Below are 106,050 nucleotides of genomic sequence, written 5' to 3' on the forward strand. Positions count from 1 at the left end.
CCCGTTTCCTGGAGGTGTTGCTGTGGCTCAGGGGGTGCAGGGGGTCCCAGCCCGTTTCCTGGAGGTGTTGCTGTGGCTCAGGGGGTGCAGGGGGTCCCAGCCCGTTTCCTGGAGGTGTTGCTGTGGCTCAGGGGGTGCAGGGGGTCCCAGCCCGTTTCCTGGAGGTGTTGCTGTGGCTCAGGGGGTGCAGGGGGTCCCAGCCTCCCTCCTGCCCCCTCTGCTGCAGGGGGCTTTGCCCAGAGCCAAGGCACACAGCGTGAACGGGGACCTGCTGCTTCCAAAGCCAACCTGCAGACCCAGCAGGTTCCACTGAGGGGACAATGGACAAAAATCATTTAATCCCTTAAAGCCAGAGAGAATTTGAGGAGCCCTGAGGACTGCAGTGCCTGGTCCAGTTCCCCTTCCCTGGATCCCTTCTGGCTGCTCCGTGGGCTCTTCCCAGCTGTGCTCCCGCTGGATCCTGACTCAGGGGCTGAGTCACCTGGGATGGGAGCTGTGTTTCAGTTTTCAGTGAGGATAAATATATTTGTTTCCAAAAAACCTCCAGCAGGAAAACATTCCCCCAAGCAGAGCATTGTCATCCATCAGCTTTGGCTTCATCTGGCTCCGCTCCTAAATCATTTATGATGTCGGAGCTGCTGCTGTGCCCTGAGGGGAAAGGAAGAAGAGATGGGAATGAGTTGAAGGAAGGGCATCATCCTCATTTTGTCACCTGAGGCAGGAGCTGCCAGAGGGAGGGACCCAACCCAGCCAGGACATTTCTGTTCTGGGGCCCTGGAGCTGCTCCCAGGGCTGGAGCCAGGCTGGCAGAGCTGGGGGGGCTCACCTGGGCAGGAGAAGCTCCAGAGACGCCCCTGGATCCCTGGCAGTGCCCAAGGCCAGGCTGGACGGGGTTTGGAGCTCCTGGGACAGGGGAAGGTGTCCCTGCAGTGCCCTGGGTGGCACTGGAGGGGCTCTGAGGTCCCTCCCACCCAACCCATCCTGGGATTCCTTGGGGCTGGGTTCTGCCTCAAGGATGAATTCCCACCTTCTCCCCTCCCATTTCAGGACAGGCTCAAGGTCCTCTGGAGCTGCTGGGATGGGTGGGTGCCTCAGCTGGGCACAGTGACTGGGAGCATCTTCCAAATACAAATTTCTAAACCAAAAAAATCCCTGTCCTTTCAGGACACACCGAAGTTGATGATAAGGTTTGCAAGGAATTACTCCAGAAAAAAAAACAACAGCAACAAAAAAACCTACAAAAGCAAACCAACCAACCAGACAAAACCCCCCAAAAACCCAAATAAACTCTTGAAAAAATTCAGAAACAGCAATTACTTGTAAAAAAGGTGGTGAAATCCTCCATCCTCTCCCTGTCTCTGCTGTTCCCATCCCTGGGACTTTCACAGATGCTGATAACAACGTAATCCTCACCTCTGGGGCACCATCTGGGAGATGAAGCTCTGCTAAACTCCCTCTCTGTGCCAGGGGCTGGGCTCAGCTGTTCAATCATCTCAGTGCTGAGCTCTGCAGCTTGGGACAGGAGAGCATCAAAGGCAGCGAGGATCAGCTCTTGAGTGAGCAGCCCGGGGTGCCTTTCCCAGAAAGCTGGAGCCTCCTGGATTCTCCTCATCTCCTGAACCTGGAGATCCCTGCCCGGGCAGGGACTGGAACCCCCTGGAACTGTGGAAATGGGACACGGCTGGGAGGTTCTGCAGTGAAATGGGTTTGGTGCCATGGGGATCCTCAACTCCAGAATGTCCCCAAGGGGCTGGAGCGTGTCCAGGGATGGGAACGGAGCTGGGAAGGGGCTGGAGAATCCCTGAGGGAGCTGGGAAGGGGCTGGAGAATTGCTGAGGGAGCTGGGAAAGCTCAGCCTGGAGAAAATGAGCTCAGGGGGAAATTCTGGCTCTGCACAAGTCCCTGGCAGGAGGGGACAGCCGGGGGGTCGGGCTCAAACAGCTTCAGATCCTCTTCCTCTTCCCTTCCAGGGCACATCCAGGTGCCTGGTGGGGTTCAGGGATTTGGGTTTAAGGGATTTGGGATTCAGGGATTTGGGATTCAGGCATTTGGGTTTCAGGGATTTGGGATTCAGGGATTTGGGGTTCAGGGATTTGGGTTTAAGGGATTTGGGATTCAGGGATTTGGGATTCAGGGATTTGGGTTTCAGGGATTTGGGGTTCAGGGATTTGGGTTTCAGGTGCCAGAGCAGTGGAGATGGAGCTGTTTGAGTGTGACCCCACTGCTGACTGTGAGAGGAGGTTGGGCTGGAGGCCTCCAGAGGCGCCTTCCATCCCAAAATACCTGGGGATTGTTCATGGAAGAGCTGAGCTTTGCCCTGGGCCATCCCAAATGTCCAACTCCTGCTCCCCAGCATGGCCAGCCATGGACTGGGGGAATTTTGCTCCCTGTCCCATAACAGGAATCCCCAAGTTCCTCCTGCAGAGAAGACAAACCCACTCTGCTCTCTGCACCTCAAGGACCCCAGAACAGGACCTTTACCCCTCTTTGGCTCTTCTTGTGATTTTAGGGTGTTTTTTTGGGGGGTACCTCTTTTTTTCTTAAAGATCTTTAAGTTGTTATCCAAAATCCAACTTTCCCCAAGGCTTTCTGTGTCTAATCAGCAAATACCACCTGATTATGTGGGGATGAAGTCATTATGTCTCCCTCAGCAAAAAATCTCCTTCTCCTTCCCCAGGGGGAGCAGAGCCCTTCCCCCAGGATTATGGGATTTAGCAGAGGTTGAAAAGAGAGATCTTGCTTTGTTGCTTAAAGAGCTTAATCTGAAATCCCCTCCAGAGTGAGTGGGGCTTTGCAAATGCTGAGTAAGGGATTGGGGCTGATCCTGCAGGTGGGACCAGCCCTCGGGAAGGGCCTGGGGGCACTCCTGGTGTCCTTCTTTGAGGCTGCTCCCCTGGAATCCTCCTGGAATGTGCTTTGGCACAGCCAGATGGGCCCTCCTGGCATTCTGAGCTGAGCCCAACACCCCTGATCCAGGATCCTGATCCGTGGGATTTGCCATTGCCTCCCAAGGCCTCTCTCCCCACCCTGCAGAAGTTCCACCACTCCCAGGAGCTCTCCAGGGCTGCTTTGGATGGGGCTCCCACCCCACTGACGGCTCTCCCTGTTCCAGCCCTTCCAACAACCCAAAGGGAGCTGGAAAACCATGTGGCTACCTGCTAGATTTATATTTATAGTGATTTTCATTTTTATTTCTCCACTCTCCCAAGGTGTGAGAGCTACGGAGGTGCTTGGGAAAAGCTCTCTGAGCTCCCAGCCAGCAGAGGAGCTGCTGCTGGGATAAATCCATCCAGTTCAGGCCAAAACACCCCAAAAGCGGCTCTGTCTCCTCATCAATGATTTGTTCAGCCTCTAAAGTTTGTGTGTGTTTCTGGCCCAGTGGGGAAGCTCGTCCCACACCCCAGGGAATTCCACCCAGAGCATCTCCCGATGCAAGGAGATGGGGAAATGTCCCAAACTCTGCTGCCAGGTGTGTGGATGCAACATTCCCAGAAAAACGGCAGGGAAAGTGTGTGTGAGAGCAGAGCAGGGCAAGGCAGGAGGAGAAGAGGAATTCAAGGAGATCTGCAGCTCCCAGAAGGCTGCCCTGAGAGGAGCACTAAGCTGGGATGAATGATGCATGAGATAAAAGCCTGGGCACAGCAGGGAGGGGAAGGAAGGGTGGTGGGAATGGGGAGATGGATGAGAGGGACGAGTGGAAGAGCCAGAAAAGCAGGGCCAGCGTTCAGCAGGAGAAGTTTCGTGTTTGCAAGGGGGAGGAAAAAAAGATAAACCCACGAAACCAGAGCAAAAACCTTGTGGCAAGAATTGCAGTGAGGCTCAGGCTGAGGGTGGCAGCTGGGAGGGATTGGTGACATGAAACCTGGAGCTGTTTTCTGTGTCCAGAGGCAGAAACAGCCCCAGGAGCCCTGCAGGGCCAGGTGCCTCCAGCCAGGCCAGCCAGGGCTGGATCTCCTCCAAACGGGCTCCTTTGGGCTGAAGGAGGAGAAGGGAGAGGGAAAACAAAGGGAACCCAGAGCCCTCAGGAGCCTGGAAATTGTGGAATTGAAAATGTTTCATCTCATCACTGTTAATGAGTGAATTCCTGAGGGCATGGAATTCATCTGTGTGCAGGAGCAGGGGTCAGGGAAGGGCTCCCAAAGCCTCCTCTCCTCAGGGAGCTGAGCCCAGGAGGACGGGGATGGGCTCTGGGAGGCAGAGCAGGGATTTGGTGCCTCGGGGAATGAGGGAGAGGAGGGGAAGGAGCCGGGGGTGACCCTGGGCAGGTCCCAGCAGAGCCCCTGGTGCTGCTGGGCTGGCTCTGGAGCTGGGCTCCAGCCTCTGCTCTGAGCTGCTCGTTATTTTCCTCACAGCATTGAGTGCTGCAGCCTCTGAGCAGCCTGGTGTCCCTCATTCTCCTTCCTTCCTCCAGCCCATCAAACATTCCTGCCCCCTTCGGCTCCCTGCACGTTTATCCAGACTCCAGCAGCAGCCAGTGCCAGCACCCCAGAGCTCTGTGCTGGACTCCAGAGATCAGGAAATGTCTCTGCAGAGGAGGCAGAAAGCGCTGAGGGTTTCTCCCTGCTCCCCTGAGGCTTCCCAGGAGAGGCTTTGCAGGGTGTGGGTGCTGAGGAGGTTTGGGGGTGCTGGGGCAGAGCCTGGGGAGCAGCAGGACACAAAATTCCTCACGAATCCTCTGCTCCTGGAGGGATCAGCCCTGCCTGACAAACCCTGGGTGTCTCTGGCAGCGCTCCATCATTCTGATCTGGATTTTGACATCGTGTCTCTCTCTCCAGTCCTAACAGAATGGGAAAGGAAATTATGTGTGTTTGAACAAATCACAGCACTCTGACAGGAGTCAGGAGCAGTTTTAATGAAGAGGATTTGTTCCCTGTCTCATCCTCCTGACTGGTAAATTTAACTTGACTTTGTCCCTTTAAATAAGGGAAATCTGCGGTGCCACATCTGATGCTCCATCAGAGTCTGTAATGCCATCACTCACAGGAGCAATAATATCACACAGATACTTTTTTAATGATAAATGGTTTCCATCATTCTGGAAAAGATCCCGCCTTAAATGGATTGAAATCCTGCAAAAAAAGTTCTGGGCTTATTCAGCCACTCGTCCTGGCAGCTGTTGGAAGAGCAGATCTTTGGGATCCTGGTGCTCCGGGGTGAGCTGGAGCTGGAGCTGGGCAGGATGTGCAGAAGGGAGCAGGGTGGACACTGCAGGGATTGGGCTCTGGCCTTGGCTTTTCCTGAGGCTGCAGCTGGGAGCAGAGAGAGGAGCAGGACTTGTTAAAGCTGTCAGCTCCTAAATTCTTCCTTTACATTTGGAAAACCTGACCCAGCCCATCAATAAGGGCTCTTCTGTCCCCACTGTCAGTTGGAGGCTGATTTATGTCCTGAAACTCCATGATTTAGGTCTCCTTCAGATTTTTCTTCCAAGCTGATACCAGTGGAAGTGGGGATTCCCATTTTTCCGAGGAGCTCCCTCCGGGTCCTGCTCAGCCCTGCAGCATGTCTTGCACAAAATATCACCCACCAACTGTGGAAACAAAAAATCCCTTTTTTCCCATCTCTGGGACCCAGATACTGCTTTTGATTTGTTGTTCTCATATCCCCTTACAGCAGAGCTGGTAAAGATTAGTTTGATGCTGGTTTCTGCCTTTCAAACACAGGTGGAGCTGGGGTTTTTTGCCAGGTTTTCAGCTTTTGAAGGGGTCTCTCCTTGGAGGAAAACCTGGCATTGATCAGGGTCAAGATCAGGCTGAAGCCTGGGCTGGGCAGGATCAAGGAAGGCAGAAGCCTTTGATGGGGAAAAGAGGCAGGAATGCAGTTTAATTCACAGATCTGGGGGGTTTGGGGTGCAGGAGAAGTGCAAGATTTAGGGTCTGTGCAAAAGAACACACGAGAAAAACTTCCAGCACCCAAACCTGACCCTGATGGTGTCCAAGGGACCCACCTCTGACACTGTGGCACGTGAGGGTTTGGGCTCACTGCACAAGGAGCATCTCCTCTGCTGTGGCCATGGAGCTGCTCATCCTAAAGAAAAGGGAAAAGTGAATATTTGCAGTCAAAAGCCGAGAATTCCATGATGCCAGGGTTTGAGATCACTGCACAAGGAACGTCTCCTCTGCTGTGGCCATGGATCAGCTCATTCTAAGGAAAAGGGAAGAACCAATATATCACAGTCAAAAGCAAAATTTCCACAAGTGCAGGGTGGCATGGTGAGGTTCATTTGCCACAGACTCCCAGGCTGACAGAAGGGAAGGAATAAAGGCAAGGTTCATTCCAGAAACACGAGGAGTCAGCTGGAAGCACAAACAAGGCTGAGGCTCTTCCCAAAGTGGAACAGCTCAGCCTCTCCAGCCTGGCCAACTGCAAGCCTGAGCCTGACTGTGTTTGATCTGGGAATCAGATTTAGCCCACACCATCCCAATGAAAAATATCACACGTGGTCTGCACTTCAGGCTATGTTCCAATATCTGAAGGAAGGGATCTTTTAATTGAAAACCTTAATGTTTCTTGTTATATTTAAAATTAGAGCAGAACGGCAATAAAATTGGTCATGGGATTGAGACAAGTTTTCAGGGAGGGAAAGAAATTTATTCTTAATTTTTTACATCGAGGCATCCGTTAAAAGCTTGGGCACATTTGATTACGTCAATGCAAGGATTAATAATTAAAGGAACAACAACCACAGGCCTTGGAGAGACAACACGAGAGGCAGCAGGAGCCTCTGAGGACGCCCTGGTTCTGCTGGAACCTCAGCCCTGCCTGCTGCCCCCAGTATTTAGAGAAGCACTTTCCCCCCAGGCTCTGCCCTGCCCAGGAACCTCCAGCTGGTGCCTGAAGCCAGGGAAACGGTCCCAGCCCTCGGTATCGGGGTGATTTTGAAGGAGCACTGTGCTGCTCCCACAGTTCAGCAGGGCTTCACAGAGAAGCGTTTGGGGTGACCCCTCCAGCCCCCGCAGGAACCCTGGCAGATGGTGACACTCCAAACCCCCGGGGCAGCATCAGCCGGGGCTGATGGAGGAGGAGGCTCCAGAGCCCACCCCGTGTCCCCAGGGGCAGATGGATGTCCCCAGGGGCAGATGGATGTCCCCAGGGGTGGATGGATGTCCCCAGGGGCGGATGGATGTCCCCAGAAGGAGATGGATGTCCCCAGGGGCAGATGGATGTCCCCAGGGGCAGATGGATGTCCCCAGGGGCAGATGGATGTCCCCAGGGGTGGATGGATGTCCCCAGGGGTGGATGGATGTCCCCAGGGGCGGATGGATGTCCCCAGGGGCAGATGGATGTCCCCAGGGGCAGATGGATGTCCCCAGAAAGAGATGGATGTCCCCAGAGGCAGATGGATGTCCCCAGGGGCAGATGGATGTCCCCAGAAAGAGATGGATGTCCCCAGAGGCAGATGGATGTCCCCAGGGGTGGATGGATGTCCCCAGAGGCAGATGGATGTCCCCAGGGGTGGATGGATGTCCCCAGAGGCAGATGGATGTCCCCAGGGGTGGATGGATGTCCCCAGGGGTGGATGGATGTCCGCAGGCTGTGGCTGGGGTTCGGAGCCGTTCTGCTCCCACCGTGGCCCCCGGCCCAGCAGAATCCTTGGATTTTGCTCTGTGGATCCATCCGGCAGCCCCAGGGCTGGGAGCGTCCTCCTGGGCCCTGGGGGCGGCCCCAAGCCCTGGACCGAGGGACGGAATCGCCGATTCCAACGCGCTTTTCCCAACCAGCCCCAAACGGTGCTCCCCTTCCTCCCTCCTCATCCTCCCTTCCTCCCTCCTCATCCTCCCTCCATGGTGGGAACCTTCTCACTCGTTAATAACCCACTAATTATCCCAGCAGCTTGGAGCTGGGCTGCAGCATGGAATCAGAACCAGCTTTTCCTTTTGGCACCCACCCCTGGGTGGAATTAATGAGGCCAGAGGAAGCCAGAGCTGTGGGTCAGCCTGATCGGACACCCAGAGCGGGACGTTCCGGGCTGGCCTCGCGGAGGAGGGCGCGTTTTGGGCTCAAACTCTGCAAAAGGAGACAGGGAGGAAGAAAGATGTGCTCCTTGTTTCCTTTGCTTTCCCCCATTCGAGCTCAAAATCGGGACCAAGGAGGGCTCCATGGAAACCCTGCTCTTCATCCCCTCTTGCCGTGTTTGGGAAGGCTGGACGGGCGGCCTGGGCAGCCCAGGGAGCCCTGAGAGCCCAGCCTGCTGCAGATGATGTTCCCACGGAGCTCCGGGGATGAGTGGATCTGGAGAGGGACCTGGAGCTGAAGGAGGGATCAGCGTCACTCTCACACCGCCAGCGCCAGGTCGTGTCCCCACCGCCTTGGCACCAGCAAGTGGCCTCCAAATCCAAATGGAATTGCTTCCCTGCTCACGGGACGTGGGCAGGAGGCTGGACCCCGTCTTGCAGAGCTGGGCTGGGGTGACACAGCTCTTCCCAACAACCCTGGGGTGACACAGCCCTTCCCCAGCACCCCAGGGTGACACAGCCCTTCCCAACAACCCCGGGGTGACACAGCCCTTCCCAACAACCCTGGGGTAACACAGCCCTTCCCCAGCACCCCGGGGTGACACAGCTCTTCCCAACAACCCCAGGGTGACACAGCTCTTCCCAACAACCCCGGGGTGACACAGCCCTTCCCAACAACCCCGGGGTGACACAGCCCTTCCCAACAACCCCGGGGTGACACAGCCCTTCCCCTGCACCCTGGGGTGACACAGCCCTTCCCCAGCACCCCGGGGTGACACAGCCCTTCCCCAGCACCCCAGGGTGACACAGCCCTTCCCCAGCACCCCGGGGTGACACAGCCCTTCCCCAGCACCCCGGGGTGACACAGCCCTTCCCCAGCACCCCGGGGTGACACAGCCCTTCCCCAGCACCCCGGGGTGACACAGCCCTTCCCCAGCACCCCGGGGTGACACAGCCCTTCCCCAGCACCCCGGGGTGACACAGCCCTTCCCCAGCACCCCAGGGTGACACAGCCCTTCCCCAGCACCCCGCTCCACCCAGGGCTGGCACTGGGAGGGCACCGCCTTTGGGCACTGCCACAGGGTGGTGGCATCAGCAGGACAGAGGGACTCGATCCTCCTCCTCCTCCTCCTCCTCCTCCCACTTCTCTGGAGCACTGCTGGAGCACAAACTTTGCTGGGCGCCCCCTGAGGAGCGCCCTGTGGGCTCCCCTCCGGCCGCCCCCCGAGCCTGCTGCCGGGAGCCGAGGTTTGCAGCCCTGTGCTGCTGCCGGAGCAGCTCCCGGCTGGCGGCTGGCCCGGGGGGCTGCCCGGGCGATGCCCCCGACGGGCGGCAGGAGGATGCTGGAGCTGCCAGGCCCGGCGGCAGCGCGGCGCTCCGGGGGGAGCAGCGGTGCCAAATTGGGCTTCTAGCCCTTTAAATCCGATCCGGTACTGCAAAAAAAAAGGACGAGCGAGCAGGAGAGAGCCTTCAGAGTGTTTTAATTAAAGCTTGTAGCACATTCCGTATCCCCAAGTGGCGCTTCCCCAGGACAGCTCGGGCCATGGACGGGGACCGCGGCTCGGCGGGCACCGGCGGCTGCAGGTACGGGCGGAGGGTCGGGGCTGCGGGCACGGCTTCTCCCCGCTCCTGCTGCCGGCTGCGAGCATCCCCCTGCCTTTCCCGAGTGTTCTCCTGTGCCGGGGGGAGAGCGGCACGCGTGGCTGTGGCTGACGGGGGCCGCTGGCTGGAGGAGCCCTCCCACCGCTCACCTGGGGCCGCCTGTCCTGCGCTCCCTTCCCTCTCCCCCTTCCCTTCTCACTCACCGGAGCTGTGCCTTCCCCCCTCGCTGCCCAAACCCCCTCGCTGCCGTTCGGCGAGTGATAACTCGGGATGCCTGGCCCCTAAATCACGGCACAGGTCGGTCCCCGCCCGGCTCCTCTGGGTCCCCCGTGTGTCCCAGGTTAGGGGAGCTCTGCCACATCCTTCCATGCGCATTGCACTGCCAATGCAGAGCGGTTCTGGAGAGCCGAGCCCAGCGAATCCCGGCTTCTGGGGACCGCCACTGTCACCCAGCCCTCGCTGGGCTGATAAATCATCCCTCGGCCGGAGCCCTGTGCCCAGGGAACATTTAACTGTGAACTGCCCCACTCAGCCAGAGATTTTCCTCTCTTTAACCCAGCGGCTCCCTGGTTTTATTTCCACGCAACGTGGATTTTTCCTTGAATTATGGCTTGTCTTTCCTTCATCCCCGTCCCAGGTGGGTGCATCCTTGGGGTGCCCTGACCTTACTGAGAGCCCGTTTGGGTCTCTGAGCCGGGTCCCAGGTGAGGATGGGTCCCCGGAGCCCCTCTCCTGCCCGGAGCCCGGAGGGAAAGAGGCTGTGCCAGCAAACATTCATCCCGGTGCCTATCGCAGGTTAATAACTCTTTTGACAAACAGCAGCCTCCTCGAGGCTTGAAATAGGATTGGAAAAGCAGCCACTAATCTCCTTGAGAAGTGCTCGATGGTGGCCACCTCTCAGGAAATCAGGAGCTGTTTGTGTTCAGCGTCTTGAGGCGTTAGCACAGCAAAAAAATATCCCGCTTTTCTTAATCCACCGGGAAAAACTCTGCCTTGCCTTCATCTGCCGGGGCGGGGGCTTGGGGAGGGAATCTGTGAACTCAGCACTGCCCAAAGCCCCCAGCACCGTGGGCTGCGTGGGGAAAATGGGGATTTTTCTCCTCGCCGATGGTGTTTGCCATAAGCGAGGGAGAGACGGGACGGGCAGCGGGGAGAGCAGAGCCGTGGGACGGAGAATGAACACCTGAGAGCAGCACCTGAGGCTGTGGGCACCAAACACCGCCTGGAGCGGTGCAGGGGTGGAAGTCGGAGAGGAGGAGGAGGAGGAGGAGGCACAGAGCCTGCGAGGACAGAGGGAGATGTGGATGCTGAACCGCGGGGCTGTGCGGGCTCAGGGATGCTGAGTTTTGGGGTGATCGCCTTTCCCCAGCAGCTCCCACCCCTGCCAGCGCTTCAGCCATCCGTGACTTCGGTGACATTAGGCAGGAGCTTGTCCCCCGTGACCGAGAGGTGGGACAATGGCTCCATTGTTCCCAGCTCCGAGGGAACAAAGTGACACGGCGAGGAAAGCTGGAAGTTGGAAAGCTCTGCTCCCCTGCTCTGCCGGGCTCTTCCCGGCTCAGGCCCGTGGGAGCCGCTCCCTCCATCCTGCAGGGCTGGGGAGCACCGAGCAGGGCTTGCAAAACAAAAAACACAAGCGGCGTGTTGAAAGATGAACAAAATGTGCGTCTTTTTTCAGCAAAGCAGCTCAAGCACACGGAGGGTGTGGAGTAATTATTTATAGTGCCATCAGCAGAAATAATAGAATGAAATGAGGGGCTGAAAAGTTTTGCTGACTCTCAGGGAATGCGTCCTGGCACAGGCGGATCATTCCCGGGCCCAGCCCTTCTTTCACATCTCCAGCTCTCCCAGGAGCAGCCTGGACACACAGCAGAGCTGGGATGCGGGGAGAGCTGCAGGGAGCTGCTCCCAGCGGGAGGATGCAGCTTCTGGGGCTGCTGGGTGCCCGGCTGGGCTGGGTGCCCGGCTGGGTGCCCTGCTGAGCTGCCAGCCCTGCTGTGTGCCCTGCTGTGTGCCCTGCTGAGCTGCCAGCCCTGCTGGGTGCCCTGCTGGGTGCCCTGCTGTGTGCCCTGCTGAGCTGCCAGCCCTGCTGGGTGCCCTGCTGTGTGCCCTGCTGTGTGCCCTGCTGAGCTGCCAGCCCTGCTGGGTGCCCTGCTGGGTGCCCTGCTGTGTGCCCTGCTGAGCTGCCAGCCCTGCTGGGTGCCCTGCTGGGTGCCCTGCTGTGTGCCCTGCTGGGTGCCCTGCTGTGTGCCCTGCTGTGTGCCCTGCTGTGTGCCCTGCTGGGTGCCCTGCTGTGTGCCCTGCTGTGTGCCCTGCTGAGCTGCCAGCCCTGCTGGGTGCCCTGCTGGGTGCCCTGCTGTGTGCCCTGCTGGGTGCCCTGCTGGGTGCCCTGCTGGGTGCCCTGCTGTGTGCCCTGCTGTGTGCCCTGCTGAGCTGCCAGCCCTGCTGGGTGCCCTGCTGGGTGCCCTGCTGTGTGCCCTGCTGTGTGCCCTGCTGTGTGCCCTGCTGAGCTGCCAGCCCTGCTGGGTGCCCTGCTGGGTGCCCTGCTGTGTGCCCTGCTGGGTGCCCTGCTGGGTGCCCTGCTGTGTGCCCTGCTGAGCTGCCAGCCCTGCTGTGTGCCCTGCTGTGTGCCCTGCTGTGTGCCCTGCTGGGTGCCCTGCTGGGTGCCCTGCTGTGTGCCCTGCTGTGTGCCCTGCTGAGCTGCCAGCCCTGCTGGGTGCCCTGCTGGGTGCCCTGCTGTGTGCCCTGCTGGGTGCCCTGCTGTGTGCCCTGCTGTGTGCCCTGCTGGGTGCCCTGCTGAGCTGCCAGCCCTGCTGTGTGCCCTGCTGAGTGCCCTGCTGGGTGCCCTGCTGAGTGCCCTGCTGGGTGCCAGCCCTGCTGTGTGCCCTGCTGGGTGCCCGGCTGGGTGCCAGCCCTGCTGGGTGCCCTGCTGTGTGCCCTGCTGTGTGCCCTGCTGTGTGCCCTGCTGTGTGCCCTGCTGGGTGCCCTGCTGAGCTGCCAGCCCTGCTGTGTGCCCTGCTGGGTGCCCGAGCAGCGGAGGAGCAGCGAGGGCAGGGGCTGCGTGCCCAGGTTTGATTTTCCATTCCATTCGGGGAGCTCTGGGGTTAAGCAGGGGGTGAGGGGATGTTTGTGAGATCAGCAGGCACTGTGATCCCGTGTTCTGTGCTCTGTAATTAAGCTCACAGCGCTGGGTTTCAGTCGCTCTGGAGCCCAGGGACTGGAAGGATTGGACAGGGAATTGCTCACCTGGAATCTGTCACTCGAAGTAACCATGACCTGCACCAGGAGCTCTTTTCTAAAGGGAGATAATTGAGTTTGAACTCCTCTTTGTGGGGATTAAAAGGCCCCTTTGGCGTTTCCCCCCCTTTCTCTTCACCCAGGGATGGTGAGTAGTGCCAGGCTTGTCCCTCCTGGTCCGGGCAGATGCTGGAGGTGGGGGCTGAGGTGGGAAGGGTGAATTGAGCCCTGACTGAGCAGCAGGCCCTGAGCAGGTGAGGCTGAGTCCCCAGGAATGCTCTGTGGGTCGGGTTCTGAGCAGCCCCAGAGCCCTTTCCTTCCCCAGGCTCCTTGACAGCACCACCAGGGACCGTCCTGGGCTGACCTCAAAGGTCCCTCCAGGCCATTTGCTCCATCTCTCCCTGCCTGTCCATTTCCAGCCAGCTGGGATCTTCCTGCTCCAAACTAGAGCTGAATTTCTGAGGAAGACGCAGGAAAATAATTCTATTTTTATTGTAGGCAACAACCTTTCCTAGTTCCTTGACTCTGTGGAGTGGAAAGAGCCCAGGCACAGGAGGCAGAGCTCTCGTTTCTGCTTTCCCTCTGCCTTTAAACAAAAGGAACCCAGCAGGGTGTCTGGAGCAGGAAGGGACCAGTACGGATCTGACGGAGATAAAACCTGAATTTACTACTTGGAGCTGCTGGAATCTAATGGATTCTTCTATTTGGAGCAAGGGATGTTTGTCAGGCCTGTTCTCCATCTCTGGCAGGGTACTGCAGTTGGATTGGTGGTACAGAACTGGGGAATGGTGAAATTGCAGTTATTGAGGGAAAGGCTGGAGGGACAGACACCAGCACGGTGTGGCAGGATCCAGACAAGGACCTGCAGGGATGGATCACCCTGCCCACGGTCCTGCCCTGCCTGCCTGGCTGTTCTCAGGGCAGCACAGCTCACACTGTGCTCTTGTCTCTGATGTTTTCACCCCTTTTCTGCCCCTCCTTTGGGATGGGTTTTAGCCTTTTGAACAGAAGCCGCTCTCGGTGCATTATTTTAAGCCCCACTGGAATGGAAGGGGAGGAGAGGCTGCCCAGACAATGTTCCCTCGTGTTCCAGGGTCACCCAGAGACTGCCAGGAACCGCTGTCCGCTGGAGGCTGCTCTTTGAATAGAGCTCAACCAAACCGTGTTGGGTGCCCTGGGGATCCTTGAGAGCAGATTTTCAAGAAAGTCCTGTACAGATGTTGCTGAGTTTGATGGAGGTTTCACCCTTTAAATCCTCCTGTGCTCAGAGCTGACTGACTCTGGGCTGCTCCTGGCTCCAGCCAAAGCCTGGACTCCAGTTTGAGACCTGCCCAAGTTTTGAGTGGGATTAATAAACCCTCAGGAGCTGCTGATGGTTCGCTGGAGCTGGCGGGAGGCCCCTGCTGATTTTGGAAAGGTTTCTCCTGGAGGCTCCACTGCAGGAGCAAAGGCAGGAGGGGGCTGGCACCCCCAGAGCTGCGAATCAAACAGGAACCCATTCAGAGTGTGCTTTTATTTCTGCTGCCTCGTAAATCCACTGTGGCAAAGCAGCCTGTGGAGCTGGGGAAGGATTAACTTGGGAAGAGTAAAGGTCTCCTGGGGGTTAAGCACAGGAAAGCTGCTGGTTCTTCAGAACAAGGAGCTGCTGTGGAGCTGTGGAGGAGTCACCGGCCTGGCTGCCCTGGGGGTGTTTGTGCCTTGTAATGATCTGGCACCTCAGCTGGCTCCAGGCCTGGGGCTGTGCAGGAGGAGACAGCAGGAGAGTGTCACAGAGCCCCGGGCTGGGCCAGGCTGGGCCGGGCTGGCAGGGGCACAGAGCGTCACTGGTGCCACCTCCCTGCTCCGGCAGGGCCAGCCCAGAGCACAGGGCACCGCATCGTGTCCAGAGGGCTCGGGAATATCCCCGCTCAGGGAGACTCCAGCCCCTCCCTGGGCAGCCTGGGCAGGGCTGGGCAGTGCCCAGGGCACCAGTTCTGCCTCCTGTGCAGGGGGAATTGCTGGGCTCGGTCCCTGCCCGTGGCTCTGGTGCCACTGCTGGGCCCCTGAGCAGAGCCCGGGCTCTGCTGGGAGCCCTCCCTGCACACAGGGACAGCCAGGGCTGAGGCCCCTCTCAGCTGGGGCTCCTCTCCAGGCTGAACAGCCCCAGCTCCCTCAGCCTTTCCTCCACAGGGAGATGCTCCAGGCCCTCCTCATCCTCACAGCCTGTGCTGGCCGTGCTCCAGGGGCTCCTGTCCCTGCTGTGCTGAGGCTCCAGAGCTGGACACAGCACTCAGAGCAGCCTCCAGGGCTGGGCACAGGGGCTCCTCTGGGCCTGGAGAAACCCCAGGCTGCCTTCCCTCCTCCCTCCCTGCCACCACCCAAGGCAAGCCCATGTAAAGTCCCTTGGAGTTATTTATTTTTGGTGATAATTTATTTTTGGTGATGCCATGCCTGAGATTCACCCTAAAGGGTTTGAAAGAACAGATGAGCTGAGTTTCAGAGTGTGAATTATGAAGAGAACCTGCTCTGTGCAAAGCACAGGGTCACCCTTGATGATTCAATGGGCTTTTCTTGACCATTAGTTAAACACTTTATGTCCAAACTGTGATCCACATAAAACTGCTGCTCTCCGTGTCCAGCAGCTCCAGGAGGAAATATTCTCTTCTCTGGCAGGAGGAAAAAAGCCACAGAGACTCAGGGCATTGGGATTGGAGCTCCATCCTTGGGACTCTCTCCAGTGAGGACAAATTCCCCTCTCTCCTCACATCCTGGCCAAGGGCAAGTGCAGCCCATTCCTCCTGCAGCTTCCCAGCTCCTCCCAACCCCTGCTGAAAACTTCCTGAGCTGAAGGCTGTCTGTCACTCTCAAGGCATTATTTTCCTCCTCTTTTGAGCACTTGACGTCTTCCAGGAAAAAATCAACAACATAATTGGGCACTATTTGCAAAAACACTTCCTCTGCCTTTTGCTTTTTTTGAAACCATTTCTTGGTAATTTCCTCCGATATCTCTTGGGTCTGGTGCTGTGAAAAACAGCAAATGTTTGTTCTCTGTTGCCTTTGCTCTGTGATGTTGAAGATGTGATGAAACTCTGGTTTCATGTCTCCTACATCCCTTTCAAGCATCTCTTTGCCAGCCTGAAGGGCCCTGGATCTATTTCCGTGCAGAATTCACCCTCTGTCTCTGTCCAAGCTCCTTTCCCTCCTCTCTCCCTTCCCGAGTGCTGTGAGCAGGGATTTGTTCATCCTGCAGGTGCACAGCAGAGCCAGACAGCGGCACAGCTCCAGTTTGTTCTGTTTCTCTGGCAGAAATCTCCCACACTGGATTTTCCTCTGGCTGTTTCCAAAGCAGCCTCCACACCCCCGTGACTCCTTCCTGGGGTCTTTTCTCCTGAGCAGGGTTTGGCACTGAAGTTCAGCTTTCAGACCTCAGGCACTGGGTTTGGTGGGATTTTTGTGCAGCTGTTGCAGCAGTTCAGGGTTTGCTGATCCTGCCTGACTCTGTGGCATTAACGAAAGTTGGCACTGCACTCACACACCTCCAGTCCCCAGATAATTTCCCAATAACTGACTTGGCTCTGTTTTACAGGGCTCTCTGGGGCTGCAGTGGGAAGTTGTTTCCATTATGAAAACCAACTGCTCATCTTTGTTTCTGCCTCCTTTTGCCATCCCCTCCAGAATGAGAAGGAACTCAAACAATTCCCTCTCCCTTTCAGCCTGGCTGTCTCTCCTGAGCTGTGCTGGGTCTCACCCATCAGCCACAGCCCCTGCCTGATCCCTTCCCTTCCCTGCCTCAATTCCTTCCCCTCCCTGCCCGATTCCTTCCCTTCCCTGCCTCAATTCCTTCCCTTCCCTGCCTGATCCCTTCCCTTCCCTGCCTCAATTCCTTCCCTTCCCTGCCTCAATTCCTTCCCCTCCCTGCCTCATTCCTTCCCCTCCCTGCCTCAATTCCTTCCCCTCGTGCTTCTGTCGAGGTTTTGGTGTCACCTTTCCAGTGAGGTGTTTTTCAGCCCCTTTTTGCCCACCCCACTGAGCAGTTTGTCACATCCAGGGATCTCTTTCCCCCCTGGATACCCCCGGTGCCTCTTAACTCCCCTGCTCTGCTGGGTTGTGGCCCAACCTTTCTTCCTTCTCCCTCTGGCTGGTTTGGCAGTCTGTGATTATTCCAGGTTTGCAACAGAGAGTTTAAAGCAGTTATTTTAATCTTGTAACTTCTTTTTTATTTCTATTCAAGCAGCTTCTCAATTTTTAATGCGTTATATAATTTTTTTTAAGTTATATAACAATCGGTATATTGGGTGTTTGTACATTTATACTTTTTATTAATACTGAATGTATGTATTTCCCACAGCACACACACAGATACAGTCAGGTGTGTACAAATCCCTGTGTGGTGTATCTGTATCTGCAGGCAGAGGAGCGATTCTGACACCCTGGATTGCTCCTGGCTGTCTCAGAGCCAGAGTTGGTTTTCTGCTCGATGTTTTCACATCCAAAGGTTGTGCTGGTCCCCAGCCCTGGGGTTAACCCCTGAGGGTGAGGATCCGGCAGGAGCTGGGATGTGCTGCCTGCTCCCCTGGGAAGAAAGGCTTGAGCCAAGCTTCTCCCTGGCAGTGGAGTCACCTCCCAGCTCCCGCTTGTCTTGGGGGGTTTCCCTCGTGTTCTGCTGCTGCTGCCTTGCCCTGGGTGAATTATTCACTGCACATGGAGGAAAGCTCCCTTTGCTGCGTGTTTTTCGCTGTGGGATGAGGTGTGTGAGCTCTGTGCTGTGTCCCAGGGATGTTCAGGATGTTCCCCTGCTGCTCCAGCCCCTTCTCCAGAGGTGAAGTCTGGAGCAGCTGCTCCCTTTCATGTCAGCTGTGGCCTTTGGGCTAATAATAAACCTGGAAAATAACCACATGTTCCCTGAATTATAGGGCAGATGTTAAATTCCCCGGGATGAGGAGGTGTCAGCCTGATGGAAGAAGTGATGTGAGGACCTTTCTTTTTCCTTGGAGCTGGCTTTCTCCTCTTAAAGCAGAGCTGGTTATCTGCCAGTGGAGAGAAGAGAAAGCTTTGGTTTGGGGCCAGCCCCGCCTTTGCCCTGTGCCTGTGTTTGACAGGTCCTGGGATGGGGACAGGTCCTGGGATGGGGACAGGACCTGGGGATGGGGACAGGTCCTGTGATGGGGACAGGTCCTGGTGACAGGTCCTGGGATGGTGACAGGTCCTGGGATGGGGACAGGTCCTGAGATGGTGACAGGTCCTGAGGATGGTGACAGGTCCTGGGATGGGGACAGGTCCTGTGATGGGGACAGGTCCTGGTGACAGGTCCTGGGATGGTGACAGGTCCTGGGGATGGGGACAGGTCCTGGGGATGGTGACAGGTCCTGGGGATGGGGACAGGTCCTGGTGACAGGTCCTGTGATGGTGACAGGTCCTGGGATGGGGACAGGTCCTGTGATGGGGACAGGTCCTGGTGACAGGTCCTGGGGATGGGGACAGGTCCTGGTGACAGGTCCTGTGATGGTGACAGGTCCTGTGATGGTGACAGGTCCTGGGATGGGGACAGGTCCTGGGATGGGGACAGGTCCTGGTGACAGGTCCTGGGATGGTGACAGGTCCTGGGATGGTGACAGGTCCTGGGATGGGGACAGGTCCTGGGATGGTGACAGGTCCTGGGATGGGGACAGGTCCTGCTCCCGTGCTCCTCCACCGTTAATGATGCTGAAGGGAAGGACCCTCCTGGATTCCTCCCTCTTTTGTCACATCCCGCACGAGGCAGGGACAGAGATGAAGGAAGTGATTTCCTGCTCAGGGAATTCAGCAGGATTCAGGATGTGCAGGGAATCTCCCGAGCACAGATACCTGATCTGAACAGGCTGGATCCCCCAGACAAAGAACTGATGCTTGGCCATCCCGAAGTTCAAAAGAAACGTGGGGAGCAGGGGCTGGATTTTGGGTGGCTCCCCCATTTCTAGGAGTTCTTCCCTTGTCCTTCAGGAGCAGTTGAGAGCCATTCACTGCTCTCCGCTGATTAATGGGCTGCTAATGGCATTACTTATTTCATTATCCAATCTGCAAGATCGGTCATTATCTAGGGAAAAGGAAAGTCCATTCCTAACTGGCATGAAGCGCTTGGCTGGTGGGGAGAAGTGCAAGGTTCACTTTTAGGAAGAGGAGCAAGAGGAAAATGTCTTTGCAGGAAGAAAATTTGCACTGAAAGTTTGTGTGTATATCCAAGTTTGTGTGTTCTCTTCGATTTGTGTGTGTTTCCGAGTTTGTGTGTATTTCCGATTGTATTTCCGATTGTATTTCCGATTGTATTTCCGATTGTATTTCCGATTGTATTTCCGGTTGTATCTCCGATTGTGTTATCTATCTCCCAGTTTGTGTTATCTCCTCTCCAAAGGTGGAGCTCAGATGTCAGAGGGGCTGTAGCAAATCACAGAGATCAAATCACACAGATAAAAGAGGTGCCCCAAAACACAAGGGCTGCATCAAGAGGGTGCCCTCAGAGGGCTGAGATAACAGTGCTGGTAGTAATAATAATAATAATAATAATAATAATAATAATAATAATAATAATAATAATAATAATAATAATAATAATAATAATAATAATAATTATAATTATAATTATAATTATAATTATAATTAATAATAATACACCTTGGAGGTCAGAGCTCAGGTGCTTGAGGTATTGTGCAATTGCAGGTAAAGAAATTGCTGCTTCCAATTCGCCTGGCACAAAAAGGGAGAGCGGGGCCAGCTGGCGAGTGACAGATGGACAGGGGACAGCGGGCAGGGGACAGCAGGGAGGGGACAGCGGGGAGGGGACAGCCGGCTGGCACAAAGCCGGCTCAGGAAGGATAACCAGGGGCATGTGTGGGGCAGCCGGGGGCAGCAAAGGACGAGGAGTAAAGGGTCTGTGACGGGACACGAGGGCCTGAAGGGCCAGGGAGCCCTGGAATCTGCCGAGCGGCGACAATCCGCAGGGATGGTGGAAGCTGAGCTCGTGGCCGTGCTCAGGGCAGTCCCTAAAGCTCACCCTGTGAGCATCTTCCAAGCGCTCCTTGCCCGCGGGTGATGCCCCAAAGGGACGGGGACCGGGACAGGGACCCCGAGCGAGGCGCTCCGGGCTGGCTCTGGTGCCGGGGGCTCATCCCGTGTGGGTGTGTGGGGGAGCCTCTCCAGCCTCCTTCCCAAGGAATGAATGCTCTGGAAGCTGCTGCTCCGAGCTCTCCCAGCCCCTTCCCTTCCCTTCCCTTCCCTTCCCTTCCCTTCCCTTCCCTTCCCTTCCCTTCCCTTCCCTTCCCTTCCCTTCCCTTCCCTTCCCTTCCCTTCCCTTCCCTTCCCTTCCCTTCCCTTCCCTTCCCTTCCCTTCCCTTCCCTTCCCTTCCCTTCCCTTCCCTTCCCTTCCCTTCCCTTCCCTTCCCTTCCCTTCCCTTCCCTTCCCTTCCCTTCCCTTCCCTTCCCTTCCCTTCCCTTCCCTTCCCTTCCCTTCCCTTCCCTTCCCTTCCCTTCCCTTCCCTTCCCTTCCCTTCCCTTCCCTTCCCTTCCCTTCCCTTCCCTTCCCTTCCCTTCCCTTCCCTTCCCTTCCCTTCCCTTCCCTTCCCTTCCCTTCCCTTCCCTTCCCTTCCCTTCCCTTCCCTTCCCTTCCCTTCCCTTCCCTTCCCTTCCCTTCCCTTCCCTTCCCTTCCCTTCCCTTCCCTTCCCTTCCCTTCCCTTCCCTTCCCTTCCCTTCCCTTCCCTTCCCTTCCCTTCCCTTCCCTTCCCTTCCCTTCCCTTCCCTTCCCTTCCCTTCCCTTCCCTTCCCTTCCCTTCCCTTCCCTTCCCTTCCCTTCCCTTCCCTTCCCTTCCCTTCCCTTCCCTTCCCTTCCCTTCCCTTCCCTTCCCTTCCCTTCCCTTCCCTTCCCTTCCCTTCCCTGCCCTTCCCTTCCCTTCCCTTCCCTTCCCTTCCCTTCCCTTCCCTTCCCTTCCCTTCCCTCTGCTCGGTGCCAGCACGGGAGCTCATGGCCGGTGTCCCACAGTGTGACATTCCTGTGACACTCCTGTGACATTCCTGTGACACTCCTGTGACATTCCCGTGTCACTCCCGTGTCACTCCCGTGTCATTCCCATGACATTCCCATGACATTCCCATGACATTCCCATGACATTCCCGTGTCATTCCCGTGTCGCTCCCGTGTCACTCCCGTGTCGCTCCCGTGTCACTCCCGTGTCACTCCCGTGTCATTCCCGTGTCGTTCCCGTGTCATTCCCGTGTCATTCCCATGACATTCCCGTGTCACTCCCATGACATTCCCGTGTCATTCCCATGACATTCCCGTGTCACTCCCGTGTCGCTCCCGTGTCATTCCCGTGTCACTCCCGTGTCACTCCCATGTCACTCCCGTGTCATTCCCGTGCCGTTCCCGTGTCATTCCCGTGTCACTCCCGTGTCATTCCCGTGTCATTCCCATGACATTCCCATGACATTCCCGTGTCTCCCTGCAAGCCCCGCTCCTGGCGGCAGCCGCACATCTGTTCCAGCTGTGGCCGCTCGGTGCCGCGTTGCTGTCCCGCTCCGGGCAGGAATTGCCGGGGCTCCGCTCTCAGCTCCGTGTTCCTCGCCCGCAGGGTCGCGCTCCGGGCTCGCCCGGCCCCATGATGAGCTCGCCCAGCCGCCGCAGCGCCCGGAGCCGCGAGCCCGATGGGGCTGATCCAGGAGCCGGCACAGGGACAGCCCGAGCCTGAGAGCGGCCGCGGGGATGAAGCTCCCGGAGAGGAGGAGGAGCCGCCGCAGCGGAGCCGCCAAGCCGAGATCCCCCCCTGGCAAGTGATTTTCTCCTCCCCGATCCCTTCCCCAGGGAGGGAGGGCTGGGCACGGCTCGGGGGGGATGGAGGGTCCCTGCTCCCAGCCCCGGGAGCGCGGACAAACCCCGAGCATCCCCCGGGAGGGCAAAGGGACCCTGGGCAGGAGCCAAAGGTGGGTCCCAAGCGAGCCGGCCCCTCCTTTCCCTCTGCCTCGTGCCTGGGAAGTCCGAGCGGAATTTTGGAAGCCCTGCTAGCCTTGGAAATTGATTTTTTGAATTTTTTTTTTCATTCCTTTTCTTTCTTCACCATTTTGAGAAATGGCTTGACTCCCAGTGCCGTGGGGCTGTGGGGACTCGCAGCAGACCATCTGTCTCAGCTGTTAACAGCCATTCATTCTCTCGCATTTTTTGCTACTTTTGAGACACTTTGGGGAAAAAAAAATACGTTCTGGATGGCATTGGAGGAGTTCAAAGTCACTAACATATTTTTCTCGGAGAAACAATGTGCTGTGAATGCAGTTGTTGTAAAAGAAATACGTTTTCATTGGCTTTCTAAACGGGGAATTTGTCTGGTGTGGCCGTGCAGGAGGACACGGTGTTTATCTCCTTTTCACCATGTGTTTGGCTCATACCTGCACTGCAATGCACGGACTGAGGCTTTTTCCGGGCTGAACCTATTGCAGAAAGGTTTTCATTTACAAAAACACGGTGAGATTTTCTCTTAAGCCGTTTCTGGGCCCAAGCACTCTGTGGTTAACCCAGCCGGGCTTTCTGCAGCCCTCCTGCTCAGGCCCTGGGAGATTCCTCCCTCCTGGGACAGGCTGATGTTTTCCTGGGGTGCTGGCTGGAGAGCTGGGGGATCCCTAAATGGCAGAACAAACCCATCCTGCTGTGCCTGTCCCCCCAGGCTGGGCACAGCGACCCTCCTGTGCTCCTGGGGCAGCTCCTGCACAGGGCACGGCCCCTCCAGGGCACCCAGAGCCTCAGCCCAGCTCTGTCCCCACCTGCCCAACATCACCAGGGCCTGGGCTGCCCCTCTGGGCTTCACCCCAAAGCCCCCCTGGAGTTCTCCCCGTGCTTCATGGAAAGTTTAAATGCAACAGAAAAAAACATCCTTGAGTTTAGCATGGAGAGCCAGGACAAGGGGAAATGGTTTTAAGTGCCAGAGGACAGGGCTGGATGGGATTTGGGGCAGGAATTGTTCCCTGGCAGGGTGGGCAGGCCCTGGCACAGGTGCCCAGAGCAGCTGTGGCTGCCCCTGGATCCCTGGCAGTGCCCAAGGCCAGGCTGGACACTGGGGCTGGAGAACCTGGGACAGGGGAAGGGGTCCCTGCCATGGGTGGCACTGGGTGGGCTCTGAGGTCCTTCCAGCCCAACCCATCCTGGGATTCTCCGATTCCATGATTTAAGGAAATGGAAAGGGAGGGTGCAGAGGTGGGGAGGGGGTGGCAGCTCCTCCAGGGGATGCCAAGCCCTTTGTGCCACCACGTGGGGTGGAGATGGCAGAGCAGAGAGCTCCAGGCTCGTGGCTGGGCAGCTTTGGGTCGGTGTCAGGAGGGAAAACACGGCCAGGAGCCCCCTGGGGAAGGCAGAGCAGGAGAGCCCTGCCCTGCTGGTGACACCTGGAGCTCTTCCAGCCTCCATTAGTGAGCCAACTGCAGCTCCCTGGAGCTCCAGACTGGCCTGGAAAGGCTCCCTGGAGCTGCCCAAGGAGCCCTGGGGGTGGCCCAGGGTGGCAAACCCCAAATTCCTCTGTGGGGCAAAGCAGGGTCCCCAGGATGTGCCCTGGGGGCTCAGCTCAGCTTTGGATGATCCCACATCCCAGGGATGCTCTGGATCCTGGCCTTTCCCAGGACATCCCTGGCTCTGTTCCTGAGCAGGGGCTGTGCCTGAGGAAGGTGCAGTAATTCACATCTGGAGCCTTGGAGACGTTTGGGGCCAGTGTGGTTTTCATTTGAGGCCTTTCCGTTCTCCATTGACTTAATTAAATTTAAAAAAAAGAAAAACCAAGAAGAAAAGCAGCAGGCAGGATTGGGTGCTTTTCCCCCCCTTTTTTTTCTGATCAGATCCTGGCTCGGAGTGCTACGGAGCCAATTTTCATTTTGAAATATCCTTTCATTTTAAAGCTCCCCACAAGAATTTGGAGCTGCAAACCGAAATGAGGAGGTGTCAGACTCCACAAACCAACCCAGCCCCAAACCCATTCATTGACTCAAAATCATCTTCTGTTTTGTCAATTTTCTGGGGGAAAAATTAACTTTTTTTTTTTTTTTGTCAGATAAAATCATTGTTTTTTTGTTTTTGTTTTCTTAAGTAACAGAATTAAGCAGGAGTACTCCTCATGGTTTGCTGCAGTGGAGAGAAATGGGGGTTGGCTGCTGGCTGCTCTCCCCCTTTGCCCTTCCTGCTGCCAGCCTGTGCCACGGGACAGAATTTCTGGGCCGTGGATGGGGATTTGCAGCTTTGATGAGCTGAGCTCCTGGGGCTCCCATTTGTTCCTCATGGCCCAACATGTGTTGGTTTTCCCTTCATCCATCCTCCTCCTCCTCCCCCCAGGAGCTCAGAGCTGCCCTGAGGCACAGCCTGGATTTCCCTGCCTGCTCCCAGGTCAGTGAGGAAAGGGAAGGAGGTTTGTTCCCAGCAGGAAATTTCCCATTAACACCCCAGACACCAAAGTCTCAATGGAGCTCTTCCCTCAGAACCGGCTCAGATGCCTCTCCCTGATGGGAAGTCTAAAAATAAGCACATTCTCCACAAACAGCTTAAAGATGTTGAAAATGAAAAGCAACAAAGGCTGGAGAATGGATGAGTCACTAAATTACAGGGCTGTCTTTCGAAGAGCAAAACAAAACTCACAGAGCCCCCCCAGGCCCGGCTGCTGGAATTCTCTGGGGTTTTAGGGCTGGCCTGGGGCTCTCTGCCCTTTGCTCCTGGAGGCTCAGACCTTGCCCAGCTCTCCTGGCCCGTGTGCCAGAGCTGCTGGCAGTGAGGAGAGCAAAGCCAGGCTGCTCAGAGTGCCTCTCCCAAAAGCTGGGAGCTCTTTGGGATAACCCCTCTCACGAGCTCCCGGGATGAGACACCTCCCTGCACGGGCTGTAAGCAAAAATTCCTGTGCACAGAGGCCCCAAGGATGCCCCAGGTGTTGGGAATCCCAGCTGGGAAAAGTCTCGGTGGGTGTCACACTGTCCCTGCCTTTAGCTGGGTGAGATAACACAATTAAAGGGGATTTTCCCCCTCCCTCAAGGTCTCCTCCAGCCAGCTGAAGGATGGACTGGGTGGACTCTGTTGAAAAGCTGCAGCGTTTTTAGCGTTTGCAGAAGAGCTTGAATGGAACTGCTGGCATTGAGGCAGCAGGAAGGGGCTGGGCTGGTGCCAGAGCTGTGCCTACAGCTGATGTGTGCAGCCAGCCCCGGCTCTGGGAGAGGCTGGGATGAGCCCTTGGATCCGGAGATCCAGGAGGGGCTGGAGGTGCCAGCCCTGCTGCTGGGGGTGTGGGCTGTTCCTTTCTGCCCAGGAGGAATCCCAGATGATCTGGGCTGGAAGGGACATTAAAGCCCCTCCAGTGCCACCCCTGCCCTGGGAACACCTTCCCCTGTCCCAGGTGCTCCAATCCTCATCCAGCCTGGCCTTGGGCGTTCAAGGGATGCAGGAGCAGCCCCAGCTGTGCCAGGACCTGCCCACCCTCACATCACCCCCAGCACCCTCATCCCTCCTCTCTGTGGCTGCAGGAGGGGACAAGGGCAGCCTGGCCCGTGTCCCCTGCCCGCTGCGGCACCGCTGGCTCGCTCCCGGCCCAAAGAACCCTTTGATCCATAAATCCATAGCCTGAGCTGGCAGCTCCAATAAAAGCTGTGCCCAAGGATCATCAATCCTGGAGCAGAGCTCGCCCAGCAGTGATTTAATCTCAATATTCCCTTCTGAAATGTGCTAATTGAACTCCAGGAGAAAGCATCCAGTGCAGAAGCGAGGTGGAAGAAAAGGAAAAATAAAAGTTTCTCCTGGAATAATTAAGCAGCATTAAAACATGGAAATCCAGGCTAGGGAGCAATTGTGCTCCTTGCACCAAATGTTTCATCAGAAATAATGGGGTGGAATGAAGCAAGAGCGAAAATGAGGGATGTGAGTTGGAAAACCTCTCCCACCCCTGGGAGCCGTGGGGCTGGGAAAGGCTCCGAGCCCTCCCTGAGAGGGACAGTGGGTGCTGCCCAGGACAGCCCAAATTGGAGTGGGCAGAGCCCGTCCCAGCTCTCTGGGGAGTGAAGGATTGCAAACCTCCCCCTCCAAGGGCCTTCCCCATTTCCTGGGGTTTTCATTCCAGAGGCTCTTCAGGCTCTGGAGTGATCAGTCTGAACTTCAACAAAGAAAAAAGGGAAAAGAGCCACGGCCTGCTCTTCTTGATGAGGTTCTCCACAATCTGGAGATATTCTGGAGCTATTTAGGGATTAATGAGGACTCGGTCCTTTCACCATTTTTAATGATAAATATATAGGCCTAATGAATTTTCCAGCTACTGTTCTCAGCCATGAAGGTTGGAAGCTTTTTGGTTAATGTTTTCCAAGATGAAGGAAAGGAAATTAGCTAAAGGCAGGGAATAACTTTCCCAGATTCCAGGTTTGCCCCCATTTACTCACATAGGCAGTCCAGATGGAGACGAGGGAGCTGCAGGTGAAAGTTTTCTCATGGATCAAGGGGGAAAAAATGGAAATGAAAAGTAAAAGGGCGAGGAGATTGATCTGCTTCTCATGCTGGTGGAACAACGTTTGGTGCCATCACTCACCTTCCACCACTGGTGCTGAGGGCTTTGCTCCTGGAGCAGGGATTGTCTCCTCACTGAACACAGGAGTGCCAAAAACGCCATAAAATGGTGAAAGTGTGGGATGCAGCCCAGCCCTGATGGCTCATAAGGGACTTAGAGCATGGCTGAATTCCTGAATCTCTGTCCAGGCAGTGGGAGGGGGATGCAGAAATCCCCCCTGGGGCAGGATGGCTGAGCTGGTGGAACAAGGAGAATTAAATGTCAGTGTAGATGGGGTTTCTGTGGGGTTTATGTGCCCAGGGAGCACAGAGAGCCAAAATCCCTCTGCCCCCAGGTGCTGAGCATGTTCCTTCTGATCCCAGGAAAATCCCAGCGTGGGGAACACGGTGACCCACGAGGCTGAAGGAAGGAGACAGGGAAGATTTTACATCAGGGAAGTACAAGGGAGACAAGATGTGAATGAAACACCTTTGAGCCCTAAACTCAGCGCTCTGCAGGCTTTGTTTGATGCACCCACGGCTGCTGGGGATGACAGGTGTCTCTCCAGGCTGCTCTCCACATCCAGGGGAGGCACTTTGAGCCGTGCTGGGCTCCCATCAGAGCCTCTCCTGCAGTCAGCTGCTGTCACCAGCACAACATCTCTGCTTGCTTTCAGCCCAAATTGGTTTCAGTCAAACTTCCCCTGCTGGAAGCTCCTGGCCCGGCTGTCCCCGAGGGGTCAGGGGCTGTGCTGGTGCCAGGCACTGATCCAAGGGCTGTGTGCCTCAGGAGCATTCCAACAAGGAGCTGGGGAGCCAAGCGAGCTCCACCGAGTGCTGCTACAGCTGAAGGTGACTGCAGCAGGGAAAGGGGGAGGTTTGGGCAGGGGAAAAGCACTCCTGCAGCCGCTTCCTCCTTCCCAGCACAGAAATCCGGGCCCCCTGGCTCCTCCTGCTCTCCTGCCTCCAGCCCCCGTGGCTCGGGCACACTGGGGCCCTGGCTGCAGTTTGTGCACACAGGACACACCTGCAGATGGGGATTGTTCCCCTCTGCTGCTGGCCGAGGGGTCCAAGACCGCTGTGGCCAGTATCAGCGCTGGTGTGGCCAGCAGGAGCAGGGCAGTGGGGACAGTGCCCGTCCCCTGTGCTGGCACTGCTGGGGCACCTCCAGCCCTGGGGCAATTTTGGGCCTCTCACAAGGCAGACCCCGAGGGGCTGGAGCGTGTCCAGGGCAGGGAACGGAGCTGGGAAGGGGCTGGAGCCCCAGGAGCAGCTGAGGGAGCTGGGAAGGGGCTCAGCCTGGAGCAAAGGAGGCTCAGGGGGCCCTTCTGGCTCTGCACAAGTCCCTGGCAGGAGGGGACAGCAGGGGGGGTCGGGCTGTGCTGCCAGGGAACAGGGACAGGAGGAGAGGGAACGGCCTCAGGCTGGGCCAGGGGAGGCTCAGGGGGGATTTTGGGGAAATTTCTCCATGGAAAGGGGGGTCAGGAGCCGGAAGGAGCTGCCCAGGGAGGTGGTGGTGGAGTCCCTGGAGGCATGGCCGTGGCACCTGGGGACACTGGCAGTGGTGGGCTGGGCAGTGGCTGGACTTGATCCTGGAGGTGTTTTCCAAGCAAGGATTCTGTGCTTGTGAAAAAGGAGCTGGCTTTTCTAAGGCCGCTCGGTGCCAGGGGAGACCCGGGGCCACAGCTTGGTGCGGGGCCGGGCCGGGGGCTGCAGGATGGGCAGGAGGGGGCGGCCCGGCGAGGAAGGGGTTAGCGGGGCTGGCGGAGGAGGGTGGTCCCTGGCCGGGCCGGGGGAGCGCGGCGGGGCTCGGGCTGCGCTCGGGGGCCACGGGGAGCTGAGCCGGGGCTGCCGCGCCGCCCTCCTCTTCCTCCTCCTCCTCCTCCTCCTCCTCCTCCAGCATCGCCTCTTGCAGTCCAGCTCTTCGCTTGTTTCATTTGATTTCATCCCTTCGCTTGTGGGGTTTTTTTACATTATTTTCCCCCTCTCTCCGCCATCCCCAGCGCGCAGATCTCCCTGTGCCTCCTCCCTCCATCCTGCCTGGAATAACTCGTCTGGAGCGATCTGGAGGGGCGGGGGGCGGGGGGCGGGGGGCCGTGGAGCCGAGCGAACCTGTGGCGGAGGAGCCGGCTGGTGGAGAGGTGAGTCAGGAGCTGCCGGAGGATGGGGAGCTCGGGCTGCCCCCCGGCCGGGCGGGGACGGAGGGGAGGGCTCGGAGGGAGCCGGCAGCGCCCTCCCCTCCCCGGCTCCACAGGGAACCTGTTGGGGCTTCAGAGGCAGGCGGGCGGGCAGGCGAGCGAGCCCCGCGGGGGGACCGGGGGTGATGCTGAGGATGCTGGGGGTGCTGGGGGTGCTGGAGATGCTGGGGGTGCTGAGGATGCTGAGGATGCTGGGGATGCTGGGGATGCTGGGGGTGCTGGGGATGCTGAGGATGCTGGGGGTGCTGAGGATGCTGGGGGTGCTGGGGATGCTGGGGGTGCTGGGGGTGCTGGGGGTGCTGGGGATGCTGGGGGTGCTGGGGGTGCTGGGGGTGCTGAGGATGCTGGGGGTGCTGAGGATGCTGGGGGTGCTGGGGATGCTGAGGATGCTGAGGATGCTGAGGATGCTGAGGATGCTGAGGATGATGAGGATGCTGAGGATGCTGAGGATGCTGATCCCCGCCGGTGCCGGATCCGCGGCTGTGCCCCTCGCTGTGGGCGCTCACACGCGTGTTTGTGGAGTTGCCATGGAGCGGCACAGGAGCAGCCGGGCTGCCCTGCGAACCTTTGCCGTGGGTTTGGTGCCCCCCGCTCGCCCTGGCGGTGATGTAACGAGAGCCCGGGTCTATGCGGTGTCCGGGGAGCCGCGCACGGATGGAGATCCCGGAGCACAGGGAGCAGCCGCCATCCGTTTGAATGGATGGGTCCCAATCAATCTGTCAAAGCCAACAAACGCGCTTGACGGAGGAATTGGGCCCCAAACACCTCGGGATGCCCAAGGGCTCCCGAGCAGAGCCGCTCCCGTGCCCCCGCTGCCCGCCCGGAGCCCCATGAGCCCGAACCGCGGCTGATTTCTGATTTATTTCTGATTTCTGATTTCTCATTTCTGATTTCTCATTTCTCATTTCTGGTTCCACACCAGCCTCCATCAGCACCTGGTTTACAGCGCTCGCCTCCTGCTTCCCCCGCCGGAGGGGCTGCAGTGGCCGGGCCGGCTCCTGGCCGCAGCTCCCCTGCCCTTTCCCAGGCACCAAGTTGGGCTGTTTGCCGTGGAGCAGCCGCGTCCCCCCGGCCCCGGGCCCCGGGCCGCCTCCCCCTGCCCCGGGCTGCCTCCCCCCGGCCCCGGGCTGCCTCCCCCCGGCCCCGGGCTGCCTCCCCCCGGCCCCGGGCTGCCTCCCCCCGGCCCCGGGCTGCCTCCCCCCGGCCCCGGGCTGCCTCCCCCGGCCCCGGGCTGCCTCCCCCCGGCCCCGGGCCCCGGGCCGCCTCCCCCCGGCCCCGGGCTGCCTCCCCCGGCCCCGGGCTGCCTCCCCCCGGCCCCCGGCCCCGGGCTGCCTCCCCCTGCCCCGGGCCGCCTCCCCCCGGCCGCTCCGGGAGCGCTCGGGACGGGCTGAGATGGGAGCGGGACGGGCGCGGTGCCGGGAGCGGCTCCCCGGGCTCCCGAGGATGTGATCCTGTGTGATCCTGCCCGGCCCCGAGGGCTCCCGAGGATGTGATCCTGTGTGATCCTGCCCGGCCCCGAGGGCTCGCTGGGCTACGGGAGGAGCTTCCCGCAGCCCGGGCAGTGGAACTGGCCCGTTCTGGAGCCGTGGGCTAGCCGCACAAGGCCGGCACTGGCACGGGGCTGGAGCGCCCGGGGTGCTGGCATCACGTAGGCAGCTGCCACCGAAATGACACACTTGATTGAAGGCCAAAAGAACCCAATACGTAACTGCTGTGATTAAGCTCCATATGATGCCTCAGAGCAAGTAAAAACCCCTCCTTCATCTCATCTTGCTTGTAACGAGGCGGCCGTTGCAGGGATCTCATTCGGGTCATGTTGTGGCTTTGGGGGGATTTTGGGGGGGTTCTTTTGGGTCGGGCTTTTTTTGCTTCTGGCTGTACACAGCCATGACCTGCAGAAATCTGCACCCCCGCGATGCCCCCTGAGAGCCTGGGGCTGTAGGTGTGCTGCTAGCTGGGAATACAAATCCGGGCAGGTAAGAGCTCCCGATGCCATTTCCTCAGCAGGGAATTTTCCAGCTGCCTCCCCGCGGGTCTCTGCACGCTCCCTTCCCCCCGAACGCGTCTGTGGGACCCCATCCCGGGGGGGCTTCACCCTCTCAGTCCGGGGAGTGTGGGGGATGCTCGGCTGTTTGCTCGGAGGATGCTGGAGCCGGAGCCAGCTCCTCTCTGCACTGCACCTGTGGCTAAAGGCTGTGCCCAGAGGGGTCTGCTGGGCTCGGGGCACATGGGGGCTGGGCTGGGGGCACAGGCGGGTCCTGTCCGGGTGAAGCTCCCGGGGGTGCCGGGGGGAGGCTCCTGCCGGAGCCGTGTGCTGCTCCTCGCTGCTGGGCTGGGCAGGGCTCGGCTCACAGAGCCCCAAGCTCCCGGTGGGGTCCTGGGAACAGCAGGATTTCGGCAGGGAACAAAAGCACTTCTCGAGCAGCTCTCTCTCTCTGCCATCCAGCCCCAGGGCAGGACCCGGCTTGCAAAGAGGAAAAAAAACCCAAACCAAAAGCACAGCGAAAGGCAGCGAGGTTGGTTTAAGCCAAATCTCTTTCCTTGCCTGCCTCAGCCGTGTGGGGAGCGGGGCTGAGCATCCTTGTTCCCCACTCCCCTCCCCGGTTCCATTTCCAGCCAGGTTCTGTCCAATCCGTGTGCTGGAGGCTTCTCCTGCTGCAGCCGATCCCTTCCCTGCCAGCTCCGTGCCCATGGATGGCTTTAGGAGCAGCATTTTGGGGCTCTTTGGGGCTCTCCTGCCCCAGCCCATGGCCGCTCCCGTGCGGCTCCCCCCTCCTCCAGGAACGCTGCCCCTGTAAGTTCGCAGCAATGCAACTTTCTCCTTCCTATTGCTTTTGAAATGTCCTCGTTGCCGAGCAAAATCATGGCTCGACCCGAGCAATGGGGGTGCTGTGCATGCTTTGTCTTCCAGAGTTGTGGGAAACTGAGCAAAATGCGCATTGAGGAACTCCTTGGGCTGGAAATACCCTCCACCATCATTTTAGATTTGTGCTCATAGAGCTTTTATTGATTTGGGATGAAATATGGCAGGCAGTCCATGAAGAGATGCAAATTCAAGCAGGCAGAGGCTTTTCAGAAAATGCTGGGGATGCCAGAAGGGTCTGAAATCATTCATTGCAGCCAGGTGCCTTCTTGAGGTGAACTGAGACGGTTTTTTAGCGTTGTGTAAAAAGACCAAGTCAGTTTTATTCAGTCCATACAGTCCCCAGGTAATGATGTTCTGGGAACTGATGATGTGCAGGAGCTTTGCAGGGCTGGGGAGGCTCTCCTTGTGTTTGTAACCTGGGAGTGTGGTTAGTGTTAAAAGTGTGAGGCAGAAACTCCAGTAAATCCTGGGGATTATGCAATAGTTCTTGGGCTATCATGAGAAGAGGGCAATAGAAACAAACTGGTTTATAGATCTGCTTTTAATTAACTGCAGCCTCCTTCGATAGAAGCACTAACATGTGAAAATGGTTCTCAGAATAAAGACATTAAGCAGTGGTAATAAAAGGCACAGTCTGAATTTAGTCTGTTGAACCTGGCAGGACCTGGAAAATGTAAAGAAATTCAGTGGGTGGTTCTAAAAGTGCCCTCTCATTCCTTGAACTTAACATCAGCTTATGGAGGCTTGCTGGGCATCCTTGCACATTTGCATTTTTACAGCAGGAGAAAAGCAAACCTGAAATATCTGCTCTGAATTCTGTCCTCAGCTCTGTCCCTCACACATCTGCTCTGAATTCTGTCCTCAGCTCTGTCCCTCACACATCTCTGGGTTCTCTCCTCAGCTCTGTCCCCCACACATCTGCACTGGGTTCTGTCCTCAGCTCTGTCCCTCACACATCTCTGGGTTCTGTCCTCAGCTCTGTCCCCCCCACATCTCTGGGTTCTGTCCTCAGCTCTGTCCCCCACACATCTGCACTGCTGCCCTGGGCTCTGCCCTGCCCGGGGCTCCCAGGCCCGTTTTTGCCCCTGGACCTTTCCTGGATCTCCCTTTCCCAGGCATTTCCAGCCATTCCACCCGGCTGGAGGGGTTGGGTCCGTGCTGCTCCGTGCCTGGAGCTGTTCCCTCTTGTGCTGACATCTCTGCAGGTTTGGTGGCTGTCCCCAGGGTGGGGACACTGCCCAGGGGGGTGACAGGTTTGATGATGGGGTTCATGTCTGGACCCCAGCACTGAGGGATGCCAGGGGAGCTCGGTGGAGATGCTGCTCCGGGGCTCTCTGCTCCGTCCCTTTTCCTCACCCTCCTGTGTTCCCGTGCTTTTTCCTGAAGCCCTTCCCTGCAGCAGGGGCTTGGACACTCAGGAGGGTTAAAATGGGGCTGCTTTGCTTTTGAACAGGCCCAGGCCCCGTGCCTGTGCTCAGGGGACAGCGGGGACAGCGTCCCTGTGCATCTCATTTCCTTGGGATCTCCTTCTCCTGCTGCTGGAATGTCAAACCAGAGCGGGGAGCTGGCATTTGTTTGCTCACAGGTCCTGCACAAATCCAGTTTGGTTTCATCCCTGCCCAGCCTCAGTTCCCGGGCTCTGTGCTCTGCCCCTGCCTGGAGCCCTGAGGAGGGCAGAGGCTCCGGGGTTAACGGGTGCTGGCACCTCCTGGGGCAAACACAGGAGAACCTGGCCCAGGTGAGCCCTGCTGGGGGCTGGGGGCTGCAGGTGCTGCTGTCACCCCAGGGAAGTGTCCCCTGGGCAGGGCTGGAATACCTGCACTCTTTGTGCTGCTAATTAATAATTAACAAATGTCCCCAGGGGCTCCCAGGATGTCACAGTGAGGTGTTCCTCAGGGTCTGTTTGTTCATTCAGGGACTCTGCTCTGAGCCCTTTTAAAAGCAGCACTGGAGGAGCCGTGGCCTCTCTCCTGTTCCCCCTGAACATCCCTGACCTCTCCAGGGCAGTGATTTCTGCACGAGAGCTCTTGGCAAATCAACCCTCGTGCCAATGAGATTCCAAAGAGTTGATCAACCCTGCCAGGTATCAGGGTTGGGAAGAGCCAGCCCGAGAGCAAATCCCAGAAAAAACAGGAAAATGAAGTCTCTGTAACTGTTTCCAATTATCCAGAGCCGCTGGTTCTCCTGGTGTTTCAGGAAGAAACATGGAAATCTCTCAGGGTCGAGCTTGTTTACAGAGTGCTTGTGGGTTCTGGGCCCAGCCAGCATCAGATTTCTCTTCATGTTCCCTTCAAATAAACGCTGAAATAAAAATAAGGATGCTGTAAATTGTGGCACCCCAAGAGCTCAACACTGCTCCAGCAGGAAATGATCACTGGGATCTTCCAAGGAGCAGGAGCTTGCAGGGAAAGCAGCACAGGCTGGGATCTGGGAATTAAGGATGATGAGGTGCTCCAGAGCTCTGCAGCCTCCCAGCCCCGGGGTTTGCTCCCAGGGGATGTCTGGACAGACAGACGGACACACAGAGCACCGTGGGCAGCAGGGCTGCACGTCCCACGTGTCCAGGGCACTCCTGGTTCCTGCAGGAACGGAGCCCCTGGCACAACAATCCCTGCACCCTCTGTGACCACAGCCCACCCCGGGTTAGTCCAGCCAGCCTGCTGCTCCTGGCTGGGACAGGGCTCCCCTGGGCTCTGCTCACCCTCCCCAGCAGCCTGGGATCCTCCTGGGAGCCCCTGGAATCCTCCTTGGATCCTCCTGGGATCCTCTGGAATACTCCTTGGATCCTTTCTGGATCCCTGGAATCCCCTCTAGATCTCCTGGGATCCTCCTGGGATCCCCTGGGATCCCCTGGGATCCTCTCTGGATCCCTGGAACCCTCTCTGGATGCCCTGGAATCCTCTCTGGATCCTCTCTGGATCCCTGGAACCCTCTCTGGATGCCCTGGAACCCTCTCTGGATGCCCTGGGATCCTCTCTGGATCTCCTGGGATCCTCCTGGGATCCCCTGGAATCCTCTCTGGATCCCCTCTGGATCCCTGGGATCTGGGCTGCTGTGTCTGAGGACGCTTTTCCAAGGGAGCTGCTGGAGTTTGCAGGGGAAGTGCTGGGAGTGGATCTTGGTTGGAATCTCGCACTCCAGTCCACCCCAGTTCAAATCAAGTGATTCCAGTCTTGGGCTGCCCTTGTCTCTCATTCCCTTCTGCTCATTTCTGTGTGTTGGTGGCTCCAGCCCTCCCAGCTCCCAGGGAATTCTCCGTAGGATCCATCAGCCATGGCTTTAAGAAATAACCCTCCCCAGATGTCCCAAAGCCTCCTTTAAAGACGAGGTCTGGCAGAAGTCAGATTTATTGGGAGCAATTAACTGTCCTGCTAAGAGCCCTCAATGTTTTGGCATTTCATTAATAAGACGTAATCAACCACCAGGCTATTTGGAGTGTGTTATTCTGTCAAATCCGCTGTTAATTGTCATTATTTGATGGATTTCATGTTTATAATTACTGGTGTGTGACGCAGGGTGTGCTGTGAATAATCCATTGTGTATTGTTTTGTGAAGCAGGGTGCTGGGGGTGCCAGCAGTCGCTGCTGCTCGTGTCTCCAGGGCTGGTTTATGCCTGCCCAGGGCAGGGAACCGGGCAGGAGGGGATGAACAGCAGCTCAGAATGGTGCCCTGCAGCCAGGCAAACACTCAGCAGCTGTGAGTGGGGGAGAAGAGGGTTCAGGAGAGCAGGGAAAGGTGTTTGGGATGGCTTTTGGGGCTGGGGGTGCACGAGTGACATTTCCCCCCTGCTTTGATCAGCTCCTCAGCTCAAAGCTCTGGGATATTTTGTTTTTCTTGCTGTTGACGAGGACCTCGTTCCCATCATTGAGTTCTGAGCGATCTCATGTTGTACCCAGGGAAAAAACCGAGCTGAGCATTCCAGAGAGAGAGAATTGGGCTGGTTTTGTGTGTGAGCAGCCAGGGCTGCAGGGTGGAGCTGGTGTGAGGGGCTGGGCAGGGCTGGGCGATGCTCCAAAGCCTCTCTGGCACCCCTGAGCTGCTCTGGCTGCTCAGCTGATCCTGCTCCCTGCTTTGTCCGTCCTGGAGGAGCTGATTTCTGGGCAGGGGCCGGGAGGAGCCCCCATCCCTGCTGGCAGGGGTCCCTGCTGGGCACAGGGTGGTCCTGGCTCCCCCTGCAGCACAGACAGGATGGGCTGGGCAGGGAAAATGGGCAGCAGGTGAGCTGGAAGTGCTGGAAGCTCCTGGCCCAGGAGGAGCTGAAAGGCTCCAGCGTGGGGAACAATCCACCAGCAGCCCTGGGTTTCCACCCTCGAGCTCCAGCAGCACATCCCTGGGGCCAGGCTGGACCTGTCCCTCCTGGCAGGTTTGTTTGATCTCCTTTGCCATAAAACCCTCCAACTTTCATTCCCAAACTGATTTTTTTCATGTTTTCAGGAGAATTATTAGAGGAGAGAAGAGGTTAAAGATTTCTGTTGTGTTGCTGGCTTTCTTTTTTCACTTTCTAACATCACCTCAGGCTTCCCAAACCTGGAGGATGGAAATGTTTTACGAATCTTGGTTAAACACGAGCAGGGGCAGCAGAAATCTGGGGATTTCTGTCTGCAGAAGGTGAGGATGAGTTTGGGAGCTGAGAGGGGCTTGGCTGGAGGGGATTGTGGTGATCAGTGGTGCTGGTTCATTAATTGGGCTGTTTGGGGTGGGAAGGGGCTTTATCCCCCTGTGAGCTCCGCTCCTGCCCTGGGGACAGACACGGAGCTATGGGCTCCTCCTCGCAGCCCTCTCCTCCCGGCTCTTTGAGCTGAGGATCAGCCCCAGCCCAGCTTCAGAAATAACAATCAGCCATTTATTTCCCTGTTCCCCTGTGTGCTCACACGTGCAGCTCCCAGACAGAAATGTTGGATTTCGCAGCTGCCCTGGCACCCCCGGCGCTCCCTCTCCGTGCAATTCAAAGCAGCAGCGGTTGTTTGGAGATGTCTTTTCAGGTGCCCTTCTCCTTTTTCCCTTTGGATTTACCGTGGAAGGTGGGAAACAGCCCCAGCACAAAGCTTCTGAAGCTCCGAGCGCTTTGTAGCTCCCCAGCGCGGAGGTTTGCGGCTCCTGAGGTGCCGCACATTACACGAGCTTGTCACTCAGGTCTTGTGTTCTGCCTTGCAGAGGAGATTTTTTTTCCTTCCCAGTTACATCTTTGAGTGCTGAGAACGATCTGTTTGTGGGGGTTTTCTGCCCAGTGATCACCGTGAGGAGCTTTATTGCTGCTGTCCCTCCCCAGTGGGTGCCAGATCTGCATTTCCTGCCCGGTTTGGAGGAACTTTCCTTAGGCTGGTGCCAAGAAATGGTCAGCTGGAGCTCCAGTGCCAGGCAGGTGTGCAGAGGGCACGTGGGGACGTGATGGGTCAGGACTGGGAATGGTCCCTGGAGGTCAGTTTGGATTTTACCTGGATTTTAGCAGCAGATGTTCAGTGAAGCTGACGTGTGTGGGTTCAGATCTCGTGTTTGCAGCCCATAAATCCTTGTGAAAGGTTTCTGGGATCTGTCTGGACGGATTAATTTGCTGAAGATGTGTGTGGAAAAGCCGGGTCTAACTTCTGAGAGCCAGCCAGGGAGGTGGGAGCTCTCCTGTGTGAAGCTCAGAGGGATTTTAGGGCTCACTGCACTCTCAGCCTGCAGATCTGCCTCTCCCAACCTGCCCAGAGTGTCCAGTGCAGCTCAGCAGGAGCCTCTGCTCTCTCTCCTGTTTATAAATATCCCAAATGTGCCTTCCTGGGGGTTTGGGGCTCTGGGATCCATAAAGGTTGGGATCAGAGGTGAGGAAACACAGATTTCCTGCAGGACTGCCCTCCCTGCTCTGCTTTGGGACTTTCTTTTAAAGGAATTGCTTTAAGCCATCTTCTCTTGCTTTGTACTGCAGAGCGAGCCTGAGCCTGCTCAGCCCTGGCTCTCTTCACACCCTTAAGCTGAGCTTGATTAAACCAGACCCGGGCACTTCATATCTGCAGCTTCAGCCTTCCCACCTTGGCGAGCTCTGCATCCTCCCAGCTCCCCCCGAGCCCAGAGCAGCCCCTGGAGCCCTGCAGGCGGCAGCTCGGGCTCAGACTGCACTCCACGTGCCAAGTTTGTGCACAAAGTAAATTAAAAGAGAAAAAATCTTTAAGGCTATTGTTAGCAGCAGGGGAGTGCAGGTGACAAGGGACAAAGTGACTCTTCCCAGCACAAGGATTTTGTCTTCCCTGAACTGTGCTGGCTTCAAAGCAGCTCTGGGGATTTAGTCCAGCTCAGCCTTTCCCATGCCAGAGGTTAAGCCAGGCCTAACCATGGCCCTCAGCAGGGACAGAGGTGTGGAAAGGGACCAGGAATGGCAGTGGAGCCTCCTGGGGAGGCTGGTGGTGTCCCCTGGCTGGTGCCTCATGCAGGATCAGACAGTCCAGGAGTTTCCCAGGGCTCTGTTTGCTCTGCTGTCCCCTCTGGATGCAGCTGGAGATCACACAGCCTCCCTCCGAGGACAAGGGCAGTGCCTCACTGGGGAAAGAGGGATCATCTCCTTCTGCTCTGCTCTGCTTTCAAATATTCAATATATTCAAATTCAATATGTTCAAATACTGCTGTGCCCAGGGAGGAGCATCTTTAACACCGTCACTTCATCTGATGAATTTTTAAAGGCTTTGAAAGTGACCTCAGGGACTCCCCAGCCCCAGTTCCAGTTTCCCAACCATCTGGCTGTTCCTGGGTTTTCAATACATTCCTGTATTCCTTTCAGCCCTGGGAAAGGGCTGGGAGGACAAAGCTTGTGCTGGGGCTGCACTCCTGTGTGGCATCCATGGAGGTTTGCTCTCCATTCCTGCAGCTCAGACTGGCTCATCCCAGCCTGTGGCAGAGCTGGAAATCTCCATTTTCTCCTCTCCCCCATCCTGCCTGCTCTGTTTGACACCACAGAGATCGATATCCAGCTTGGGATCCTGCCAGGGTGCTCCCACCCCTGGGATCCACACAATTCCAGCTCCGTGGGGAGGGCAGACACAGGATCCATCCATGGATGTCGTGTGTTCCATGCCTGAGGCTGGAAAACCAGGACGGACTCCCCAGGATGGATTCCCGGGCATCCTTTGGGCTGCACATGGAAACTGATCCCAGTTCCATCCTGGAGAAGGATCCTGGGGAACCTTGTCCAAGAGCTGGACTCGATGACCCCTGTGGGTCCCTTCCAACCCTGGGATTACCCTGGGGGGGTGATGATCCAGAGAAAACAGGAATTGCTGCTGCCTGGATGGTCTGTGGTGGGCTGGAAAGGAATGAAGGCGGTGCCAAGGGCTGCAGTGTCTCTCCAGGGATCCCAGAGCTGGAATTGTGTTGGAGTGTCCCTTGGCCAGGTTCAGCTCCTGCTTCAGTGCCCAGCAGGTGTCAGAGGGAGCGACGTCTCAGAGTGAAACCCATGAACTGGCAGGGGTTGGGAAATTACAGATGTGCTTAATGAAACAGAACCCCTTGTTTACGTTTCTAATGTGCTGCTGGAGCGAACTGGCTCCCAAATAAAAATACTTAAAGTTACGATTAGGATTTATTTACATAATTACTGCCAGGGAAATTCCTGGAACGTGCTGAGCAGTGCAAGAGGAGCCTCCTGGCTCTCCCTCTGTGCTCGCCCGTGGCTCCAGGTTGCTCTGCTCCCGGGGGTCTGTCAGGGCTGTTCCCAGCCCGGGGAGGCAGGAAGGTTTTGTTCCCAGATGGATTTGTGTGTATTGTCCATCCATTTGGGTTATTGGCTGAGGCTGGGCAGATGCTGCTGGTGATGGTGGCGCTGGCTGGGGCACATTCCAGAGGTGGCACCTCCCTCCTGGGGCACAGAACCTGGGTGTCCCTGGGTGTCCCTGGGGTGGGCCAGCCTGCCCTGGCTCCCAGAGACACTGCCAGCCTGGCCTGGCCACTCCAGCCCCAGGGAGCCCCTTGGGTGCCTCTGGGGACTCTGCTGGTTGATTTCTGCTGGAAATGAGCAGTACAATAGGCCTGGGATGGGTTTGTGCTGATTGAATCCAGCCCTGGGCATGACAAATCTTCCTCTTAATATTTCAATTGACTTTGGCAAACTCTCCCCCTCCCCTAAATCACAGGGTGAGAGCTGCTGACAGCAACTCCCACTCCTGGCTGGGCAGTGCCTGCCCTTCCCTGGGGACCTGTGGGGTTTGCAAACACCTCCCTGCTCCAGCCTCCCCTGGAGCGGGGTTTTCCTCAGCTCCCACCTCTGGGAGATGGGAATGTTCTTTGTGGGGCCCTGCTCAAGCGTGGAGGTTCTCCCATCGCTGGGGGCTGGAGCTGGGGCCCTGCAGTGACAAACACCTCGCTCAGGGAGCTTGGCTGAGCCCTCGGAGGGGTCTCAGGGGTGTCCAGACCCTCCCATGCCTTGGGGAGTTGTGCTCTGGGCAGTGATTGGAGTTGTCCCTGGATCCCTGGCAGTGCCCAAGGCCAGGCTGGACAGGGCTGGGAGCTCCTGGGACAGGGGAAGGTGTCCCTGCCACGGCTGGGCTGGTTCAGATGGGCTTTGAGGTCCTCTCCAACCCAAGCACTCCACTATAACCTTCTACCTGCAGCGCAGTGCAGACCCCACCGCTCTCTGTAATTATCACCACGGCTGAAATCTGCAGCCTGGCTGTTGGGAAATCCTGTTTCCATAAGGCTCCAATGCTCCCCTCAGTCCTCTCCAGCAGCCAGGGGCAGCAGCTGCTTTGCTGTTTGTTCTCTCAGCTCCTGCCTGGCTCACCCCTCTCACACCCGACTGGGGCTCTGCCCCAGCCCCTCCTGCAGGCTCCATTCCCACGGAGCAGGGGCAGATGACGCCAATCCCCCTCTCTTTTCCCGTTTCCCTGGCAGGGAGAAGATGCCATTCCACCATGTGACAGCTGGCTTGTTGTACAAGGGCAATTACCTGAACCGCTCGCTCTCGGCCGGCAGCGACAGCGAGCAGCTGGCCAACATCTCCGTGGAGGAGCTCGATGGTGAGTGCTGCCCTGCCCGGGGCTGGGGGAGGCTCCTCTGCACCCTCTCCGTGCTGTCCATGCATGGGGGATGGCTCAGTGGGTCAGGGACACATCCCTGAGCAAAGCTGTGTTGGGAGCTGTGCCGTGCCTTTAGTCTCGGCTTTTGTCCTTCTGCAGCTTTTGGAAGCGTTAAGCCTGCGTTTTATGGGTAAAATGAGAAAATTTAGGCTCAAACTGTCCCAGAGATGTCTTTAGCCTTCCCTGGGACTCTGCAGAGCTGAGTCTGCTCTTCCCACCAGGTCTCACTTGCTTTGAGGCCTTCTCAAAGGGAGGCTCCTCTCCACGTCTCAGTGTCAGAGGGTGTATGGAGGCAGCTTGTGGCTTAAGAAGATGGGGAGAGCTCTAAAATCCCATTTTCCTGATCAGTGGTAGGGAGCAGAGAGCAGCCTTGGTCTGGCACTTCCATCAGGAAGGCTGTCCATGTGTGCTGCCTGCAGGGTCCCATCGTTTCCCCCTGGAGCTTTGGTTCCCCCTCTGCCCTGGCCCAAGAGGTGAGGAACTGCAAATCCATCCTCACTTCCCTTCCCTGATGGAGCTGCAAATCCATCCTCACTTCCCTGATGGAGCTGGGAATCCATCCTCACTTCCCTGATGGAGCTGGGAATCCATCCTCACTTCCCTTCCCTGATGGAGCTGGGAATCCATCCTCACTTCCCTTCCCTGATGGAGCTGGAAATCCATCCTCACTTCCCTGATGGAGCTGGGAATCCATCCTCACTTCCCTGATGGAGCTGGGAATCCATCCTCACTTCCCTTCCCTGATGGAGCCGGGAATCCATCCTCACTTCCCTGATGGAGCTGGGAATCCATCCTCACTTCCCTTCCCTGATGGAGCTGGGAATCCATCCTCACTTCCCTGATGGAGCTGGGAATCCATCCTCACATCCCTTCCCTGATGGAGCTGGGAATCCAGCCGGGCTGTGCCGGCTGGGGAAGGGGATCCAGGCTCGGTTCCTCCTGCCCCGGTGCCGCTCCCGGGCCGGGAGCATCGCTGTGTCCGCTCAGCCCAGCCTGGCCTGGGGAACCCGGGGGAACCCGGAGGAACCCGGGGGAACCCGGCGCTCCGGACCTGCGGATCTCCGCTAATTAGCGGCTAATGAGGGAAATTGGAGAAGGAGAAGCGAGAGCTGCTCCCTGGAGCCGTGTGTCCCCACATTGCGGGGGGACCGCTGTCCCCTCTCCCCTGTCCCCGGGGTGCCCGGAGCTGCTCTCCGGTGTGACCCGTGTGTTCACAGCCTCCTGCTCGGACCGAGATCCTTTCCTTCGCTCTGTGCCCGTCCCCAGCTCGGGGAGCTCCAGCTCCTCTTCCTCGCTGCTGGCACCGAGCTCACCCATCCCACCCGGCCAGGGCAGAGGAGAGGCTGGACCTGCCCTGCCGTGTGCCAGCAGCGTTCAGCCCCTGGGGTTTATATTCCAAATGAAGTCAGCAGCCTCCATCTCCCCGTGTTTTGTCTCTAATACCAGATCAGTGCCTGACTGTGCTGGTAATTGGGGAAGGTTCACTGCCCAAACCCCAAACAGAATTAGTCTTTCTGCCTTCAAGCATAAACTGTCTGAGGATGAGTAACAAAATGTTCTTCCTTGAGAAGTTAATGTCAGGCTATTGGAGCTCTTTGGATGGATCAAGCTGTGAGAGCTCGATGCCAATAACAGATTTGCATTTCATCTTCCAGGCTGGGGGAGAGATGCCAAAATTCTCCTTGGTTTCTTTTTCAATGAGATTTTGGTCCTGAGGGAGTTCCAGCCTATTGAGAAATTCCAGTCACACAGATTAAATTATGATAGGTTTGGAGCTGGAGGAGTTACTAGGAATTTTCTATAACGTTCCTCTGCGCTCAAGGCTCCAACAAGTGCCTGATCCGTTGGGTTCTTGCCAGCAGATTTCTTTTTCCCTGTGTCTGGCGCTGTGTGTGTCAGCACTGTTCACTTGGGAAGGGTTCCTGGGATGCTGCAGGGCACGGTGCTGCAGCCTGAGCCCGCTCCCAGCCCATCCCACGGGGAATAAACGGGAATTCTCCCTCTTCCAGCTGCAGGTGGGGGCTGGAGGAGAACAGGGAGAGCAGGAAATGGGAAAGGGCTCTGATTCTCAGGAATGTAAGGGGGAAGGAGCCCAGGGCTTGTGGTGAACGCTCCGAGTGCTGCTCTGCCTCTTCTCTGAAAGATTTTCCAATAGAATATTCAGAATCACAGGATGCCAGAAAAGTTTGGCTTGAAGAGACATTAAAGCCCATCCAGTGCCACCCCAGCCATGGCAGGGACAGCTCCCACTGTCCCAGGAGCTCCAGCCCCAGTGTCCAGCCTGGCCTTGGGCACTGCCAGGGATCCAGGGGCAGCCCCAGCTGCTCTGGGCACCTGTGCCAGGCACTGCCCACCCTGCCAGGGAACAATTCCTGCCCAATATCCCATCCATCCCTGCCCTCTGCCACTGGCAGCCATTCCCTGTGTCCTGTCCCTCCATCCCTTGTCCCCAGTCCCTCTCCAGCTCTCCAGGAGCCCCTTCAGGCCCTGAGGTCTCCCTGGAGCCTTCTCCATGTGAACAATCCCAAATTTCTCAGTCTGTCTCCATAGGGGAGGTGCTCCAGTCCCTTTATCAACTTCAGGGCCACCTGTGGCCTTGCTCCAATAATTCCAATAATTCCAATAATTCCAATAATTCCAATAACTCCAATAACTCCAATAATTCCAATAATCCCAATAATTCCAATAATTCCACGTCCTCCCCACGCTGGGGACACCAGAACTGTGTTCAGTTTCCCAGGTGAGGCCTCAGGAGAGCACAGGGAGTTTTTTCCCTGCAAAACTTTCCTGACTTGCAGCATCCATCTGCCATCCCCAGCTCCACTCTGGTTTTTTTTCCATGCTGCTGCCTCTGAGCACGCTGCTGGCAGCAGGGGGAGGCTGCAGAGGAGAGGTCACTCTGCTGAGGGGTGTTTGCTATTTGTGGGTCTGGAGTGGTGTGAGGGTGTTTGGGAGCTGTCACAAAGGGAATCTGCTTGCCCAGAGCTGAATCAGGAGATGCTGAACTTTGTAACTCCAGGGAAATACCAGAGCTGGAAGTGGCAGCTCATCCATGACCTGGCTCTGAGGGACTGAAGCATGGAGGGGTCTCAGGTGGATGGAAGTGCCATGTGCTTGGAGCTTTGTGTGCATGGAGTGGTAAATTCAGGCTGGAGGGGCTGTTCCACACACATTTTCTGTTGTTTGACATAAAACCATGGCAGAGTTTGTGCAGACTCTGAGCTTTCCACGTCCCTTCCAAGGCAGCTCCTGTCCTCACGTTCTGAACCATCAGGAGTATTTTTAATAAAAAATGCTGGATGGAAATAATCATGTCAAGGCTTGAGTCATCCACCTCCACAGGCACTATCTAAAGGGTATTGTCAGGAGGGAAAAACATTGCCAGAGTGGGAATATGACAAATCTCACCTGAAGGGAGGTGCAGGAGAAGCAGCCCGGGGGGAGAGGCAAGCAGGGAACCCAAACCTGAACCATGGCAGCAACATTTATCCAGGTAAACATCCCAGTAAATCCTTCCCTGAGGCAGCTTCCTCGGGAATCAGCAGGAGGAAATGCTGCTGCAGGGCAGTGTTGGCATCTGGTGCCTCACCTAGCAGGGGGCTGAGGGGTCTGTAGGGAATTTTCTAGACTGGGGGAGATTTTTGGGATTGTTGCAGTCCCTAATGTGGAGCTTGAGGGTGGCAATGCCAGGGTTTTGCCTGGTTGAGCTGGAGGTGTGAGCAGAGGAGCTTGGGGGGCAGGGGAACAGGAGCAGGAGTGTGGGGACATCCCTCTCCAGGAGCTCTTCCCATCATTAGCGAATATGAACCACAGCAGGTGCCTGATTTCTGCTTCTCCTTCCCAGCACCTCCCCTGGCACCAGCTCCCAGCTGGATCTCTGTTCCCTGGGTGTGGAAGAGATCCCTGAGCAGCTGCAGAGTGCCCTGAGGGGATCTGGGGCTCCTGCTGCTCCCCTGGAGCTGGGATCAGCAGCTGTCCCCTGCTGGCCAGCACGGCCAGGGGGCCAAGGGCCGGGGGGCTGCAGCACCTGGGTCTGGGCAGGGTGGCAGTCCTGGGGCAGGGACACCCTGGGGACACTCTGGGGACACTGGGGACACTGGGGACACTCTGGGGATGCTGGGGATGCTCTGGGGATGCTCTGGGGACACTGGGGACACTGGGGACACTCTGGGGACGCTGGGGACACTGGGGACACTCTGGGGACGCTGGGGACACTGGGGACACTGGGGACACTCTGGGGACGCTGGGGACACAGGGGATGCTCTGGGGATGCTCTGGGGACACTGGGGACACTCTGGTGATGCTCTGGGGACACTCTGGGGACACTCTGTGACACTCTAGGGACACTCTGGGTACACTGGGGACACTCTGGGGACACTCTGGGGACACTCTGTGACACTCTGGGGACACTCTGAGGACACTCTGGGGACACTCTGGGGACACTCTGTGACACTCTGGGGTCACACAGCACGGGTAAAATGGCCCAGCATGATAAACACAGCAGTGCCATCCTAACCCTGCCTCTGCCCGTGCAGCTGGGGGCTGCTGACGCTGCTCTGCACGCCTGGTGACAATCCCTGGGTGCTGGCAGCCCTGGCAAGGAGGGGACCGTGTCCTGCAGGGCTGTGACACCAGCCAGGCTCCTCTGGGGGTGTTGTTTAACAAATCCCTGGGATTGTGGCTGCTGCAGAGCTGGTTCTCCCTGCTGCTTTTGGGCAGGCTTGGGAAGATTCCCTGGCTGCTGTCCCTCTCCAGGGGCTGAGCTTTCCCTGGCACTTGAATCCTGCAGGTGGGCACAGAGGGAGAGGGCAGGGACAGTCCCTGCAGCCTCCCCAGCTGGGCACTGCTCATCCTCGGTGCTCCAGGTGGGATCAGGGAACGGGAGCAGCAGAGTGCTCCAGGAGGGAGACCCAGGGGACACAGGCATTAGTCAGTGGGCTGAGTCATGGAGCAGCAACAGGCTGAGCCTGCTGGGCTCCAGGGACAGGAAAAAGCACCTGGAAAAGGGGAATGAGGAAAGGAACATGGATCCCTGCACAGCTCCCCAAGCCCACGCTCAGTGCAAGCCCTGCGAGCATTAATGAAGTGGCTGGGACTGTATAAAGCACATTTGCTGTTTCCCAGAGCTCTTTTCCAAGGGAGGTTCATCCCCAGGGTCGCTGTTGTGAGTGGCCATGGCTGGAAATGGAATTATTTCTGTCTGCTATTGAGCTGTGGTGGGGTTTCATGTCCCTGAGTATCAAAGTGTGCCAGCACCGTGTCCAGGCTGCTGGGGACAGGAGCAGCTCTGTCCCTCCCTTCTGCCAAGCTCCTTCTGCCAATTTTCCAGCTACAGCTTGGAATTCCAGTGTGGATTTCCTTGGGACTTGGGAGTTCCGGGTATGGAACAGCCTCCCTAAAGAAATGATAAAATCTGGTGCAGTGTAAGTGTTCTGAGGATCAAACCAGAAAGGTTTGGGGTGGAAGGGACCTTAAAGCTCATCCAGGGATCCCAGGCTGCTCCAAACCCCGTCCAGCCTGGCCCTGGGCACTGCCAGGGATCCAGGGGCAGCCCCAGCTGTGCCAGGGCCTGCCCACCCTCACAGGGAATTCTGCAGGAATTCTTGGGTTGCAGGTTCCCATTTGCTCCAGCCGGCTCCTGGATGGGGAAGGGACGGTTCCCTGTCCCTGGGGCTGTGGCAGCTCAGCCCTGAGGGGGCTGCAGGGCCCCCCAAGGTTTGTGGGTGTCGTTCCCTGAGCTGTGCCAGGGGTGCAGGTGCCATTCCTGGGAGCACTGGCTGAGGGGAGACCCCTGCCCAGCATTTCCATCCTCCCTTACATCCCAAGCCCTGCACAGGGAGCCTGGACTCCAGCAGGTTGATTTCCCAGGGGAACAAAGCCAGCCTTGGGAAGGGCTCCAGGGGCTCTGCTCCCCCTGTCCCACAGCCAGGAATGTGTCACCTGGACCCCTGCCCCAAGATCCAGGAACAGGCATCAGCAGCATCTCCAAGGAGAGAGTCCTTGCAGCAAGAGAGTACAAATAAAATGGGATTGGCTGCCAACAAATTAAAATGACAGGGACACCATCTGGACAACAATTAAAGGGAGGGTTTGAGCTCCAGCTATGCTGACACAGTTTGGGAACGGGCTGGAGAGACAGGGAGTTACTGGGGGGGATGTTCAGATATGCCTGGGCAGGGCTGCAGCATTCCTGGATTGCTGTGGTGGAGATGGAGCTGTTTGAGCTGGAGAAAGGTGGATTTGGGGAGAGGGATCCAAACTGTGCCTTGGTGCAGCTCCTCTGGGGTCTGCTGTGGGTCTCTCTCCCCAGAGCTGAGGCTTTGGTGCTCCCTGGCATTCCATGGATCCTGCCAGGCTGGGAATTCACTGCCTGTGTCCCCTCTGGCCATGGGAATGGAGCAAATCCACACTAAACCTGCCATGAAAGGCATTTCAATCTGGCTGTGACACGTTTACCCAATTTTTAATAGGGATTTTTAATTTTTGATGCAAACTCCCAGGCTGGATCATTAATTTTACAAGTTCTTCAATCCCTGGTGTTAAACCTGGGTTTAGCAAGTCGCTGCTATCCCAGGAAATGTTCCTGGAAGCATCCAGGGGTCTCATCCTCGCCTGCTGCCTTTTTGCTCTGCTGAGCTGCTCCCCAGGCAGTGGCACTGTCTGGGACAGGGTTCCTGCAGCCCCGAGCTGGGACATTCCCTGGGCATTCCCTGCATGTTCCCTGACATTCCCTGGATGTTCCCTGACATTCCCTGACATTCCCTGGGCATTCCCTGCATGTTCCCTGACATTCCCTGCATGTTCCCTGACATTCCCTGACATTCCCTGGACATTCCCTGGGCATTCCCTGGACATTCCCTGGACATTCCCTGGATGTTCCCTGGGCATTCCCTGGACATTCCCTGGACATTCCCTGACATTCCCTGGACATTCCCTGGATGTTCCCTGGACATTCCCTGGACATTCCCTGGATGTTCCCTGGACATTCCCTGGACATTCCCTGGATGTTCCCTGGACATTCCCTGGATGTTCCCTGGATGTTCCCTGGACATTCCCTGACATTCTCTGGACATTCCCTGGATGTTCCCTGGGCATTCCCTGGACATTCCCTGGACATTCCCTGGATGTTCCCTGGGCATTCCCTGGACATTCCCTGGACATTCCCTGGATGTTCCTGTCCATCCCCGCTCCAAAGGGCTCCTGTGGCCTGGGCCAGCCCAGAGGGACACCAGGGAGGGACAGGGACGGTGCTGGGACAGCAGCAGCAGCCCCAGAAGCATCACAGGAACCACCCAGAGTGACAGGACAGGAGAGTGTGGAGCTCAGTGCACAGACCTGCAGGGCCCTGGCACCCTCCAGCAGCTGGGGTTGGGATTGGGATGGGGTAGGATTGGGATTGGGACTGGGATTGGGATTGGGATGGGATTGGGTTTGGGATTGGGATTGGGATTGGGATTGGGATTGGGATTGGGATGGCATTGGGATTGGGATTGGGATTGGGATTGGGATTGGGATTGGGATGGCATTGGGATTGGGATTGGGATTGGGATTGGGATTGGGATTGGGATAGAAGAGCAGGGAGCTGCTCAGTCCCAGCCCTGCCTGGAGCTGAGGGGCCACAGGCAGCACGAGCCAAGGAAGAGCAGGGAAAAGAGCTCCCAGAAATGTTGGCATTTGGAATTTTCAGTCTCTAGCAGTGCAGAACAGCACAAAGGCGTTCTGAAAATGTCTCCTTTATTTTGATAACAATTCTGGGGAGAGAAACCAAAACCAACAACAACAAAAGAAAGAAAACCCCCAAGCTTTGGTAGTGAATTGTGTTTGTGTCTCATGGTCCTGAATCCGCATCATTAAGATGTCATTTAGGAAAAGTCTCTCCAAATAAGCCATTAGAACACAAGCCTATTAGAAACATCTGAGATGAGGCAATATTTTGTATTTTAGGATTATTCTTTTGAGCAATTTATTTTTAATTTGCAAGGAAACACAAATCTCATTACTTTCCTTTCAATGAAATGTAATCCAGGGCATGGGACTGTGTGAACAGCGCTGGGAGGGGCAGGGATGGGGCTCTGGAACCCACTGGAATCGCTGCTGCTTCCCAGGGGTCCAAAAGGCTTGGAGCAGTTGTGTGCTCAGCAGATGCTGAGGTTTGAGGGGGTTGTGCTGAGTGGGAACCCAGCAATCCCTGCTCTGGAACGGGAGCTGTGTGTGCCAGAGGGGTGCCCAGCACAGCACCCCGTGCAGCTCCTCACTGCCCTGGAAATGTGATTTCAGTGCTGCAGGAGGCAGAATGAGGAAACTGAGGGAGCTGGGTGCTCTGTCCTGCTTTGCTCCTGGGGGAGGTGAGATGGGCTGAGGAGTAACAGCATCCCTGACTGTGCAGATCTGCTCCTCAGGGACTGCAGGGAGAGTTACCAGCCCCAGGACAGGACAGTGCCAATACAGGATTGCTCAGTTTACTGCAGTTTAAAACATAAATGGATGCCCCTATTTTTTTCTACCTTTTTTCTTTGAATCTGAGACAAAACAGCACATTTGAATTTTTGCATTTTTCTCCCATGAATCGGAAGCTATGGAGGAAAAAAGAATTCTCATCTGTTCCATAGCAAAGTGTTTCATTTGGAGTCTGAGCTTTTTCACTCAGCTCTGCCCTGGAGGTGTGGCAAACGTGCAGATTTTGGCTGGCCAGGTCCCAGCTGCCACAGAAAGATGAAATCCAAGCATTTCCTTGCAGGCTGGAGCTGCTGAGGTGTCTGGGGGAGGCTGGCTCTGCTCTGGGGGAAGCTCTGCAGGAGACACAATGCCTGGGGATTTATTGGGGAACTTTTCCATCCACGGGAGCAGGACTGGGGCAGGGACGTGCAGGGATCCCCCCAGGCTGGCAGAAGAGCCCCAGGTGTGGGGTGACACCTGGGGCACCCCTGGGGCTCCCAAGGGCTTCCCGTGCTCCCCTGAGCAGCTCCAGGGAGCCAAGGGCAGGTCCTGGCAGAGCCCAGGCCACTCCAGCCCAGCCCTGACAGCACCCAGGCCTTGCCTTGCCCGGGGTGCACGAGGGACACTTCCCACCTGCTCTGGGAATGGATTTAGGGAGCTGATGGCTTTTCAGGGCTCATTCCAGGCTCGTTCATCCACAGCTTTCCTTTGCTGGATTCCCCATCCTCCCTTTCCTCTGGCTCTCACTTTTCACCAGAAAGGCTGGAATGTATGAGCTGAGGAAATGGCAGCAAAGCAAATCCAGAGTCTGGTTAAACCCAGGGCTCTGGAGGGGGAGTCTGGCTCCTCCTCAGCTTCCCCGCTGTCCTGCACTGGCTCTGGCAATTCCAATCTGCTTTTTTTCCCCCTTGGATCAGGAGATTTGATTTCTGCTTTGATTTCTGCAGCTCCCATCAATGAGAGAACAGGCTCCCTTCAGGCCTGGCAGAAGGAGATGGGGTCAGACAGCAGCTCACACCTCAGGAGCTCAGCTCAGCAGCTCCTGGGGCTTTGGAGAGGGGTTTTGAGGAGATGGAAGGGTTGATCACACAGCCCAGGGATGTGTGTAGGAGATCAGGAGATTCAGCTCTTGGCTGGGTGACACCCAGTCCTAGTCCCAGTCCCATCCCAGTTTGTCATGCATGGAGTGCTCCAGGCTGGGCTGGGTGTCTGGGCTGGGATTTGGTGGGGGAACAGAGAGAGGCTCTTTTGAACCTTGCTCCTTTGGCTAATTACCAGCGTGGTAATTGATGTGCTTCATTAATAATCAACGCCCTGCATTCCCTTACTCCTGCTCCTGGGGCTTTGATGGGATGAGAGCAGCACAGATTCAGAGAATGGCCTGGGCAGGGAGGCTGGGAGGCAGCAGAGCCACAGACCCCTCTGCTTTTGCCCTACAAGAGATCAAACAAAGGGGTTTGGTGCTGCTCGGGTGTTTCCCTCCCACCTTTTGGGGAGGCACCTCCTGCACCTCCATCAGCCCCAGCTCTGCTTTGGCTGCTCAGGAGCAGCTGGAATAACCCTCACCCCAGGGAGGGGACAGACCCTCTGGTGGCAATGGCCAGAGCTCCTCACCCAGGGTCTGGGGAGTCCCCTGCCCATGGGGACAGCCAAGGATGGCAACAGGCAGGGCCTGAGCAGCTCCTGGCAGCAGCTCCTGGGCTCCTGGGATAGCCCTGGATAACTCTGGGCAGCTGGGAGAGGCTCTCTGCACGTCAGCCCAGGGATGTGTGTAGGAATCTTCAAGCCATAAATACTTGGTGAGGGTTGCAGTGACTCTTTTGAGTGGGGAGAGCAGAATGTGGCAGCCAGAAAAAAACCCATGGTATGAAAATAGCAATGGCCCTTTTGGGAAGAGGAAATGATATTCCACTAAAAACAGCAACCCCAATTAAATGGGAGCATTTAAAGCAGGGGATTGCTAATTACCTAGACATGGATGGGGCAGACATGGCAAACAGATTTATTGGGGAACTTTTAGCTCTGTACATATGTCCACGGTGATTTATTTTCTTGCCACGGGCTCAGAATTGTCTGGGCTGTGTAAATATTGTGGCTGTGAAGATTTCCAGTGGGTCAGGCTGGAAAGAGCCATTTGGTCACCCACCAGAGCTGGGGAATTTCATTAACGGAGATTTGGGGGCATGGCCAGGCCCATCCTCACCCTCCTTTTAATTAACCCTTGTTTTAATTAATCTTTGTTTTAAATTACCCCTGGCATGTGGAGGGAAGCTTTGCCAATCCCCCCTTGGGTGCCCTGTGGGACCCTGATGGAACGAAACACTTCCCAAGCAGTTTTGTGTTTGTCAGAATGGTGCAAGAGGGGCAAGACGTGAATTTTTTAATATGAAAATGTCAATTTTGCAGCTGGAATGTGGGAAGTGGCTGGTGCCCTGTGTGGAAGGGGATGGGGATGTCTCTGTGCTCACCCTGCAGGGGATGGACACAGATGTCTCCTCTCTAAACACGGATTTCCAATTTTTCTTCCACACTTCCACATCTCTTCTCTTTCAACATTAATAAGAGTAGCAAAGAGTTCAGAGAAAGTAGTTTTGGCATCTACTGTATTTAATTTGCTCCAACTTTCATGTGGAGTTTAATTTAGACTGATGAGAGAGGCAGTTTTATGAGTATAAAACTCCATTAATTACAGATCCTGTCTTAATTATAAATGGCTCTGTTTTAAAGGAAGTTTTACAACCAAAATTAAGACTTGGAGCAGTTCAATCAATACAAACATCAATTAGACCTGACTTTGTACTCCAATTAATTTATAAAGCGTCCCAATGAAGTGTGGGGAGCGTGGCACTCTGTGCTCCCCTGTGGCTGGAAGGGAACCCTTCCCTGGTGCTGGGTGTGCCCCAGGAACCAGCAGAGCTCAGGGAGACACAGCCCAGCCTGGCACAGAGGGGAGCTGGGTCTGTTCACAGCTCTTTAGCCTGGCTGTACTGAAACTGTGGCTCAGGAGCCGCGCTGCCTTTTTCTCCTGAAGTTTTTGTTATGTTTGTAAGAGAAAGAAAAGCCCAGAATTGCTGTGCAGGGAGCACAGGAGCTCCACGGGGACAGCACAGGGAGGTGGCTCCGTGTCACCCCTTCTCCAGCAGCTTTCTGCACAGCACCCGGGGGTGTCACCCAGGGGAAGCTTCCCAGCACTCAGAGCTTGGTGCTGGGCTGGGAGAAGCAGATGTGGATGTGGGAGGAAAAAGCCCTTTCCAGAACTCTGGTAGGCTTGGGGAAAGGGAGGTGTCAAACGGCTCCGAACGCCGGGCTGGAAGCAGAGCAGCCAAGGAGAGCGAGCTTTGCTTTTCTCTCAGCCCTTCCCACCAGCCAAAGGCCACCACTTGAACCAGACCCAGCTGGAGGAAGTTCTTCCCATGATTTTATGTTGTTTTTCTTATCAGCTCTGGCTGTATCTTTTTTTCCCCTACATTCTCATCTCTTATCCAGCCCCTCGCATGAATAAGAGATGCCACATCCCTCCCTGCTATAAATATCCCTGTGAGCAGAGAGAACACAGACTCCATGTGTTTAGATGTATCCTGGATCCTAGGTGACGTTTCTCCAATATTGTCTTTAATGGGAATTCGCTGATTAGGTGCAGAAAAGGCTCCAGGAGACGCCTGGGCTCGGTTTAATACAAAGAGTACTACGGTTGCTAAGAGACCGATACCTCAACTTTGGAAATCTTCATCCCCACTCCATAGATTATCTTGGCAAATTGGACTTTCTGAGTTGGCAGCAAATGGGAAAGAGTAACTTTTAAAAATAGAGATAATTTAGGTGACGTCAAAGGCATCTGGTGTCCTTTTCCAGCAACGTGAGCCTGATCTGCTTTGCTTTGTGTAGAAATCACTCAGCATCCAGCACGAGGCTGTGCTGCTTTATTCACACCCCCTTCTCTTTGGGGTATTCATGGGTTTGTGGCACTGCCAGGAGCTCTGTGCTTCCAGCAGCAGGACCTGTGCCCCAGGAGCAGCCCCTGTGCCCAGAGACCCCCACGGGGACAGTCCCTGCTTCACCCTCCCGAAAATCAGCTCCTCATCCCCACCGGGAGTCAGGCTGGGTCCTCGACCTGATTCCACCTGGAATTGTGGGGAGAGGGGCAGGAGTGCCTGGGCTTAACCAGCCCTCACCACCCCTGCTGCCTTCGGCTCTGGAGGAGCCTCTGGAATGGCACAGGAGGCTCTGGAGGCCAGCTGGGAATCAGGCAGGGATTTGGGAATCAGAGACAGGGCCAGGAACCAGGCAGAGATTTGGGAATCAGGCAGGGATTTGGGAATCAGGCAGGGATTTGGGAATCAGAAACAGGGCCAGGAATCAGGCAGGGATTTGGGAACCAGGCAGGGATTTGGGAATCATGCCAAGATCCTTGTGTTTGGAATCAGGCAGGGTCTCGGGCTGTGCAGGAGATGCAGCAGAGAGGGAATGCAGGAACTGGAGCAGGGGATGGAACTGGCAGCACGAGGCTGGTGTGAGAGCAAGGGAATAAATCAGGAATGACTCAAAGCTGGGGTGTGGGAGGAGATGCCCCCAGGTCCCTGGGGATGAGGCTCTCACTGCAGGGTGGGGCAGGAGAGGAGGGGATGATGGACCCCACAGGGAAAAGGCCCTCCAGGAGTGCATCTGCTGGGAGGATGAGCTGGAAGAGGCTCAAACCCTACTGGGGATTTCCAGCCATCACCTGTGTCCTTTCCCAAGGATTTTCCAGCACCTGAAGTCACACAGGTAAGTGGTGGCTGCCTCTGTCACCTCGGCAGAGGCTGTCCCCAGCTCAGGTGTGGCTCTGCCTCCCAGACAGAGATGGATGGCCCAGCATAAATTATCTCCTCCAAAGCAGAGCTTAAGGTGGACTTCTGCAGAGTTGAGAGCAGCTCAGTGCAGTTTTAATGTCAGCTCTGAAATGCAGTTGCAGGCTCTGTGCTTGGCTGTGTGCTCAGGTTCTGAGATTCCCTGGCACTTTTAGAAACATTCATTTGTTCAGCAGACACAGAAGTGGCCACTGAAATGTGACCGTGGGATGTGTTTTGGAGGAATGGAGTGAGCAGGAGTGAGATGATGATAAAGGCAAGGGTTACACGGCTTTTTCCAGCTCAGACAATGCCCTGTAATTGTGTGTCAGGAGTCCTTCAGCTTTGGTATCACACCAGTTAATTAAAGCAGCCCTCTGATGAGCCTGTCTGTGCTGGCAGCTTTGCTGCCTCCTTCCCCAGCACCAAACGGGCTCTGAAGGCAGCGCTGGGGTTCAGTGCATCCATCTGTGGGGAAATGGGAAATGGGAGATGTGCTGGAATCCACCTCTGCCTTTACTGGGCTGGGCCAGGCTGGGTTCCAGGTGCTGGAAGGAGGATAGGACAAAACAAAACCAAAAAAAAGAGGGGAAAAAAAAAGAAAAAGATGTTTCCAAAAGGTAGGAAATGAAAAGAAATGAGTTCTTCAGTGTTATTTAAAATGCCATTAAAGCTTGCAAGGAAAGCAATCCCTTTCAAGCTGGATTGTCTGTGCTTGCCTCCAACACGTTTTTCCAGTGCAATTCTCAAGGACTGCTTTCAGGTACACAGCACACACAGAGAGAACAGGGATTTATTCTCAGGAAAGCTTTATTCTTATGGGCCTTTGATGTGCAGAAACTGCAGCTTCATTCAAACAACCAAACAGCAGAGAAATGCAAATATTTCAATCACTCTCCTGGAATATTTGGAGGATTCAAGGTTTAGTACAACAGTTTTTCCTGTTTTCTGCAAAAGGTAAACAGGAAAAAGAAACCCATTTGCAATGAGTTTGCTGCTCTCTGCACAGGGAAATACTTGGGAATTGCTGACAAAGCTGTGTCAGTTTTCCAGAGGGGCTCAAGTGTTGCTGTGGGGCTTTTTGGGGCTCCCTTAAGGAAACACTCTGGTGATGCTTTGGGAAAAGCTTTTCCAAATTGCTTTAGACTTCACCAATCTGATTGGAATTGTTCCATGGAATAGCCCCCCTGGGAACAAAGCAGAGCCAGCCCCGAGTTGGGAGAGCTTGGGAGGGTTTGGAGGCTCACTGGGTTTTGTCCCTTTGCCATCCCCTGCTCTCCTGGAGCTGCTGGAGCACCTGGAATGCTCCTGGATATTCCCCATCCCAGCAGGCCTGCTCCTGCGTGCCCTGGGGATGCTGAAGAGCAGCAGAGGCTGCAGCAGCTCTGGGACAGCCCAGGGCACGGTGAGAGCTCCAGCCGGGGGTGCAGAGCGGCTTCGCTGCCATCCCAATAACCAAGGGAAATGTTTTGACACTTCCCGTTGGAATACGCCGGGGGGACGTTGCCATTAGATAAAAACGGGGTTATTTTGACACTTCGTTGCAATTTGTGGCAGGGAGAAAAAAGAAACCAAGAACCCACCCAAAAAACCAAGAGTGAGAATAGCAGATGGAGGGCTGGAAATTTCCATTTTTTTAGCTGTAGTGGTTCCAAGCCTCCCTCCCCGGTTCACTCGAGGACGAGCTGCTCGCAGTTTCAGATGGTTCCCTTTGCTCGGGGCCCAAAGGTGCATTAAGGACTGGGGTCCATGGCTGGGGAGCTTTGGGGTGGTGTTACCCCACTCCTGTCTCACCAATGCCCAGATCCCTGCGGCGCTGAGCGCTGCTCGCGCTTCCCGGGTGGGATTTACACCCCAGAGCAGCCGAGGGCGGCCAGGGGATGCGATGGAATTAATTCTCCAGGGAATCCTTATTCCACCTCCAGGAGACACAGCAGAATCACGATGTTTGCCCAGGGAAATCCCTGGGAATAAACCCCAGCAGGGAGCTGGGATGAGCGGGGAGGTCGGGCAGGAGCAGGGGGAGGCTCGGGGAGGGAAGGGCTGCAGCAGGAGGAGGATGAGGATGGATCTGGGGGAGTTGAGCACTTGCTGGGTGGGGTGTCAGGGCCGGCTCTGGCAGAGCTGTTTGTGCCCTTCAGAAAGGTAATGAAGAATCCTCCTTTTCCCCGGCTCTTCCCTCCCGCTCCCGGAGGAGGGGGGATTGATTGGACATGTGCTCTGTAACAGGGAAGCTGCAAAGTGCAGCTGTTCAATGGGAGGAGAGAGAGGGAATGAATTAAAAGCAAACACATCTTCCCCCTCCTTTCCCAACACAGCTCTGGAATGCTCAAATAACTCTGGGAAGGGAGTGCTGTGCCCTGGGCTCCTGTGGAACAGGAATCTTCACACCCAGGGACAAACGGCAGGCTAAACTTTCCTGGGGAACCTTTTCCACCCGGCTCTGCTCCTGCTGCCTCAGCCCCCTCTGCTCCCAAAGCCTGATTTGTTCCTTCCTCCCCGCTGCACTTTCACCCTTCCAGTTCTTCCCAGCCTTAGATCACTTGGGAATTTCATTCACGTTGTAGCTGCTGCCCCTTTGAGGCCATCAACAGCAGCTGGTTGGGTGGCCAGGGCTGGATGGGGATGGAGAAGCCTGGAATAGAGGAACAAGGTCAGCCTTGGTCCCTTCCAACCCAAATCACTGCAGGACTCTGTGATTCCGTGGGGCAGGAGGAACTTCCAGTTCTCTGAGTTTTCCTGGGATCTTTTCCCCCTTTTATCCTCTAATACAGTTCTGTGTCAGCTGCCCACATTTGGGGGTAAATGAAGACACTGCTTAGGGAAAGGGGAATATTGGGATTTCTGACTCCCCAGGGAGGGGAAATCCACCTGTCTGATTTTCCAGGCTGGGCAGGGGGAGAGGGCAGCAGCACCTCAACACGTTCCCCCTGTGATCCTTGAAGGACAGAGCTCAGGGTGAAGCATTCCTGTGGAGATGCTGCAGTGGGAAAGATCCCAAAGCTTCTCCCAAGCCCCAGCACTGTCTGTGGAGAGACTGGCTCCATGGACCACATCCCCTCGCAGCTCTGAGCCGGGAGCATCTGTTGCCATGGTGACTTGGTGGGGAAAGTCATCTGGGGAAAGTGCTGCTGTATTTTTAGCTTTGGGTAATGAAATGAAACAGCTGGAGAGGAAGGTGAGGGGCAGCCGGGGCCCACAGGAGCCTGGAGCAGGGTCTGGGAGCAGGGCTGGGTTCAGGGAGGGTGCTCAGGAAGGGCAGCACCTGCAGGAGCCTGGGAATGACTCCTGGGAAGAGAAGGGGATGAGGAGGAGCTGTTCCACGCTGAGAGAAAGAAGAGGCACTGCCTGAGGTCACACTGCTCCCTGTACACTGTGTTCAGCCTATAAATAACTCACATCTACCTCGGCACCAGTGGTATTTATAGATGGGGAGGGGAAAAGGCTCTGTTTGGTGGTGGGGGTGGATTTGGGAAGGATGTGCCAGGCTTGGTCAAAAGTTCAGGTCTTTGAGAGGAGCAGAAAGCCCCAAATGTGGGGAGGGTTCTGCTGTGCCCAAGGCTCAAAGGCTGAGTGCTGTTAATGCAGTTTTGGGATGGGAGTGCCTGGAGAGGGCTCTCAGCTGGGGCTGCTGTGTGGATATTCCACAAGTCTCCTTTATCCCTGGCATTTACCCCTGGCATTTGGATCAGTCTCACTCGCCTGGAAACTTCTCCAGATTCACATTTTACTTCCTAAAATCCTCTCCTGGCTCCCTGCAATGAACCTCATTCTTCTGCCTTCAGCTGTCATGAGTTTGTTTTCCCATTAATTGATTTGGGTGTAATATTTACTGCACTGAGCTCTCAGGACCACAGATGAAAGGAGATTTCCCTGCAGCTGGTGGAGTCTGATGGGATTCAGGGATTCATTCCCACTCCAAAGGCTCCTGGAATTACGAGCTGAAGCTTTGAGCAGCCTCCCCACCTTTCCCTCCCAGGGCTGGCAGGGAGACAGAGGGAATTCAGCTTTGGGAAGTCACAGCTGGTGCAAACCCAAGCCCAGAGCGTGGAGATGTGGCCCAATATTCCCTGGAATGAATTCCCTCTGTGTCCCTGCCCCCAGGAAATCCGGTGTGCACAGGAGCCGTGGGGCTGTGGGAGGTTCATGGGTGTGCACAAACATATCCTGATCCCCCTGCCCCAGGACGATCAAATATCCACAATTAACGCTGGAAAAAGCAACAGCTGCTGCTTCTGTGCTCAGCATCCACCATAACAGCTCCTCCTTTCCCCCTTGCCTCCACAGAGATCCGAGAGGCTTTCCGAGTGCTGGACCGGGACGGGAATGGCTTCATCTCCAAGCAGGAGCTGGGCATGGCCATGCGCTCCCTGGGCTACATGCCCAGCGAGGTGGAGCTGGCCATCATCATGCAGCGCCTGGACATGGATGGTGAGTCCTCAGCGGGGTCTGCTCCCTCCTGGGGCGTTCCCGGCGGCTTTCCCGGCTCCTGGCAGCCCTTGGATCCGGATCCAACAATTCCTGGTCGGAGAGGGAGCTGGGGAGCTCTGCTTTCCCCACCCAAAGGAAAGGGCAGGGTGAGAGGTGAAGCTGCTGTGGGTAAGGGGGAAAAGGAATCCATCGCTTCAAAGAGGGTTTTGTCCTAAGTTTGTTGTTTGCCCCTTGCCCTGCTGTGCTGGCCTCTCCTGGCAGGGAGGGACTCGGGCTCAGGGCTGGCAAAGCCAGGCTTAGTGTGCTGCCAACTCCTGGGGTCTTTTCCCGAAATTCTGAGCTTTGTTGGAAAAAGAGTGCTGGGACTTGGCTCCCAGTTCAGATCTGTCTCCAGTCCTTCCCTGCCTCTGGCAGCCCTTGGCTCCGTTCTGTGCAGACTGCTGCCATGGAGGGAGCTGAGCTGGGAGTTAAACCTGGAACCTGGAGGTGCTAAATTCCTGCTGAGGCTTTCCAGGGAGCTCTGTGTGCTTCCTGCAGGGATGGCAGCTGATCCTCCAGCTCCAAACTGCTGGTACTGGTGCAGTGCTGGAGCAGGGGTCTGGGGGAGGCTGTGCCAGGGGAAGGGCCAAGTGGATTTAAAAAAGTCAGGGAATGGGAAATTCCTGAGACACTGAGCAAAGAGGGGAATGTTCTGTGAGAGATTTCCCTTGCCTGCAAATTGAATTAGTGCTGTACAGCTTGAATTTATATTACTATGGCTACTTTTTCTCCAATGGATTCTTCACCTTTTCCTGGGATTTAAATTGAACTGTGGAGTGAGAACCAGCAAAAGCCTCCTCCTTCCTCTCCCAGTGGGAAAGGACATCCTTCAGGAGCAGGGCAGGAACGTTGCTTGTGCCCAGGGCTCCCAGGAACAGCCTGACCAGCTTCCCATGTATTCCTGGGGAGGGTTGCTGAGTTTTTCCAGGTCTTTGCTTGGCATTAGATGGGTTGGAAGCCTGGATGGATGAAAGGTCACGCTCAGGGAGGAGTCTCCAGTGGTCAGGAGAGCCGGGGGGGAGGTGAAATCCTGTGCACATCTCTGGCCCGTGCTGTGAGTTATGATGTGCTGGCAGGTGGAGCAGCCAGACATCCATTCCTTCCTTCCCATCAAAACTGCTGCCAGGGCCTGAAAATGAGGTAAGAAAATTGGCAGGGCTTGGGGTTTAACCTGAGCCAGCCTGAGCAGCCCCAAGATCCAGTTTTCATCAGCAAATTCCAGCGTGGCCGAGGGCCTGAGTCTGCCACGGCCGATTTCACTGAGGGCTGGAAGGAACCTGGGCTGGGCTGGGCTGGGCTGGGCTGGGCTGGGCTGGGCTGGGCTGGGCTGGGCTGGTGTTCCCTGTTTTCTGCAGGGATGGGGATGAAGGGATGGGGATGAAGGGATGGGGATGAAGGGAGCAGGATGAAGGGAGCAGGATTGCCAGGCTGGACACGGGGATCTCAGAGGAGCATCTGAAGTGACCTGACAGGAGCATTTCACACCTGGCTGTCACCTCCTGCCACCGAGCCAGGAGTGGCACAGGCACCTTCCACTGTCCCAGGTTGCTCCAAGCCCCATCCAACCTGGCCCCAGGCACTTCCAGGGATGGGACAGATGGGTTAGGATGGAGTTTGGGTTTGTCCTTTGATCTCAAAGTGATTTTTTCAGTGTGAGAAATGATCCAGCCACATTCCAGCCTGGCTGTCCTTTAAAATGTGCTGCTGAGCTGGGAATTTTGGGCAGCGGGCTGGATTTGATGAGACTTGTCTGGATTTACAGGGGCCACTGTCTCCATGTCTGCTCTCATTTGGACAATGAGGATTATCACATTTTATCCCATTCTGTGTTCTCACTGCAGAAGTGAGGAGTAATTACAGCTGCTCCTGCAGCCTGTCAGATCTGCAGCTCGGGAGTTCATCAAATTATGCCAAATTATATCAAATGACACCAAATGCTATCCAACCCTGCCTCTGCTGACGTGCAGCCCCTGAAGGGACAGCACAAAAGGAAGCTCAGAAGTGCAGTCCCCCCTCTGGAGCCCCTGGGCTGAGCTGCACCTCGAGCCCTGTGCTCGGTTTGGATCCTCGCTGTGTTTTATGCCCTGGGGTTGCTCTGGCTCCCCAGGCTGTGCCCAGAGCTCTGTTTCATGAGCTGCTGCTGCTCCCCGGGGTGTCAGAGCCTCCCCAGGGCAGGGGGCAGAGGATGGCAGTCCTGGCAGGCTGGGGGTGATCCTGCTGCTCTTGATCCGTGGGACAGAGGGATCAGCAGCTCACGGAGCTGCAGAGATCCCCAGGGAGAGGGGGGATCTCAGAGAGGGCTGGGGGCACAGGGAGCTCATCCACTGCCACATCCCTGGGGACATGTGGTGCCAGGGCTGGCCCCTTGGCACCCTGCAGCTCCCTGGGGCCCGGCTGGAGCTGGCAGGTGTCTGATGGACATTTATTTCACTCCGTTTTCCTTGGACTTCTCCTCCTTGTTTGAGTGCTCGTGCTGGAGCAGGGACAGGTCCCAGCAGATTCCCTGTCCTCCTCAGTCTGTCTCCTGCTCAGACTCTGGGAGTTCACAGGTTTATTTTTAATGGGAAGCAAGCTGTTCCCGAGGAGCTGTTCCCTGCCCCTGCAGGACAAGCCAAGGTGTGCCAGAGGGAGGAACTCTGCAGCTCCTGGATGGACAAACCCCCCCTGCTCCTCTTCTGGGCTCTGCTGGAGCCTGCCAGCCCCACAGAAATCCCCTCCTCCAGGGATGTGTCCTACAATCCATGGATCTTTTCTGTGTGGTTGTCATGGAGCCAGAGCAGCCAGATCCACACAACTGCTCTGAAATCTGCAGGAGTGGAGGCACTTAAGAGACAGAGGGGCTCCAGTGATGTTTGATCCTTTCCCCAGATCCAAGCTTTCCATGGAATCCCAGAGTGGTTTGGGTGGGAAGGGATCTTAGAGCTCTTCTCATTCCATGGCAGGGACACCTTCTCCTGTCCCAGCTGCTCCAAACCCATCCAGCCTGGCCCTGGGCACTGCCAGGGATCCAGGGACAGCCCCAGCTGCTCTGGGAATTCATCCCAGCCTCTGCCCACCCTGCCAGGGAACAATTCCTGCCCAAAATCCCATCCATTCCTGCCCTCTGGCAGTGGCAGCCATTCCCTGTGTCCTGTCCCTCCATCCCTTGTCCCCAGTCCCTCTCCAGCTCTCCTGGAGCCCCTTCAGGCCCTGGAAAGGGCTCTGAGGTGTCCCTGGAGCTTCTCCTGTCCAGGTGAGCCCCCCCAGCTCTGCCAGCCTGGCTCCAGCCCTGGGAGCAGCTCCGTGGTCTCCTCTGGACTCTTTCCCACAGATCCACGTCCTTCCCGTGCTGGGGTGGTTCTTCCTCTCCCAGAAGTCACTGGAGCCAGCTATAATTAAAACTGTTTTCCAAGGCCAAAGTTTGGTGCCAGACCTGCCCTGTTCCCGTTGTGCTTCTGGACTGAGGCTGTAATTAGGGAAAATTCTCTGCCTCGTGCTGGGCAAGGGCTCAGAGGGCTGAGGAGGCTCTGACCTCCAAATGTGTGGAACCGAAAGCCTCGTCTGGGAAATCTTCTGTGGCTGGAGCTGCTCCCTGCTCATCCCGTGCCCCATCCCAGGGCACACCTGTGCCAGCCTGGGCACGGCACTGGCACTGCAGGGAGCTGCTGGAGAATAAAAATAAACAGGAGCTGTGTGCCCCGAGCTGCAAACCCAGCTCATTAACTTTAAATATCTCACCTCGGGCTCGCTGGAGGTCAGGCAGGAGGAGAGCGAATGCTGATCAGGCTCCAGCACCAGGAGCCAGGCTCCCATCACTGCCATTCCTCCTGATTGTCCCAGTCCCCAGCTTCCTGCCAGGATCAGAGTCCTGCAGGGAGCAAACCCCTGTGGGTGCTGGAGGCTCCTCTCAGCCAGCCTGGGGATGATGAGCTGATGTGTTTGGGCTCTGCTGGGGTGGCCAGAAAGGTTCTGAGTCATTGTTTGAGTCATGAGGCTCAGGCACAGCGTTGGTGCCCCCGGGTGACTCGGTGACATTAATGCCAGGATTAACACGGAGCTGCACGGGGGAGGGCACGGCCGGGAGGAGATCAAGGAGTGCTTTAGGTGGGTTTAAACCAGCGCTTGAGCTCAGCTCTGGTGCTCTGCTGAGATCACCCACACAGGCAGTGACCCATCCCTTGGCTGGTGAGAGCAGCTCAGGGGTGGGATCCTGCCTGGAGCCCCTCTGTCCTCACCCCCTGTGCCACCTGCCAGGCTGCCCTGTCCCAACAGCCCCCTCAGCACCATTCCCTGTCCCAACAGCCCCCTCAGCACCATTCCCTGTCCCAACAGCCCCCTCAGCACCATTCCCTGTCCCAACAGACCCCTCAGCACCATTCCCTGTCCCAACAGACCCCTCAGCACCATTCCCAAGGGTCCCCAGTCCCAGCACATCCCACCCCACCATTCCCCCAGGTTTCCCTGCCCTCCCAGTTTGTAAATAAGCTCTGGGAATGTGTGAGTGCCTTGGAATCATGGAATCATTAAGCTGGGAAAGGGCTCTGAAATCCTTAAACCAGCTCGGAGATAATTTGTGGATAATCCAAGGACCTTGTGGAGGGCAGCACATCTGTATCTGGGGATGGGGGGTTGGATGTGGCTGCAGGGCTGGGTCCCGAGCAGATCCCCAGCGCTCTGTGCCCGTGGGGAGGAGCAGCAGGGCGAGCAGGGTGGCTCCTGTCTGTGCCAAACCCAAACTCCACGCTCTGCTCCGGGATGGGATGTGAAAAGTGGCCTTTGGTGCTGCCCTGGCTGTGCAGAGCAGCCCCGTGCAGGTTCTGCTGTTGGTTTTTATAACATTTCTCTGGTGGCTGTCACAAGGAATGTTCAGACAAAGCCGTGATCTCTGTGTGTTGATGGGATGATGCTGCAGTCTCCCGAGGTGCTGATGGCAGGGAAGCTTTGTTTTCTGCAGCTTCACGGGAATGTTAAAGGGATATTTCTACCGGGCTAAAGTGGGGCCCAGCTGCCTTGCTAGTTAAAAGTTTTAATTGAAAAAGCAGTCAATAAGGGGATAATGCATTTTTCAGTGGCATCTTTCTTCCGAGGCTGTGGAAAATGCTGTCATTAAGCTGCTAATTAAAGCGTGTGAGGTTAGTGATGATCCCTGGCAGGAGGTCACCGTCCAAAGTCAGATCCCGCAGTCCTGGCACCTTCCCTCACCTGGGACCGAGCCCTGCCCGGCCCGAGGGCACAGCGACAGCGGGAAGGACCCGAAGTGAAGAGCTCGGGGTCCCACAGGCCAGAGGGCAGGCACCAGCATCTCTTTAACATGCAAATTGTTTTCTTGCTAATCTGGCTGATTTGAATAAATCAGCATCCCGAAGCATCCCGGTGTGCATCCCACGGATTGGCGGTGAGCATCCCCCGGAGCCGCTGGCACCTGGCATCACCTTCCTCATCCTCCCGGTCCTCCCGGTCCTCCCCATCCTCCTCATCCTCCCGATCCTCCCGGTCCTCCCGATCCTCCCGATCCTCCCGATCCTCCCCATCCTCCCCATCCTCCCGATCCTCCTCATCCTCCTCATCCTCCCGGTCCTCCCCATCCTCCCGATCCTCCCCATCCTCCCCATCCTCCTCATCCTCCCGATCCTCCCCATCCTCCCCATCCTCCCGATCCTCCCGATCCTCCTCATCCTCCCGCTCCTCCTCATCCTCCCCATCCTCCCGATCCTCCCCATCCTCCCCATCCTCCTCATCCTCCCGATCCTCCCGCTCCTCCTCATCCTCCCGATCCTCCTCATCCTCCCCATCCTCCTCATCCTCCCGATCCTCCCGATCCTCCCGGTCCAGACGGCAGCAGGAGCTTTCCAGAGCCCATAAATTAAATCAGGAATTTAATGAATGGCTCTCCAGGGGGTGCGGGGCCCAGCCCTTACCCCAGCGAGCTGCCCCAGACATGAGCAGAGCCCCGGAGCGGCGGCTTTTACAGGATCCCTGCGGATCCCTGCGGATCCCTGCGGATCCCTGCGGATCCCTGTGAATCCCTGCAGATCCCTGCGGATCCTGGCAGATCCCTGCAGATCCCTGCAGATCCCTGTGGATCCGATCCCTGCAGATCCCTGCAGATCCCTGCAGATCCTGGCAGATCCCTGCGGATCCCTGCGGATCCCTGCAGATCCCTGTGGATCCCTGCAGATCCCTGTGGATCCCTGCGGATCCCTGCGGATCCCTGCAGATCCCTGTGGATCCCTGTGGATCCCTGCAGATCCCTGCGGATCCCTGTGGATCCCTGCGGATCCCTGCAGATCCCTGTGGATCCCTGCAGATCCCTGCGGATCCCTGTGGATCCCTGCAGATCCCTGCAGATCCCTGTGGATCCGATCCCTGCAGATCCCTGTGGATCCGATCCCTGCAGATCCCTGTGGATCCCTGCGGATCCCTGTGGATCCCTGCGGATCCCTGCAGATCCCTGTGGATCCCTGCAGATCCCTGCGGATCCCTGCAGATCCCTGCAGATCCCTGCGGATCCCTGTGGATCCCTGCGGATCCCTGCAGATCCCTGCGGATCCCTGTGGATCCCTGCGGATCCCTGCAGATCCCTGCGGATCCCTGTGGATCCCTGCGGATCCCTGCAGATCCCTGCAGATCCCTGCAGATCCCTGCAGATCCCTGCAGATCCCTGCGGATCCCTGCAGATCCCTGCAGATCCCTGCGGATCCCTGCAGATCCCTGCGGGTCCCTGCAGATCCCTGCGGGTCCCTGCAGATAGATCCCTGCAGATCCCTGCAGATCCCTGCGGATCCCTGTGGATCCCTGCAGATCCCTGCGGATCCCTGTGGATCCCTGCGGATCCCTGCAGATCCCTGCAGATCCCTGCAGATCCGATCCCTGCAGATCCCTGTGGATTCCTGCAGATCCCTGCGGATCCCTGTGGATCCCTGCAGATCCCTGCAGATCCCTGCGGATCCCTGCAGATCCCTGCAGATCCCTGTGGATCCCTGCGGATCCCTGTGGATCCCTGCAGATCCCTGCAGATCCCTGCGGATCCCTGCAGATCCCTGCAGATCCCTGTGGATCCCTGCGGATCCCTGTGGATCCCTGCAGATCCCTGCAGATCCCTGCAGATCCCTGCAGATAGATCCCTGTAGATCCCTGTAGATCCCTGCAGATAGATCCCTGTAGATCCCTGCAGATCCCTGCAGATAGATCCCTGTAGATCCCGGCCTTTCAGAGCCTCAGCCCAGGCTATTCCCACCAGAAATCCCAGCTCTGCTGCCCGGAGATGGAAATTCCACCCCGGACTGCTGGGGCTGCGCTGATCTCCCCACGTTTGTGCCGAGAGTTTCTCTGGGCTCCCTGGCCCTGGGAATGAGCTGTTTCCCTCAGAGTGGGATTTCAGTGAGCTGTTTCCCTCACTGTGTGATATTTCAGTGAGCTGTTTCCCTCAGTTGTGATTTCAGTGAGCTGTTTCCCTCACTGTGTGATTTCAGTGAGCTGTTTCCCTCAGAGTGGGATTTCAGTGAGCTGTTTCCCTCACTGTGTGATATTTCAGTGAGCTGTTTCCCTCAGTTGTGATTTCAGTGAGCTGTTTCCCTCAGAGTGTGATTTTCAGTGAGCTGTTTCCCTCACTGTGTGATTTCAGTGAGCTGTTTCCCTCACTGTGTGATTTCAGTGAGCTGTTTCCCTCAGTTGTGATTTCAGTGAGCTGTTTCCCTCACTGTGTGATTTCAGTGAGCTGTTTTTCCCTCAGTTGTGATTTCAGTGAGCTGTTTCCCTCAGAGTGTGATTTCAGTGAGCTGTTTTTCCCTCAGTTGTGATTTCAGTGAGCTGTTTCCCTGAGTGTGATTTCAGTGAGCTGTTTTTCCCTCAGTTGTGATTTCAGTGAGCTGTTTCCCTGAGTGTGATTTCAGTGAGCTGTTTCCCTGAGTGTGATTTCAGTGAGCTGTTTCCCTCGGTTGTGATTTTCAGGGGCCTGATCCTGTCTTGGGGGCAGCTGGGACACAACAGGGGCCATTCCCTGGCACAGCAAAGGATTGGGGTCCGTGGGCACCGGGAAGTTGCTGCGGAGCTTTCCCGGGGTGTGGGGGGTCCCTGGTGTGCAGCAGCTCCTGAGGGGCACGTTGGGCTCTCAGGGGTAATTAATTGATACTAATGAGGGTGGGCAGGCCCCTGGATCCCTGGCAGTGCCCAAGGCCAGGCTGGAGGGGGCTCAGAGCAGGGCAAGGTGTCCCTGGTCACATCAGGGTGCTGTTCTATACAGCCTCTTAAAGTTCCTTCCAACCCAACCTTCTCCCTGATTTCTGAGTCTGATCTTTTCCTCTCATTGCAGGGGATGGCCAGGTGGATTTTGATGAATTTATGACGATTCTGGGACCTAAGCTGGTGTCATCAGAGGGCAGGGACGGCTTCCTGGGCAACACAATAGACAGCATATTCTGGCAGGTAAGTGAGCATTGCTTTAACTGCAACTTCAGCCTCAGCAGCTTCCAGAGTGGGTTTGTTGAGGAGCACAGGATGTTTTCCTGAGTGGGGATGACTGTGGAAAGGGTGCTGAGGTCCATCATGCCAGGGCTGTGTAAGAACACCCCCCGCTGCTGGAGGGAACTGTGTCCTGTGCTCCTGTGGATGGATGCAGCTGGACACAGCAAAGCACCCCGAGACTCCTGCAACACCTTTGGGAGTCTGGGATTCACTTCTGGCAGAGAAAAGCACTTTTCTCCAGGAATCTTTTGAGTTGGGAACCTTGAAGCTGCTCCCAGAAGTGTGTCCCTGCTCAGGGTCCCATGGCTGTGGCAGGGCTGCTCTGCACACAGGGAATGTGCAGAACACATTCAGATTTCTGCTGGATGCAGGGATGAGCTCAGGATGAACCTGTGTTGTGCCAGAGGAAGGTTTGCCCCAGGTGCTGCCCTGGCGGGGTTTGGTCCTGCTGGTCCCAGGCACTGGGAGGAGACACATCCAGCACTGGGAGCTGCTTTTTGCCTGCCCTGCAGTGAGACTTTAAACAGCTTTGGAGCTTCCAGAAAAAACAGTCCAGGCTGTTATGGCAGGATCAAAAATCCCCAGAAACACAGAGCTGCACGTTTGCTGCCAATGGATCAAATGTGTGGCTTCCTGTGGGATTGCAGCTCCTTTCACTGACCATCCCACAACCTTTGCCTGCTCAGAAACTTTGGCTGTTCCCAGGTTTAATGAAGCAAAAGAGCCAAACCTGGAAATGAGAATTTCTGCCTTCTTTTACAACCCTCCAGCCCTGTCCAGACTGAACTGGGTGGAGCTTTGGAAGAGTATTTTAAAAGGCTTTTAAAAACTTGTTCCTGGCCTCCTGGCATGGGACAGGAATAACCCTGAAAGTTCTGCTGTGGATTCCAGGATTTGGTTGTCAAAGCAGGAGTTTGGTGCTGGTGAAGGGCCCGTGGTTTGTGATGTAGCTGGGGGAGTAAACGGCACCAGGAGGGGCAGGACTGGGAGCCAGGGATGTTTTATTGCCTCCACTAATCCTTGGGAGCCCCATCCCATCGAGCCATTGGGACCTTCCAGAATTCCAGCCCCTCAGGAGCTGCTCAAGAAGCAAAAAATCCTAGTAAGAAAATCAAGTTTGTGAGCTGAGCTCTTGGATGGGGAGCAGAGAAGTCTGGAGCCTTCCTGAAAATTCCACTCACAGTTTAACCCATTGTTTTTAGTGCCCCCACCCCCAATGCCTGGAATGAGGCTGGGAGATGGGATTGTGCCTGGATTTAGAGCAGCAGGGTTCCTGGGATCAGCTTCCACAGGAACATGGCCCTGCTGCCTCCTGGGCCGTGCTGGGACAGGGAAAAGGGGCAGAGGCTCCGGGTGGGAGCCCTGGCTGGGCAGGGACAGCCCTGGGGGCTCCTTCAGGCAGCTCTGACTGAATTCCACAGGCTCCATGGCCGTGGAAAACAGCAGCTGTGGGCTTCACCCCCTCTGTACTCTGCACTTGCCCGGGTTTCTGCCCTTGAAGAGCTCAGGCTGCCTTTCCTCTGGGGTCAGAACACAACTGACAATTGAATTGTGTGAGGAGGGACAGCAGGGATGGCTGAGCTCCGAGCTGCACCCCCAGGCACCCAGGGACACTTTGCTCCCTGGAAGGTGGAGCAGGGACTGATCCTGTGGCTGTGGGGGCTGCATTTGGGGCTGGCTGGGGGGAATTGAGTGAGAGGAGGGGGATCAGAGCTGGCTGGGAACACGGGAGAGCAGAGGGAGGGGACTGGGATGGGACAGAGGAGATTTCCCATCCCATCCCATCCCAGCCACTGAGGTTCAGCTCTGCCCATCCCTGAGCCCATGTGCAGTCATCGCTGGGAATGCAGGAGAGTCCCAGGGGACAGATCTGGGCTCTCCCGATCTGGTCAATCAATTAGTGCCTTAATAGAGGGAAATGAAGGGGAAAATGTGTGGGAGTGGTGGCTGCACAGGGCAGGGCATGGAGGGAGTGAGGGAGCAGGGAGTGAGCGGCTGTGCTGGGGCTGTTCACAAAGACAATTTTGCCTGGAGAGGGATTTTTCTTTATGGGGTTCAGAGATAAACCTGCTGCAGTTGGTTCCTGTGTGTTTCTCCTCCTGTCCCTGCAGAGGAGTTAATCTGATGATGGCAAATGAGCCTCGCTGCAGAGGAATTGTCTGTGTCCAATTTGATGTGGGAACAGATCCAGGAGCCCCTCTGGAGTCAGCCCTTCCTCCTCCTCCTCCTCCTGCTGAGGCAGTGCAGCCCCTCTGGGCAGGTGCAGGATGTTGTAAAACCACAGGATGGGACATTTTACATCTTGCAGCAGAATTTTTTGCTGGTGCTGAGCTGCTCTGCTGCAAAAGTCTCAATTCCTGGATTTCAGGAGCTGCTGTGTCAGCTTTTCCAAGAACCTTCTCAAATTGACTGCTGGGGGGGAAAAGAGCTGGGAGATTGGGAAGGAATTCTTTACTCAGAGGATGCTGAGGCCCTGGCACAGGTGCCCAGAGCAGCTGGGGCTGCCCCTGGATCCCTGGCAGTGCCCAAGGCCAGGCTGGACAGGGCCAACCATTCATGATCCTGGGGCTCATTCCAGCACTTTCTGAGTGCCTTTCTTCTCTGGCAATGGTGACTTTTTCTCTCTCCAGACTTCCCCCAGATCTCCCTGGGTTAAAGACGATCGTGATCCACGTCCTCAAGAGTGATCTCTGGATCTGCTTTGCCAACCACCCCTCCCTCTCTGAGAGTGTTCATTATTCACAGAATCCCAGGATGGGTTGGGTTGGAGGGACCTCAGAGCCCCTCCAGTGCCACCCCAGCCATGGCAGGGACACCTCCCACTGTCCCAGGAGCTCCAGCCCCAGTGTCCAGCCTGGCCTTGGGCACTGCCAGGGATCCAGGGGCAGCCCCAGCTGTGCCAGGCACTGCCCACCCTGCCAGGGAAGGATTTTGTTCCTCTCCCACAGGCAGGGGCCAGCAGGGCTCTGCCAGGACAGGGCAGGGCAGGAGCAATGGGAGAAGGAGCAGACAGAGGAATGGAAGAGCCCCCAGCCCTGAGGAATCCTCTCCTCTCCCCACCTGGATGGCTCTGGAGCCAGCTGAGCGCTGATTGCTGAGCAGGAATTAAATTAGGGCAGTTAAACAGCGAATCCACCCCAGCCATGCACACTCGGAGGAAACAGGCTCCTGAGCTTGTGGTAATCAGCGTGGAGTGGCTGATTAAAGGCCATTAAAATTCACCAGGAACATTCTAATCCTCTCTCCCCTTGCAGCCCGGCTCTTTTCCGGGTGTGGATAATCAGTGCTGCCTTCAGCTCTCACCCTGCCACAGGGGCACGGAGCTGCTGCCCCTGCCCCACTGCAGACGGGAAAACAACACGAGAATAATTGCATTTGTAGAAGATAAGGCCTGGAATCTTCAGGAAGCAACACCCTGGAAGTGTTGTGTGGTATCCAGGCACACAGGAGAAATATGGATGATGCTAAAAATTTAATTGCAACAGGAATTGATAACTTTTTGTGGTGGGGAGTTGGTTAAGTCTCAGAAATTTGTGGGGAATGTGGTAACTTCCCCACAAATTATATTTATTATATAAATATTATTATTTATTATAGAAATAAATTATACAAATTAAAATTATTAAATAAATTAATGTGGTAACTTCCCCACATTATATTTATTATGATAATTTTATCATATTTATTCTTGTTTTCTGAATGTGAAACTGGAAAAGCTCTGAACTTCCTTCCCCTGGAAGTGTCTTTCCCACAAGATCAGAAACATCCCAGTCCTTACCAAGGTCACCACAGACCTTGTTTAGAGACCTGCCCAGGATAATTTACATTATCCCTGCCTGCCTCTGCCTGCTTTCAGAACCTGTGGGCCCGTGCCTTTGGATAGATGTGGAAATTGCTCCTGCAATTAAAGCTGTCAGTTCATTTAGCTCCTGCACAATTAAAGTGTGCCTGGGAGCCTTTCTGTGGCTCTGGGTCACACCTGGGGGGGCTGCAGTGTCCCCTGTCCCTGTGAGTGTCCCTTCACCCTGTGAGTGTCCCTTCACCCTGTGTGTGTCCCCTGTCCCTGTGAGAGTGTCCCCTGTCCCTGTGAGTGTCCCTTCACCCTGTGAGTGTCCCCTGTCCCTGTGAGAGTGTCTCCTGTCCCTGTGAGTGTCTCCTGTCCCTGTGTGTGTGTCCCCTGTCCCTGTGAGTGTCCCTTCACCCTGTGAGTGTCCCTTCACCCTGTGAGTGTGTGTGTGTCCCCTGTCCCTGTGAGTGTCCCCTGTCCCTGTGAGTGTCCCTTCACCCTGTGTGTGTGTCCCCTGTTCCTGTGAGAGTGTCCCCTGTCCCTGTGTGTGTGTGTCCCTTCACCCTGTGAGTGTCCCTTCACCCTTTGTGTGTGTGTCCCCTGTCCCTGTGAGAGTGTCCCCTGTCCCTGTGAGAGTGTCCCTTCACCCTGTGAGTGTCCCCTGTTCCTGTGAGTGTCCCCTGTCCCTGTGAGTATCCCTTCACCCTGTGTGTGTGTCCCCTGTCCCTGTGAGTGTGTCCCCTGTCCCTGTGAGTGTCCCTTCACCCTCTGAGTGTCCCTTCACCCTGTGTGTGTGTGTCCCCTGTTCCTGTGAGAGTGTCCCCTGTCCCTGTGTGTCCCCTGTCCCTGTGTGTCCCCTGTCCCTGTGAGTGTCCCTTCACCCTGTGTGTGTCCCTTCACCCTGTGAGAGTGTCCCCTGTCCCTGTGAGAGTGTCCCCTGTCCCTGTGAGTGTCCCCTGTCCCTGTGTGTCCCCTGTCCCTGTGAGTGTCCCCTGTTCCTGTGTGTCCCCTGTCCCTGTGAGTGTCCCTTCACCCTGTGTGTGTGTGTCCCCTGTTCCTGTGAGAGTGTCCCCTGTCCCTGTGAGTGTGTGCATGTCCCCTGTCCCTGTGAGAGTGTCCCCTGTCCCTGTGAGTGTCCCCTGTCCCTGTGTGTCCCCTGTCCCTGTGTGTCCCCTGTCCCTGTGAGTGTCCCTTCACCCTGTGAGTGTCCCTTCACCCTGTGAGTGTGTGTGTGTCCCCTGTCCCTGTGAGTGTCCCCTGTCCCTGTGAGTGTCCCCTCACCCTCTGTCCCCTCCCCCTCTGTCCCCTCCCTGCCATGGCCAGGGCTCCTCTGGGCACACAGGGGGTGGGGACAGTCCCGTCCTGGCTGTCCCCTGTCCCCATCATTGCCCTGCACCTCGTGCTTGTCACTCCTGGTGACACAGCGGTGCTGGTGATGGACCAGACACTGCTGCAGCTTCATCAGCTCAGTCCTGGAGGTTTCCTTATCTTCATTCCTTCTCTGAAAGAGGGGGCAGGAGGAGATCCCAGATCAGGGAATGCTTTGGGGCATTAAAGCCCACCTTGTTCCATCCTCTTCCTCTGTCCAGGTGCTCCCAGCCCTGTCCAGCCTGGCCTTGGGCACTGCCAGGGATCCAGGGGCAGCCCCAGCTTCACTGAGATGTCCAAATTCCATGATTCTGTGTCTGTTTTCCATGATTCCCTGCCTCTAAGAAGCAGGACACAGCTCTGGAGGATCAGCAGCTCCCACTGTGGCCACACTGGAAATGCAGAGAGCTCATTTCAGACAACCTGCCCCTCTCTTTAAACACAAACCCCAAGCAGGTGCAGCCACCACGTCCCAAATAATGAATTGCACAGAAAATGAGGTCTGGAATTCCATTCAGAAGGCTTTTCTGTAGCTGGGAATAAATAAAATCCCTGATTACGAGGGTTTTGATCGCTGGTGTTGCATCTGAAATGCGACAGAGGTCAAAGTCTCAGCTCACTGCAGGGATGGGAACAGTTCTTGTTCATAATTAGAAAATCATTAAGGTTGGGAAAGACCTTTGAGATCATCAAGTCCAACCTAAAGCCAAAATGAAGTGCAGGAAGGAGATACAGGAAATAGGGGAGAACAGAAAAATAAATAAATAGATACATCCATTTGAACCTAGCACTGCAATGGCAATCTGAAGAGGAGAGCCTGGGCTCTGGAGATGTGGAATGGGATTTCAGGAGCTCCTGAATTGCTGGATCAGTCTGTAAATGCAGCTTTGATTTAGACATTGATTGAAAACCCTCCCCAGTTGCACAGTACGAGGGTGGGCAGTGTCAGGGTGCTTTTAGCCAATTGTTTTTAGCCAGTTTTACCAAACTGGAGAATCTTTGGGGCACAATGACAAGAGCAGTGACTTTGAGGAGGCAGCAATATTCCCTCTCAGTGTGCAGGTCACCGTGGGTGGGGGATGATGGAGCCCCGTTCCCTTTTAGCATGAACAAGACATGTTCAAACTTTAAATACTTCAAATATCACTGACAATAAAAAGTCACATTCTTTCAACGTGATGAACCCAGTGATTCATAAGTCTCTGTTCTCTTTAGAGCAGGGGAAGGTGCCTAAGATGGAAATATTTCCCAGAAAATCAGATTTCAGTCTGTGGGGATGGAGAGGTTGAAGAGGTGACAGGGTCCCAGCTGTGCAGGCAGAGCCCCCCAGGGACACCAGAAAGGTGCCCAAAGGCTGCTCAGGGAGTGAATCCCTCCAGCAGCACTGCCAGACACCCAGCACAGAACAGAATCCCAGGGGCAGCTGCTGCCTGAGGAATGAACTCAGCTCAGGAGAGGGATCTGCTGACCGCCTCCCTCCCTGCTGCAATGCTGAGCCTCAGCACCGAGGGAGCAGGAGCCTTTGGGAACTCATTTCCACTCAGCTCAGGGGAGAAGTCAATCAGTTAATGGCTTTAATTAGCAATATTTGCATGTCTTCCCCTAAGCACAGGCACAGATTTGCCCACGCTGGGGCACCGGGATTCAAGCTGTCCCTTGGATGTGCCACACACAAATCCCTCTTTTTTCCAAGCAAAACACACCTGGGGCTCTGTTTGAAGCAGCCTCTCCTGTCTGTGGCAGAGCCTGTACCTGGGCACATCCACTGCAACTGCTCTGGCTCCTCCTGTTTCTCCTCTGGCTCCTTGGGGAACAAATCCAAGTGCTGCATGTTCCATTTTTATGCAGGAAGCAGGAATTTCACATCCCTGTCTCAATGTGTGATGAGCTATCAGGGGAGCAGGACTCCTGAAATCCCAGGAACTGATCTGATCACACAGGCAGAGCTTGTGGTTGCTTCCAAGGTATGATGGGATCAAGGAGATAAAATTTTAATTAAATGACAATGATTCCCAGGTTTAATGGATTTTTCAGCGTTCCTTGGAAACAAACCCCACAAGAGCTGAGCTTTGTGGTGCTGAGGGATGTGGGGTTATTGCTGCCAACCCCATCTTCCTTCCCCATCTGTTTCTCAGTTGCTTCTGCAACATTTCAGAGCAAAATCTCACCCTCATAAAATCAGTCCTGGTAGGAACAGAGAGCAACGGGGCACCTGCTCCACGTGCACTGTTCCAAGCTGCCTGTGGAGTGGGTAATGGAGAATTATTGCAAATATTGTGTGTGTTTACATTTCTTTTATTAATAACTTCATCCAGCAGAGCTTCAGAGCTTCCTTACGCTGGGAATAGAGGTTGGATCTTGTTGAAAAGTGAGTTTGTCTCTGTGTAAAAACCTCCTGGCTGTGCATTCCAGCAGGGCTGGGAGCAGCAGGAGATGCTGGAAGCCATCAGGGGTGCAAAGGAGCAGCTGCTGGGCAGTGCTGGCACCAAAGCCAGCAGCTTCTGCTGCCTCCCTGCTCTGCTGGATCCTGGGCCAGAGCTCTGCCTGACCCGAGGCACCAATCCAGCACCTTCCATCTCCCAGGGGAGTCCTGGAGAGCTCCTGGCCCTGCACAGACACCCCAACAATCCCTCCCTGTCCAAACTCTCCTGCAGCTCCAGCGGCCTCGGGGCCGTGCCCGTTCCTTGGGGAGCCTGGGGATTCCTTGAGCACCTCTGGGGAAGAACCTTTCCCTGAGATCCACCCCAAGAAAGCAGAGCATGGATTTGCCACCTTGCCTGGCTCCCAGTGGAGCACCCAGGAAGCATTTATTCTTTTTTCCAGTCTGTCATTTTACCAGGAAACATTGGTTGCCGTGGGAAAAGTTTTGTTTTCAGATTTGATTCAGTGCCCTTCTCCTTTTGCCCTTGGGGGTGACCATTGTGCCTTGGATTCTGCCTAAAGCCAGGCTTTGAAGTCCAGTGCATTGCTGGGACGTGTGTCCAACAATTCCAGATAACCCAGACAATGCAGACACCTGGATTTGTGTTTAATTCCTACCTGAGCCTTGGCCATGGCCTCCCACACGGGAAGACCTGCTCCATCCTCCCTGGAAAGCACTCAGCTTTGTTTTTCTATTTGGGTGCTTTTTCCTACTGCTTGGCTGACATTTCCTCCATCTTTCCTTTGTTTTCGTGTGCCTGTGGAGCTGGGGATGGAGTCAGGAGTTCTCAGACGGATTGCCAGGCAGGGAAGCAGCCTCAGTAATAAAAGGCATAAAAACAACCCCCTCCTAAACCCAATCCATTACTTCCCTGCTCACACGCTGAAAATGCAAACTCGACTTATTAACTCAGCATTCACTCCTGATTCCATGATTTTATGTTTGCCTTTTATATCCATAATATCCATTTTCCACTTTCATAACACCCAACAAAAAAAATCCCTTCCCAATCCCGCCCTCTTTGTTCTCCTCTGTTTGCAGGCAGTCTGACTCAGCAGGAGCACATCTGGAGCTCAGCTGCAGCTGTGCCCAGCCTGCTGGGGGACCTGGGGGAGTCTCAGCCCTCCCACGCTCAGTTTGAGGCAGGAACTGGAGCTGGTGTGAAGATAACGCTCTGCCAAAGCGAAACTTTGATAAACAAACTGCTTTTCCCTATTATTTCCAATGGGAAATTGGACATGCAGTCCAAAGTATTGAAGTGCACATTTGGAAAGTGGGATTGTCCTGGAATCCCTCTGAGGCTTTGGGAGCAAAGGGGTGGTTCAGGGGTTTGTATAAAATAACAGTGTGACAAGGGGATGAGTTCACATCAATGAGCTGTGTTATCCATCAGAATGAGCCAAAATTCCATGGATAAGGAGATAAAAAAACTCAGGTGGAGACAAAAAAACTCAGGTGGTGTCAGGTTTTCCTGGTTGTTGCCAGTGTAATTCCCACCAGCCCTTAAAATACAGGAAAATGGCACAATTCTCCAAAATGTAAAAACCCACTTAGGCCAACAGTTCCTGGATTCAAGAGAAATACAAAATGTAGCTCATTAAATCATGGAATCATGAAATCATGGAATCATAGAACTCTGGAATTATAGAATCATGGAATAATGAAATCATAGAATCATGGAATAATGAAATCATAGAATCATGGAATAATGAAATCATAGAATCAGGGCATCATTACATCATAGAACCATGGAATCCCAGAATCATGAAATCATGGAATCCTTGAATGGTTTGGGCTGGAAGAGACCTTAAAGCTGCCCTTGTTCCAGCCCATGTCCCACAGTGTGGAACAGCTACAGACTGAGATGGGCTCCTTGAGAAGCAGCCTTTCCTCCCCCAGGGCCAGCACGGAGTTTTGGGAGTTTCTCCTGGGGAATGAGATCCTGGAGTTATTTTTATCAGCTCCATGGGCATGTCAGCTCAGCCCTCAGCAGTTAAACAGAAAACTGGGAATGGTTGAGAAAGGAATAGGGAAAAAACCAGTTTGTGGTGTGTGTTCACTTCTTGGATGTCATTGAGATCTGCTCCACTGGGTCTTGGAAGGGACGTGGTGGGATTGGAGAAGTTATTGAGGAGGAAAACTTCATCAATTCCAGGTGGTGCTTCTCAAGAGGAAATTTTGGTGGCTAAAAAGAAGAAACTTAGGTGGAGAAAAAGATAACTGGGTTATCTTTTCTATGTCAGAATTTGGGAAGGTGATGACTGGAGCTGGGGAGGGTAGAAGTGAAACAGGAGACAGTTTCAGAACAAGCCCAAAGAGAGGATTTCTCCTGCAAGGTGTGAAATTTCCTGTCAGTACAAGTTGGATGTGCTGGAAGTGCACAGAACTTCCCAAAATAACTTGGCAAATTATTCACTCGAGGTGTCCTGCTTCCCTTCTGCAGTGAAGGTGGGATTCTTCTACTGATCTCTACTCTGAACCTGCCCAAGCACGTGTCCTTCCATGGGTTATTACATCCAGCAGGAGGAAAACTTCTTCCCAAAGAAAGAGATGGGGTTTAGGGGATACTAAAAGTGACCATTATGCTCTTTTTCCTTTCCATGAGATAAGCAAGTAGCAGCTGTGATAGGCCTTTATCTTGAACTTGAGCAGTCCAGACCCCACAGTTCCAGCACCAGCAGTGGAGGAAATGAGCTCTGATGTGCTCTGAAAGCCAGCACTCTCCCTCCTTCATCTTCCAGCATTCAATATTTCCTCTTCCAGCATTCAATACTTCATCAGGAATTTGCTTCTCATGGCACTCTAAACCTCACCATTGCCCCAGAATGCCCTGGAGTGATGGATTGTATCATTAGTATCTAAATGTGGGATTAAAAACTCCAATTGATCCTCGCGGAGGCAACAGAAAATTCCAATTTAAGCCATCACTTTTTATTTTTCTTGCATAAGTTACAGTCAGGACTAATGATGTCTGGGGCTTCCTTCTGCCTTGCCTTTTGTTCTGTAGTTAGCAAAGTCTGCATCTTCCCAGGAACTTCTCCCATTCCATTGATCTGGGAGTCTCTGCCAAGGCTGCAGTTAGCAGCAGGAATGTGCTATAAGGGTGGGAAGGATTTCCTGCCCCTTGGGATTGCTGGGATTGCTGTTGTGTCTCCTGAGGAACCTCAGCACCAGCCCTGGCACTGCTGCACTTGGACCACACAGAATTCCAGGATCACTGGGGCTGGAAAATCCCTCCAGGATCATGGAACCCACCCTGTTCCCATCCCCACCGTGTCCCCAGCCCAGAGCACTCAGTGCCACCTCCAGGGATGGGATCCCAACCCTCCCTGGGCACTTCCAGTGCCTGAGCTCCCTTTCCATGGGGAAATTCCTGCTCTGTCCCCCCTGAGCCTGCCCTGGCCCAGCCTGAGGCCGTTCCCTCTCCTCCTGTCCCTGTTCCCTGGGATAAGATCCCAAATCTCCCCCAGCTGTCCCCTCCTGCCAGGGACTTGTGCAGAGCCACAAGAGCCCCCTGAGCCTCCTTTGCTCCAGGCTGAGCCCCTTCCCAGCTCCCTCAGGAATTCTCCAGCCCCTTCCCAGCTCCTCAGGAATTCTCCAGCCCCTTCCCAGCTCCGTTCCCATCCCTGGACACGCTCCAGCCCCTGGGGGTCTGCATTGCCCTGGGGGGCCCTGGACTGTCCCCATGGTTTGAGGGGTCTCAGCAGTGCCAAACATCCCTGGACCGTCCCAGCCCCTCCTGCAGCTCCTCTCGTTCCCCATCTCCGTGGGAATGCTCCAGTCTGGGATCACAACCTCTGTGTCCTGTGCTGGGCCCAGATGGTGGAGCCTGAGGGAAAACTGCAAGAATTAAGAAACAAACAACAGCATAAAGAGTTATTTTTGATTTAAAATGCAGCACCCAGAGAAAGGCCAGAGCTACCTGGATGTCCTCACCTGATGAATTATTTATGTCTGATGACAACAATGCTCTGACTCAGTGCTGGTGTTTGAAGCAGAACTTCAGATCACCCAAGACTCACAAACCACACTCTGTCAAAAATTCCTTTCTTCCCCAAACCCATTTCTCACCTGTAGGAATATTTCAGATGTGTTTTCACAAAGCTGCCTGACTTGTAATTAGCGAGTGCTCGCACAACAAACTATTAAAGAGCAATTAGCTGAGGGAAATTCACCGGAGCTGTTTGCAGGGCTGAGGAAGAGTGATAACATTTCCTTGATGGAGGCATGTCAAATTTACACAGCCAAATCCCGGAAATTTATCAAATCCTCAGGATTCCCTGTGATCCTGTTCATTTTAGGGAGTTTTCATTAGCACCTCTGAAGAGCAGCTAACAGTAACACCTGTTCCCAGGATGTTTTTTCCATCTTATCTTGCATGTGTTGCTTTGGCTCTTTGAACTCTGAGAGAAGCAGATTCCCCTTTGTTCTCCCAGATCCTGAGCACCTCATTTATATTGATTCCTTTATTAATTGACAGAATATATAAACATTATAAATATATATAAAATATGTTTAAATATAAATGTAAACATATATACATGTCTATATATAAATATACATAAATATATATAATATAAATGTTATAAACAATATATTTATTATATTATAAAATATAATAAAACTAAGTTTTATTCCTTCTCACTGCATATAATATTGCCTTGTCAACTCTGACAACTTCTCTCTTCCCAAATAATTTGAAAATTATGCATGGATGCTGCAAACTGCTCCAAATGGTATTTGCAATGCTTTCCTTTTAATTACATCAGTTCTGATGGAGATGGATGTGCACACACAGCCAGAGCAGTTCTGGGGGCTCAGGGACTCCATTCCCTGCAGCTCTTTCCAGCTTTTCCCTTGGAGAATCAAAACCACCAAACTTCTCCAACCAGAAGGGTTTAATACAGAAGGTGGCAGAGTGTTGTGAACTTTTGTTGCCTAAATGTAAATTTTATTCCATCAACCATGATGCCAAAAAAGAAAAAACACAATGGAATTAAAAAAAAAACAAAAACAACAAGACCAAAACAAAATGCTGAAGAATCCACATTTCCCTTTACTGGGAAAAAAAAAATTAGTGAAAAATGGACCTGTTTTGATGCCTGGGCTCCAGGCAGATCTGACAAAGTCTGCTCACCTTATCTCCCTGATAAAATCCAGGTGCACTTGACACACTCAGGTAGAGAGCAGATATTTCAGCCTGGCTGCAGCACTGACAGCAGAATTAATCCACAGCAAATGGGCACAATTTACAGAGATGGTGAAACATCAGCCTTGGAGCAGCTGCTCCAGGGAAGGTGGCCCTGCCCAGATGGTTTCCAGGTTCCTTCCAAGCCAAACCATTCTGGGATTCAGAGATTCTGAGTTACCAAAGAGCAGCAGCTCTCGGTGCATTTCAGCTTGTTCCTTTCTTCTTGCTTTGCTTTACCCACTCCTGATGAAATTGGCTGTTGTGAAATGATTCTTAGGGCAGCAAAGGCTGGGGGAGCCCAAGAAATGCCAAAGCAGGTGGGGGGACGCTCTGAGGGCACAGCTTCCCCTCGGTGTGGCTGTGCCAAACAGGACAGAGAAGGGGCAGGAAAAGAGCAGCTCAAAGTCCTGAGCAGATGTGGATTTCTCTCTCCTGAGGGATTTCAAAGTGGGATGAAGCGCTCCAGGAGAAGTGTCAGAAGTGACAGGAGCTGATGAGCTGGAACAGCTGGCCAGGGAGCACAGATTTCCTGCAGGGAGAGGCAGCTTCTTGTGAGAGGGAACACAGGAAAACTGACATGTGTCACCAAGGAAAAGGGAAAAGGGAAAAGGGCTTTCTGGATCTGGTGCTGGAGCCTGACCCCAGGCAAGGAAAGGAGCAGAACCTTTCCAAAGGGCTCTTCTGCAGCCAGGCATTGAGGGGTGTCACCCCTGAGAGCTGGGGGGACCCATCAGGCCTGAGCCCAACCCACAGGGTCACTGCGCAGGGCAGGAAGGCAGCAAGATTTGCATTTGTTCAGACAAATGAGCAAAGTTCAAGATAAATCAAGCTCAAGGACTCCCCTCAGCCAGGACGATGGATGTGATCCCAAACACCCAGGGATCACAATCCCATTTGGGCTTCAGCAGACGCTCTGTCCTCTGCAAAAAGCTCTGAAGATGTTCCCAGGTCAGGGAACACTGTCCCAGGTTGGGACAAGTCCAGCCTGGCCTTGGGCACTGCCAGGGATCCAGGGGCAGCCCCAACCCCTGCCCACCCTGCCAGGGAACAGTTCCTGCCCAAAATCCCATCCAGCCCTGGCCTCTGGCCATTCCCTGTGTCCTGTCCCTCCATCCCTTGTCCAAAGTCTCTCCCCATCTTTTCTGTCAGATCCTTCAGGCACAGCAAGGCCGCCCTGAGCTCACCCTGGAGCTTCTCCTCACCATGTGAACAATCCCAGCTGTCCCAGCCTCTCCTCCCAGCAGAGCTGCTCCATCCCCAGTGGGTTGGGCTCTGTTTGGAAGCCCAGCTTTGATTTGCCCCCAGGTGCTGTCTCTGGGCTCTTCTAGCCCCCCTTCAGCAAGGCACGGAGTGGGGGAAATGAGCTGCCATGTGACAATTTACTCAGTTTATTTTAGTGGGACAAGAGCCCTTAAGTGTCACTGAGCTAAATATTTCTCTAATTCATGCAGAACTGAAGAGCAATTAGCAGCCTGATGTCACAGGCCTAGGTCAGAGCTGTCTCTGGTGATGTGGCTGTTCCAAGGTGGGAGCTCAGGGCTGCATGGGGCTGAACTCTTCTACCTTGGTGACAGTCCCCAGCTGCCAGGGCAGGCTCAGGCTGGAGATCAGGGAAGGTTTTTCCCCCAGAGGTGCTGGCACTGCCCAGGGAATGGTCCCAGCCTGAGGCTGCCGAGCTCCAGGAGCTCTCAGGACGCCCAGGGTGGGATTGTTGGGGTGGCTGCAGGGCCAGGGGCTGGGCTGGGTGATCCCTGGGTGTCCCTTTCCAGTCAGGATATTCTGGGATTCTACATTCAGCTCCCCAGAGACTCAAGGTCAGATCTGCCATAAAGGATACCCCAAGATAAAAGATAATCCAAACCCTGTAATAAAAGATCAAAGATAATCCAAAGGCATTTATTTATTGTGATATAGCACAGCAAAATCTGATAATTGGGCAGTTCAGACAGGACAGGGAAGGAAAATTCACTGGACCTGCTCCATCTGCTGTGTTCTGAGGAGCCTCTTGAATTCATGGTGTAGATGATGGGATGGAAAGGCTGGTGCTGGGAGGATCCCACTGCATTCCCAGTGGGATCCAAACAAACACGTGGAGCTCCTAAATGAGTTCCCAATCTGCACCACCTCTGCTCGTCCCAAGAGGCATTTCCCAGCTCTTCCCACATTTCACCTGCTCTGTGCTGTGGGATCACCTGTGCTGGGGCCAGCTCTGCTCCTGCTTTCCCCGTGCCTCCTGAGCTCCCCTGCAGGAAAAGCTGCTCATTTATCCCAGTGTGGAGGTGCCAGTGCTCCCTCCTTGGTGCAGACTGACTCAGCCATTAAAATCACTTGGCTGAAGTTTATTTTTCAGCACTGACAGCTGATCTGTATTTTCTCCTCTCTCTCTGTTATTGGTGGCTGCCAGGAGCTCACAAATGCCAAGTGAATTGCTGGAGGGGACTTCAGAAGTGATCACCTTGTTTGTAGCATGGCAAGGAAAAAAATTATGGGCTCTCAGCACTGGAGTAACTGAGCAGATACTCCAGGCTTTAGTTTTGATGTCATGGTTTTCAGCTGAATTAATCTTAGTTTCAAACAATAGTTGCTAAATGGAGAGCAAAAGGTGACATAAAAAGAATTACAGCATGCAAATATAAGGAAAGGCAAATCCACATCCCAGCACAAGGTGACAGAGAGAAACAAATTCAAAATATTCAAATCATTTCTGTCCTTCCTTCCCATCCTCTGAGCCTTGGTGCACCAGCATCAATTTTTCACATCCTCTGCTCTGGAATTGCTGAACTGAGCTGCAGCTGGGGGGGATTTTTGCACTGTTTGTGTCTCCAGCTGAATTTGAGATTCACTCACTTCACTCAGGGCTCTTGACGTGTCAGGAGAGATCCATGACAGGGAGCTCACTGTCACCCCTCAGCAAATGTGTGATCGTGGCAGGCAGGGGAGGCTGATGGGGTGGGCTTTGGAGAAACCCCAGGTTCTAAAGCTGGGGGGAAGTTGGAAAAATACCCCCAAACTGTGGTGTTGGTGTGCCTTGTCTGAGCAGCTGCTGGGGCACTGGGCAGGGCCCACTGGGACACTCTGGTGGTGGCACTTCCATCTCCTCTCTGTCAGCTCCCATTAGGAATGCCTGGCATTTCGAATTTGTTATTTCTTCCTTCTCCTTAGGAAGTGCCACTTTGACAAATCATGACTTTTCCCTGCACAGATGAATTTCTCCTGCTTTAGGTGAATTTCTCACTGTGAAAAAAAAAAAAAAAAGTCTTTTCAATATTTCATGTCTTGCAAATGAGAAGGTGCCAGTCCTGAGGTCCTGGGATATGCTAGAGCATGTGATGTCAGCTCAGATATAAATGCTAAGAAAAGGGGGAGGAAGGGGGGAATTCATTATTTACAATGTTTGCCTTTGGGGAAACCAGTCCAGGGGCTGGAGTCCTTCCTGGGGAGTGGCTGAACATCACTTGCTGATGGAAGTAGAGAAGAAAGACTTTGGGTTTTTTCTCTTTGCCCTTTTGCTTTAGAGGGTGGGCAGGCCCTGGCACAGGTGCCCAGAGCAGCCCCTGGATCCCTGGCAGTGCCCAAGGCCAGGCTGGATGGGGCTTGGAGCGACCTGGAATCATGGAAGGTGTCCCATGGCAGGGATGAACTTTGAATTCCCTCCCAACCCAACCAGTTCTGGATTCTATCCTGGCTCTGGCTGGTGCTGCACAGCAGGATTAGAAGCTCTCTTTTCTGCCTCATTGTTATTATTTTTTGTTAACCGCTGTCAGCAGTGCCAAGGATGCCTCAAGTCCCCCACAGCAGCTCTGGGTCTGCCTTACAAAGCCTTTATTAATTATTATGTCCTTTATGCAGTTCAGGAACAAGTCTCACCTTCTAATCCACTTCTCCCAGCATTCTCAAAACATTTGTACTGTTAAGTAAAAAAATTGGTTTCCATTGGCAGAGGGTTTTCAGGAGACAGCAGCAGCAGGGCCCATTAATTCACCTCACTCAGGTTTCTGCTGCCTCATCCCATTCAGGAGCAGATTAAAGATCATTTCTCCAGGCAGGGATCTGCAGCAGCCTGAGAAAAATGGGGAAAAGGCCGAGGGTCGGCCTCAATCTGCTTGGTGAAACAGACAGGGGAGGTTATTATTGCCTTTGCTTCCCCACACTCCACAATCCCCCTGTGTTTATCAGGTTTATCAGGTTTATCATTGCTGCCACAGGCTGCTGTCCTTGGCCGAGCCTCACCTGGCACCCAGCAGAGGTGTCCTCAGGCCTTGCTGCTGCCTGTATTGGGAATTCCAGCATTCCCAGACCCAGCAGAATTCCAACATTCCCAGTCCCAGCAGAACTCCAGCATTCCCAGATCCAGCAGGATTCCAGCATTCCCAGACCCAGCAGAATTCCAACATTCCCAGACCCAGCAGAATTCCAACATTCCCAGTCCCAGCAGAACTCCAGCATTCCCAGTCCCAGCAGGATTCCAGCATTCCCAGTCCCAGCAGGATTCCAGCATTCCCAGTCCCAGCAGAACTCCAGCATTCCCAGACCCAGCAGGATTCCAGCATTCCCAGATCCAGCAGAACTCCAGCATTCCCAGATCCAGCAGAACTCCAGCATTCCCAGTCCCAGCAGAACTCCAGCATTCCCAGACCCAGCAGAACTCCAGCATTCCCACACCCAGCAGGATTCCAGCATTCCCAGATCCAGCAGAGCTGCCCCTGAGGGTCCCCCTGGGGTGCAGGCCCCCTGCTCTCCCCTGATGGAGGAGCGTTTTGTGGGGCACAGACAGAAGGATTCTTTCCCCTTGGAATATTTGGAGTTTTGGCCCAGCCCTCGCAGTGCTCTGCCCCAGGTCCCTTTGCTGTGCCCTCACCGAGCCAGGAGATCTGGGGGGAGGCTGAAGGTGGTCGGTGCCAAATGGAAATTCCCACTTTTAGCCCCCATGAGATGTTTTTAGTTTGCCAGAGGCTCCCCCAGGCCGACATGGAAGGGCAGGAAGGTGCACCCCTCATTAGGGATTCCCTTTGATTAGCACCGGCCTGGGGAGAGGCCTAAACCCACGCCACAGAAATTGCTGGGGCCTGTCAATTTGTGCTGCAGCCGCAGAGCATTCTCTAATTAAAGGAAACCACCAAACCACCACTTCTCTGTGGTTTACTAAACTATTTCAAGTTAATTGAATGGGGCCTGGATTAACATTCCTGCTGTGTTTGCTGTGGAGGTGGTGCCTGTCAGGGGGCCTATTCCTCTTAGCCCAGTTTAAGAACCATTAGAACCCAGCTGGGAAGTGGGGAGGCACAGGCAAAGAGCAGCTCCCCTGCTTAAATCATTGCCCCAAAATTAGTCTGGGTCTAGTAAGGGCTGGGACCAGCCTCAGCAGAGGGAATTTCATCTCCAGGTTTGTTCTGGGATGGAAATGGTTTCTTTGCAGCCCAGCCCCAGCACTTCCCATCCCCAGAGCCGAGTGTGTCCCTGGGGATTCCTGGCTCTGGCTCCTGGGGGTTCCAGCCCCTGTCCCAGGTGTGTCCCTGGCCTCATCCCCCTGCAGGGCAGCAAGGCCACCCTGGGATCCCAGACAGGAGCCTTCCACTCTGTTGTTTTAAAGCTGAGCTGATAGGAAATGATCAGAAGTGTTATTCCAGCATTTCACTCTCTCAAGGAACAAGCCCTTCCCGTTGGGCCGTTCCTGCTCAGAGCAGAAGAGCCTGGGCCAGGTTGGACACTACCTGGGAATGGGGCTCTGCAGGCAGGGCAGACACAAATTTGGGAAATTTCAGTGAGGGAGACTCAAGGAACTGAGGTAGGGATTCATTCCCTGCAGGAATCTTAAGTCAAGAAGGAAACTACAGGCTGCATTGGATCAGATCCTCTTTCCTTTCCAGATATCTCATGGGACAACATGGTCCAGCTTCAGGAGTCCCTCAGGAGCTGCACTGCCCAGTTCCTGGTGGTCTCCATAGCTCCCACTCCCAGCAGCACCTCGGCACAGTTTGTGTTCCACTGCTCACAGCGAATTATTCCAAGGCTCACAAGCTGCTCCATTGATTTCCCCTAATTATAAATCCTATAGAAAGTTTCCAGCTTGCCACAGTCCCCATTTTCCTCCCCTTGGAGTCAATAAAAGTTAAGAGTTGCTCCCGGGTTCCTGTCATTACCACAATAAAACCCAGAGTAATTGAAAAGTGAATCAGGGAGATTGCTGGCTTGGAGAGCAGGGATAATTGGAATTACTTGGGAGCCCAAGCAGAGCTTGTCCCTGCCTGCCCCGAGCTGGAGCCATCCTGGACACTCTGCCAGGCTGACACAGAGCTCAGGGACGATGGATGTCTTGCATGGAGTAAACCAGGAGCAAGGACCACACTCCTGCCGAGAGACCAAAATTCACTGCATAAATTCACAGACTGACAGAGTGCTTTGAGTTGGAAGGGACCCCCAAAGATCATTGAGTCCAACTTCCATGAGCCAATGGGGGTGATTTTGAATCCCATCTGAGGTTGTTCCACTTCCTAAAAGATACAAATGACAACAAAACAATAAAAAAGATAATTTCTCTCTCTATTAGCATAACATTTGAGATGCAGAAGCAGCTGAGCATTTGTCAAGAGAACAATTCCTTCCCTCCAGACAGATTTTATCTGGTACAGGAAGACCCCAAACCCCTCAAGTCATTACTGCTGGCACAATTTGAGGATGAGCTGATCCCCAGAGTTGTGTTTGTGCTCCAGCCTGGAGCAGAAGCAGGAGGACAGAAGACTCTGCAAAATCTTTTTGGTTGCAGAGCTGGGAGAGAGGGAGAGCAGCAAAGACTGAGAGGCTGAGAGAGCTGGGGCTGTGCAGCCTGGGGAAGGGGAGGCTGTGCAGAGACCTTCCAGCACCTCCCAGGGTCTGCAGGGGACACGGGGAAGGCAGAGAGGGACCCTGCATCAGGAACTGGAGTGCCAAGACACAGGGAATGGCTCCCAGTGCCAGAGGACAGGAATGGATGGGATTTTGGGCAGGAATTGTTCCCTGGCAGGGTGGGCTGCCCCTGGATCCCTGGCAGTGCCCAAGGCCAGGCTGGACACTGGGAGGTGTCCCTGCTATGGCAGGGGTGGCACTGGATGGGCTTTAAGGTCCTTCCAACTCATCCCATCCTGGGATTCTCATCACAGCCTGAGGTTTTCTCCCCTGATCACTGCTCATTGCAGAGATGCAGAATCATTCATCTTCCGAGGGGTTAATGAAGGAGCCTAAGCACACTTTGTTTCAATGTTCCCATATATCCCTGTGTGTGCAGGCAGGTTTGCACACTTCCATCTGGTTTTATCCAGCACACACAGAAACACCAATTCCTCCAATTCACTTATTTCCTGCACAGATCCCAGCCCTGCTGCAGGAAATGTGCAGGGAGGTGGGCAGCAGGGACCAGAGACCAAGTTCCCGGCTCAGTCCAGATGAAAAGCATTTCTGTGAGCAGCAGGGATGATGGGTTTGGTGTTTCTGCTGTCCTTGTTCCTCAGGGATTCAGCTAAAAATAGTGAGCGCTCATTGTCACCAGTGGCTCCTTGGTGCCCAGTTCAAAGCTGGGCTGCAAATACCCCTGGGATTTAATCACCAATTTCCATCCTGCTTTGTTGTGCATGAACAAATCTCACCAGCCCTGCTCTGCTGTCTTTATTGTTGAAAAGGGAGCAGCTGTGCTCTTCACATCCTGTTCCATGACAAAAAGCGTTTCTCCTGGCAACTGAAGGTGTGGAAATTTGGGATAATTCCTCTGGTTGCCTTGCAGCAGCGCTGGGGCTGTGGTTGGAGGTTTGCAAGGGGCAGTGAGGGGTTCCCAGCCCTCCTGGGCAGCTTCCTGCAGTGCTGATTGCATGGGGGTAAATCCAAGGATTTCTCACCCAACATCCATCCTGCATTCCTTTGGAGCCATCATCCCAGGAATCTCCAGCCTGAAATTGAGCCCCTTCCTGGCTCCACCAATCCAGCAAACCCATAACCCCATCCCTGTGGCCACCTCCTGCCTGCAGGAGCAGCCCCTCAGCATGTGGTGACCCCACTCCACCCCACTGGGGCTGATGTTCAACCTCTGCTGGAATTCTCATCCAGTTCCTGGCTCACGGACAATTTCCCAAGGCCAATACCAGTCTGGGGTCTGCTGTAGTTTGTGGGTTTGGTTTTTCTGCCTCCAGGGAATCAGAATCACAGAAAGGCTTGGGGTGGGAGCAACCTCAAAGCCCACACAGTGCCACCCCTGCCATGGCAGGGACATCTCCCACTGTCCCAGGTGCTCCCAGCCCCATCCAGCCTGGCCTTGGGCACTGCCAGGGATCCAGGGGTGCCACAGCTGCTCTGGGTACCTGTGCCAGGGCTCTCCACCCTCCCAGAGAGCAATTCCTGCCCAATATCCCATCTAACCTCTGGCAGTGGGGAGCCATCCCCCCTTGTCCTGTCCTGCGTGGTCTCCAGCCTGTGACCAGCACGAAACAGGAGCTGACAGGGCCAAGAGCCATTTACAGCACTCCCTGTTAGAGTGAAACCAACCCCAAAGAGCCAAAACCCACACTGAGCTGTTGAAATGAGGCTGATGAAACACAAGTTGGGGACTGTGGCATTGCCCTGGGTGTAACTGGGCTCTCTCCCACAGTTTGACATGCAGAGGATAACGCTGGAGGAGCTGAAGCATATCCTGTACCACGCCTTCCGCGACCACCTCACCATGAAGGACATCGAGAACATCATCATCAACGAGGAGGAGAGCTTGAATGAGAACTCTGGGAACTGCCAAACGGAGTTTGAAGGTGAGAGGGAAAGTCCCTGGGTTTCTGTTCAATTCTCCTCTTCCTGTGTCTGTAAAACTCTCTGTGACCCGGGACAAGGGTGAGTGTCTAAGCCAGGCTGAATTTCCCTGACATCTCTGAAAGGGCAGCAGGCAGAAACACAAGGCAGAGGATGAAGATAGCCCAGTCCTTGGCCTGGCTAATGAATGGGATGCAGCAGCTCCATCCTCACCCTCACCTCTGTTAAACACTGCAGAGGAGCTAGAGGAGCACAGCTGAATTTTAAAAAACCTGCAGGAGGAGGCAGCAGCAACACTCTCTGAATCACACCGAGCAACAATTTTTGTGTTCCTCCTGGAGAGCAGCAGGGAGGGAGAGCTGTTTCTTCCTTGCCTGGAGCTGTTGGTGCCCACTGACCTGCTGATCCCTGGGGACAGGAACCAGCTGTCACTGCTGCAGGGTTTTGGGAGCTTGGCTGAACCATCCCAGAAAAAAAAACGAGTCCCAGATCCTCAGCGTCTCATTTTGGAAGCTCCAGTTTCCAAAAGTGCAGCAGGAACAGCTTTTCTCGTGGGATGTTTTGGCATTGCTGGTGCCAGGCAGAACCTAGAAGCAAAACATCTTTTTTAAATGTTGGGAACACACACAAATCCAGCAGGGAATAAAGATCAGCCGAACTGTCAGCAATGGGACAAAGTTTTGCTCCAGGTGCCAGTGGCAGGGGACAGTTCTGGTGTCTGACAGCTCTGACAGGAGCATTTCTGCCAGGAAAGAATGGGCTGTGTCCCTGCAGCTCTCCAGGCTGCCAGGAATGACCCAGCAGTGCCTTCAGAGCTCCCAGTCCTCAACCACCCTACAGGACTCAGTAGTAGGAATAACATGGGTTGGAATGTGGCACTAAGGGACAGCTCTAAGCTGTCCTGGAGGGTCTCCCTGGGGGTCACTCACTTCCAATTAGTGCACTGAAGGAGATGCCTTTTGGGGAGAATTCCTTGAGTTTAATTTAGGTGTTACCTTGGGATGAGGTGAATTGCACCCTAAAAGAACTTCCTTTTTCTTAGTTCAACTCCCCAAATAGCAATTCAAATATTTCTTTCAGCTCCCATCTATATTTAATGTATCATCCATCCCACTGAAGGGCCTTTAATTCTGGGGAAGAATGAAGCCAGGATGAGCCCCAGTGGTTCTCACTGAGATTTGGGGATCTCCTAGGGGAGACAGGAGCACCTTGGTGAAAGGGGGATCTCCACTCAGTGTCACCTCGGGGTGTGTTCTTGGATCCCAGCCCCAAACCTTTCTCCTCCTGTGGGCAGAGACATCCCCCTTCTCTACAGGTGAGCTGGCTCAGGTCCTGAAGAGATTTCTGTCATACAATTATGCCATTATGGGATAATGAAGTCTTTATGTTGATGAAATCTTCAGTATCAATGTGGATGACAGACCTCGTCCCTCTCACCTCACAGTTTATCCCAGTTCAAATGTCTGTATTGCAGTCAGGGCCAAGCCCAGGGTTTCCTCAGCTCCCTCTGAACATTGAAGTCATTTGCAGGATGTCACATCCAGGGGAAGGACACGCCCAGGGCAGAGGCACAGTTCTGTCCTCAGCTTAATCAGGGCTCAGGGTAGGACAGCGAATGCTGTGTGATTTCATGGGACACAGGGAAAGGACAGTTTGCAGCAGCACTGTGCTCCCAAAGATTTGCAGTGCAGCATCCTTCTCCTGGCAGTTCCCTTGGTCCAGCACTCAGGACAGAGCTGTGGCACAGCAGTGCCAGTGGCTCCAGGGCTGCTGCTGCCTGCCAGGGGGCTTCCACCCCCAGCCCTGACCCTCAAACCCACGGGATGCAGCCAGCAGCTCCTCCCTGCCCCCCCAGCCCACCCAGCTGGGCTGGGAATGACAAACGGAGCTGTAAAACCCAAAATAACTGCAGGCAGCCAGAGCGAGCCACCATCACTCACCTGTGGCAGGGCTGGGACACGGCCACTATAAATAAATACACTGCTGCTGTCCTTGTGAGGAACTGCTTTCCTGCAGGGGAGAAAGCTGCCAGTGCTGGGAGCACATCCCAAAGCCACCCTGGGCATGGTGACCTGGAAACAGCCCGGCCCCATTAACCCCAGCTCCTGCTGCAGGAGTTCTGGGGCAGTGCTCTGTGCCACTGAGGGAGCCTGGAGCAAAGGGGGATCAGGGGGAAATTCTGGCTCTGCACAAGTCCCTGCAGGAGGGGACAGCCGGGGGATCTGCTGCCAGGGAACAGGGACAGGAGGAGAGGGAGACCAAGACAGAGCCATGAACTGGCTTTATTAAGTCACAGCACAAATTCCCACTGACAAGCTTAGTAAAAAGTAAAATTAAAGGAAACAAGTGCTAAAAATCCCAACTCTATCTGCTTTTTAATTGCTGCTCTCACCTCTTTTGTCAATTATTCTGCAAGCATTCACTTGGAAAGGTTCTTAATAAATCTGATTTTGGGCAAGCACAGAAAACTTAAAAAAGTTTGGAAAAGTGACGCACGTACCATGGATATTCCTGGGAATTGTCACAGTGGGGGCCTGAGTGTCATCAGGGAGCACTTCTTGATTTTCCACTCCTTCCCAGTTGACCTGGATGAGTTGGAGGAATTCACACAAGGTCAATAATTGTTGTTAAAGAACTTTAGAGACAGCTTGGTTCAAACTGAAAGAGGGAAAGTTTAGGTCAGAGAGGATAAGAAAGTGTTCCCTGTGAGGAGGGAGAGACCCTGGCACAGGTGCCCAGAGCAGCTGTGGCTGCCCCTGCATCCCTGGAAGTGTCCCAGGTCACTTCCAACCCAACCTTTCTATGATTCCATCTTCACAAAGAGTTTAAAATAAATACAAAGCTAATCCCAAATATCCCTGTGAACATTTAAAGGGATTAAAAGCCATGATGAGGGAGGGGAGTTCCTGAAGGGTTAGGAGGGACTGGGATGGGCTGGTTTGGGAGTCCTGGAAGGTTGGGTGGGTGTGTTGCTCGGGAATGTCCCAGCAGGGAGTGGTGACAGTGAGCACAGGAGGGTTCTAAAGAGAGCCCAGGAGCATTCCTGAGCTGCTGCAGGAGGGAACAGAGGGAACAGAGCCCCTGCCCCCTCTGACCACCCCTCTTGTCCCCGCAGTGCACGCCCAGAAGCAGAACCGCCAGACGTGCGTGCGCAAGAGCCTCATCTGCGCCTTCGCCATGGCCTTCATCATCAGCGTGATGCTGATCGCGGCCAACCAGATCCTGCGCAGCGGCATGGAGTAGTGCTGGCACGGCTGGAGTGGTCCTGGCACGGGATGGCAGCCATGCATGCGCACCCGGGAGAGCTCCCGCCCCGATCCCACGGCACCGACACGCGGGCACAGCCGGCGCCTGCGGCAGGAGCCTGAGCCAGCAGCGTGTCCTGTGAACCAACCACATCCTTTTGGCAGGGACATCAAAGGGCTGTTCTAATGCTTTAAAGGTTTTGTTTCCTAATGCAATAATCCCATATCCAGGAGTCCCGTATTATTGCTTCGAAACAGCAATGGCAGCGCGGAGGAGGCCGGGCTCCGGCGCTCCGCGGTTTGAAGGAGGCCCAGCCTCGGGACTCGTCCTTTCCCCAGGGCCCACTGACTGTCCCACGGAGCTCCCACCGGGCCCACGCTCGCAGGAAGTTGATCGTAGCATTGCCACAAGCGAGTTCCTTTTGTTCCACGTGTTCCAGCTTCACTTTCCTTTTCCCTTATGACCATGCCATGGAGTTTACGGCATTAGAGGGGAGCTAGAGCATCCTTGTACAGTATTTTCTGATGAAAAAAGGGGAGAATTTGCCAGCACCATACAAAATGTCTATTTTTTGCTTCATCAACTCCACCTTTGACATGAGACTGTGGGGTAGCAGGAGTCTGTTGGCCATTTTTTTCTGACTGTGAATCAGGGCTTGAGGAGCACCACCTGGGCATTGCTGAACTTGTGCAAAGTCTTCCAAGGGACTCTGCCACCACCATTGCAGCTCCATTTAGCGCCAGCTAAACTTCCCCCTCCTCGGGCCTTTCTGCATATTCAACATTTCCTCTCCAGCAGTTTTCCCCTTCTTCTTCATTGGTCTTCAAGAATTTTCTTCCCAGGTGAAAATCCTGAGGGAAGCTCTTCTTGAGCTTTCCTCCCCTCTCTTTGCTTGCACAATTTGATTCCATTTCATGTGGCCTGCTCATGATCTGCAGTGAAACCTCCATGGCAGACATCATCCTGTGGGGGAGGTTTTATTTTCACCCACATGGAAAAGTGTGGATTTGACCAGACAAGTTCTCCGTTCCCTCCCAGGATCCATCCCACCACCCCCATCCCATGGGCAGGCTCCAAAGGGGGAAAAGCCGAGTGCAGCAGGAGAAGGAACCAGACCTGAGCCCACTCCCGTGTGTTTGAAGCGTGTCAGACTTCCAGATCGGGGAGCGCTGGGTGCTTTTCCTGGAATACCTCTTGAGGAGCAGCAAGGAGAAGATGGAATGATGCAGAGCAGGGACACCACACGGGAAGTGCAAGGAGCCGGGATTGCTTGGGAATGTGTTTTTCCTTTAAAACTTGATACAAATCCGTGCATTTCCCTTTGGATGAACTGTGCCCCTGGGTGCCACACCAGGACAGAGGTGATCTCCTGCCCTCGTGGGAGGGGTCTCCCAGCTGGTGATCGTGGAGCGCTCCAAGGGAGTTCCACGGAGGCGCTCGGGTGTTGGAGTGGGGTGGCTGTGCTGGGAGAGCTCCAGGCACACCCAGGAGCCCTGAGATGTCGCTCCTGGAAGTGGAGGTGACTGTTCCCTGTGCCACAGAGGGCGGGGTGGCTCCCCTGGGGGTTGCACAGTCCCACACTGCAGCCATTGGCTTCCACTGGATCCATCCCCAACACCCATCCCAGCTCTTGCTTTTCTACCTGAGTGACAACATTTACCTGCATTTTTGGCAGCCTTATTTAAAAGTCTGCTGCTCTTTGTCCTGTCTCCCACCACGCCTTTAAGCTCAAGTCACTTTTAGGTGTCTCAGCTCCCACCTCCACCTTGTCCTGCCATTTTCCTGGTGTCCCCTCCATCCCAAAGACAACACCTTTTCCTCAACAGCTGAGTTGGTTTGTTCTGCCTTTCCCAAACACACAGCTCCTGCATTTCTGTTCTACTGTGACCAACAGAGGTGAACTGCATTTTTTTCATAAAAAAAAAAAGATTTTGTCTCCCAGAAGATGGAGAGATTTCCATTTGCTGCAGGGCAGCAGCAGAATATCTGTGGGATATTCTGGTGTGGGATTCTCGGTGCTGGGGAGCCCAGACACGTTTTCTGTGCTGGGCATTACAGATAATGAGCTTGGAGATCATTTTAAGGAAACTCATCCCCATTTTTAGGTCTCAGGGGTCTGTGGAAAGGTGGCAGCTGTGGGAAAAAAGTCTGAATGTTCCTTGCCACAGAGGAATACTCATTTTGTCCCTGGGATGATGCTGGAGTGAGCATGGGCAGATGGAGGGGAACAGGGAAGAGTTCTGCACTGAGCCCAAACCCACAACCCCAAACCAGGCATTTCCTCACATCTCCTCACCCACAAACCCCCAGCAGACTGCAGGCCCAGAAGCACCTCATGGACAATGATTGTCTGCATTCCCTGAAGCTTTCTGGAAGGTTCCAGAGTTCCTTTCTGCATGCTCCATAAACCCTTGTAAATACAGCCATTCTCCAGCCCAACCCTTCCCCTTGCAGCTCCATTTGTAAAACCAAACCTATAATGAATATATTGGTAAAAGCCATAGCCTGGTGTCAGTAGAGTTCATTGCACAACTCCCCACTGATTTTACTGGGTACAGGATTTTGGGGGCTTTGGGGTGTGATTTTCTGTAGGGAACCTCACGTTTCCATCACGAATCAGGGTCATATCTTGCCAGAGGTCTCCTTTCCCTTCCTCCATCTCCAGGCATCTTTAGTCAGTGACTTCTGGCAATGCAGGATGGATGAGGCCAAGTTATTCCATCCTTTCCTTCCCCACAACCTTCCCATCCAGCAGCATTGGATGTCTCCTACCTCCCTCCCTCCCTGGCTCCATTTATGTAATAACCATTTATCTCCTTTTTTTTTTTTCTCTTCGACACAAGAGGGGAAAAATAGGGCTTTTTGCTGCTTTTACAGACAGGAGGTAAAAATAGAGCAGTAAAATTCTGATTGGAACCTGATGGCAAAAGCTGAGGGGGGAGAAAGCAGAAGAATCAAAGACATAAAAATAAAAACCCCACATCCCATACTTTAAGGAAAAAAAACCCTATTTAAGTGCTAATTAACATACTTTAAAAAATACCCAGACTGCAGCAGAGCTGTCAGAAAAAGCTCTAAACTTCTGCTCTTGCCAGTTCCAGGAGGATTGAAGTGTCTTTTCAGCCCTGCAGTTCTGGAGGAACAGGAGATTGCCATGGCAACCCTGGCTGTTCGTGACATGGGTGCCACCGTGACAGAGCACACGCCATCCCAGACTTCCAGGGATGGGCAAACAGCTCCCAGCAGTGGGACAGGGGCTTTTCATGGATTAGGAAATTATTAGGAATTCGTGAGCAGCTCTGTTGGCTTGGCCACAGAAAAACGTGTGCAATTAAGGGGATTGAGGTGCAGGGAAGGCTTCGAGAGGGACGTGGTGATTTCAGCCCGAGAGGCTTTGGTTCCATTCAGGAGGGACCGAGATCCACTCAGCCTCAGCACTTTCTGTCCTGGGCTTGCTGAGGTCACTTTGGGAAGGTTCTCCAGGTGGGGCTGGAGCTCTGCTGGGAAGGATTTGTGTTCCTGCTCCTGCAAGGCTGCACCCTGACCACCCTGAGCTTTAGCAGCTTGGATTCCCTGCTCCTGGAGGAGCCAGCAGGAGCAACAGCAGCCTCAGCAACGCTGAGATAGCGTGGAGGCCGTGGGGAGGTGAATTCCAGCAAAAGCTGCTAAGGAAGGAGCACTGCTCACCTGTCAGGGTGACAGGAATCACTCTTGTCATTCCAGTTTGTCAGAGCCAAAGCCATTCCCTCGGGGCAGCCGTGAGGAAAGCGCAGCTGGGGAGTGTCCAGGCAGGACAGGGGCAGTGCCTTTGTCCTGTGCACGGCCAGGAGCTGGACACAGGTCCTTGTGGCTCCTTTCCAGCTCAGGATACTCCGTGATGGTGGTGCTGGTTCCCCTGGAGAGCCAGACCTTGCTCACAGCCAGGGGTTAGGCTCCTCCAGGGGTGTCACCTCCAGGGCCAGCCACGAGTGCACCACTGAGGAGGAATTTCTGATCAGAAGCAATGGCAACATAACCAAAAGGTTTGAATTAGGAAAGCTTGGCTTTGTTAGGACCGTGATCCTCACGCTGTGGGAGATGATAGAGAATTAAAGAGAGTTCACAGAATAATCCTTCCTGCTCCATGGGCACCCCCCTATCCCCCAGTCACTGTCAGCACCTGGGACAGTGATCACAGAGCCCAGGTCCAGGGTGAGCAGGAGGGTGGGAGGGAGGAGGATCCCCAGCTCCTGTCCCTGCTCCCCCGTGAGCCTAAGCTGAATATCTGGGTGTAATCCAGTTCATTGGAGAGATTCCATCCTGGTTATCCAGAGGTTTCACCTGCTGGACATGTGCACTGGGAGGGCTGGATGTTGGCTGCTTTCATTCCAGCATCTTGGATACTCTTTAAGCTGGACCAAGTAAAGAGGGGTTTTACATCCAGAACTAGGGTAGGAAGCGATCAAAACAAGCTGAGGTAGAAAACATTCCCAAGGTTCCCAAGCCACTCTGGGTGGCTTAAACCTGTTTGGATGAGCTGAGTTCCCACTGGTCCTTTCTTCCATTGAACCACAGGAATATTTTGTCCCCAAAACCCTCTCTGCACCCTCCTGCCTGTTGCAGGAGAGGGAGACAGCTCCAGGGAGGGGCTCCATTCCCAGCGAGGGCCCTGAAACCCGGGGGGATTCTCAGCTTTTCCCATGGAAAACTCATTCCCTGCACGTGCTGGGAGCTGCCAGGGCTGTCACCACCCCGAGGTGACAGGAGCACAGCCCCTGTCAGCCCTGGATCAGCGAGGGGAGAAGCAGTGGGAGGAATTCCATTAGAATCCCTAAGAATGAAGTCCCTTATTTTACCCACCCCTGTAATCCATGATTTAGTTCCTGCTTTATGGATGAGCGTTTGAAAGAAGAAAAACCAACTCTTCTAAAATGAGAATCTGATGAAGTGTCTTTTTTTCTTGGCTCTGAATCACGCTTCCATTCCTCTGATGAAGATGTACAGAACTTGCTGGGTTTCAATCTATTATTTTACCCTTCTTTGCTCTGACAGTACAATTACATTTCCCTGGCAGCACTTAAAACCTGTTCCTTTCCCAGGATTTTAATGCAGGAAAAGTTTCACAACATTTCCATCTCTGTGTGTTGTTGGCTGTTCTCAGGATGGGCTCTGCATTTCTCCAGTTCAAGAAGGACATTTTAGTCAGCTCTAGGAAGTGCAAAATCTTCACCAAGAGCAAGGCAGGTAGAAAATCTAACACCATTTTAATTGGAAGTGTGCTCCACTTACACCTTTCTGCTGGAAAACTGCTGTAATTTGGCATCTTCACTATGAAATAATTGCAGCCACGGAAGAGGGAGAAAGGAGAAAAAAGAAATCCTCTGGATCTAGAGCTCAATACTCAACAATTTAATGATGAAAGTACCACAGGGTTTTTTTCAATTTTCTGTCAAGACAGACCAAAATATTTTGTAGCCTTGAAAACCATTGCCAAATGAAATTGTTATTTCCCACCCCGTTATTTCCCCAGCTGTTCCTGGCCTGTCTGTGCCAGCATCCCAAAGCAGCAGCTGGATCTGCCCCACTCAGGTGAGATCCATGGTCCAGCTTTCCTTTCCCAGCTGCTCCTGTGTCTCCATCAGCCACCCAGGAGACCTTGGGAAGCTCTGAGGAGGCTCCAGGAGCCCCTCCCTGGTGCCACCAGCCCCTGGGCACATCCTGTCCCTCCTGGGGACAAGTCCAAAGGGTGCAGGTGGTGCTGCCGACACCGATCCCCCAATTCCTACCTCTGTTCCACTGCAGCACCCCAAGGATGGGCTCACATCCCTGAGCAGCTCCTGCTCCCTCAGAGTCATCGGGTCTGAGCAGGTCACAGGCCCCAGGTCAATTAGAAATAACTCATTAGAGTTAATTGGCTTCAGGTAGAACAAGCCCAGGCCCCAGCCTGTTGCCATTTAATCCACAGCAGGGTCTAAGGGCCCAGCACCTCCTGATTCTTCTCTAGGAAGTTCTCTGCTAATCCCTGTGTCTCCCTTTTGTCACCATCTAATGTTTTCCAGCCATTTCCTCTTCATTTGTAAACTCACTGGGGTTTTTTTTGGCTCCTTAATAAAAGACATGGCTTTTTAATTAAAGACAAAAATTCACAAAGTCAGCAGCATAATAGTAAAAAAAAAAAAAAAAAAATCAAACAAAAAACCTTTGTACAAAATACTGTAAATATTAATATAAATTAACTGGGCATGCAACTGAAATAAATCCTATGTTATTGCAAGTTACCTGAGTGTATAAAGGAGTGTATAAAGGAAAACTGAATGCCATATGTATCAGCTGTTCCCTCTAACCAAACTCTACTGTAAATATATAATCTGTATAAAAAAATTTTAATTTTACCATTATTTATGCAATAGAAATAAAGTTTTTTTTTCTTTTGATGAAGCTTTTTCTCCTCCTTTGAAGCAGTGATATTTATTCATACCCAAGTACAAGAGCAAAAGCAAGATTTGCATAAAATATTAGGACAGAGACCTTTTATTCCTTCTGAGAGATAAATGAACATTTGGGGGGGGTTATTTTGCTTTGAAAATAGATTTACATATTTAAAAGCCTGTTACTACAGAATTAGCTCCTGGCTGCAGAAATGGGATCAGCAATTCCAGGTGCACAGGAAGCCAGAGGGAGGGACTGAACTTCTCCTCTGGAAGGCAAAGCCACACCTGGTCAGATCTCAGAGAGAAAGGCCAGCACTTGCTCCAAAAGCCCTTTTTTCTATCTCCCACAGAGCCAGAGGCTGATCCCTGAGCTCAGGTGGGCTTGGGGCGCTGTTCCTGTGGGAGGAGGATGTTGAGCACAGCTTTAATCCTGACTCTGGTGCTTCCACGGCCCGAGAGCTGCTCTGGGAGGATTAACACCCTCAGCTCTTCATTTCCCTGGAGCTTTCCCTGCACAGGAGCCAGCCCAGCACGTCCTGCTGGAGAAGGGACAGTGAGGCTCCTGACTGACCTCCCACCCTGGCACTGCTGCCTAAATCCAGTTTGAGAAGGGCAAATCCCCCCGCTGGGGCCAAGCCACAGCAGCAGGAGCAGCCTGGGGTAGGGGAAGGTGTCCCTGCCCATGGAATGAGATCATGAGATGGGCTTTAAGGTCCCTGCCACCCCAAACCCTTCTGGGACTCTGCGACCCTGCAGGCTGCCTTTGTTGCTATGATCTCACCAGCCCCATTCTCACTCTTTGCTGATAACATCTCAGGGAAGTATTTGCTAATGCAAATCCAGAGGCAGTAATTTATTTGGGCCTAGCCAGTTAATCCTGGCAAGGCTCTCCCTTGTAAGTATAGACCAATATCATCTTGTTTTAATTGCTTCTTTCAGTCTTCCTCAACAAATCAAAAACATTTTAATTAAAAAATTCACCAAGAGTATCTTCCGGATCTTTCCCCGTTTGTTCTTCCTCCTACCAAAATTATCAGGACAATTGGGAAGTTCTAAGGAAAGTAATTACAGCAGATGTGGATCTCTGCTGTAGCACCAGGCCTGCTGAATGCTGCACATCAGTCCCCTCACTTCTACTTTTTTTGTGAAGCAGAAATTTCCATCCTTGGTCCTCCCTCAGAAACGAGACTGTCTGTGATAATTTCATTCCAACTCTCAGCCAGCTGCTGAGGCTCAGGGAAATTTGGAAGGGAGAAGGGGGGAGAAGAGAAATACAATTAAAGAACTGCCAGGGATGCAGGGGTTTGGGCACAGAACAGTAAGGGATGGCTGACAGATGTTTGATTTTACTCTAATGCCATTCCTAGGCAGAAAAGCCCTGCTCCACCATCACCTCCCCGAAAGGGAAGATGATAAATGCACTGGAAGGGGCAGGATCAGGCTGAGGATTCCAAGGGCCATGCCTGGCACACTGCAATAAATCTCTCTTAACCCTAATTACTGCCTCAGTTTCCCCTTGCCCATAATGACCTGGGATGTCAGAAACCACTGCCCACACGATGACAGCCGAGATGATCACGGGAGTGTCACTGCAGACAGGAATTAAATGCAGGTGTCAGCACATGGCCACAGCCTGCAGCACAATGCTGGTGGCCCAGGAAATTTTCAGCCTCCTCAGACTGCCCAGGAGAACACGGTGCCACCAAGCCACCTCCAGATCCAACAAGTTCCAGCTCACAGAGTTTCAGAGCAAAGCACCAGAACCTCCTTGAAGTGAAAGATGTCACCTGGAGGGGCTGAGAGCCCCCAGGCTGGTACGAGCAGTGCTGGTGTAAGAAGGGTAATCACTGCATGTGAGGCAGGAAAAATCTCAAGTGATTGCTGTTTGCAGAGGCTGATTAAATAGAAATTAAACTCATCTGCATGTTCAGTAAGAAATGTGAATGGAATAGCAAGAGCATCCTTCCCACTGGCCTTTGGGGAGCTCATCCCTGGCCTGGCATGTCCCACTCGAGCTGTGCAGCTTCCAGACTGGCACCAGCAGCTCTGGAACCTGCAGATTGTTGAGGTTAAACTTCCAGAGAGGTGGTTTCAGATAGAGAATGAACAGGGAACTCATCAGCCTCAGGTTGCTGGTAGGGAGGACACAGTTCCCCGTTTGCCATGTTCCAGTTCCTGCTGCTCATCCTCCCCATGGGACAGAACAGAACAGTTTATTTCAGCTGAAATGACCTGCAGTGATCAGCCCAGCTCTGACCACTCCACAGCTCACCAAAAGTTACAGCAGGGCAAATTCCAAACTCTTGCTAAACCAGCTTGGAGCATCCTGCAGGTCTCAGAGGAGATCAGGATTGCCTGTCCTGGTGTCTGGCACCCTTCTGCTACAGAAAAGCTTCCTCAGGTTCCTCAGGCCTCCATGAGACCCTGCCATGAATTTATCAGAGACAAACCACGAGTGATGAATTCTCCAAGCACCCAGCTCTCATTAAGAAGAGATTTCTTCATCTTCTCCACCCTCGTATGAGGGGCCAGAGGCTCATTTCTAAATCTGAATTATCACCCAGAGCCCCCCGGGCTGGCACCAGGTCCCTGTCACCGTCTGTGAGCAGCAGGGACCTCCCGGTGCAGAAGGGATGGAGCAGCTCAGAGCAGCCTGTGCGTGGGAGGTGGCTGGAAAACCTGGGGGCTTCTCCTGCCTCGCTCAGGATGGCTCTGCTGAGCTTGGGCTGAGCCAAGCCTGGCTCTGGGGAGGGACAATTGCTCTCCTGAACTCGTGGTGGGGAATGGCAATCACAGACCCCAGGGTATTTCATTATCAGGATGTCAGGGCACAGCACCATCACAGACTTCAGGGTACAGCATTTATCACTGACCCCAAGGTACAGCATTATCACCATCACAGACCCCAGGACACAGCATTTATCACAGACCCCAAGGTACAGCACCATCACCATCAGACCCCAGGACACAGCACCATCAGACCCCAGGACACAGCATTTATCACAGACCCCCAGGACACAGCACCATCAGACCCCAGGACACAGCACCATCAGACCCCAGGACACAGCATTTTTCTCTCCCCATTTCCAAGGGAGCCTTTTGGAGCAGAAGCAGAGCCTGTAGTGCTGTGAACAGACGGACCCAGGAAGACGCGTGAAGAACCCAGTGACCAAAGCCCTGGGATCTGAGGGAGAGGAGATGTTGTTTCCTGCCACATTGTGTGAGCTCCCACTGTGCTGGTGCCAATTTTAGTGTCTTCTCTCACTTTGAACCAGAGACAATCTGAAAGCCTGAAAAATACTGAAAATGGGGATTGCTTCTTATGGTGAGAGAAATCTCCAAGTACCAGGAACAGGTTCCAGCTTAGGACTTGTCAAAATTGAATGTATTTGAAAGTGCATAACCCAGACTTTAATCCTGAAGATCTACAACATTCTGCTTGGAATATTTATCATTTCTTATATTCCACTTCATTAATAGGCTCAGAGAAAGGTGTCATGCATGGGGGGTGCTACAAAGTATTGGCATTTCTTGGGTTCAGTGCTGCCATGATAAACTGCTTAAACCATTCAGGATATGTCAGTGGGAGGCTGGAGTTCAGTTCATAATTTCAATTATTTCAGCACTTTCAAACGAATCAACGTCCACACAACCCTTCCAAAGGAGCACTAACATTTAATTCTTTTTGATCTTTCCTTAGGAGACACTGAGATCCTGATGTCCTCACAATAACTGACAGAGACATCCTCCACACCCTGGCAGAGGGAGCCCAGTGCTGTTTATGCTCTTACCTCTTTCACTGGGTTTGAGCAGGAAAATTTGGGATGGAATTGTTGGAGACTGCCCCTGGCTGAGCTGAGCTTCCAGCAGCAGGTAGAGCTAAACCCCAGTGTTAATAAAAATCAATGGAGCATCCTCAGAAGGCAGTTTCCCTTTCCAGCTCACAGCCTCCTCACGCTGATGGGAGATGACAATCACCAGATGTGCCAACATCAGCTGAGGGCAGCTCCAAAAAGCTGCCTGTTCCACACATCCCTTCCCAGTTCCCACTAACTTATTTATACAGTCACAGACATTTCTTAATGCTTTTGGGACACCTTATCTCAGTGGCTACACAAATCCCCTTCTGTCTGCATCATGTCTAAGTGGGAAATAATGCATTTTTAAAGTCACAGTGACCCCAGGGACAGAGGAGCCCTTCCAGCCACAGTGACCTCATTAATGAAAGTGCTTTGTACCCAAAGGGCCGGGCTTTGCAAAGGCACAGAAATCCTGGGATAACAGCACCTCCTGGCATTCCAAACACAGCCTGCTCCAAGACATGATCTCACCACAAGGTTTTAATGCCTCTGGCTGAGACAATGCTGCTCTCCACATCCCAGGGAATTGCTCCTTCCCTGGCAGGCTGAGGTGGGCTCAGGAGCGGGGCTGGCTGATCCTCCCTGTCCTGATCCAAACCAGGAGCTCTCTGCTGCCTTCCCGAGCCACTGCCCAGCAGAAGGAAGCTGCCTGCTGCCTCTGGAAACACAGATGAGGATCTGCTTTTCCTTTGGCACTCGCAGCAGGAATTAGAATGAGGCTGCAGGAGAAGTGTTCAGCCAGCAGCACCTCGCAGGCCCTGCCGTGTCCCCAGTGCCACTGGGGTGGGCAAAGACCTGAGACAGCCCCTGGTTTATCCCAACCACAGCACTGAACACCTTTCCTGCCAGCTTTTATCCCAGCCACGCTTACCCTGGGGCAGTCACTGGTTTTTGACAGTGGCAGTGAGACAGGGCAGTGCTGATCAGCAGTGTTAATCAATCAGCAGTGCTAATCAGCAGTGTTAATCAATCAGCAGTGCTAATCAGCAGTGTAACGAGTTGCTCACATTCTCTGATCCAGGGTAACAAGCTCAGGTGAAGCATCCAAACTGCACCCACCCACTCCTCCCCAGCTGCAGGAAAAATGCTGGGGCACGTTAATGATCCTTGCCAGGCTGTGTGAAGCTGTGGGTGTCCCTGGCACCAGAGAAATGTCCCTGTTTGACAAACAGCTCACCCTCGTCCCCCTGGGAGAGCTGACATCCACCAGGAGATTCCCAGGCCCATTTTGGGGGGCATCTCCATTTATCTTCCATTTTACCCAAATGCTTTTCCCCCAGAAATCTGATGCACAACCTGGTACAAACCATGTTGAGCCAAGTTCTTATCTCCAAAATTCTTTCACTGAATCGGAGGCAGAGCTGACCTAAGCATAAATAAAGAATTTCTGGTATCATTTCCCTTTGCAAGAGTTAATGAGTGTAAACAGCACAGTCTCCATCTCTTCTAGAGCAGGAGAACATCACATTCCTCTTATTTGGTTTGGTTTTCCTATTACTCTCTGCATATAGAAGAGCTGCCTTAATTAATGTAAGCTTATTATGAAATTAGAGCACCGATATAATTAAAGCATTGATTAAAAAGCCAATAAAACAAGCAGCTCAAGCTCTTTTGAAAGAGGAGTAGTATGAATCCTTCTTGATTAAATATTACAGCTCAGTCAATATTTAACCATTCCATTGTATTGACTTAATTTCTCCATCGAGCTGGGAATAAACATCCCTTGGGACCTAATTATGGCAGGTTTGCTTCCTTTGTTGTGAGTTTGTGGGCTTGTTTGGTTTATTTTGATATTTCTGAAACTTCTGACAGAGCAGATCTTCCATCCTGGGGAGCCACACTCCATGGAGATAATTCATGTGTAATGAACAGTTCTGATAATTGTGCTTATCTCTGGAAATGAACCCCAAGAACTGCATCCCCTCCCTGAGAACCAGCCCTGCCTCCTCCAGCTGGCTCCCAGAGTGAGGCTGGTAATGGACTTGGCAGCCAGGAGAAAGCAGCAGCCCTGCCCCACATCTCCTGAAGGTCCCTCTGGGCTTTGGTGGAGACATTTCCTTCCCTCCTGTCCACATCCATCCACAGAAACATCAGAGCAACATCCAGAGCAACCTTCAGCTCCTCGGTTCGTTCATCTCCATCCATTTCAGAACTGACTCCCTAAAACATCATTTCCTTCTTCCTTACCACTCCAAAACTAAAATCCCACGTGTGGGGCCAGGCTGTGCCCAGCCCCTGGAGCTGCTGCAGGGTGCAGATCCCTCAGAGCTGTTTCCATCCGTCCTCCAGGGACTCTGAGGTCTTCTCCAGAATTCCTAATTCCATGATTTTATGGGGCAGTGTCAGTGTGCTCTCCCAGAAAGCCTGGACAGCCACATCCCCAGGCACCCTGAAACTGTGTGGGGTGACGAGAAACCTGTTTGGGCTGTCAGGCATTCCTGAAGCTCCCCAGGATGGGAACTGGGGAAGAACAAAGGTTGCATTTCAGATCCTTGCAGCCTGCTTGCTCTGAAGAACAGCACGACTTCATTTGCCTTTCCCTCCTGTTCCATTCCCCAGTTCCTCTTCCTTAGGGAAATAGAACAGTTCTGAGGAAGCACCACAGATGAAAGAGCAGGGGGAGGTTTTCTAGCCCTTATTTTTTTAGCTCAGCATTTGTCTTGGATCTGTAATTGGGCCTTCAGGAATGTCTGATCTCTCCCAGGTGTGCAGGGCCAACAGCTCCCTCAGCAAAGCTCACCTCACATCCAAATATGTGCTTTTCCATCAGGGACCTGGAGATCTCCCAGAGACAATCCAGGGCTCTGGCACCAGCCAGGTGGAGTCTTGTCTATCCCTTGGGCCTGACAGGGAGGGGTTTTACAGTGCCTGTCCTCAGATGAAACCAGGGTGAAGTGTGAGAACTGATGGTTTGTCCTGCTTGGTCAGCACAGCTGCTCCAGCTCCAAAAAAGCTGGGACACTTGGAGAATCCTGGAATGCTTTGGATTGCAGAGACCTCAGAGCCCATCCATTCCCACCCCTGCCATGGCAGGGACACCTCCCACTGTCCCAGGAGCTCCAAACCCCATCCAGCCTGGCCTTGGGCACTGCCAGGGATCCAGGGACAGCCCCAGCTTCTCTGGGAATTCATCCCAGCCCCTGCCCACCCTGCCAGGAACAATTCCTGCCCAAAATCCCATCCATTCCTGCCCAAAATCCCATTCATTCCTGCCCTCTGGCATTGGGAGCCATTGCCTGTGATCACCTCTGCACAAAATGCAGCCTGGGAGGGTTGGGCTGAGCTTGGTTTTACCTTCCCAAGCTCAGCACAGAGCACACAGCGAGCTCTGAGCTGGACTTTGCTGAGAAAAGCCAAACCTCTCGTTTTATTCCACTCAGCAACAGAACAGGAATGGCACTGCCACTTCCAGGGAAGATGCTGGAGCAGCTGAAAGTTAAAAATGCAAATTAAAGCCCAAATGAGCTCTGAGCTTGCAGCAGACGTGCCACAGTGTGGCATTTGCAGCAGGGCAGCAAGAATGTGCTGGCACGTGTGTGCGAGGTGGGAAAAAAAAGCGTGGAGCTAAGCATGACTTCTCGGGAAAAAATGCCCAAAATCCAAAGAAGAGGAGTTTATTCAGGGATTATCAACGTGACTGCCTTCATCAAGTGATGGAGCAGCTGAGAGCAGGTTCTGAAAATGAGGAAAAACCGGTTTATGACATCTAGTGGTAAGAGGAGGTGTCCCCTGTGTGGAGCTCTGGCTGTGCCAGTCAGGGCTGATTCCAGAGCAGGTTCAGTGCACTCCCAGCGCCCTCCTGACAATAATCTGTGCAAAGTGGAGCCTTTCTGGGCAGGGCTGTCAAAGCCAGGCCTTTACATGCAATGGCTGAGTGATTCCATTGCAGGCTGGGCAGGGAGAGCAGCCCTTGCTGTGGGCTGATAGCACGGCAGCACAGCGCTGCCAGCTTCTCTCCCAGCCCCTGGAGCTGTCTCAGCAATGATCGCTGCCTGCATCCCTCCCTGCTCTGGCAATGGTCAGGGCACAGGGAGAAGAGAGCCCCAGGAGGGCTGAAGCCAGCAGGGTCACTGGAAAAGGATTGGGGCACCCCCAGAGGCTCTGGGACACCCCAGAGCACACAGGAGCTGTGCTCTTCTCTGCAGCACAAAGAGACGGCAGCTCTGGGCAGAACCATCCTTTGTGTGCCCTTCATTCCCACCTTGTCCAACCAACAGCCAGTTCCTGGGATTCCTTCTGGGCCCCTGCAGGAAACCTCAGCTTTCCTGGGTCACACAGTGCTGCTCTCCATGGCAGAGCTGCCTCAGCCCTGCAGGATCCTTGGAAAGGGCTCTGCCCCAGGGCCCCAGCGCCTCATCCCCTGCCAGAGTCCCTCAGAAGGGGCTGGCAAGGAATTGAGGATTGGTTTGGGGTGGAAGGGACCACAAGGACGATCCCACCCCA

General features: G+C 54.5%; 1 protein-coding gene and 2 long non-coding RNA genes across 6 annotated transcripts; 1 reads left to right on the forward strand and 2 right to left on the reverse strand.

Annotated features, from left to right (window-relative positions):
• Positions 1-9,099: 9,099 nt before the first annotated feature.
• Positions 9,100-97,754, forward strand: CALN1 (calneuron 1). 4 transcript variants are annotated; one of them, XM_086858911.1, is made up of 7 exons: positions 9,100-9,536; positions 21,369-21,563; positions 40,202-40,326; positions 57,936-58,079; positions 66,409-66,521; positions 87,940-88,093; positions 91,207-97,754. In XM_086858911.1, the coding sequence occupies exons 2-7, from the start codon at positions 21,442-21,444 to the stop codon at positions 91,332-91,334; spliced, it is 786 nt and encodes a 261-aa protein (XP_086715037.1). In that variant the 5' UTR covers positions 9,100-9,536; positions 21,369-21,441; the 3' UTR covers positions 91,335-97,754. The 4 variants fall into 4 exon arrangements, with proteins under 4 accessions (XP_086715037.1, XP_023794812.2, XP_086715039.1 ...); XM_023939044.2 differs by lacking the exon at positions 9,100-9,536 and having other exon boundaries at positions 21,353-21,563; XM_086858913.1 differs by lacking the exons at positions 9,100-9,536; positions 21,369-21,563 and adding an exon at positions 28,137-28,419.
• On the reverse strand, positions 16,595-19,971 carry LOC147649585 (uncharacterized). The gene is made up of 3 exons (XR_015278350.1): positions 19,798-19,971; positions 18,615-19,181; positions 16,595-17,797 (listed from the first exon to the last, which is right to left on the reverse strand). It is a non-coding gene; the product is annotated as an uncharacterized LOC147649585 (long non-coding RNA).
• Positions 81,194-91,209, reverse strand: LOC111937630 (uncharacterized). Its single transcript, XR_002868679.2, has 3 exons — positions 90,592-91,209; positions 83,196-88,678; positions 81,194-82,562 (listed from the first exon to the last, which is right to left on the reverse strand). It is a non-coding gene; the product is annotated as an uncharacterized LOC111937630 (long non-coding RNA).
• Positions 97,755-106,050: the final 8,296 nt, after the last annotated feature.

This window comes from Cyanistes caeruleus, chromosome 21, assembly GCF_971803275.1.
Source record: "Cyanistes caeruleus chromosome 21, bCyaCae1.hap1.1, whole genome shotgun sequence".
NCBI lineage: Eukaryota > Metazoa > Chordata > Aves > Passeriformes > Paridae > Cyanistes > Cyanistes caeruleus.

What these genes read in the sequence shown, in the direction of transcription:
- CALN1 (XM_086858911.1), top strand. Translation starts at nt 21,442, where the DNA reads ATGGGGCTGATCCAGGAGCCGGCACAGGGACAGCCCGAGCCTGAGAGC. An exon ending in CTCCGTGGAGGAGCTCGATG is followed by an intron (nt 40,327 to 57,935) that starts GTGAGTGCTGCC and finishes TTGCCTCCACAG; the next exon opens with AGATCCGAGAGGCTTTCCGA. An exon ending in GCAGCGCCTGGACATGGATG is followed by an intron (nt 58,080 to 66,408) that starts GTGAGTCCTCAG and finishes CTCTCATTGCAG; the next exon opens with GGGATGGCCAGGTGGATTTT.